The 126,246-nt window shown below is 42.3% G+C and overlaps 3 protein-coding genes and 1 pseudogene across 8 annotated transcripts; 2 read left to right on the top strand and 2 right to left on the bottom strand.

Moving 5' to 3' along the window:
- Nucleotides 1-7,930: 7,930 nt before the first annotated feature.
- On the bottom strand, nt 7,931-31,108 carry CGAS (cyclic GMP-AMP synthase). 5 transcript variants are annotated; one of them, XR_014017201.1, is made up of 6 exons: nt 30,336-31,108; nt 26,282-26,501; nt 22,541-22,783; nt 15,028-15,130; nt 11,521-12,210; nt 7,938-8,632 (listed from the first exon to the last, which is right to left on the bottom strand). XR_014017201.1 is itself a non-coding variant. In XM_081250893.1 (5 exons), the coding sequence occupies exons 1-5, from the start codon at nt 30,957-30,959 to the stop codon at nt 11,859-11,861; spliced, it is 1,542 nt and encodes a 513-aa protein (XP_081107019.1). In that variant the 5' UTR covers nt 30,960-31,108; the 3' UTR covers nt 7,933-11,858. The 5 variants fall into 5 exon arrangements, 4 of the variants coding, with proteins under 4 accessions (XP_081107020.1, XP_081107019.1, XP_081107021.1 ...); XM_081250893.1 differs by having other exon boundaries at nt 7,933-12,210; XM_081250894.1 differs by lacking the exon at nt 22,541-22,783 and having other exon boundaries at nt 7,931-12,210.
- A 9,899-nt stretch (nt 31,109-41,007) lies between these two features.
- Nucleotides 41,008-62,035, top strand: MTO1 (mitochondrial tRNA translation optimization 1). The gene is made up of 12 exons (XM_081251354.1): nt 41,008-41,320; nt 44,409-44,608; nt 44,689-44,806; nt 48,542-48,831; nt 51,184-51,296; nt 51,395-51,585; nt 51,800-51,930; nt 53,017-53,221; nt 53,303-53,474; nt 56,402-56,520; nt 59,713-59,873; nt 61,490-62,035. The coding sequence occupies exons 1-12, from the start codon at nt 41,104-41,106 to the stop codon at nt 61,649-61,651; spliced, it is 2,079 nt and encodes a 692-aa protein (XP_081107480.1). The 5' UTR covers nt 41,008-41,103; the 3' UTR covers nt 61,652-62,035.
- Nucleotides 44,814-47,827, top strand: LOC308626388 (cyclin-dependent kinase 2-associated protein 1-like; annotated as a pseudogene). Its single transcript has one exon. The product of its transcript is annotated as a cyclin-dependent kinase 2-associated protein 1-like (transcript).
- Nucleotides 62,036-80,086: 18,051 nt separating the features above from the next.
- On the bottom strand, nt 80,087-87,301 carry EEF1A1 (eukaryotic translation elongation factor 1 alpha 1). Its single transcript, XM_081250552.1, has 8 exons — nt 87,218-87,301; nt 86,173-86,350; nt 85,703-85,882; nt 85,286-85,582; nt 85,056-85,206; nt 84,706-84,962; nt 84,386-84,620; nt 80,087-84,297 (listed from the first exon to the last, which is right to left on the bottom strand). Exons 2-8 carry the CDS (start codon nt 86,314-86,316, stop codon nt 84,173-84,175), a joined length of 1,389 nt encoding a protein of 462 aa, XP_081106678.1. The 5' UTR covers nt 86,317-86,350; nt 87,218-87,301; the 3' UTR covers nt 80,087-84,172.
- Nucleotides 87,302-126,246: the final 38,945 nt, after the last annotated feature.

Raw genomic sequence — 126,246 nt, 5'->3', positions numbered from 1 at the left:
GTTTGTGAGGCTGGTCCCAAGGCTAGAGCATGTTTGCTGTTGTGTAGGGCCAAGCTCCAGCCCATCCCTGGGTGGTGACCACGTGCCGATGGGTGAGTCTGGTCCCGAGGCTGGAGCAGTCTCACTTGTGCGAGAGGCCAGGGATTCTGGGGCTGGTGCCTGACCTCTGGTGAGTGGAGCTGGGAACCAGGTCTCTGGCTGGAGGGTCCTGGTGGCCGTGGGTCTAGTTCCTGTGCACTGGTGTGTGGAGCCTGGTCCTGGGGCTTCTGGTGGTTGGAAGCCAAGTCCAGGGGCAGCTGTGGGCTTGAGAGGGTCTGAAGGCAGCCTGATTGCTGATGGATGGGGCTGTGTCCCTGCTCAGCTTCGTGCTTGGCCTGCGGCATTCTAGGACTTGGACTAAGGGTACCTCTGGGTACATTTCTAAGGGTGACCCCTCACACAACCCTGAGCCCAGCATGCGATTTCCACCAAGCCAGCAGCATCTACCCTAGGCGACAACAAGGCCACACCTATTCCAGGAGAAACTCAGCCCCTAGGGAGTTAGGCCCAGGGAATCTGCACTTCTGGAAGTTGTTACCTGAAACCTTCACGCTGCTCACTGGTGTCAGGTGTGCTATGCTTAATATGCCTATAGAGAATAAAACATAAGCTTCAGGAAATTGGATTAGGTATTCAGTAATACGTTCGATACACCAAAAAGTTAGTAACAGATTATACGTTTTAAATGTGATATGATTTGTCCTCATTGTTAAAATGTATAATTCTGGCCAAAGTGGTTAGTTGACACTTGAACACATAATATATTGTAGCAAATTCTGGATTAATAAGATAGCATCTTTTTGTTGTTGTTGTTGTTGTTTGCGGTATGCGGGCCTCTCACTGTTGTGGCCTCTCCCGTTGCGGAGCACAGGCTCCGGATGCGCAGGCTCAGCGGCCATGGCTCACGGGCCCAGCCACTCCGCGGCATGTGGGATCTTCCCGGACCAGGGCACAAACTCGTGTCCCCTGCATTGGCAGGCAGATTCCCAACCACTGCGCCACCAGGGAAGCCCCAGTTGCCTTATGTATTGAGGTGCTCCTCTGTTGGCTGCATATATATTTATAATTGTTATATCTTCTTCTTGGATTGATCCCTTGATCATTATGTAGTGTCTTTCCTTGTCTCTTGTAACATTCTTTATTTTAAAGTCTATTTTATCTGATATGAGTATTACTACACCAGCTTTCTTTTGATTTCCATTTGCATGGAATATCTTTTTCCATCCCCTCACTTTCAGTCTGTATGTGTCCCTAGGTCTGAGGTGGGTCTCTTATAGACAGCATATATATGGGTCTTGTTTTTGTATCCATTCAGCGGGCCTGTGTCTATTGGTTGGAGCATTGAATCCATTCACATTTAAGGTAATTATCGATATGTATGTTCCTATGACCATTTTCTTAATTGTTTTGGGTTTGTTTTTGTAGGTCCTTTTCTTCTCTTGTGTTTCCCACTTAGAGAAGTTCCTTTAGCATTTGTTGTAGAGCTGGTCTGGTGGTGCTGAATTCTCTTAACTTTTGCTTGTCTGTAAAGCTTTTGATTTCTCCATGGAATATGAATGAGATCCTTGCTGGGTAGAGTAATCTTGGTTGTAGGTTCTTCCGTTTCATCACTTTAAGTATATCATGCCACTCCCTTCTGGCTTGTAGAGTTTCTGCTGAGAAATCAGCTGTTACCCTTATGGGAGTTCCCTTGTATGTTATTTGTCATTTTTCCCTTGCTGCTTTCAATAATTTTTCTTTGCCTTTAATTTTTGCCAAATTGATTACTATGTGTCTTGGCATGTTTCTCCTTGGGTTTATCCTGTATGGGACTCTCTGCGCTTCCTGGACTTGGGTGACTATTTCCTTTCCCTTGTTAGGAAGGTTTTCGACTATAATCTCTTCAGATATTTTCTCATGTCCTTTCTCTCTCTCTTCTCCTTCTGGGACCCCTATGATGTGAATGTTGGTGTCCCAGAGGTCTCTTAGGCTGTCTTCATTTCTTTTCATTCTTTTTTCTTTATTCTGTTTAGCAGCAGTGAATTCCACCATTCTGTCTTCCAGGTCACTTATCCGTTCTTCTGCCTCAGTTATTCTGCTATTGATTCCTTCTAGTGTATTTTTCATCTCAGTTATTGTATTGTTCATTTCTGTTTGCTTGTTCTTTAATTCTTCTAGGTCTTTGTTAAATATTTCTTGCATCTTCTCGATCTTTGCCTCCATTGTTTTTCTGAGGTCCTGGATCATCTTCACTATCATTATTCTGAATTCTTTTTATGGAAGGTTGCCTATCTCCACTTCATTTAGTTGTTTTTCTGGGGTTTTATCTTATTCCTTCATCTGGTACATAGCCCTCTGCCTTTTCATCTTGTCTATCTTTCTGTGAATGTGGGTTTTTTCCCACAGGCTGCAGGATTGTAGTTCTTGCTTCTGCTGTCTGCCCTCTGGTGGATGAGGCTATGTAAGAGGCTTGTGCAAGTTTCCTGATGACAGGGACTGGGGGTGGGTAGAGCTGGCTGTTGTTCTGGTGGGCAGAGCTCAGTAAAACTTTAATCTGCTTGTCTGCTGATGGATTGGGCTGGGTTCCCTCCCTGTTGGTTGTTTGGCCTGAGGCGACCCAACTCTGGAGCCTACCCGGGCTCTTTGGTGGGACTAATGGCGGACTCTGGGAGGGCTAACACCAAGGAGTACTTCCCAGAACTTCTGCTGCCAGTGTCCTTGTCCTCACAGTGAGACACAGCCACACCCCACCTCTGCAGGAGACCCTCCAACACTAGCAGACTCATCTGGTTCAACCTCCTATGGGGTCACTGCTCCTTCCCCTGCATCCTGGTGCGCACCCTACTTTGTGTGTGCCCTTCAAGAGTGGGGTCTGTGTTTCCCCCAGTCCTGTCAAAGTCCTGCAATCAAATCCCACCAGCCTTCGAAGTCTGATTCTCTAGGAATTCCTCCTCCCGTTTCTGGACTCCCAGGTTTGGAAGCCTGACGTGGGGCTCAGAACCCTCACTCCAGTGGGTGGACTTATGTGGTATAAGTGTTCTCCAGTCTGTGAGTCACCCACCCAGCAGTTACGGGATTTGATTTTATTGTGAAAGCACCCCTCCTACCGTCTCATTGCGGCTTCTCCTTTGTCTTTGAATGTGGGGTGTCTTTCTTGGTGAGTTCCAGTGTCTTCCTGTTAATGACTGTTCAGCAGTTAGTTATGAGTTGGTGCTCTTGCAAGAGGGAGTGAGAGCACATCCTTCTACTCTGCCATCTTGAACCAAATCCTCAGATTTGTTTATTGATTTGGTTGCTCTTGTCCTCCTTTTTTTTTAATATATATATATATATATTTCCTTTTGCTTTTTGTGAGTGTGTATGTGTATGCTTCTTTGTGTGATTTTGTCTGTATAGCTTTGCTTTTACCATCTGTCCTAGGGTTCTGTCTATCCGTTTTTTTGTTTTCTTTTTTTTAGTATAGTTTTTAGTGCTTGTTGTCATTGGTGGATTTGTTTTTTGGTTTGGTTGCTCTCCTTTTTTTTATTACTTTAAAATTTTATTTTTAATAATTAAAAAAATTTTTATTTTAATAGCTTTATTTTATTTTTTATTTTTTTATCCCTTTTCTTCTGAGCTATGTGGTTGACAGGGTTTTGGTGCTCTGGCCGGGTGTGAGGCCTGTGGCTCTGATGTGGGAGAGCCAAGTTCAGAACATTGGTCAACCAGAGACCTCTCGGCTCCAAGTAATATCAGATGGCGAAAACTCTTCCAGAGATCTCCATCTCAATCCTAAGATCCAAATCCACTCAATGACCAGAAAGCTACAGTGCTGGACTCCCTACGCCAAACAACTAGCAAGACAGGAACAAAACCCCACCCATTAGCAGAGAGGCTGCCTAAAATCATAATAAGGTCACAGACGTACCAAAACACATCACCAGACGCGGTCCTGCCCACCAGAAAGACAAGATCCAGCCTCATCCATCAGAACACAGGTACCAGTCCCCTCCACCAGGAAGCCTATACAACCCACTGAACCAACCTTAGCCACTGGGGGCAGACACCAAAAACAACGGTAACTACGAACCTGCAACCTGCAAAAAGGAGACCCCAAACACAGTAAGTTAAGCAAATGAGAAGACAGAGAAATATGCAACAGATGAAGCAGCAAGGCAAAAACCCAACAGACCAAACAAATGAAGAGGAAATAGGCAGTCTAACTGAAAAACATTTCAGAGTAATGATAGTAAAGATATCCAAAATCTTGGAAATAGAATGGAGAAAATGCAAGAAACGTTTAACAAGGACCTAAAAGAACTAAAGAGCAAACAAACAATGATGAACAACACAATAAAGGAAAATAAAAATTCTTTAGAAGGAATCAATAGAATAACTGAGGCAGAAGAACGGATAAGTGACCTGGAAGATAAAATACTGGAAATAAGTACTGAAGAGCAAAATAAAGAAAAAAGAATGAAAAGAATTGAGGACAGTCTCAGAGACCTCTGGGAGAACATTAAACACTCGAGCATTCGAATTTTAGGGGTCCAAGAAGAAGAAGAGAAAAAGGAAGGGAATGAGAAAATATTTGAAGAGATTATAGTTGAGAACTTCCCTAATATGGGAAAGGAAATAGTCAACTCCAGGAAGCACAGAGAGTCCCATCCAGGATAAATCCAAGGAGAAACACACCAAGACACATATTAATCAAACTATCAAAAATTAAATACAAAGAAAAAATATTAAAAGCAACAAGGCAAAAATAACATACAAGGGAATCCCATAAGGTTAACAGCTGATCTTTCAGCAGAAACTCTGCAAGCCAGAAGGGAGTGGCAGGACATATTTAAAGTGATGAAAGGGAAAAACCTAGAACCAAGATTACGCTACCTAGCAAGGATCTCATTCAGATTCAACAGAGAAATTAAAACCTTTACAGACAAGCAAAAGCTATGAGAATTCAGCCAGCACCACCAAACCAGCTTTACAACAAATGGTAAAGGAATTTCTCTAAGCAGGAAACACAAGAGAAGGAAAAAACCTACAATAACAAACCCAAAACAGTTAAGAAAATGGTAATAGGAACATATATATATCGATAACTACCTTAAATGTAAATGGATTAAATGCTCCAACCAAAAGACATAGACTGGCTGAATTGATAGAACAACAAGACCCGTATATATGCTGTCTACAAGAGACACACTTCAGACTTAGGGATACATACAGACTGAAAGTGAGATGGAAAAAGATATTCCATGCAAATGGAAATCAAAAGAAAGCTGGAGGAGCAATTCTCATATCAGACAAAATAGACTTTAAACTGAAGACTATTACAAGAGACAAAGAAGGACACTACATAATGATCAAGGGATCAGTCCAAGAAGATATAACAATTGCATATATTTATGCACCCAACATAGGAGCACCTCAATACATAAGGCAAATGCTAACAGGCATAAAAGGGGAAATCGACAGTAACACAATGATAGTCGGGGACTTTAACACCCCACTTTCACCAATGGACAGATCATCCAAAATGAAAATAGATAAGGAAACACAAGCTTTAAATGATACATTAAACAAGATGGACTTAATTGATATTTATAGGACATTCCATCCAAAAACAACAGAATACACTTTCTTCTCAAGTGCTCATGGAACATTCTCCAGGATAGATCATATCTTGGGTCACAAGTGAAGCCTTGGTTAGTTTAAGAAAACTGAAATCGTATCAAGTATCTTTTCTGACCACAACGCTATGAGACTAGATATCAATTACAGGAAAAGATCTGTAAAAAGTACAAACACATGGAGGCTAAACAGTACAGTTGAGAAAGTAAAATGGAGCTGGAGGAATCAAGCTCCTGGACTTCAGAGTATACTACAAAGCTACAGTATTCAAGACAGCATGGTACTGGCAGAAAAACAGAAATATAGATCAATGGAACAGGATAGAAAGCTCAGAGATAAACCCATGCACATGTGGTCAGCTTATTGTTGATAAAGGAGGCAAGAATATACAATTGAGAGAAGACAGCCTCTTCAATAAGTGGTGCCGGAGAACTGGACAGCTACATGTAAAAGAATGAAATTAGAACACTCCCTAACACCATACATAAAAATAAACTCAAAATGGATTAGAGACCTAAATGTAAGGTCAGACCCTATAAAACTGTTAGAGGAAAACATAGGCAGAACACTCTACGACATAAATCACAGCAAGATCCTTTCTGAGCCACCTCCTAGAGAAATGGAAATAAAAACAAAAATAAACAAATGGGACCTAATGAAACTTAAAAGCTTCTGCACAGTAAAGGAAAACATAAAGAAGACGAAAAGACAACCCTCAGAATGGGAGAAAATATTTGCAAATGAAGCAACTGATACAGGATTAATCTCCAAAATTTACAAGCAGCTCATGCAGCTCAACATCAGAAAAACAACTCAATCCGAAAATGGGCAGAAGACCTAAAGAGACAGTTCTCCAAAGAAGATATACAGATTGCCAACAAATACGTGAAAGGATGCTGAACATCACTAATCATTAGAAAAATGCAAATCAAAAGTACAATGAGGTATCACCTCACACCAGTCAGAATAGCCATCATCAAAAAATCTACAAACACGGACTTCCCTGGTCCAGTGGTAAAGAATCTGCCTTCCAATGCAGGGGACGCGGGTTCGATCCCTGATTGGGGAACTAAGATCCCACATGCCGCGGGGCAATTAAGCCCGTGTGCCACAAACTACAAAACCCACGCGCCTTGGAGCCCACGTGCCACAACTAGAGAGTGAAAACCCGCACGACACAACTAGAGAGAAGCCCTCATGCCACGATGAAAGATCCCACATGCCGCAACTAACACACGTTGCAGAGACAAAAAAACCCCAAAGGGCTTCCCTGGTGGCGCAGTGGTTGAGAGTCTGCCTGCTGATGCAGGGGACGCGGGTTCGTGACCCAGTCCGGGAAGATCCCACATGCCGCGGAGCAGCTAGGCCCGTGAGCCATGGCCACTGAGCCTGCACGTCCAGAGCCTGTGCTCTGCAACAGGAGAGGCCACAACAGTGAGAGGCCCATGTACCACACACACACAAAAAAAAACCCAAAACAAAACTAACTAACTAAATAATGTTTTTAAAAAATCTACAAACAATAAATGCTGGAGAGGGTGTGGAAAAAGGGAACCCTCTTGCACTGTTGGTGGGAATATAAATTGAAACAGCCACTATGGAGAACAGTATGGAGGTTCCATAAAAAACTAAAAATAGAACTACCATTTGACCCAGCAATCCCAGTACTGGGCATATACCCTGAAAAAAACATAATTTAAAAAGAGTCATGTAACACAATGTTCATTGCAGCTCTATATACAATTGCCAGAACATGGAAGCCACCTAAGTGCACATCAACAGATGAACGGATAAAGATGCGGCACATATATACAATAGAATATTACTCAGCCATAAAAAGAAACGAAATTGAGTTATTTGTAGTGAGCTGGATGGACCCAGAGTCTGTCATAGAGTGAAGTAAGTCAGAAAGAGAAAAACAAATACCGTATGCTAACACATATATATGGAATCGTAAAAAAAAAAAAAAAGGTTCTTAAGAACCTAGGGGCAGAACACGAATAAAGACGCAGACATAGAGAATGTACTTGAGGACACGGGGAGGCAGGAGGGTAAGGTGGGACAAAGTGAGAGAGTGGCATGGGCTTATATACACTACCAGATGTAAAATAGATAGTGGGAAGCAGCCGCATAGCACAGAGAGATCATCTTGGTGCTTTGTGATCACCTAGAGGGATGGGATACGGAGGGTGGGAGGCAGACACAAAAGGGAGGAGATGTGGGGATATATGTATATATATGTAGCTGATTCACTTTGTCATAAAGCAGAAACTAACACACCATTGTAAAGCAATTATACTCCAATAAAGATGTTTAAAAAATTTTTTTAATGTAGAATTTAATATTTTATACTTTCATAAAATCAAATATAACCTTGAGTTGAAAATTTTTGTATGGATCTTAAGGACTGTAGCATTAAAAGTTCACTTTTTACTATCTTTATTTAAAGAAATAAAAACAAATATTTTCTCCTGTAACATTGCTATTTAAGGTCACTCTTTAAAGCATTTAAAGCTTGTTCAGATGTTGTCATAGCAGTGAAAAAGATGCTGTTAACACAGTAAATTTGTTTCTATGATAAAAGACAAGCTGATATGTCTTTCTCAATAGCCCTTTAATTTTTTGGTTATCAAATAGTATTTTATTTGGTACTTTTAAAAATATTTATCTATTTTATTTATTTATTTTTGGCTGCATCAGGTCTCAGTTGCGGCCCACGCGATCTTCGTTGCAGCATGCAGGCTCTTGTGGTGAGCAGGCTCTTGTGGTGAGCAGGGTCTTTGTTGTGGTGCACGGGCCTCTCTCTAGTTATGACGTGGGCTCCAGAGCACGAGGGCTCTTTGTTGCGGTGCGCAGGCTCCAGAGCGCATGGGCTCTGTAGTTTGTGGCATGCAGGCTCTCTTGTTGAGGCCCACAGGCTCAGTAGTTGCGGCGTACAGGCTTAGTTGCCCTGTATGTGGGATCTCAGTTCCCCAACCAGGGATTGAACCCGCATCCCCTGCATTGGAAGGCAGATTCTTAACCACTGGACTACCAGGGAAGTCCCTTGGTAGTTTTCTTATACTTAACCTACTTTGAAATGAAACAGTAAAAAGATTTCATGGGACAAAAATACACAACAGGGCTTCCCTTGTGGTGCAGTGGTTGAGAGTCCGCCTGCCAATGCAGGGGACATGGGTTCGTGCCCCAGTCCGGGAGGATCCCACATGCTGCGGAGCGGCTGGGCCCGTGAGCCACGGCCACTGAGCCTGCGCGTCCGGAGCCTGTGCTCCGCAACGGGAGAGGCCACAACAGTGAGAGGCCCGCATACCACAAAAAAAAAAAAAAAAAAAAAAAAAAATACACAACAGCTGTTTCTTACATTTTAGCGTAGCACTCCATGCTAAAATAAATCCTAGGTAAATTGATTTCCATGAAAGTTTCTTTGACTAATCATGTTCCCCTACCTCCCCTTATAGTTTTGTGTACAGTTTTCTGTTCCCTATGTGATAATTACTCATATTAACATTTAGTATTTATATTTGTGTATAATTAGTTAGGCCCTCATCACCTAATCCTACATTATTCATTTATGCACTAGTAATTTCCTGGTATTACTGATAGGAAGACTGATAGGAGAAAAGAAGAAAGGTAAAAGCAGAAATTAACAAATTAGAACATACAGTGTTCAGTGAAAACCAACAGCTGATTCTTTAGTAAGAACACTGTATGTCAAATATGAATTCACAAGTGTGACTATATTTTCCTAAATTAGTAAAATTAACTCAGGTAGTTAAGCTGAAAACAGAAGAAACAGGAAAAGTAATCAAGGGCTTTCAAGAGGGTAAATCTGACATACCCTCTGGAAATAAAAGATGAAAAGTTGAAAAACTCTTCAACTCATAAAGCTAAGATAACTGATACCCAAACTGAAAAACATTATTAAATCAAGCCAACCACTGAGCTCCAATAAAAACTGTGAACACTGCAGCTTAGGTGAGCTTCCCTGGTCAGCAATATTCCATGTGTATTGTTAAACATTGATGCCAAGAGATAAAATGTATCCATGGCTCCCCAGGGAAAAAAGAATGCCTGTGTTTGGTACCCTCGTGGACTCTGCTTTATGTGCTTTTTCCCTTAGCTGATTTTAACCTATATCCTTACCCTGTAATAAACTGTAACCATAAATACACTGGTTTCAGTTGAGTTCTGTCTTTCTAGTGAATTGTCAAACCTGAGAATGATTTGGAGAATCTCCTGAAACTGCAACTGATGTCAGAAGTGAGAGTGGTAGTGTTTTCCCCCAACTATACAGTTGTTTAAACTGACATAACACTCTTAAGTGATTCCCCTCCCCTTGAGCATGGGTGGGACCAATCACTTGCTTCCAACCAATTATACGGTAAAGGTTATGGGATGTACATGATCATGTGTATGTAATTATGTTAAATAAGACTGTTGCACCCTCTTGCTGGAGTCTCTCCCTCTCTCCCAGCTTTGAAGTGCTGCCATGTTACGGGCTGCCAATGCTGGGAGTTTACATGGCAGGGAACTGAAGGCAGTTTCTAGCAGCTGAGGGCAATCTCTGGCCAACAGTAACTGAAGTTCTCAGTCTTAAAACTGTAAGAAACTGAATACTGCCAATAAAAGTGGATCTTTCTCCAGTCAAGCCTCAGATAAGACTGCAGTCCCAACTGACACCTTGACTGAAGCCCTGTGAGACCCTGTGCAGAACCATGCCCAGAATCCTGATCCACAGAAACTGTGATAATAAATATGTACTGGTTTTTTTTTTTTTTTTTTGCGGTATGCGGGCCTCTCACAGCTGTGGCCTCTCCCCCTCTCCCCTTGCGGAGCACAGGCTTCAGACACACAGGCTCAGCAGCCATGGCTCACGGGCCCAGCCGCTCCACAGCATGTGGGATCCTCCTGGACTAGGGTACGAACCAGTGTCCGCTGCATCGGCAGGCAGACTCTCAACCACTGCGCCACCAGGGAAGCCCCAATGTATACTGTTTTAATCCACGAAGTGTGTGGTAAGTTGTTATACGGCAGTAGGAAACTAATATAGTCCAACCCCCTCTACCACCGTCACTCACAGCACTCAGGCCCTATCCTCTCCATATAACTAATCATAATCCTGGTAAGGTTAATAGTCAATAGTTATAATATTACTTTGACTTCACAAATACTTACAGTTGAGTAATATTCTCAAATTAGACTATGATTAGTTTTCTTGCGCACATTCATTTTTTCCTGGAGTTAAAAGTAGCTTGGATTTTTTTGTTTGCCTAAGTTTCTATTTATTTATCATACACTGTCCCCAAAACTCTCCTCCAAATGTCCAAGTTTTAGTATGTTCAAACACATTAGGTTGTTGAAGATACATAAAATGCACAAGCATAAAGAAGACTGATACATTCAAAATTTAAATTTTAAAACCTTTCTCACTAGAAGACACAAAAATTGGTATAGACAGTCTACACAGAAGTTATTCATGATATGAGAATGACAACAAAATGACAATGAGAAAACAATTTAAAAAGCCAGTAAGAAAATGTGCAAAATATCTGAATAGGAAAAAGTTAACAGACAGCAACTGCCTCAAGTTGAATGCTGCCTAAGTGCAGAGGAGAGAGGATGGCATTTTATTCCATACCCTTTTCTTTGAGTTTTGTACCATGTGTGTATTGCCTTTTCAGAAATACATATAAAAGTATTACTTAAAAGAAAGTAAGTTATGTTTTATATTTAGCCATGTGTAGAAAAGTATCCTATATTTTTCTATGAAAGATTAAGAACTTCCCGGGACACACACAACCTATTTTTTCATTTCCTTCTTACCTATCCTAACACATAGGACAGGACATGGCTTCCAAACATATTTGTATGTTAAACGAAACCTACCAGTTCGTGGAGGCAATGACCTTGCCTCCTTCCACACATCTGTGCTAGGTAAGAAGTGGTGTTCAGTCAGTGCTTGATGAATTTAATTGAGGTGATATGTATTTTGTCCTTTTCATGCCACTCTGGTAAAGCTTTTATATTTTAAATACTCCTTTGCTTCTTATTCCTTGAATAATCTGTTTCCTAGGATAATCCATCCTTTTTTTATTGATTAGAGTTTATGAAGAGAAACTGAGAGCTGAATAATCATTTACATTCATTTTAGTCAATCATTGCTGTGACACATTTCAATGATTATAAAGTCATTCTAATTCTTGATTCTTTTTAAAAATATAATTTCAAAATTCACCAAAAACTGGAAATCCATTGTTTCTTTCATATTCAATTTTCTTTGACAGAAATTCTTTACTTAGCTTGTCAATATGGTCTCGAGAGAAGAGATTGACTTCAGGAATGAAATAATGCTCAAGTTGTTCTGTCTGGAGGCACTGAAGAAAGTATGTCACACAGTTATCAAAGCAGAGCTCCAAATCCTTGGACTGCCACTGACTGTCATCTGGGTCCCGGGTACAGACGTGAAAGAAGGCAGTTTTCACATGATAAGAACAGAACTTATCCAGTTCCTTTCGGTTTCCAAACTTTTTTTTCAGTTGTTCTAAAAGATATTTCATTAGTTTTAAACACTCTTTCCTGTTGAATAAAAAAGAAAACCATTTATTTTTACTTCTTTACAACCTGTTTCATTCCACAAAGAACCTTAGGTATCTTACAGGAAAAACATATAGATATAGTAAACAATACAGATATTATAATACATATAGATACAAACAACAATAAAGATATTGGGTTGGCCAAAAAGTTCCTTTGGTTTTTAAATAAAAATAAAAGACACATTTTTCATTTTCACCAAGAACTTTATTGAACAACATATTGTTTTGCTCCACTACCTTCTGCCGTTTTTCAGGCAACTTCGTAATTCCATCTTCCCAAAACTTTTTATCTTTTTGAGCAAAGAACTGTTCCAGGTCCCAGAACGTTACAGTCTTCCAGGGAATCGAAATTTTTTCCATTAAGAGAATTTTGTAAAGACCGAAATAAATGGAAATCCTCAGGTGCAATGTCTGCTGAATACGGCGGATGAATCAGAACTTCCCAGCCAAGCTGTACACAGTTTTCGCCTGGTCATCAAAGAAATATGAGGTCTTGCATCATCCTGATGGAAGATTATGCATTTTCTGTTGACTAATTCTGGACGCTTCAGATGAATCAGAACTTCCCAGCCAAGCTGTAACAGTTTTTGCCTGGTCATCAAAGAGACATGTGGTCTTGCGTTATCCTGATGGAAGATTATGCGTTTTCTGTTGACTGATTCTGGACGCTTTTTGTCAGTGCTGCTTTCAGTTGGTCTAATTGGGAGCAGTACTGTTGGAATTGTTTGGTTTTCCGGAAGGAGCTCATAATAGGGGACTCTGTTCCAATCCCACCATATACACAACATCACCTTCTTTGGATGAAGACCAGCCTTTGGTGTGGTTGGTGGTGGTTCACTTTGCTTGCCTCCTGTTCTCTTCCATTCCACATTATTGTACAGTATCCACTTTTCATCACCCATCACAAATTTGTTTTAAAAAGGGAACGTTTTCGTTACATTTCAATAGAGAATCGCATGCGGAAATATGGTCAAGGTTTTTTCACTTCACTTATGTGGAACCCATAAGTTAAACACCAAAGCAGTGAACATAACCAAGCTGGTGCAAATGATTTTCAGTGCTTGATTTGGATATTTTGAGTATGTCGGCTGTCTCCTGCGTGGTGTAACGTTCATTGTTCTCAATTAATGTCTCGATTTGATCACTATCAACTTCAACTAGTCTACCCAACCGTGGAGCATTGTCCAGCGAGAAATCTCCAGCATGAAACTTCGCAAACCACTACTGACATGTTCGATCAGTCACAGCACCTTCTCCACACACTGCACAAATCTTTTTTTGCGTTTCACAGTTGCGTTTTTACCTTTCTTGAAATAATAAAGCATAATATGCCAAAAATGTTGCTTTTTTCCCTTCCATCTTCAATATTAAAATGGATACACAAAAATTCACCGATTTTGATAAGTTTTTTTAAAATGCACATTGATATGACAGCTGTCAATACAATCTAACAAAATTGTTTCAAATGATGTTAAAGACAACTAAGTGCTACTAGAGCCATCTTACGGAAAAAACTGAACGAACATTTTGGCCAACCCAATATATGTAAATAATATAATTACAGAGTCATTCTAAAACCTAATTATTTTTTCAAATACATGCTTTAAAGTTTCAAGAACCTATTTTTTCCTTTCCTCTTCCCCATTCCTGGCTTAAATATTTTATTCTATCAGGATTAATTCAACTACATGAAACCGGCAGATATTTATATTATTCAGCCAGTTATTTAGTACCTAGAAAAATCGTGTTTTAATTTTTATAAAATGATTTTGTCTTACTTTGGTTTACATTAATCATCCAGTTATTTAGCAGTTGACAAAATTTAATGTTATAAAATTACTAAGCCTAATCAACAATATATTTTTCTTAATGCTTGCTTCAAAGCCTGCATATGGAGCCTTAAAGAACTTCCTGTGCCTGCACATTGGGCATTCTTGTTTTAACCTTTTAACTTTTGTGATCCTTATTCCAGACAACTTTAGAAACTCAAATGAATGATTCCTTTTCAAGCTCAGTTCTTTATGGTGTCTATGCTACCAAGAAAAATAATTACCCATCTCTCAGTGTTGTTTCAAATTTACCTGGTCAGTCCCTGGCCTTCAACACAGCCAAACCACCTCAAAGCAAGCACCAGCATCCAATAAGAGTGGTCCTCTGGTCTCCTCCCATTATGCAACACTAATATTCCTTACCTTGAAGCAACCAGAACACTAAGACAAATCCAATTGTCACGGCTAGTCATGACTAGTGCTCACACCCTTCGCTCTGTCCTACTTTCGTACATCCACATCCATATAATCCAGGCTCAGGACTATGCTCCCCAGCATTGCCTACTTTTTTTTTTTAATTTTAATTTTTATTTTTATTATTTATTTGTTTGGCTGTGCTGGGTCTTAGTTGTGGCACGCATGCAGGATATTCGTTGCCGCGTGCAGGATCTTTTAGTTGTGGCATGCAGGCTCTTAGTTGTGGCATGCAGGCTCTTAGTTGTGGCATGCGGGATCTAGTTTCCTGACCAGGGGTCAAACCCAGGCCCCCTGTGTTGGGAGCTTAGAGTCTTAACCACTGGACCACGAGGGAAGTCCCACCATTGCCTTCTAACAACACTCTTTCCTTAGTCCCTTGGACCTGGCTTCCTTGGTTTCATTCCTACACTCTAATACTCCAGGTCAATCCAGCCATGCACTGCCCCCAGGACTCAACCCACCAAGGATCATCTTCAGGTTTAAACTATGGAGTCAACAAAGAACTAAGCATTCTATTGATAATCTGTCATTTCACAAAATAAGGAGGTTACCTGCAACATTTCACTCCATCAGTTTCACAGCATGTTTTAGATTGTCCGTGATTTTTCAAAATTTCCTTTTCAATGTGAGAGAAGGACAGACGCCATGTTTCTTCTTAATTTCCAAAAGAAAAATAGAAAAGCACTTTACCAAAAACAAACAATATAAACAACACAATATTTAAACGATTTCCTTCATTAAAATATCATCCTGAAAAATTTCTAGGGGGAGATAGACCAAAAGAAGTGAACAGATAAATAATGTGATTACATATTAAAACAAGTGATTTGAACAAGCAAACAATGTGCCAAGATAGAAAAAAAATTGGGGGGGAGAACTCAGAGCTTAATACATTTAGCCATGGTAAGATGTATTACCTTTTATATATTGCTAAATACAGTCTGTTGACGTTTTGTTTCAATAATAATTTGAATTGATTGAAGTTTTTTGTTTATCCTTTTATATCATGCTTGCAAGTTTGGGTATTCATGTAAAATGAACCAGGGAACATTTCCTTTTTTTCTATTTTTTGGGAGTTTATGTAAGAACAGAATGATCTCCCCCTTCTCCCCAAGTTTTAACCATGGATAGCTCTTTTAAGCTCTGACCATCCTATCACTATCTGGTTTTAATCAGAAATTGGTTTATAATTTTAAAAATCAATCAATATAATCTGTCACATTAACAGAACAGGGGAAAAACATATGATCAACTCAACAGAAGCAGAAAGTACAGCTAATAAAATTTAACATTCATTCATCATTAAAAGAAAACACCTCTGAGTAAGTTAAATGTGGATGGAAACTTGATCTAATAACAGGTAGATTATAAAAAGAAACCCACAGCAACATGATAATCTAATGTAAAAAGTTGAAGTCTTTTCTTTGAAATCAGGAAGGCAGGCTGTGTGCTATCCCCATTTCTGTTCAACATGCATTGGCTAACCTAGCAAGCACAGTAAGAGAAGGAAAAATAGGGTTATATCCCTGGAAAGAGAGAAACAAAGCTATCATTACTGATAGATGATATAACTGTATATGTAGGAAATACAAAAGAAGCTGGGTGACAGGTATGCGTGAGTTCAACATATTCTTCAGTCTACTTTTCTATTGGTTTAAAATTTTTCATAATAAAAAGTTACAATTGCCTATGAGTAAATCTAACAAAAGACATATAAACTTTCTGTGGAGAAAATTCAAAAACTTCACTGACGGGCTTCCCTGGTGGTGCAGTGGTTGAGAGTCCGCCTGCCGATGCAGGGGACGCGGGTTCGTGCCCTGGTCCAGGAGGATCCCACATGCCGTGGAGTGGCTGGGCCCGTGAGCCATGGCCACTGAGCCTGCGCGTCCGGAGCCTGTGCTCCGCAACGGGAGAGGCCACAACAGTGAGAGGCCCGTGTAGTGCGCAAAAAAAAAAAAAAAAATTCACTAAAAAGTATTAGAGGATATCTAAATAAATGGAGATGTGCACCTGCACATGAATTAGAAGACTCGTTATTGTAAATATATCAAGTCTCCCCAAATTCATCTATAGAGTCAATGCACTCACAATCAAAACTCAAAAAAAAAAGTTTCTGTAGACCTTGACAAGATAATACCAGCATTTTTATGAAAATAAAAGGGTCAAGAATATCTAAAACACTCTTTAAGAAGGACAAAGTCGGAGAGCAGATATCAAGACTTATAAAGTCACATTATGTATGACAATATGGTATAGCTCAAGGACAGACAAAGATTTTGGGGGTACAGAATAAAGAGTATACTAAAGCCTACACAATATATACAGACAATAAATATATGGAGAAGGTGGCACAGAGATACGTGTGCTCATAGCTGCTGTATAAATCCATTTACAACATCCATTTATGCCATTCTGAAAAAGGCAAACTATGGAGATGGTAAACAGGTCAGCGGTTGCCAGAGGTTTGGGCTGCAGAGGGTTGAATAAGTGAAGCACAGGGACTTTTTAGGGAAGTGAAACTATTGATATCATGTAATGGTAGATACACGATGCAATGCATTTGTCAAAACCAACAGAACTTCATGGCACAGAGTGAACCTTAACGTACACAAACTGTTAAGTCACTTGGAAGGTCAAGGGATCTCAAGAAGTAATGCAGACTGTGAAAAGGGACTCTAACTGTATTACGAATGTGTGACACAAACTCCCTGAAGGGCATGGGGGCAAAAGGTGTTGACCTAAGTTACTTTGGAAATGGGGTCTGTAAGACTGAAGGCAAAAGGAACTGTACACATGCACCGTGCACACAGGGGAATGGATTTACAATTCCAAACCATCCATACATGTGGACTGGAACTGAACAAGGAACAATGGAGTAGGTGGGTGGCAGATGGTGGGAGCCAGGTTTCTCACTGTTGGAATGAGAGGTTACAGAGAGCAAGGAGAGAAGGTAGAATGGTCCACGTGGTAATGGATTAAGTTAGGGACATCAGTGTGAACTCATGTACCACTTAAAACAGATACAGGTGGTGACACATGGAAATACCTATAGAGCTGTGCATATGCTGGGGTTAGTAATCATACATATATTTCCTTGCTACCCCAGCTGAGAGGGATGACACCCCAGTAGCAGAGCACACATAGCACCCAGGTCATGGTTCTAGTACACTCTCCAATAAAAGGATACAGGGTTCCTTGGAGAAATGGCTGATTCTAGGACTGAGGCAAGAAATACCCAAGATGAGCCTGGAGCATCTTGTAGTACCAGAAAGTGAGTTAGTGCTGAAAACAAAACAAAACCCACAATTATGAGACGTTTGTCAAAAGGACACAGGAGACAAATGAAAGAGCTCCTCAAGGCCAAAGCTGGAACAATTTAAGCAACAAAATGAAAGCAGTATTGAATTATAGCCCCAAATACGAGACAAATATCCATGAGTCCATACTGATATGATTTTAGTAAATAAATAAATGGGAGAGAAGAGATAAATCTCCCATGCAGAATATCAAATAATTTGTGTAAATACTCTGCTCTTAAAGAGGTGAGCTTAGGGACTTCCCTGGTGGTACAGTGGTTAAGACTCCACGCTCCCAATGCAGGGGGCCTGGGTTTGATCCCTGCTCAGGGAACTAGATCCCATATGCATGCCGCAACTAAGAGTTCACATACCGCAACTAAGGAGCACGCGAGCCACAACTAAGACCCGGCACAAACTAATAAAAATAAATAAATAATTTTAAAAAAATAAAGAGGTGAGCTTAAGTGTGAGCTGTGCACAGTGACTTCCTTCCAAATAACACAGTGTGAAAAGGGGGAAAGAGAGGATCTTAACAGTGGAGAACCCTGGCAAACACTCCCTCAGCCAGGTGATCAAGGTCCACACCAGCAGTGCTAAGTCATACTCATGATGTACCCTTGATGTAATATGATGAGAATGGCATTTCAACTCTGCGGTCCTCCTCCACCAAACTCAGAACTCCAGTCTAACCCACAAGAAAAGCATGAGACACATGCCAAACGAGGGACGTTCCACAAAATATCTGACTGGTACTCCTCAAAACTGTCAAGGTCATCAAGTACAAGGCAAGACTGAGAAACTGTCACAGTCAAGAGGAGGCTAAGGAGACGTGACAACTAAATGCAATGTGGCGTCCTAGATGGGATCTTGGAACAGAAAAAGGACATTAGGTAAAAACCAAGGAAATCTGAGTAAAGTATGGACTTTAATTAACAAGACTACATCAATATTGGTTCATTAATTATGACAAATGTGTCATATTAATGTAAGATGCTAATAATGGGAAATAGGTATGCGGTATATAGGAACTCTCTATATCATCTTTGTACTTTTTCTGCAAATCTTAAACTATTCTAAAATTAAAAGTTTATTTTAAACAACTATGTTGAAATATCATTTCTCTCTTTTTGGATTATTGGCAAAAATTCCAAAGGGTTTAATGAGTTCTGTTGTTAAAGCTGAGGGTGAAATGGGTACTCTCATACACTTCTGTGGGAATGCAAATTGGTGAATTCTGTATGGAGGTGATTTTGGCAATACCAGCAAAATTAGATATGGACTTATTATTCCTTGACCAGCTGGAAAAACAGACTGTAAAAAGGAATGGGTGCTCAAAAAAAAACAAAAACACTAATTCGAAAAGATACATGCACCTCAGTGTTCACAGCAGCATTATTCACAATAGCCAAGATACAGAAGAAGCAACCTAAGTGTCCATCAACAGATGAATGGATAAAGAAGATGTGGTATATATATACAGTGGAATACTACTCAGCCCAAAAAAGAATGAATTTTTGCCATTTGCAGCAACATGGATGGACTTGGAGGGCATTATGCTAAGTGAAATAAGTCAGAGAAAGACTAATACTGTATGATGTAATTTACATGTAGAATCTAAAAAATAAAACTAGTGAAGATAACAAAAAAGAAGACGACTCACAGATACAGAGAACAAATGAGTGGTAATCAGTGCAGGGGGGAGGGGCAGGTACAAACTACTGGATATAAGATAGGCTACAAGGGTGTAGTGTACAACACGGGAAGTACAGCTAATATTTTGTAGTAACTGTAAATGGAAAGTAACCTTTAAAAACAGTGTAAAATTTTTTTTAAAAAAGGAACCAGTGCTATCTCTACACAGAGCTATGGAGTGATAACCTAGATATCTTATTAAGTGAAAATAGAAAAGTGTACATTTTATCTTAAAGAGGGGGTGTTGCATATGAATATATATATATATATATATATATGTATGTATTTATTTGTACTTTTTAAAAATGAAAGGTGAACTGAAAACAATTATAGGGTTTCCAATCAGGGAAGGAGAGAAGAGTGTAGAGGGAACATAAAGGGAAGCTATGTTTCCCTAAGAATACTTTTTTTCTGTAGCTTTGACTTTGGAACCATGTGAATGCTTTATAAAGTTATGAAACAAAGCTAAATTAAAATTTAATTCCAATACCTAAAATTAGAAACAATAATGAAAACAATGAATTTAAGCATACTAAGTTGGGTAGCTTAACCACCTGGAGGAATTTTTTCAAGTGGGTTTAAACTTAATATTTTGAAATCCTTCAAAAATATACAGAAGGGCTTCCCTGGTGGCGCAGTGGTTGAGAGTCTGCCTGCCGATGCAGGGGACACGGGTTCGTGCCCTGGTCCGGGAGGATCCCACATGCCACGGAGCAGCTGGGCCTGTGAGCCATGGCTGCTGAGGCTGTGCGTCCGGAGCCTGTGCTCCGCAACGGGAGAGGCCACGACAGTGAGAGGCCCACGTACCGCAAAAAAAAAAAAAAAAAAAAAAAAAAAAAAATATATATATATATATATATATATATATATATATAGAAAAAGTTGAAAGAATTTTATAGTAAACATTCATATGCCTACCACCTACATTCTACAATTAATGTTTTGCTATATTTGCTTTATCACATATTTATCCATCTATCCATCCATAATTCTTTTTTTTAAAGAAAACTGTTATTTTAAAACAAGTTGTGGATGGGGACTTCCCTGATGGTCCAGTGGTTAAGAATCCACCTTCCAATGCAGCGGATGCGGGTTCGATCCCTGGTCGGGGAATTAAGATCCCACATGCTGCCAGGCAACTAAGCCCACGCACCAAAACTACTGAGCCCATGTGCTCTGGAGCCCACACACCGCAACCAAAGATCCTGCATGCCACAACAAAGATTCTGTGAAGACCTGATGCAGCCAAATAAATAAATAAATATTTGTTTAAAAATTTTAATAAATAAAATAAAACACGTTGTGGAACTAATTAGAATACTTTACCCATAAACACTTCAGCATGAATATCATGAACTGGAGTTCAATATTTATTTGCATGTGTGATTTTTTAGGTAAGATTTGCAAACAGTGAAACGCACACATCTTAAATGTAGCATTTGATGAGTTTTGACAAATGACTGCACCTGTGTCATTTGTTTTTTGTTTTCTTTATTTATTTGGTTGTGTTGGGTCTTAGTTGCGGCACGTGGGTGCTTTGCTGCCACACATGTGTTCTTTGTTGCCACGTGCGGGATTTTCCTTGAGGCAAGCAGGATTTTTAGTTGCGGCATGTGGGATCTTTTTAAACCCCCATCAAAAAGTTATCATCACCCCAGAAAGTTCTCTCCTGTCCCTTCCTAATCAATCTCCAGCACCTCAGGCAACCTCTGCTCTAATTTTTAAAAAAAACATAGATAAATTTTGCTTGTTCTAGAACTTAATATAATTGAGATCATACAGTATGGACCCTTTGTTTCTGTTTTCTTTCACTTGTCTTAATGTTTTTAGTATTCATCCATCCTCTTATCAGTGGTTCATTGCTTTTTGTTGTTGAGTAGTATTCCATTTTACAAATATACTACAGTTTGTTTATCCATTATCTTTTGATGGACTTCTGGGCTATTTCCAGATTTTGGCTATTATATATATTCTTATATAAATGTGAATGTTTTTAATATTCATCCATCCTCTTATCAGTGGTTCATTGTTTTTTGTTGTTGAGTAGTATTCCATTTTACGAATATACTACAGTTTGTTTATCTATTATCTTTTGATGGACTTCCGGGCTATTTCCAGATCTTGGCTATTACATATATTCTTATATAAATATGTTATGGACTTAATGCTGGATTAGGGAAGATATATGTTTAACCTTTTAAGAAACTGCCAGGCCTTTTCTCAAAGGGATTGTACCATATTACACTTCCACCAACAGTGTATGAATTATTATTTTTTTTTAAATAAAGCTTTGCATGTTCATTGATTGGAATGTCAGAATTGAAATTGATGAATAACTTTTTAAATATTTAAATAAATTTAAAATGCTGGGCAGATAGTTTAGATATCTGGGAATACTGTAGTTTTATTGATTTTTTTTTCTATTTTAGCACTTATTGCATATATGCTTTGACATGAGGTATTGAGAAATATGATGAAATGTATATACAGTCCCTGCCATGCTCATAAAGTATCATTCTGAAAATGATCTTCAATGCAAAGACATACCTTCTAGGTTTATTTTACATGTAACGATACTTGTACTTAGTTGACATTCAATCTCCTATGTTAGATAAAGTAAACTATGGATGATTACAAGTTTGAAGGAATTTGTATATTAATGTTTGTATATTTTTTAGTGTAATAAAAACATATAGAGATGAGCAAACAGGTTTAGCAGGGCTTGATAACTAGCCCCAGATCACACAGCTAGTAAGGGAAGAAGCCTCAGGATTCAGATCCAGGGCAGTCTGACTGCAAGGCCAGTACTTGCTTTTCTTTATTAAAAACAAACAAACAAAAACAACATTCAAACATGGGCTAGCAGACATTTTAAAGCTGAGTATTTGATATTGCTATTACAATTATGCCCTTTTCAATTCCACCTCTCACCAAACTCCCATCTTGTAGCCTATTTAGCCTAATGGCTCTTGAAAAGCCAACAGCACTAGTTGACCTTTCACTGCCCTAGTATGTAACATTAACGACTCTTTTATGTGGACGTCTTTTAAGTTAACCTTCATAGTCAAGATACCTTGAAAACCACTTCCTTCCTTTGCGTGCTTGGGTACGAGGTAAAATGGCTGTCGTCTTAAACTGTTCTTAACTTTTGCTCCAAGCCAGTTACTGATGGGCAGGCCTCCCTGGGTGCTAGCAGGCCAGCTGCTTTTAGATTCCAAAGCCAGGATTATATCGACAGATATTTCTTTAGGTTTTCTAACCAGAAGTGTTACTGCAGGGCTCCCTCTTCTCTTCCTCTCCACCATGACATCTGTATCTGTTTAAACATATTAATAAAGAAGAAAGGGCTTATCAATCCAGTTTTCTCTAAAAACACAGGGAAAATAACATAGCTATAATTGGAGATCCATAGTACTAAGTGTAAGATGAAAATTAGTTCTAAAGAAGAAAATGACCCCACAAGGCAGTGTTTTACTCATTTAGCCAGTATTTTTTGATACCCATTATGGGGTGTGAGTACTATCAAGATTCTGTCTGGTATATAAAACGAGTAGCCCCCGAAGACTTTGGGGTTTGGGAGTGCTGTGATTAAATTTTCATTTAAATTTGTGTATGGTGGTTTGGAGGGAAGCCTGCATAAGAGGCCAGATGAGCAGCAGGGAGGAGAGAGGTGATTCAGAAGACCTCAGCGGGAATTCCCTGGCGGTCCAGTGGTTAGGATTCCACGCTTTTGCTGCTGAGGGCGCAGGTTCAAGCCCTCGTCGGGGAACTAAGAACCTGCAAGCTGTGTGGCACAGCCAAACTGAAAAAAACAAAACAGCAACAGCCCAGCCCAGAGGTTGGAGGCATGTCATACAGAGAGGCAGTGGAGGACACAGGACACAGGGAGCAAGCACTGTTCACTGCAGCGTTATTCACAACAGCCAAGATGCTGAGACAACCTAGGTGTCCTCTGATGAATGAATGGGTAGAGGTTGTGGCATATACAGAAAATGGAATATTATTCAGCCTTAACAAGGAAGGAAATCCTGCTATTTGTGACAATATGGATGAACCTGGAGGTCATTGTGCTAAGCAAAGTGCATGACCTCATTTATATGGAGAAGCTAAGAAAGTCAAATGTATAGAAGCAGACTGTAGAATGGAGGTTACCGGGGCGGGGAGGTGGGAGAAGTGGGAAGATGTTCATCAAAGAGTACAGAGTTAGGGCTTCCCTGGTGGCGCAGTGGTTGAGAGTCCGCCTGCCGATGCAGGGGACGCAGGTTTGTGCCCCGGTCCGTGAAGATCCCACATGCCGCGGAGCGGCTGGGCCCGTGAGCCATGGCCGCTGAGCCTGCACGTCGGGAGCCTGTGCTCCGCAACGGGAGAGGCCCGCGTACCGCCAAAAAAAAAAAAAGTACAGAGTTGCAGTTATGTAGGGTGAGTAAGTCTAGAGACCTAACGTACAGCATGATGACTGTTAATATGACTGTACTGCATACAGGAAATGTGCTAAGAGTAGATTTCAGGTACTCTTCACACACAAAAAGGTAACTATGTGAGAAGATACGTGAATTAGCTTGACTGTGGTAGTCATTTCACTATGCATATCAAAACATCACGTTGTACACCTTGATATGTACAATTTTTATTAAAAAAAAAAAAGACCCAGGTCGCAGAAGTGAAAGCAATTAAAGAGATTCAAACTAATAGAACTGGTGGATAAACTGAATCCGTGAGGTAAGGAAGAAGGCAGGAGTCTGGGAGGCCGCCCCACGATTCTGGCCTGGGAAATGGTTGATGTTGAGTCTACTCTTCAACAGAGTTGGGCGGGAAGAAGAAAGACTGGGCTGAGATGAACTTCATTTCAGGTACACTGAGCTCTAGGTGCCTGAGGGAGACCCAACAGGAGATGGCCACTGAGCAGCTGGCCAGAAACTCGGGAAGGACGTCTGGATGAGAGACCCTGGTTCAGGGATGTGGGGTGCACAAGCAGTAAAGGCCACTCCCAGGTAAGACTTCTGGAAGGCACAACAAGGGGAGAGAAGACAGAGCACGAAGGAGAAAATCCTAGAGCATCATTCTCTTGTCACTACATCCACCGACCCACCGACCTCTTACCCATCATCTTCTCTTTTCATCCTACTACCACCTAGGAAGTGTCTGTCCACCTTTCAGAGGCCACCGTGCACATGGTCTCTGGGTCCCTTCCTTCTCACCTTGCTCCTTCAGTCACTCCCTCTCCCGCATCAGTGGCCTCTGCCTCCCTACTGGAGCATGCCTGTCTGCATACAAAGGGATCCAGGGTCTCTCACTCTACAGGACACGTCTCCCTTGACCCTGCATCTGCTGCACCCCCATACTTACCCCTCTTTCTACTTCCTTCGCACCCAGCACTTTCCAGAGAGTTGCCACACCTGCTGCCCTACTCTCTTGTGCGCTCAGGACTCCCCTGACACTGCTACGTCAAAGTTACCAACACCCCCAGAAAACAAACCGAAGACCAAACTCCAGTGGCTTTCTGGATGTCAGCAGCATTGTCAACACTGACCACTCCTGCAGAATACTCAGTCGCATTTTGCTCCCTCTCTTCTCCCCAACCTCCACTGGGATCCTCTTCTTACCACTCTACTCAACACTGCAATTTCTCCCCTGTGCCACCCCCGGCATTCCTGAACCCTCTCACTTCGCTACACTTTTTCACCGTAGGACTTACTACTTCCTACTATACAAGGTAATTATGTGTTCCATTTGCTACTAAAGGCGTGTATGCCTTACATGGTTATAAGGTACAGAAGGGTGAGGGTCTTCATCTATTTGTTCATTAATAGATCCCAAACACCTACAACACTTAGCACATCAGATGACCAATGACCACTGATCACATTAATGAAAAATGAATCTACACTCTTCACCTAGGTGCTTTCATCCATTGTCAACGCCAGTTATATGTTTACCTGCAGCCCAAACATAGCCTCTGAGCTCCAAACCCGTATCCAACTACATACTTGACACATTCATTTCAACGTATCATAGGAACCTCTAACTTAACATATCCAAACTCTCAATTGCCTTCTGATAATATCTTCTCCAAAAGAGTCAGAGCAAATTTTTTAAAACAGAAAGCCAATCATTACCCTCTAAGTAAAACCTGGCTTCTCAATGAACATGGCGTAAGATCTGAACTCCTTTCCCGGATCTACAAGTCCTCCTAGAATCTGGCCCCGGCCTCCTCTTCTGCTTCATTTCATGTCACTCTTCCCCTTGTCCACGTGGACCTTTTTGCTTCGAGAGCTTACCAAGCTCTTTTCTGCCTCAGGGCCTTACTCCACCACCCACTCTACCCCAACTGCTACTACTTCTCCCAGTTCACTCCCTTCCAAGCATGCACTGCAACTTGTGTTGACAAATTTCAGAGGGGCATCCCACCAATTTTATTCAACCACATATACCACGCGGCGCAGGCAGCATTTCAGCGAATATTCAGTGGAGGCCAAAATAGAGCCAGTCAGAAATTCCCCAGTGGTCCAGTGGTTAGGACTCCACAGTTTCACTGCCGAGGGCCCAGGTTCAATCCCTAGTCAGGGAACTAAGATCCCACACAGCTGCATGGTGCGGCCCCCCCCAAAAAAAAAAAAAAAACAAAACAAACAAAATAGAGTCAATCAACATTTAGGAAGAATACCAAGAAAATATAGCAGACTAAAATCAAGAGCAAAGAGTTGTTTCTAGGAGGTAGTAGACAACGGTCTGCTGCACGGAGATCAAGAAAGATCAGGAGAGGCAATTCGTAGATATGATTAGATCTTTAAGAATCAAAAGTCAAAGATCTTACCTTCAATATTTTTAATTTCTTCCTTAATGATTGTCCTAAACTTGGACAGCATCTTAGAAGCTGATAATGTTTCCCCTTCTAAAAACTGACCCAGAGGATTTCCTTTGGGATTTCTTTTGAACTTCACAAAGTAATGAGCAGCACTGTTGCAATATTCTTCTAGCTGAATTCGGGGGACCTCCAGTTTGAACATAACGTCAAATTCATTAGGAGCAGAAATCTAAGAAACAGTAAAAATAGCACTGATGTGTTTGCTTGTGAATATTTTCCAACCAACTACCATGTTTTTTCTTAAAATTTCCACTTAAAATCCTACTATGAAAAGCAAGATTTCTAATATTTATACCCTCTGGGAGTGAGACTGGGAGAACTAGGTGAAGAGTATTGGCTTCAGTTTGTAGGTTCTATACTCATTTTCTTAAAAACAATTAAAAGTAATATGCAAGCTTTAAAAATCTGTACCAGTTTTTTCCTGAGATTAAAGCTTGATAAAATTAAAGAAATTTAAGGTGCTACCTTTTAAGTTATGAGCTACACACTGAGCCAGACCCCTGTCACTGGTCTCAAAAATATGTGTACTTACCTCCTGACTAGTTGAGCAAGGGCCCTCTCCTTACAGCTAACAGTCAGCCAAATGAGTATGAGCTCCAAGTCATACACTAACTACATTAATGTCTTTGAACCACAGCATTTTAAGAGCTTCAGGGAATTCCCTGGCGGTCCAGTGGTTAGGACTGCGCGCTTTCACTGCCAAGGGCACAGGTTCCATCCCTGGTCAGGGAGCTAAGATCCCACAAGCCGTGCAGCGTGGCCAAAAATAAATAAATAAATAAGAACTTCAAAGAATCTTCTTCATCACCACAATAATAGTTACAGCAATTATAATAAATGATTATGTTCCTATATTAAAAATGCACAAGTATTTTACTCATTAGGAGTATGCTTCAAGTACAGCTATTGGACTGTACTATTCAACACGGCATCTGGTAGTTGCGGTGAGCGGGGGCTACTCTTCGTTGTGGTACGCGGGCTTCTCATTGTGGTGGCTTCTCTTGTTGTGGAGCACAGGCTCTAGGCACGCGGGCTTCAGTAGTTGTGGCTCTCGGGCTCTAGAGCGCAGGCTCAGTAGTTGTGGCGCGCGGGTTTAGTTGCTCCGCAGCATGTGAGATCTTCCCGGACCAGGGCTCGAACCCGTGTCCCCTGCATTGGCAGGTGGACTCTTAACCACTGTGCCACCGGGGAAGCCCTGCCCTATGTCTTTTGACCATGTGAACGTGGCTAGTCCAAACTGAGATGTACCATGTTGTGCAGTGAACCGTGTCCTCTCAAAATTCATATATTGAAGCCCTAACCCCCAATGTAACTGTACTTGGAGACAGGGCTTTTAGGAAATAATGAAGGTTAAATGAGATCAGGAGGGTAGGGTCCTAGTTGATAGGACTGGTGGACTTAGATGAAGTGAGATCGGTTGCTGTGTCTCTGCACACGTGCTCTGAGAAACACAGCGAGGACACAGGGAGAAGGTGGCTATCTGCGAACCAGGACGACAGCCCTCACCAGAACCTAACCATTCTGGCACCCTGATCATGGACTTCCAGCCTCCAGAACCATGAGAAAATAAATGTCTGTTGTTTAAGCCACTCAGTCTATGATATTTTATTATGGCAGCCCAAGCTGACTAGGACGTACTATGGGGGTGAAACAAACACGTGAAGTGCCATCAGTGGGAATGAAGTAAGAGCCTCTGAAAATCCACTTTTCCATAAAAGTAACAAGAACATGGGCAGAAAAGGTCAAATTCAACTTTTTCAGGTCTCTGTAAATTAACCAAAGGCTTGCAACAATCCAAGGAGGATTTATTCAAGAAAAATGGTTGAATCCCAGTAAGGACAGTGAGCCTTGAGGGCACTCTAAATTGCCCTATTCCCATCCCCAGCAGCATTCCCACTCCTGATCAGAAGCCCTCCACCAAGAGCGGCCAGAACTCCGACTTCTAATACCATAGGTTAGGCTTACCTGTTTGGGAACATCATATAAACTGAATCATATAGTACGTACCCTTTATACCTGATTTCTTTCATTTAACACTGTTTGTGAGATTCATCTATATCGTTATGTCTATAGTGGTAGTTTGTTCTTTTTCATTCTGTGTAGTATTCCACTGAATTAATGGAATATACCAAAATCGATTTACTTATTCTGTTGTTGAGTATTTGGGTTGTTTCCAGTTTTTAACTACTACAAATAGTTCTGAGTTTAACTATTATGAAGTTGTTCTGAGCATTCTTACATATGCCTTTGGGTGGCCATGAGCACTCGTTTCTATTGTACATGTACCCAGGAGTGGGACTGTTGGACCACAAGACAGGCGAATCTTTAACTTTAAAAAAAAATGTCAGTTTTCAAAAGAGGTAGGTACCAATTTATCCTCCCAGCATCAATGCAAGGGAGTTTCAGTTGCTCCACATCTTCTCCAAACTTGGAATTGTCAAGTCTTTTAAAATTTTAGCTCAAGGAACAAAAATCAGTCCATGTGGACAAGGGGAAGAGTGACAAGAAATGAAGTTGAAGAGGAGGCCGGGGCCCAGATTCTGCGAGGACCTGTAGATCCTGGAAAGGAGTTCAGATTTTATTCCATCATGTTCATTGAGAAGCCAGGTTTTAGCTTTGTATTTTTAAAAATTTACTCTGGCCTCTGTGGAGATATTATAAGAAGGCAAATAAGGAGATTGGAAAGGCAAAATTCAGGTGAAAGATGATGGTGGCTTAGACGGAGGCGGGGGTGAGGTGCTGGGGATGGACAAAAAGAACATTATGAACTGGAAATCCCACAGGGAATTTCTACAAGAAAACTTCCAGATTTTCACCTAGAATTTGATAATATTACAATAAAATACATGAATGGAAATGTGTCAATATGAATCCAAGTAAAAGAGTTAATGAGAAGTGTCTTTTGTCTGTCCCCTTACCAATTATAAAGTTTGGAATCCAACTTTGAAATTCAAGTGTATGCATAACAGAAGAAAATACACCAAAATAACGGTGAATAAAACAAACAGGAATAATACTGTTCTTCTGTATGCTTTTCTGAATTTTCCAGGGACATCAACACGGAACAGGGGCAAATACGGGAGAGGCTGAGGAAAGAAGTATGGAGCAGGGGTACTGTTGTGCTGTGGGAACCTACTGAGGGCAGGCACTGGGTCAACTCTACAATGAACACGTATATACCTTTTATAATCAGTTTTTTAAAAGCAATACATGTTTTAGATGAAACAAATTTCACTGAATTTCTTTCCATCTGCTTGATTTTCAAAAGGAGAGGGGTACTGCTATATTTAAAATGGATAACCAACAAGGACCTACTGTATAGCACAGGGAACTCTGCTCAATATAATGTAACAACCTAAACGGGAAAAGAATTTGAAAAAGAACAGATACATGTATATGTATAACTGAATCACTTTTCTGTACTCCTGAAACTAACACAACATTGTTAATCAACTATACTCCAAAACGAAATTAAAAAGTTTAAAAATAAATAAATAAATAAAAAGGAGAGTGGTTCATGATGGGAGACTGTTCTCTAAGTGTCTTCTTGTTCTCTAGTTCTAACTAATAACTTTCTCTTCCCTTTGGACCCTCCACATAACAGAACTGATCGACATTTATGTAGTAAGAATCATGCTCCAGGCAGATTAGTCTGATGCAAGTTCTGCTCACTTGGCTTTCAAGAAGCTTTAGATGGAATTATATGAGTGGTCTTCAGTGCTAAAAGAGTTTAAGATTCAAAGACCGATACGTACACCATCTTTCTGCGATAAATATCACTGAGTCCACAGCAATAAATTGAGCAGCCGTATAAGGGTTTAAAGTTGTGCAAAACGTTCTGTGACAGTGGAGCTTGCAATCTAGATGGGAAGCCAAAACAAAACAGCTATGTCACAGGCCACAAAAGAACACGAGTGTGAGTTACTTCCGAAGGGAAGTGAGGGACGCTTAAGGAGGTGGGTATGAGCCGCGGGAACTGCAGCGGACGCGCGGCGCAGCTCACCTTCACGCGCTCATAGTAGCTCCCGGTGCGCAGCAGCGCGACGCCTTTGAACTCGGACTCATAGCTCTGCAGTCTCCGCAGCAGGTGGTCCGTGATCCTGTTCACCACCTCCACCGCCGCAGAGATTTCCGGGCGGCTCAGCCTCAACTTCTCCAGTACCGCCCGGGGCTTCCAGGCGCCGGGCGCCTCCTTCCCGCGCCCGAGACTGGGGACTGGGACCAGCGGGCCAGGGACCTCCGTGGGCCCGGGCTGGGGTCTCCGCTCCCGAGCGGAGCGCGCGGTGCCCTCGCGGCGAGATGCAGGCCTGGGAAGGGGCCGTCCCGGGGCCGCGGGAGGCATCACCCCTTCGGTCCGAGCAGCCGGACCCTCCGCCTGGTCCTCGGCGCGGGCAGCCCGCGTGCGTACCTGCCGCTTCTCCTGGGAGTCCGGGCCGCTCTTCTCCCTCCGGGATCCCGACGGCCTGGCGGGGCCGCACCTCCGCGCGCTGGGCCGGGCGGCCTCAGGGACGGCCGGGGACTCTCTAGGCTCGGTCGGGGCGCCCTTCACACGCGGCGCCGAGACCCTGGGGGCGGCGGCTTTCGCCCCCGAAGCTGCTCCCGTCGCCTTTCCGCGCCGCGGGGCCATGGCTGGCGCTCTCGGCTCCCCAGAGGGAGAAGACTCGGCTTCGGGAAAAGGCCTTGGGAGGAGGAGCCAGCAGTGGCGATTGGAAATGAAACTTCAACATCTGGCGGGAACTTAGCAAACGCGGTGCGGAAGAAGAGGCCCAGGCGAGGCGGTCACGGGGAGCCACGCCCCAGCCGCGGAGGGCGGGCCCACGGCGCTCACGTAGTCGCCCGCTTTCTCTCCTTCGCGTGGAGCGGTGCCGGCGGCTTGGGAACCGCGCAAAACTGAACCCAGGGCAGCGCATAACACCTTCGCGAGCTTTGAAAGCGAGACGCATTTGCCGGCGTAGCGCCTATAAATTTTGGGGGAAACTGTAACACCTTCTCGCACACTGAAGTTGACAGAGAAACTTTTACAGTGTAAGTTTAAATAAAGCATTTTTTTTTATTAAAGGGAAATAGAAAAAAAAAATTTACCAGATGGAATGAGATGCGGATTGACTGTAATTGGAATAAATATTTCACATTATTTGACTTTGTAAAAGCACGCACAATCTTAAACTGTGAAGTTCCTATTGGTGAGTTTTAGCCACTGGTTCTCAAAAGCCCATCAAAAAATGGCACTTGCATTTTAAATAATCCACACTGCTTTGGCGTTGTGATTCAAGAGTATCTCAATACAGGCTTTCAAGTATCGCTATCTAAAGCCAAATCGTTTACAGAAATACGTATTTGACAGGAAGCCCCTAAGTTTAACGTGCCTGGTACTTTTCTTTTTAACCATCCTAACCATTTTTAAGTGTACAGTTCAGTGTGAAACCATCACCGCTATCCACCTCAGAACTCTTCATCTTGAAAAACAGAAACTCTACCCACTAAACCATAACACCCCATTCCCCCTGCTCTCTCCGGCTTCTGGTAAGAGCCCTTCTGTTTTCTGTCTCTGAATTTGACACTCTGGGTACCTCATGTAAGTGGAATCATACAGTATTTGTCCTTTTGTGATGGGCTTATTCACTTAATATAAAGTCCTCAAGGTTTATCTATGTTGGAGCAGGTGTCAGCCTTCCTTTTTAAGGCTGAATAATTTCATTGTACGTATGTACCACATTTTGTTTCCCATTCATCTGTCAATGGACAAAAATGCCTTGGTTACTTTTTCAAAAGTTTTCCTTGAAACCAGTATTTTGATATGTCCTTCTCTCTGAACTGTGATGTGAGAGATGTTTTTCTTTTGTAAAATGGAAGGAGGACTATTGTGTAGTCAGACTTGTTGTCAAGCAGACCAATTTCAGGGAAGAGTTAAATGTAAGTTGAAATGTGGAAAGCCGTTTCCTTAGAACTGCAGGTGCACTTGGGCTGTCTTCCAGGATGTGCAGGAGTATTCCTGCTCCAGACTGAAGACCTCTGCTCTGTGGGTCTATTTTTGTTCTCCAAGGGCTCCATGCTTGTCATGGAATCCTGTAAATGCCTCTATAGCTGGCTTAATGCTGTCTTCCAGCTGTTTCCAAAGTCTTCTAAAGTGCATTGGTGTTAGCTTAACCGAAAACGTGCAAGCAGCAATCAGCCAGACCAGAATCAAATACCTCTTCTGCTGACCCGTCAAAGGAGGAAAACTTGTTCCTTGCTCAATCTTGCAGCAGCAATAAGTGTCCACATTCTAGAAGGAATGACTTTTTAGTTGAATCTTGATAACGAGTTTGGATTTTATCTAGTAGGGAGAAACAAGAGATGTGGGTATATATTTTAACTAGATGATTTTATATCTTCCCCTTTATATCTCATGTTTGTCTCAGTAATTCACTTAGTCACTCAACAAATGTTTGGCACAAATACTATGTGCCAAGCTCAGTTCTAGGCTCTTGGGATAGATTGATAAACAAAGATCCTTGTCCTCCTGGAGCTTGCATTCTGGCAGGGAGAAACAGACAATAAACATAATACATATATAAATTATCCCATACAGTAATAAAGGATGAGCTATATTGAAAAAGGAAAAAATAGTGCAGTAATAATCAGAAGTGAGGAATGGTACAATACTAAAATAGTGAGAGAATGACATTTGAGCAAAGATTTAAAGGAGGGGATACCCAGGGGAAGAGTGTTCCAGAAGAAGGAAAAGTTAATGCAAAGGACCTAAAATGGGACTATGCCTAGTTGTTCAAACATCAACCAGTGTGGCTGCAGCTTATGAACTTTGAGGTGATGTGCGGGTTATCAACTTACTGCCTCTCAGCTCCAAACACACCCTTCAATAAATGCTTTCTGATAAACAACAGAATTCCTTTAAGCATTTCTCTTTTAAAGGGCCCACTATGTTAACTTTTCTCAGTAGAAGTTGCTGGAGGAACACTGCAGGAGAAAGAGGTTTCCTGCAATCTCCAACATAACAGAGGGAGTGGAAGGGGATTGACAGGGTGAAGGTCAGACCTGTGGGTGTGAGAACATCTCGTAAAGCCTGCAAAGTGATCCCTCTGGGACCTTGCAGCCTTGGCCTGGCCATAACCTATCTACAGCCTACTAGGCAGGGAAACCAAGATTCCTGCCTGACCTGCGTACAGCTGCCTGTGATCCACAGGGTCCCATACCAGGCATTTGATCCTTCTGCAAGACCCCTATGTTATGTAGCCCATGCTCTCTAAAGGCCTCCTGCCCTTGAGATCTGAATCCCTTCTTAGTTTATTCTTCCTTGGGTACTCTCCCTCAGCCCTAGGGTACCATATATAGTTTCCTTATATATATAGTTATTCTTTTATTATAGTTAATTATTATTATATTAAATATCTCCTATTTAATCTACTGAGTGATTTCTATCTCCTGATTGGACCCAGACTGCTACAGAATTGTAGCACTCCTGGGAGTGGTCCCAGGAGATAAAACCCTCAAGATGGGATTTGGGGATTGGTTTGGTTGTGCCCTTGGGCTAGAGTGCAGTACTCAAGGAGGAAGAACCAGCAAAATGAGAAGAAGAAACCAGAAAAATAGGAGGAAAACCAGAAAATATTGATGTCTTGGAAGATAAGAAAGTGAATCAAGAAATGGCTGTGGGGCTTCCCTGGTGGCGCAGTGGTTGAGAGTCCGCCTGCCGATGCAGGGGACACGGGTTCGTGCCCTGGTCTGGGAAGATCCCACATGCTGTGGAGCAGCTGGGCCCGTGAGCCATGGCCGCTGAGCCTGCGCTTCCGGAGCCTGTGCTCCGCAACGGGAGAGGCCACAACAGTGAGAGGCCCGCGTACCGAAAAAAAAAAAAGAAATGGCTGTGAACAAGACACGGAAGCAACCTAAATGTCCATCAACAGATGAATGGATAAAGAAGATGTGGTGTATATATACACAATGGAATATCGCTCAGCCATAAAAAAAGAATGAAATATTGCCATTTGCAGTGACATGGATGGACCTAGAGATTATCACACTAAATGAAGTAAGTCAGACGAAGAAAGACAAACATGACATATCACTTATACGTATAATCTAAAAAATAATACAAATGAATCTATTTACAAAACAGAAACAGATTTGCAGACATAGAAAACAAACTTATGGTAACTGACTATACTGCTGAACTGAACGAATAAGCATTTTCAGAACTCTAATGGAAAACTGATGAATTCATAAAAGTGCTAACAAAAGATCAAGATGAAGAAAAAATTAATTTCATGGGACTGAGTGAACTGATGAGGATGATTATAATTTTTGTGACTTTCTGTTTGAATAAAAAAAAAAACTTATGGTTACCAAAGGGGACAGGGGGAGGGGAGGGATAAATTAGGAGTATGGGATTAACAGATACACACTGCTATGTACAGACTAGATAAGCAACAAGGAGTTACTATATAACACAGGGAATGATATCTTGTGATAACGTATAATGGAAAATAATCTGAAAATATATATATAAACGAATCACTTTGCCGTACACCTGAAACCGACACAATATTGTTAATCAACTATACTTCAAAAAGAAAAAAGAAATGGCTATAAAGAAGTACCATATAATCCAGCTATTCCACTTCTGGGTATTTATCTGAAGAATAGGAAAACACTAATTTGAAAAGGCATATGCACCCCTATGTTCATCACAGTATTATTTACAATAGCCAAGATATGGAAACAACCTAAGTGCCCACTGACAGATGAATGAATAAAGATGGGTCTATATGTGCAATGGAATATTACTCAGCCATAAAAAGATGAAATCTCTCCATTTGCAGCAACAGCATTGAGGATATTATGCTAAGTGAGATAAGTCAAACAGAGAAAGAAAAATAGCATGACTTTACTCATATGAGGAATTAAAGAAAAAAAATTAACCAAACCAAACAAAACCAAACACATAGATACAGAGAACAGAATATTGGTTACCAGAGGGAAAGGGGAGTGGGGGGAGGGTGAAAGGGGTAAAGGGGGTCAACTGTATGGTGACAGATGGGAACCAAACTTTTGGTGGTGAGCACCCTTCTGTAGTGTATACGGAAGAAGAAATATAATGTGGGACACGTGAAACATCTAATGTTATAAACCAGTGTTACCTCAAAAAACAAAAAACCAAACAAAAGAAGAAAGAAAAAAATGGCTGTTTAGAAAATGGACTTGAGGACACGGGGAGGGGGAAGGGTAAGCAGGGACAAAGTGAGAGAGTGGCATGGACATATATACACTACCAAATGTAAAACAGATAGCTAGTGGGAAGCAGCCGCATAGCACAGGGAGATCAGCTCGGTCCTTTGTGTCCACCTAGAGGGGTGGGATAAGGAGGGTGGGAGGGAGACACAAGAGGGAGAAGATATGGACATATATGTATACGTATAGCTGATTCACTTTGTTATACAGCAGAAACTAACACACCATTGTAAAGCAATTATACTCCAATAAAGATGTTAAAAAAAAAAAGAAAGAAAAAGAAATGGCTGTGAAGGGAAAAAGCATTAACATACAAGATGTCCACCATCTTGCCTGTGTGTAACTTCCTTTTGTGTTGAGTGACATTGTTCTCATTTGAAGCATGAGATACCATACAGTTTGTGGGCAGGTGGGGGTGCAGGGCAAGGGAAGAGGAAAAATGTATTCCAGGCTGAGTTAACAGCAAATGCAAACGAAAAACGATTAAGGAAGGGATTTGGAGGCCAGATATTAAGGACTCTTCAATCATTTTTCTTTCCTTTTATGATAAATTACTTCAAGTCCATTTCATAAATCAATTCTTTGAAGAAGCAAGCATCTCCTATCATCAGCCGTGGTGGACAGGATCATTCCCCCTGTAATTGCAGCTCACTGTGGCTTTATTATAGGATTTAATGCATTGCCTTATAACTGTGTGTGTGCCAGTCAGTAGTCTGGGAACTCTTTGAGGGCAAGGACTGAGATTTTTCATTTCTATAAATCCAACCTTTCTCCAAAATGGAAGTAAAATTGATCAATTTATAATTGATCACCTTTTTCTTCTATTGCTTATACCCTGCCTAAATTGCCCATGAAACTATATGCCTCTCAAAAGCAGAGATTTGATTTTCTATTTTTCAGATTACTCAATGGTAGATTTGAAACTAAGTATAGAGTAGAAGGAAATTCATTAACAATTAAATTATCTGTTTTTTAAAAATAGTATTTGTGGGCTTCCCTGGTGGCGCAGTGGTTGAGAGTCCGCCTGCCGATGCAGGGGATGCGGGTTCGTGCCCCGGTCCGGGAGGATCCCACGTGCCACGGAGCAGCTGGTCCCGTGAGCCATGGCCGCTGAGCCTGCGCGTCCGGAGCCTGTGCTCCGCAACGGGAGAGGCCACAGCAGTGAGAGGCCCGCGTACCGCAAAAAAAAAAAAAAAAAGTATTTGTAAGGCCAAAATGTTTTCTGGTAATGTGTACGTTTCTTCTTATTATTATTAATTCTCTTTTCTATAATCATGGTAGTAAAAAGGCTTTTACGACCCAGGACCTTGACAGTGTGTCTCAAGGTGTCCTGTAATTTTGCAAGATATCTCTTAACATAAAAATCAAGCCTGAGGTAAATATTAAGAATCTGAAACAGTACAACTTAATGAGGATTCCTTTAACTCAGGACTTCTCCGGTGGTCCAGTGGTTAAGACTCCACGCTCCCAATGCAGTGGGCCGGGGTTCGATCCCTGGTCAGGGAACTAGATCCCACATGCTGCAACTAAGAGCCCGTGTGCTGCAACTAAGAGCCGGCGCAGCCAAATAAATAAATAAATATTTTTAAAAAGAAAAAAAAAGGATTCACTTAACTCAGAGGCCCCCAACCTCCGGGCCGTGGACCAGTACCAGTCCGCGGCCTGTTAGGAACCGGGCCTCACAGCAGGAGGTCAGCAGCGGGCAAGCGAGAGAAGCTTCATCTGCCGCTCCCCATCGCTCCCATTACCGCCTGAACCAGCCCCCCACCAGGCTCCGTGGAAAAATTGTCTTCCATGAAACCGGTCCCTGACGCCAAAAAGGTTGGGGACCGGACCGCTGCCGTAACTCAGAAAAAGGGTGTTCAGTAAAGGATCAACTCCGCAGACTTCGGGTGTTCAAACTGCACATTCCAAAAAAAGGACTGGCCCCTAACAGGTTCATGGGAGATAACTTTAAGCCCTTGGAATATTCTGCCTGATAAAAGTGTCTTTGTATATACCTGGGGGTGTGGACCGTGTTAGACAGTTTTTTGTTCTTGTTTTTTTTCGGTACGCGGGCCTCTCACTGTTGTAGCCTCTTCCATTGCGGAGCGCAAGCTCAGCGGCCATGGCTCACGGGCCCAGCCGCTCCGCGGCATGTGGGATATTCCCGGACCGGGGCGCGAACCCGTGTCCCCTGCATCAGCAGGCGGACTCCCAACCACTGCGCCACCAGGGAATCCTCGTGTTAGACAGTTTATACGAACAATGTGATCCATGCTGTATCAGTTTGACCTCTGGAGGGGCTGGAGACTAAGTAACTAGGTCAGTCATGCAGGCACAGAATCATGAGACTCCCAATAAAAGCCCTAGATACCAAGGTGTAGGTTAGCTTCCCCGGTTGGCACTACTGTGTGTTGTTACACATCATTGCTAGGAAAACTGAGTCCTGTCTCTGTGACTCCATGGGAGAGACAACTGGAAGCCTGTGCCTGGGTCTCTCCTGGATTCCACTCTAAGTGCCTTTTGGCTTTACTGAATTTAATCTGTATGCTTTCACTGTAATAAACCATAAATATGAATATAACAGCTTTTCTGAGTTCTATGAGTCCTTCTTACTTATCACTAAACCTGAGGATGGTTCTGGGCATCCTCAACACAAAAAGTAACAGACTAACTTCAGCAAAAAGAGCTTTGTTTTCTTTTACAGCAGAAATCCAGTTAATCATATACCTATCCCTGCCTAAACATCTTATCTTTGGGTCTGTCATTAATATCTCTGTAGGAAAGAGAAGGGTCTGATTTAAATATACACCATGTGAAGGGAATAGTGAAATTGAAAATGTAGGCCTGTGATTCTCTAATCAAAGGCTCAAGCTATTGATTTTAAAATACTTATTAATAAAACAGTACATGTTGTAGCTCTTAAAAATGACATAAACCTGTGTTTGTTAGCATAGAAAAATGTCCATGATAATCTATTATGTAAAAAGCAGATCACAATACAGTGTATATAGGTCATAGATAGTATGATCACATTTTCATTAAAAAATAATGAAAATATATTTAAAATTAAAAATTAAAATCCAGTGCTGGCTACAGTGTGATGAAATAATCTTACACAGTTCGTATAACCTGATACAAAGTTTTTAGAAAGTTAATTTAGCAGTTGTCAAAAATTTAAACACCGAAGAGTCAGTACTTCCCTGGTGGTACAGTGGTTAAGAACCCGCCTGGCAATGCAGGGAACACGGGTTTGAGCCCTGGTCCGGGAAGATCCCACATGCCGCGGAGCAACTAAGCCCGTGCGCCACAACTACTGAGCCTACGCTCTAGAGCCCGCGAGCCACAACTACTGAAGCCCGGGCGCCTAGAGACCGTGCCCTGCAGCAAGAGAAGCCAGCACAATGAGAAGCCCGGCGCACTGCAATGAAGAGTAGCCCCCGCTCTCCGCAACTAGAGAAAGCCCACACACAGCAACGAAGACCCAACGCAGCCAAAAATATAAATAAATAAAGAGTTCCATAGTTTTAAAAAGATATATGTACAAGGATGATCATAATATCAAAAAATTAGAAACGTGAACTAAGAATGCTGCCTGCCATATTGGTAAACAAAGGATGTTGCAGCCATCAAGCCCACATGCCCAGACAGTGAGCCCTGAGGGAACTCAGGATGGAAACCAGGAATGCCCACAACCTAGGAATCAACTGCTGCGGCCACCCACTCCCCAACGGTGCACCCTGAGGAGACTCAGGATGAGAAAACACAGGATACTGGCCCCAGATAGCTGAGGTGAATATCTAAGGAATGATTTCAGTGATCCAAGACTTTGCATCTTCCCATACATAGAAAAGTGCTAATTTTATTAACTTGAGATGTCTGGCTTTCTTTAATTAACAGTAATCTTTTGATGTTCCAACTTGTACCTGCCCTTGGTTGCAAAAACTCCTATATATCCTGGCTTCCCCCATGCCCAGCTCTATGGAGCAGTCTCTCAGAGTTATCTGAGATGTTGTCTCCCCGGCTTGAAGTCCTCAGAATGTCTGCTAAATAAAACATAACTCTCAACTTTTGGATTGTGCACTTTTTTTCAGTCCACAGAAACAATCCAAATGCTCAGTAATTGGAGTTGATTAAATAAACTATGGTTCATATAAACAACTGACTATAATACTAAAAAGTGAGGTAGATTCATATATACTGGCATAGAGATAGTAAAAAAATACATCGTTTAAAAAAGAAGCAAACTGAAAAACAATATAATCAGTATTATACATGCAAAATAATAGTAGCATTAGTATAAGTATGAAACACTAGGAGGCATTAGCAACAAAATGCTGACAATTATTATGGAGATGACAGCCGGAAGGCCTGATGGAAGTTACGGGTTCCTTAACTCTCAAAGTTTTGTGTTTCTGTAAGCTTTAAATTGTGTATAAAGAATGCTTATTAGTAATGTAATAAGAAAAAAATTATGCATTCGATAGATGTTAATAATCAGAACAATTAAACTGCCACATGGGCTGTTTCACTATCTAACCAGTCAAAAGTTTCCTCTCTAAGAGAGGTGTTCGGCTGCTCCCCCATGCCTGCAAGGCCTCTACTTGCCCAGCTTCAAGACAGAAGAAAGAGCCCTGAGTCAGCAACAGAGACATCAGTGGTTTAGTGGATAGGGGGAGCTTACCTGTCTGAATCAAGGTCCTAGAGTGACACCCCACTGTGTACGGCGGAGGGCGGGCAGGACACAGGGCAGTCTTTGCTCCCAGGGGCAGAGGGGGGTTAGCAATTATAGGGGGAAGTAACTACAGGTCGACTCATTACCAGGGAAACCAGCCGAGGGGCACGCCCCCTCGCCAGCCCTTTGCTAAGCTATCGCTAGCTAGGGCCTGGGGCAAGTATGTAGGAAGGTCAGTCATGTGAGTCGGGTGTAGGTGAGGCAGGAACCGGTTAAGCAGGGAATGTAGTACAGAGAGCAAGAGAACAGCTACCTCCAGCGACCTAACCATACAGAAGGTTTTAAAAATATCAACTGCAAAAGGCTGGACATTTAACCTTCAACCCTGCCATTCACCTCATTAGCCATCATGAATCTTTCATCCACAAATACATTTGAAGGCCTTTGAAATCGATTCCTATTCAGACTCTAGTCTTCATAAACAGAAGTCAAGGTGATAGCTGCACCAGAAAGTTCAAAGAATCTGATAAAGCAGTCATCCAAATTCTTATTTGTAGGTGGCCACCTGGTGATCAGGGCAGCAATTCGCTGAAAAGGACAAAAGATGACTGAGTAGGAGTCCCCCCAATCCACAGACATATGGAATCAAACCGCCTGCGCCGACCGAGAAAGGAGGCACACACCTCGCTGGCCACCTGCACAGCTGTCGGGCCTTGTTTCATCAGTAAAGTTTCGCCAAACTGCCAATCAGCGGCGACGCTGGACGTAGACGTGCTACGCTGTGACATCAGAACAAGATGGCTGCTCCCTGAAGACTCTCTTCTCCAAAATGTTTGCCCCTCGCTCGTGTCAGGCTCCGAGTTAAAGACTCGGCCTTTCTCCAACCATGTTCTCCTTCCGAAGCTGTGGTCGCTGGGTCGCGGCTTCACTCACCAAACAGCACCATCCGTCTTCCCGGTTCAGCGGTGACAGCGCGGCGCCCTGGACTCCGCACTTCGACGTGGTAGTCATTGGCGGAGGACATGCGGGGACCGAAGCCGCTGCCGCCGCCGCTCGGTGCGGCTCCCGGACTCTGCTGCTCACGCATCGAGTGGACACCATCGGTGAGTAGCGCGGTGTGGGGCTTGCCTGGGACGCAAGCAGCCAGTGCCCTCCCTCCTCCCCCTCCCAGTGCCTGGGATGTGGGCAACCTTTTCCCTGCCTTAAGGCTGGTGAGAATCCTGCCGACTGTGGTTTTAGCCTGATTTGTGTTTCGCAGATCAAGCGGGCCCGGGCCAGAGCTCTAAGACTAGGGGCTATTCTGTGGACCGTGGATTGTGCTGCTGCTGAAAAGTAATCAGTGGGGAGGGTGCGGGGGGCTGGGGAGAGGGGGTGCCTTGAGAAAAGGGCAAACTGTAGGAATACTGGCTGGTACCTTATTTCATTGTTGCCATTTGCCCTTACTAGCTTGTTGCTTTGGTTAAAGAGTGAATTAGGACTTCCCTGGTGGCGCAGTGGTTAAAAATCTGCCTGCCAACGCAGGGGACACTGTTGGATCCCTGGTCTGGGAAGATCCCACATGCCGCGGAGCAACTAAGCCCGTGCGCCACAACTACTGAGCCCAAGTGCCACTGAGCCAGCGCTCTGGAGCCCGTGAGCCACAACTACTGAAGCCCCCGCGCCTAGAGCCCGTGCTCCGCAACAAGAGAAGCCACCGCAATGAGAAACCCGCGCACCGCAACTAGAGAAAGCCCATCCATGCGCAGCAACCAAGACCCAACGCAGCCAAAAATAAAAATATATAAATAAATTTATTTTTTTAAGTGAATTAACATTATTAGTACTCGTTTATTAAATGACCATTGTGTTTTTCTCGAGGTTGTGAAGCCCTTTTGAAGAACGAGGGTACTTTTTTTATTGCATTCTGTATTCCTACTGAATGTTTATTCCCCAGTTTTGTGCTTAGGACGACCCGACAGTGCTTTTTTGCACTTACAGGCTGTGGTTGGACGGCCATAATTTAAACAAGACTCCTCTCTAGCATCATCTTAGATACTAGCTAGGACATTATCCTGTAAATTATGCATGCCTATGTCTTTCCTCTTGCATTTTGCTTAAGAGTGAATAGTAACTGAAATGTTAACTGTGCTTTGTGTACTGAAATACTTTTTAAAACAACCATTCAGCTCATAACTGTGGAGAAATATGCACTGTTAACGGCGATTCTTTTGGAGCGAGGCTATATGATTACCCGAGTAAAAACCAGGAAAAACAATTTTAAAAATCTAATGAACAAAAAAGTATTGAACTAAGATGATCATTAAATAGTATAAGTAATGTAGTTCTGTCAAGGATAAAGGAATTCCCATCAAAACCCATATTCATTAAGTAGTCGTTAATATCCTATAAAAATACCCATTGTATTTATACCAATACAATATGACCTAAAGTTTCTTTTTAAATAAATAGATTTCAGAGATATTTTAATAACTCATATTAATAGATGAGCTTAGTAAATGACAATTCTATCTTAAAATCAAAGTCTCATTTTTTTAAGGTAATTTGATGTAGTAGAGTATCAGGTATTTCTGCTTGTCCTCAGAAAGATAGCTTTGGCTGAGAAAGTTGAACTTCCGTAAGAATACAGAATGCAGGAATTGTCCTCTTTCAATTCAGTCATATCATCTGCTAATAATGAAGTCAGAGACAGAAAATCTTTTATTTTATACTAACCTGGAAAATAATGCTTTTCGACAAACTATTTTTTGGCATTCATGACAAAAGAGAAAAGTCTTCTGACACTAAATCAGGCACTGACAAGTAGGATTACCATGATTACTTTAGATCAATAAAGGTTTACCCCTAAACTGAATTTAGGTCATACTCCCCAAACAAAGCCTCATAGGGAATAGTGTTTACCTAAGTAAATAGTGAATAGGAAGTAAATAGGAAGGAGGGAAATAATCTACTGCAGCTGTCATCCCTGTTTTTAGAGTAGGGATGCTGAGGTACAGAATATTAGATAATTTGCTGAGATCACATGGAGCTTATAAGTGGTAAATCTAGGAACTGAGCCAGATCTCTTGCTCACTCCTAACCCATGCTCCTAATCACAGCACGATTCAGCCTCCCTCTGGAGACCATGAAAACTTTTTTTTTTTTTTTTTTTTTTTTTGCGGTATGCGGGCCTCTCCCATTGCGGAGCACAGGCTCCAGACACGTAGGCTCAGCGGCCATGGCTCACGGGCCCAGCCACTGCACGGCATGTGGGATCTTCCCGGACCAGGCACGAACCCATTTACCCTGCATCGGCAGGCGGACTCCTAACCACTGCACCACCAGGGAAGCCCCCATGAAAACTTTTGGAGGGCTTGTTGCTGGCCACAGCAACATGAGGTTAAGAATTTCAAGGTCACATTGAAAAGGAAGAGGAAAAGGCAATGTAATGAATGTGTACAAGGGAAAGATTCATAAGAAACTTCCAGCAATGGTTTGTATTCCAGGATGCCCTGCATAACTTTTTCTCATTTTAAAATTTTATTTATTTATTTGTTTTTGGCTGCGTTGGGTCTTTGTTGCCGCAGGCAGGCTTTCTCCAGTTGCAGAGCGCGGGGGCTACTCTCCGTTGCGGTGCGCGGGCTTCTCACTGCGGTGGCTTCTCTTGTTGCGGAGCACGGGCTCTAGGTGCACGGGCTTCAGTAGTTGTGGCTCTCAGGCTCAGTAGTTGTGGCTTGTGGCCTCTAGAGCACAGGCTCAGTAGTTGTGGCGCACCGGCTTAGTTGCTCCACGGCATGTGGGATCTTCCCGGACCAGGGCTCGAATGCAGGGGGATTCTTTTTTTTTTTTTTTTGCGGTACGCGGGCCTCACTGCTGTGGCCTCTCCCGTTGCGGAACACAGGCTCCGGACGCACAGGCCCAGCGGCCATGGCTCACGGGCCCAGCTGCTCCACGGCACGCGGGATCCTCCCGGACCAGGGCATGAACCCGTGTCCCCTGCATCGGCAGGCGGACTCTCAACCACCGCGCCACCAGGGAAGCCCCGCAGGGGGATTCTTAACCACTGTGCCACCAGGAAGTCCCGCCCTGAATAACTCTTGCATCCTGTTGGAACTCCAGCATTTTTAGTGTTTGCTTCAAGTTCTTTTATTTTATCAAGGCTCACTATATGCAGGATGCTCATATATTTATTTTGTTTATGTCTGTTCTCTTTAGGTCAGATGTCCTGTAATCCTTCCTTTGGTGGCATTGGAAAGGGGCATTTAATGAGAGAAGTTGATGCCTTGGATGGCCTGTGTTCTCGAATCTGTGACCAGTCTGGTGTACATTACAAAGTATTAAACCGGCGCAAGGGACCAGCTGTTTGGGGTCTGAGAGCTCAGATTGATAGGAAACTTTATAAACAGAACATGCAGGTAAGAACAGGGCATGAAAACAGGAAAGACTGTAGTGATTGTTTAACTGTTATGTTTCAGCTTGCGTTCTATTTTGACAGAAAGAAATTCTGAATACACCGCTGCTGACTGTGCAGGAGGGAGCTGTAGAAGACCTCATTCTTATAGAACCAGAGCCTGAGCACACTGGGAAATACCGCGTCAGTGGTGTTGTTTTGGGTGTGTACTGCTTATAGATGATAATAATAGTATCAAACTCCATGTGAGAAATTTATTTTGAGCAGAGTATGGAGATGTTTTGCTTATTCTAGGAAATTGTTGTGTTTTCTGTTCATACATGAGGAAAACTGTATAAAAAATCATACTTCTCCTTTCATTTTGACAATGAAGCTCACATTCTGTACCATCTTATTTTGGGACTCTATAGCCTGCATAATTGTGTAATTTCCTCCTGGTATTTCTTATTTCTGACTTTAAATATTTTTAGTTTATATTTTACAGGATTATTATATATGTTTTTTTATTTGAGTTTTGTATTAATTTTTAAAATAACACATGCATGTAATTTTTACAAAAATCAAGTAGAATTTAAATTTGTGTGGAAAAACAATTTATCTCTATTATCTCCCTCTGCAGACTTAACCACTTAAACATTGGAAGATTTGTGTGTGCACAGTTAGTTTTATTGCTTGGGCAAGTCTATAGTCTGGTGATTAGGGATTGAACTGGCCTTTTTGTTGGGAACTCCCAAACAAAAGAGACTATGTCTCTTAGTCCTCAGGCGAAGAATCGATCTTCTGCCAGGGGACTGGACTATTGGCTCCTGCTAGCATTCTAGGAACAAAATGGTAGGAGGGGCTGTGCTGAAGAATCTCAATCATTTAAAATACAGAGATTAACTTATTATCCCTATTTTAAAATTAATTTTTATTATACATTTATTGGGTTTTTTTTGAATGGGGAATACATATAACGGTAAACGGTTTAAAGGAGATGAAAGAAGGTAGAATGAAAAGGTGGACTCTCATCTTGTGCTCCAGGCAGCCAGTTTCCTTCCTCGGGAGCATTACTCATCTCTGGTGTGGTCTTTCTGTGTGTGTGTTTATATTTCCCCCCAACACACATAGCAGTAGCATGTTGCACACACTATTCTGTACCTTTATTTTAACCACTTAATCTGTGTTTAGTTTTCTTTGCTTTAGGGAGCTATGTTTCTTTCTTAAAAGTTCATGTTTTTGTTCTGTGATTACCTTAGTAACTATGATTTTGTATAATATACTTAATCTTCCCTTTCTTCTGTCAGTGTTGACTGACTTCCCCATGTTGAACAGTTACTAGTTTTATTTTCATTTCCCTTTCTCTCCCCTCCCTCCTTTCCCCTCCAGATTTGATGATGATATTGTTTGATTAGTGGAAGGTGGATCTGTCTGCAGGCAAACCTTTATATGCAGATTTCAACTCTTTCTCTCATTTTCAGCCCCCTAGCTTCATTCCTACATTTCTTATATTCAGTCCTCCAGCTTCTGAGCCTTTGCACGGCAAGTTGCTTCATTGTCATCAGTATGTTCTCTTTAGGTTCTTGAGTTAAGGCCCTCTCCCCTCTGCTAAATCAGTTATCACTCTTGCAACCACTTTTTTTAAATTTAATTTTATATTGGAGTATAGTTGATTTACAATATTGTGTTAGTTTTAGGGGTACAGCAAAGTGATTCAGTTATACATATACATATATCCATCCTTTTTCAGACTCTTTTCCCCTGTTAGGTTATTACAGAATATTGAGTAGAGTTCCATGTGCTATACAGTAGGTCCTTGTTGATTATCTAGTTTATATGTTGTGTGAATATGTTAATCCCAAACTCCCTCCCCACTGCAACCACTTTCTATCTTCTGAAAATATTTTGAAATTTCTCATCTTTTGACAAGTTCTTTCCCATTACTTGGCCTGTGGTTTTATATCTTTTTTGCCCCTTTATTTCATTTTCTTGGAGTTTCAAGAGGGAGAAGAAATCATGTGAGGTGGTCTGTCATATTTAACCAGAAGTCTAAATTAATTAATTAAAAAAATTAACTGAGAACAACAAAAAGTGCGCGGGAGCTGGGCAGGCGCGCGGACTCTGGGGCCGGCCCCGCTGCACCCTGCCGTGCCCCGCCGCTTGGGGGGCATGTCTCACAGCCCGAACTTGACCGCACACATGCCCACCGCCTCCCTCAGCGCCTCTGGGAGCGTCCACCCGCCCTCCACCAGTATGGCGACGTCTTCCCAGTACCGCCAGCTGCTGAGTGACTACGGGCCGCCATCTCTAGGCTATGCCCAGGAAACTGGGAAGAGCCAGGTGCTCCAGAGCAAATACGCGGAGCTGCTGGCCATCATCGAAGAGTTTGGGAGAGAGATCAGAGCCCCCCCCCACCTCCGCGGGCAGCAGGAGCGCAATGGAGAGCCTGAAACGGGGCATAATCCACGCACGAGGCTTGGTGCGGGAGTGCTTGGCTGAAATGGAACGGAAGGCCGGGTCCTAGCTGCCTCGTGAGCCTGGAAGGTTTTCTGCCTTCTTCCGAGAGAAGTTACAGTTCATCTCCCCTGTTAGGATGAAACTTTGTTTTCAAAATGGTAACAGTTTTGTTTCTCCTCCCCCCGCCCCTCCCGTGGTTCACCAGGCTCCGAATCTACAGCCTGTAAGATTGAGGAAAGATTTTGCAGTTGATGGGGAGTTTGTTTTTGTTTTTTTTGTTTTTTTTTTTTTGCGGTACGCGGGCCTCTCACCGTTGTGGCCTCTCCCGCTGCGGAGCACAGGCTCCGGACGCGCAGGCTCAGCGGCCATGGCTCACGGGCCCAGCCGCTCCGCGGCATGTGGGATCTTCCCGGACCTGGGCACGAGAAGGGCAGAGAAGCCCAGTGGGGAGTTACATTGTAAATAGTGAGGAACTACCCAGGTGTTTGTTGTTGTTTTTTAAAGCATTGATTCAAAAGAGGCACGTTAAAATTACCTTACAGCAAACTAGTTTGCCTCCAAGATCCCAGTGTCTCGCTCTCCTGTTGAATACATTTATGTTACCCGCATTGTGCTTTGCTCCTTTTCGTAAGCTGATTCAACCTGAAGGGGTTTTTTGTAGTGCGGACTTGACAGGACACTTAACTAGTAGCTGGTCCCCTCGCTTCCCATACACTATAGATTCTGCTTAATGTAATTTCTTTTTTGCTTAAGCATTTGCATGACTATTAGTGCTTTGAAGTCAATTTTAAAACCCAATTTTAGAACCCAGAACCACCTAAATGGTCTGGTCAAAAGACTGAACCTGAGGGCTTCCCTGGTGGCGCAGTGGTTGAGAGTCCGCCTGCCGATGCAGGGGACACGGGTTCGTGCCCCGGTCCGGGAAGATCCCACGTGCCGCGGAGCGGCTGGGCCCGTGAGCCATGGCCGCTGAGCCTGCGCGTCCGGAGCCTGTGCTCCGCAACGGGAGAGGCCACAACAGTGAGAGGCCCGCGTACCACACACACACACAAAAAATGCACAAGTTATGAATACAGAAGAAAGAGCAACCTCCAAAACCAAACCTAACAAGGATCCCGAAATTTTTCCTGAGACTATGTAGATTTCAGTTCTGCCTTTCCTGTAAGTTGATCCAAACATCTGGAAGAAAATGGAACTGTTTGCATCTTTTTATTTATTACTCGATGTAATAAGGCTTATTTTCATTAACAGCTTGTAAAAAAAGAAAAAGTGCTGACAAGATTTTAGGAACATGTGTATTGGTGAGAATACATTATGCTTTCCATCCCAGCTTTCTCGGATTCTTGAGATTGATAACATATAGGCTTCTTACTGATTTAAAATCTTTTTCAAGTTTCTAAAGACAAAATTTTTCTGTAGTTTTACTGCAAAATAGTCACGTTCCAATTTAATCCATGGTAACAATTAGAACCTGAGTTTTATTTTGTTTCCTATCCTTTAGTGGATGGAAGTACAGTGTATGCGGAGAGTGTGGTTCTAACTACTGGGACGTTTCTGAGAGGCATGATTGTAATTGGATTGGAGATGCATCCAGCAGGACGTTTAGGGGATCAGCCTTCCATAGGGTTGGCTCAGACTCTGGAGAAGTTGGGGTTTGTGGTGGGAAGATTGAAGACTGGGACTCCGCCCCGGATCGCCAAAGAATCCATTAATTTCAGCATTCTAAACAAGCAGACACCAGATAATCCATCCATACCGTTCAGCTTTATCAATGAGACAGTGTGGATCAAGGTGAGATAATTTATGAAAATCTGGCTTTAAACAGAGGATATAGACTAGCCCTTTTTTTTCTTTTTTTTTTTTTTTTTGGTAGCAATTCACTTTTCATCACTATTAGTGTGCAAAAAAAGGATCTTTAAAAGGATTAACTGATTTGGCTACTTGGGTATTTCCCCATAAATTCTTAAATTTCATTACTTTGATAACTTTGCCTATTTAAACTTTTTGAAGTAGTTTCAGAAAAGTTGTAAGATTGTGAAACTCCTATAAGCCATTGAAATTCACCCATTGTTAATATTTTGCCCTCCATATATAGAGACATAGATCCATGTATATATTTAATGTATAAAACAATAATATACACATTTATTTATTTTAAATTTATTTATTTTTGGTTGCATTGGGTCTTTGTTGCTGCGCACAGGCTTTCTCGAGTTGCGGCGAGCGGGGGCTACTCTTTGTTGAGGTGCGCGGGCTTCTCATTGCCGTGGCTTCTCGTTGCAGAGCACGGGCTCTAGGGTGCGTGAGCTCAGTAGTCGTGGCGCACGGGCTGAGTTGCTCCGCGGCATGCGGGATCTTCCTGGACCAGGGCTCGAACCCCTGTCCCCTGCACTGGCAGGCGGATTCTTAACCACTGCGCCACGAGGGGAGCCCCCCACATTTATTTTTATTCTTTTTTCTTTTCCAGAAACATTTAAAAGTTACAGAGATTATGACCCTTTACCTCGAAATACTTCAGTCTGCATCTCAACTAAGCACAAAGACATCCTCTTTTATAACCTCAATGCAGTGATGAAATTTGGGGAATTTAACAGTGACACAGTGCTGTTATCTAATACAAAATCCATAGATTTTGCTGATTGTCCCAATACTTTTTTTGTCCCAACATTTTTTTTTCCAATCTAGGATCACATATTGCATTTAATTGTCATTTCCCTTTAATCTGGAACAGTTCCTTAGTCTCTTTTTTTTTAAATAAATTTATTTATTCATTTATTTTTACCTGCGTTGGGTCTTCGTTGCTGCACACAGGTTTTCTTTAGTTGCAGCGAGCAAGGGCTACTCTTCGTTGCAGTGCGCGGGCTTCACATTGCAGTGGCTTCTCTTGTGGAGCATGGGCTCTAGGCGCGTGGGCTTCAGCAGTTGTGGCTCGCGGGCTTCAGTAGTTGTGGCTCATGGACTCTAGAGCGCAGGTTCAGTAGTGGCGCACGGACTTAGTTGCTCCGCGGCATGTGGGTTCTTCCCGAACAGGGCTCGAACCCATGTCCCCTGCACTGGCAGGCGGATTCTTAACCACTGCGCTGCCAAGGAAGCCCGGCACTGATACATTTGAAGATACAGGCTACTTCTACCTATCCTTTGAATTTAAAAAACAAAAAACTGTATATTATGTGTTTAGAATTAAGGGCTAATATTTGATGGTCCTAGTTTCTGGTGAGTGTTAACCTGATGAGTGGCTCCAAGTGTTGTTATTTTGAGCAAGTGACTTTTGTATTTTCACTTTGGTAAAATGTAAATCATGATGATAGTTTCCTAGTGTGTATATTTTTAAACTTTTTGTTTTTTAGTTTTATTTTTTATTTTTGGCCATGCCACACAGCTTGTGGGATCTCAGTTCCCTGACCGGGGATTGAACCCATGCCTTCTGCAGTAGCAGCGTGGAGTCCTAAGCACTAGACTACTGAGGAATTTCCTGTTTTGACATTCCTGGTTCACTTTCCTCAAAACTTTGTTCTTGCTTAGTTTTAAAGCAACAATCCCAGACATCACATCATTTCACTGAGATACACTTTGGTACATGTCTTTAACAAATAAGGACTTTGTAAAAATCGACACAGTACTATTATTCACACATAGCAAAACATAATTTCTTAACATCATCTGATATTCAGTGCTCAATTTTCCCTAGTTTTTATAGTTGTTAAATGTTTATTTAAAATGTTTTTTTACAGTTGTTTTATTTGAACCAAGAACCAAATGAGGTCCATACATGACTTTGGATAATATGTCTTATAATAGTTTCCCTCTTTTTTTTTTTTTTTTTTACATTTATATGTGGAAGAAACCGAGTCATTTCTTTTCTGAAGTTTCCTACATTCTAGATTTGTCTGATTTCAACCCTCTGGTGCCTTAAACATGTTCCTGCATCCTCTGTATTTCCTGTAAACTGTTGATCTGGAGGCTTGTGTAAATTTAGCTTCATGTTTTGGGTTGTTTTTAACAAGCATATTTCACCATTAGCATTTGGCATTATGCATACATTTAATGTCTATAAAAGTAAGTGCATATCATGTGTGGCATTTATTTGAATGAGAGGCAAACTAATAGAGAAGCAAAACAACGTAACTAGTTCCTGTGTTTTAGCCAGAAGATCAGTTGCCATGTTACTTGACTCACACCAACCCTCAAGTGGATGAGATTGTCCTTGAGAACCTTCACCTTAACTGTCACGTTAAGGAAACTACAAGAGGACCCCGGTAAGGACAAAATATCAGTGCTCAGTTACTGTAAGGAACAATGTCAACCCTCTTTTGTTTGTTTCATTAAATTTTTAAATGTCAACGTCCTTTTCTAGATACTGTCCCTCCATTGAAGCAAAGGTTTTGCGTTTTCCAAACCGTCGACATCAGGTTTGGTTGGAACCTGAAGGAATGGATTCTGACCTCATCTACCCACAAGGGTTATCTGTGACACTGCCAGCTGAATTACAAGAGAAAATGATCACATGCATCAGAGGCTTCGAGAAAGCTAAGATGATTCAGCCAGGTAAAGAGAATGCCAGCTGCTCTTCAGTCTGAGCTCAGCATTGCTCAGCAGATGGTGAGGAGATTGCTTAGAGCCTCAGGACACAAAGCCCAACATCTGTGCGTTTAAAATTGTCTTTGTTTTTAAAGGGCGTTTCATGATAATCTTTGCATCTCTACCTTGAGGCAAATCCAGCACTGTTTTTATTACTTTTTACCATTTATCCTTTGGCCAGGCTATGGTGTTCAGTATGATTACTTGGACCCCCGTCAGATCACTCCTTCTCTCGAGACTCATTTGGTGCAGCGGCTCTTCTTTGCTGGACAGATAAATGGCACGACTGGTTATGAGGAAGCTGCAGCTCAAGTAAGAGGTCATTCAGATGTTACTGAACAGAAAAGGACTATTTAACTGGTGTTCCTCCTCTTGATGTCTGTTAGGATAGCTATACAGAGCTTAGATACAGCTCATAACTACAGTAGAAGACTTATTATTCTGTTTCAGAGTACACAACAGGATTTTAAAACCACTGTGCCTTTATTACTCTTTTCTGAGCTCCTAGATCCAATAGCATATTTCGATTAGATTTATTATATTGCTTCTGAAATTTAAAAAAAAAGAAAATTTAGTTCTTTTAAACTAACTTTATTGAAAATTACCCTATTATTATTCCTTTATAAGCAGAAACTTATGTTATTGTTAGTTGTAAGTAGGAAAAGGCTAAAAAAGTCTTACAAGTGGATTTTTTTTTTTTTTTTTTGCGGTACGCGGGCGTCTCACTGTTGTGGCCTCTCCCGTTGCGGAGCACAGGCTCCGGACGTGCAGGCTCAGCGGCCATGGCTCACGGGCCCAGCCGCTCCGCAGCACGTGGGATCTTCCCGGACTGGGGCACGAACCCATGTCCCCTGCATCAGCAGGCGGACTCTAAACCACTGCGCCACCAGGGAAGCCCCTTACAAGTGGATTTTTTTTTTTTTTTTTTTTTTTTGCGGTACGCGGGCCTCTCACTGTTGTGGCCTCTCCCCTTGCAGAGCACAGGCTCCGGACGCGCAGGCCCAGCAGCCATGGCTCACGGGCCCAGCCGCTCCGCGGCATGTGGGATCCTCCCAGACCGGGGCACGAACCCGCGTCCCCTGCATCGGCAGGCGGACTCTCAACCACTGCGCCACCAGGGAGGCCCACAAGTGGATTTTTTAAAAAAAAAATATTAGCCCACCTAGGTTTATTAGGAATATTAGATATTTTTGAAAACAGTGAATCATAGCATTCTAAACTGGTACATTACCCGTATTCTGTTTCTGAATATGGACCACATTTTCTGTCTTCGTTCTATCCCTGCTGGGCAGGGCCTGCTTTCTCACTCCCTGAGCCGTTTTTTCCAGGTAGTATCTGAATAGGATAGCTCTTTGTTCAGTTCATAATGGCCTTTTAAACATTTCAGTCCTCTTGTAGGGTGTGATAGCTGGAATCAATGCAAGTCTTCGGGTCAGACACAAGCCTCCTTTTGTCATTAGCCGAACAGAAGGCTACATAGGAGTCTTGATCGATGACCTCACCACGCTGGGTACCAACGAACCATACCGCATGTTTACCAGCCGAGCTGAGTTCCGCTTGTCACTGCGTCCTGACAACGCCGACAGCAGGCTCACGTTCCGAGGTAACTCTTCACTGAGTCTTGCAACCAGATTTCCTCTCCTTTAAGACCTCTTTCATTATAGTCTCTCCCTCCCCCTTCTAGGGTACAAGGAAGCTGGTTGTGTGTCCCAACAACGATATGAAAGAGCTACTTGGATGAAGTCTTCTTTAGAAGAAGGCATTTCTGTGCTAAAATCCATTGAGTTTCCAAGTTCTAAATGGAAAAACTTAATCCCAGAGGCTTCTATAAGTATTGGTAAAAGTCTACCCCTCAGGTATGCATTTTTAATGTAGACCTTTCTTACTTTTTAAAGAAAAATGAAGTCATTTCAGAGAGAGATTACCTGTAAATTCCCTACCTGCACATTTTAAATGAATGCAGCTATTACATTTGCTTCTTTTCAGAATCCTTTAGATGTAACTTATCTCTTTATTCACTAATGACAATATATATGATTCTAAGTTATTTTCATTTTTTGTTTAATTTCTCTGTGGCTCCCATTGAGTTCTTCTGGCTTGCCTAAGATTTAGGGGGTACAAACCAAGAAATAGAGTCATCTGCTTGCTTTTTTAGGCAGGGAGCAACTGGAGTGGTCTCATCTTGCCTGTGAGGTATAGCAGGGCAACTTTGACTAAGCACAGTGTTATAAATTCTTCGGACTTACTTGAAGAGTCCCTTGCTACATTTTAGGGTTCTTTTTGTCCTTGTTTTTACCATTCTGGTTATATGGACTCTAAGTCTAAAGGGCATTAATATAGAGCTTTTTTGCTTCAGAGGTATGTTCCTAGAAACCTTGCATAATTCAAAATCTGCATCTTTCACCACTGCTTTTTCCCATTTAAAAAAAGGTAAGCTAATCGGGAGTGCGGGGTGCTCAGAAGGCATAAATCTACAATCATTGTATCTTAGAAGCACACATGCTGGCTTGATCTTGCAACTGTGTCTCCAGTATGTTTTTCCTTTATAGCTTTCCTTGATTTCCAACCCGTTTTCCTTGTGAGGGATTCTGTGGACTTAAAGGTATACCCATTTTAATGCCACTTTTCATTATCTCTAATCTTTCCAAGTGCTCTCCCCTTAACTAACAGCCAGACATAGCATGTCTTTGTTTGGCTTTCATGTCATCACAGTGTTTTATCGTTTACGATTTCTGTTCCCAAATTTTCATTTTCACAGGAATTTCCCAAAGCACTGGCACTATGGTTAGAGGATAGTAAGCAGGTTTTTAGTTATAGTAACAGTAAGTAATAAATAACCTGCATAGTAGTCACCCAAACCAGGGGATCTCACTCACAGGAAAGACAGCCTGGTTCACAAATAAGGGTGCTGGATGTATTTGTTTACCAGCTAAGTGGTACTGGGAGATGGTACTGGTGTAAACATAGTTTTATAATTCGCTCAGTTGTCCAGCTTTTTGTTTGGTAAATTTAAGAGGGTTCACATTTTTTCAAACTTTGCAAAAGAATTTATAACATTATGCTTTGTTTAGATCAAATATTGCACTATTTCAAATTTTGTATAATTAGAATTTGCATTCAATGTGACTAATGTGGATTGAGGTCTTGGTGAGAGCATGGGAAGTGACTGTTTTCAACACAGTTTAAAATGCGAACTGATGAATAAAAATATGAAAAAGGAGGCTGTCAGTTTTATGTTTTTACCTGACTAATCCCATGAGTAGCCATTTTGTTAAGGTGATTTTTTTTTAAAAACAGTAATTTGGCCAAATGCTTTCCTTGTTTATTCAGGTGTCTTTCATTTCAGAAGGAAGCGGTGACAGTGACGGGGCCTCATGTTGATTTCAGCAGAATATTTATAGTCTAGGGTTCAGCCTCCCTAAAAGAACCACTTTATCAGTTCCTAGCTATGTAAAGCTAAAAAGATAGAAACCTGGGCAAAGGACATGTGTTGCATCTGCGGCACACGTGGCGGGCTCTGTGCTGGCCCTGAGGAGTTGAACTGGACTTCGAGCTGACATTTTGACAGAAGAGATCCACAGGTGCACACACATCTCCTGTCATGATTACAGGGAAACGCACTGACCTGCCAGGTAGCACAGAAACTGTCTCTTGTGTTCTGTGGAAGTGTGCGAGCTTGTCCTTCTGTGCCAGACCTCTGCACTCTGAGGCTTAGGCTTCGTTCAAAGCTGGTGTTGAAGTTTGGGCCTACAAACAGCTCCAAGCCTTATAAACAAATTATTGAAAACCTTTTTAATAGTTAAATGGTCACAGGCTTTTCTTTGAGGTCACTATCCTGCAAGATTCCACGGTAGCTGCGGAAGGTGTGTTCCAGCATGTTCTATAATTTCTGAAAGGACAACCCCTTTCTTTTGAAGTTTAGGGTTATTTGGTTTCATTCTAGCTTATCTGATGAGGCCTCTGAAATTAGTTGACATAATCCATTTCGTGGAGCACAACAAAGTTAACAGCTCCTTGTGGAGAGAGGGTGTCTGGCCTTTCCTGGGCCGTCTGAGGAAGAGATGAGTCAGGCATCTGTAGAGGGTGGTGATGCATGACCCCGGTGATAGGATGAGCTGTAAAGAAGGCATCTGGTAGGGCTGGAAGAACTTGGGACCCCAGGATGGGCAGAGCTGACTTTCTGTTGCCTAGATAATTAATTGTTTAATTGGTTTTGGGTGGACAGAGTTGATCAAAAAAGCAATCTGTTAAAAGAGGGAAAGATAGAAGTAAACAAAAATAAAATTAAGGAAGTAAATTTAGGGAAACTGTACAGATCAGTGAGGCCTTGAGAGAACCAAACAAAATGAGAAGGAAACTGCGGATATTTTGCAGTCTTGGAGCAAGCAGGAGATCTTCGGCTGGTTCCGAGCACACGTGCAAACGCATTCACAGGACGTGGGCTTAATGTGACTTAGATGTAAATTCTTACGGAGTTCAATCAAACCCTTGTTACCAGAGGACATTCTGTCCTTACAAGAAAGGGAGGACAAGTAGATTATTGCAGTGCTACCAGCAACTTATCCCTCATGATAAAGGAAGGGAGTTGAGAATCACATGCCAACCTTCTTGAGGTCCTACTGTGTTGCCGTTGCTGCTGCATTTGCTCACTGTACTTGGGAAGAATTAGAAATATATTGATATTATTTATTCTGAGATTTGTATTATTTTCAGGGAATCTTGTTCTTAATCTGCTGGATATAACATGGACCCCTGTGTTAATGGAACTTTTGTGTACTTGTAGAGCTCTCGATGTTCTGAAGTATGAGGAAGTTGACATGGAGTTGTTGGCCAGGGCTGTCCCAGAGCCCTTGAAGAAGTACACCAGATGTGGAGAGCTCGCCGGAAGACTGAAGATAGAAGGTAGAAAATACTTGTTTACTTAGGATGTCTGTATGTTCTCCTTCCCTTTCGTGCAAATTGTGAATGGATGGCAGATCCACGAAGAGCTCTCTGTCAAGAGGAGCCATTATTACCACAGGACCAGCATCATCTTAGGCTCTGACCACTCAGAGTGGGGTTCCAGATAGCATTGCAACATGTGGGAGCATGCTAGGGATGCACAATCTCAGGCTCCACCCCAGACCCACTGAGTGAGCACCTGCTTTTTAACAAGATCCCTACATGATTTGTGTGTGTATTTCATGTTTGGGAAGTGCTACTGTACAGCTCTCCTTTAAAAACAAAAACAAAAACCCTTTTTTTTCCTTTTGAACTTTTTTTTTTTTACATCCCCCCGCCTTTTTCTTTAGATTTTTTTTTCCCTCCTCCACCCTGCTGCTAAATTATAAGATCTAATGCAAACATGATCAAGGTGTGTTCCAGACTTGTAAACTTGCCTGTTGCAAGAAAGTAATCTTTATTATTTTTTTATATTTGTTAATTAATTTATTATTAATTCACTTATTTGGGCTGCACCAGGTCTTAGTTGTGGCATGCAGGATCTTTAGTTGCAGCACATGGAATTCCTTAGTTGGAGCATGCGAACTCTAAGTTGCGGCATGCATGCGGGATCTAGTTCCCTGACCAGTGATCGAACCCGGGACCCCTGCATTGGGAGTGCAGTGTCTTACCCACTGGACCACCAGGGTAGTCCCTACATTTTCCCCATTTTAATGTTCTAATAATGAGAAAAATAATGCTATCTTTGGCTTTGACAATATATTGAAATACTCTTCCATTAACAAATACTTTGTATCAGGCAAAGGAATCCACAGTCTGCCCTTGTACATTATTATAACGTTTGGTGTGCTCTCATACTCTTCGTCAATATATTGACCATCAAAGTCACATGTGACTTTTGGAGTTGCACTGAATTTTTTTAAAGTTTTTCTTTATTTAAAAAAATTTCAAAGATAAACGGAAATACTGAGAATAACATTAGCTTGTGCATTGTGATAGATTTTTTTTCCTCCCGTGGAAAATTATGTGGAGAAAAAGGCAGGGAACAGAATGAGATGGGGGAGAAGGGTAGGAAAAGCAGGATAATGATGGATTGTTCAAACAGGAAAGGACTTTAAGCTCCTTGGGGACCAGCGAAGGTGCTAAGAATGCTGCATTCCTTCTAGCAGTGATAATTTTCTTTCCGTTCCAGAGAGGTCTGTCACCTTGCTCTACTTTGGCTGCATATATAGGATGACCCAAGTGCTACCTATCATTCTTCCAAATGACCAGACCCTAGTCATTTGCTAACGTGTAAGAAATATTGTTAACCTTTTATCTCAACGCCATGACCTTTCTATTGAGTAAAAATTACTTTATTGAACATTTAGGCTGTTAGCATCTGGCTGTTATACTTTAAACTTGGTGTGCAGTTTTGTTTTGTCCAATAAATCATCCAGAATAATTATCTTTAACTTGTTTATAGGAAACCCTGACTTCAGCCACGGAGTAGCTACTGTTTTGCCTTGTTCTTAAAAGACTCTGGCATATATAAAGACTCTAATTTATATCCATGGCTTAAAAGAAACTACACTAAGTTAAAAAATAACACATATCAGTGGTTTTCAAATCACTGCCTGGATCCTCCACTAGGCAAGTTTCTTCAAGAAACTGCGAGGCAGAAATTAGTTTCAGATTCTTTTTTGTAGTTATCTCTCATGTTTTGCTGTATACATATTTGAAAGATTAAATATATCTTTAACATATACATTACTTCTTCATTTATATTCTGTGATCCTATAGAGTCTATTCATGAGTCATAAAATTTCATTCCAGTTTGTTGTACTAATTCGTTATATATTGTATTAATCACATGCATTATTTCATTTGATACTTAAATGTGTCCTGTGAAGGATAGCTATTCGCATTATGTCTTAATTGTACAGATAAGTAAGTGATAACTTGCCCAGCATCACCCAATTGGTGAGTGGCAGAACTGGGATTTGAACCTAGCATGTCTGACTGTAAGGCCTGTGCACCTCACAACCATCCTTTGTTGTCATAAAGACCATTGTGAGTCCTCCCAGTCATCCCTTAACGTTTCTAGATAAAGCAGCTGAGGCCCAGAAGGATAATGATGTGTCCGTAGTTAGAGGGTAGTTTACTGGCAGAGCCAGGCTCAGAGCTGAGATTTTCTGGCTGCCAGTCAGGTGATGGAAGCAGATACTGCCAGAACCTTTAGGGAAGACTTGCTTTCTTAAACAGGACAGAATGACCACCTCAATTTAGGTTTTAAAACAGGTTTTGGATTTATTTTTCTAAGAACAGAATGCTTTAATTACAAAATAATTGCTGAATGATCTTCCTAACTTCTGAATAACACCTTAGTTAAATTATTTAAATTACATTATCACCTAAGAAGATCTACTTTTTAAAATTATAGCTTTATATGGACATAATTTAGAAAACCATCTTCTTAGAGAAACATCTTTTTAAAAATTTATTTATTTATTTATTTATTTATGGCTGTGTTGGGTCTTTGTTGCTGCATGCGGGCTTTCTCTAGTTGTGGCGAGGGGGGGCTACTCTTAGTTGCGGTGCGTGGGCTTCTCATTGCGGTGGCTTCTCTTGCTGCGGAGCACAGGCTCTAGGTGCATGGGCTCAGTAGTTGTGGCTTGCGGGCTCTAGAGCGCAGGCTCAGTAGTTGTGGCTCACTGGCTTAGTTGCTTCACGACATGTGGGATCTTCCTGGACCAGGGCTCGAACCCGTGTCCCCTGCATTGGCAGGTGGATTCTTAACCAGTGTGCCACCAGGGAAGCCCTTGGAGAAACATCTTTAGGACTTAAAATTCAAACCTACGGCCTATTGAAGGAAATGTTCCACCAAAATTTGTACTGAGAAGGAAAGCAATTTCTTTTTTTACTTTTAATTTTCTAGATTTTTGAAATGAAAAGGACATGGAATAAACTACCATACAGAATGTTGTAGTGAATACGCAAGATACTCCCTCTCTTTATTCTAGCCTCAATGCCCTCATCTGTGAAAGGGAACACCTACCCCACCTGTCTCATGGTACTGAGATCATGTATGCAAAAGCTCTCTGTAAATTGTAAAAAACTAAAAATGTAAGTTGTTAATGTAATCTGCATATCATCATTAATTTTGTTCACCAGCCACATATGAATCAGTGTTGTTCCATCAGCAACAAGAAATAAAGGAAGTTCAGCGAGATGAAGCTCTCCAGCTGCCAGAAGACCTGGATTATTTGACTCTCAGGGATGTGTCTTTGTCCCATGAAGTTCGAGAGAAGCTACATTTCAGTCGCCCACAGACGGTAAGAAAACAGGCAGTGGGTAGGAACGGTTTATAAAGAGCCAGAGCTTTAATTTTTAAAACCTGGATTTACAGTGACCACGTAACTAATTTTTATTTCATCATAAACAGCTTAACCTCTTATTTTCATATTCTCTTTGTATGACAGATGTCAGTATGTTTTTATGAGATGAAAAAGCTTAGTCTAAATAAGTAACTGGAAGTCAAGAACTGGGTTGATTATAATTATCCTCTAGTCCCAACCTTGTGTTGTGCAAACTTGTATATATGCATGACTTAAAAGAAACTACTTTAGGTTAAAACAGAATATATATCACTAGTTTTCAAATTACTACTTGGATCCCCGCCCCAGGGATTCCATAGTGTTGTGTTGGGAGCCACTAGGAGGAAGAAGGGGGCCAAAGAGGGCCCCCACCCCATGCTCCTGCTTGTGTGTATGTGTGTGTGTGTGTCTGTGTGTGTTTTGCATTTGCGTGAGTGCATGTGCACCCAGCTGTAAACATCTGGCAAAAACTTTATAGTATATAATATTGGACTTGTAATAACAAATACTTAAAGACTGGTAGGCTGTAGTTATTGATTCTGAGACACATTTTAACACCTCTGAAACTGGGTTGTATCTTAAAAATTGATGGTGTATCATAGTTTAATGGGCAGTGGGTTGTGTTTGTTTTGGTTTTGGTAATGGTTCATAAAAATAAAGGGGCACTTAACAAAACCATAGTCTGCAAAAATTTTTGAAAAAAATGGTTTTTAAAGGGAGGAGTGATTTCATGGTGTTCATGAATTTAACATGGTGTTCTTAGTAAAAGTCATTGTGGAAAGTGGGCAAAGAGGCTCTAAGTTTTATAACTGTATCCTATTCATACTGGGTTATGTTTCTATGGATACTCACGGGCTGCACTGCCCAGTATGATAGCCATTAGCCAAATGTGACCATTGACCGTAATTAAAATTAAATTAAAAAATTAACTCTTCAGTCATACTAGCCACATTTCAAGTGCTCAGTAGCCACAATAGGCTATTGGCTACCATATTGGACAGTGCATTTTTACTGTGCAAATGTTATAGAAAATTTACATTATCACAGAAAATTGAATTGCATAGAACTGGTCATCGGAGTTCACCTCTTATCCAAAATTCTAAAGTACAAAAAGCTCTGACACACATTTGCTACAGACTCATTTGGTGGCAAAACAGACCTGAACTGATGAGGTCTTTATATCACTTGGAGTGAATAATCCATACATTTCACTGTAAAAATATACCACAGAAATATCACTGAGATTAATTATAGGGTGCTGCCCAACACACTGCTAGTGGTGTTAGATTAGTTTAATGAAGAGAAAAGGTTAGGTACTCTAACATGTTAGTTACATGATCTTGGACAACTCATTTTAATGTCTCTGAGCCTCAGTTTCCCGTTTGTAAAATGAAGATATTAATTATAACCACATATCTTTTATCTACTTTCTGAGTTATTTTGAAGATACATTAAGATAATAGTTTTAAAAATATTTCATAAACTGTAACATACAGATTGTTACCAGGAGGAAAATAGATTTGCTTATGATTGACATAGCTTATTTATGTTTCTCTTGCGGTTTTAATTCCTAGATTGGGGCTGCCAGTCGTATACCTGGAGTGACACCTGCTGCCATCATCAATCTGCTCAGATTTGTGAAGACCACTCAGCAAAGACAGGCAGCTATGGATAGATTGCCCAAAACTGATCAACATTTATGTAATACAGACAAACTTGAAGATAGACAGTTATAGCTTTCTATTCATAGAAGACTTTTAATCAATACAAGAGTATAGATAGGAGATAAGATGTATTTTTTTAGCTTACTATTAGTAACAAAGTTTATTTACCTAATTAAATCCAATCTAATCTTAATCGCTCCTGACAATGTACAAAATTCTTTTCTCAAAGTTCCCTTTTTTCACAAACGTTTTATCACTTTTTATATCCATATGATTTGTCCCTTAGTCTTCCCCATCCAGAAACAAACAGCTCTAGGACAAAATTATTATCATCATTTTTCCTCAACAAAAATATCTCCATTCTTGGGCTTCCCTGGTGGCGCAGTGGTTAAGAATCTGCCTGCCAATGCAGGGGACACAGGTTCAAGCCCTGGTCTGGGAAGATACCACATGCCGCGGAGCAACTAAGCCCGTACGCCACAACTACTGAGCCTGTGCTCTAAAGCCCGTGAGCCACAACTACTGAGCCCGTGTGCCACAACTACTGAAGCCCGTGCACCTAGAGCCCGTGCTCTGCAACAAGAGAAGCCACCGCAATGAGAAACCCACACACCGCAACCAAGTGTAGTCCCCGCTCGCTGCAACTAGAGAAAGCCCATGCACAGTAACGAAGACAAAATGCAGCCAAAAATAAAAATAAGTAAAATAAATAAATTTAAAAAAAAACTCCATTCTTTATACCTTCCCTTGCAGATGACACATATCCTACTTGCTTTACACAGTGAAATGCTCCCCTCATCGTTTTTAGTAGCTTTAATTACATATTACAATTTTTAACCCTTAAAAGCCTTAACAAAACCAAGAAACAAGTAATTCAACTGTTACACCAGCATTTACTGACTGACAAACTTATGAACATATTCCATAACCTCTAAAAACTTAACATCTTTCTGATAGCATAATTTCTCTTTAATGTGGTACAAGATACGTGTTTAATAAACCCAAACATCTTCTGAAGTTCTAATTAACCCAAGGCTGAAGTCTCAGGCAAAGTGGGCTTTGTATTTTAAGGACATGATAAGAGTTACCTTCAAGCTTTCTCCTAGGCATATTTTTGTTCTCTCAGGGTCAGAATTCTGTAAACAGTATTTCATCAAGCTAGCTTTCTCTAAGTGCACTTCCCAACACAAACGGTCCTCAGTGTCAGACACATGTCAGAACCAATTGGCAAAATGCCCAAATAGCACTTCATGCTCAAAACAGTAGTTTGCTAGGTGCACACCGGTGGACTTAACTCGGTCTTGGAGCTTGTCAGCTCGTTTGGCGGCATCTTTGCGTTCCACCAAGGAAAAGCGTACATGGGCAGCCAGTGCCGAGCAGGGGAGAAACAGGGAGGAGCCCCAAAACAAATGGTTTCGACAGCTGCTAGGAACGTCCCCCCAAATCCCCCTCCTGGGGCCAGCGAGCCACGAGCAGCGGGGTCCTCGCAGCCATCCCAGCACGTCGTCAAGGCGGCGGGTCTGCTCCAAGATGTATTTCTAGTTAGCACCTGTTAAAATACCCTCATTAGGTTATTATAGCTTCGTCATTAATTTATGAATAGGAGAGAGATTATTAACTGTTTTGTGTATCTGAAGAAATAGTTATAAACTCTTGACTTATGCTCTTTCTTTCAGGTGCTCTAATACTATTAATATAAGTTTGGGCAGTGTTCATCAAAGAGAGATGGTGGAACTAAAACTAAATCTAAGCCTGCAGATAAGGACTCTGCCGGGAATTCCCTGGTGGCCCAGTGGTTAGGACGCTGCACTTCCACTGCAGTGGGCCTGGGCTGGATCTCTGGTCAGGGAACTAAGAACCCGCAAGCCGCGCGGTGCAGCCAATTGAATTAAATTATTTAAAAAATAATGACTATACAAAATTATCTCACTTAAAGGAATATTTCAAAACAGCCTACCTCCTCTTGCTGCCAGCCAGAGGCACTACAGACTGACACCCTAGGAAAAATCAGCTAAAAATGTTAACAGTACGGTTACTTCATAGAAATCCCCCAACAATGATAAGAGTCAGCCTCCAACAGCTGTCGGCCTTGTGATTTCCCACACCCACCACAGACCACATTGCCTGGTAGTTTGAAAAGCTGGGCACATACTAAAGTTCATTTCAACAGGAACACAAAAAAAGAGGAAATGACTAAGAAACAGTAAGCATCTGTCAAATCATTGGTTGAGGGGGGAGGGAGGGAAGATGAAGATAGGGACCTATGCTAAGTTAAACCATCACGGCACTGAATTATGAAGTTACCTTATAGCCAAGAGTTTTAATTTTATTACTGATTGTTTTCAAATATTTTGTCAGGGACTTCCCTAATGGTCCAATTGTTAAGACTTCGCCTTCCAATGCAGGGGGTGCGGGTTTGATGCCTGGTCGGGGAGCTAAGATCCCACATGCCTTGGGGCCAAAAAAACATAAAACAAGCAATATTGTAACAAAGACTTTTAAAATGGTCCACATCAAAAAAAAAAAATCTTTAAAATAAATAAATAAAAATAAAATATTTTGTCATTTTTGAGTTTCAGCCTCAATTGGAATAGCCATGGCTTTTCCCCTTCAGAGATTTCAACTCCTAGGGCTTCCCTGGTGGTGCAGTGGTTAAGAATCTGCCTGCCAAGGCAGGGAACATGGGTTCAAGCCTTGGTCCGGGAAGATCCCACATGCCACGGAGCAACTAAGCCCATGCACCACAGCTACTGAGCCTGTGCTCTGGAGCCCGCAAGCCGCAACTACTGAAACCCACACGCCTAGAGGCCGTGCTCCGCAACAAGAGAAGCTACTGCAGGGCTTCCCTGGTGGCGCAGTGGTTGAGAGTCCGCCTGCCGATGCAGGGGACACGGGTTCGTGCCCCGGTCCAGGAAGATCCCACATGCCGCGGAGCGGCTGGGCCCGTGAGCCACGGCCGCTCAGCCTGCGCGTCCGGAGCCTGTGCTGCACAACGGGAGAGGCCACAGCAGTGAGAGGCCCGCGTATCACAAAAAAAAAAAAAGAAAAGAAAAGCCACTGCAATGAGAAGCCCGCACATCACAACGAAGAGTAGCCCCTGCTCGCCGCAACTAGAGAAAGCCCGCGCGCGGCAACGAACACCCAACACAGCCAATAAATAAATAAATAAATAAATAACTTAAAAGACCCGATGCAGCCAAAAAAATAAAGAAAACAAATAAATAAAATATATATATATAAAAAGATTTGACACAAACTAAGAACTGCATACTTTTGTGTTTGCCGTTCTGTCTTCCTCACTCTTCTTTCTTCACATTCTCTTCAGCTTCATTTCCTCTCTATCCTTCTGTACTGTTATTCCTGCTTTTCACTGCTCCTAATATGACATTAAAGCTTATTTTTTACATTCATTTTATTTATTAAGCAGAAATTTAGTATTTCCTACTTTAAAAGCCAGATTAAAGACACAATCGAGGGAATTCCCTGGCAGTCCAGTGGTTAGGACTCAGCACTTTCGTTGCCAGGGCCTGGGTTCGATCCCTGGTCCTGAAAGCCACTTGCTGTAGAAAAAAAATAAACATTTAAAAGTAAAATGGGCAAAAGACTTGAATAGACATTGCTCCAAAGAAGATATGCAAATGGCCAATAACCACGTGAAAAGGTGCTCAACATCAGTAGTCATTAGGAAAATGCAAATCAAAACCACAATGAGGGACTTCCCTGGCGGTCCAGTGGTTAGGGCTCCACGCTTCCACTGCAGGGGGGCACGAGTTCAATCCCCGGTCGGGGAACTAAGATCTCACATGTGGCACAGTGTGGCCAAAAAACGAAACAAAACAAAAAACACAATGAGGTACCATCTCACACCTGTTAGGATGGCTGTTAACAAATAATCAGAAAATAGCAAATGTTGAGAACGCTGTGGAGAAATTAGAACACTTAGAACTGCTGGTGGAAACGTAAAATGGTGTAGCCACTTTGGAAAACAGCATGACGGTTCCCCCCCAAATAAAAAGTGGAGTTACCGTATGATCCAGCAATTCTACGCCTAGGTATATATTCAGAAGAACTGAAAGCAGGTTGAAGACCAGTTCAAGGGTCGTGTTCACAGTAGCATTATTTACAACCACCAAAGGTGGAAGCAACCTAAGTGTCCGTCAACAGATGTATGGATAAACAATGTATATAAATACAATGGAATAGTTTTCAGCCTTTAAAAGGAAGCAAATTCTGACACACTACAACTTGGACAAACTTTGAGGACATTATGCTAAGTGTATGATTCCACTCTACTAGTCAAATTTACAGAGACAAACTAGAAAGGAGGTTGCCAGGAGTTGGGGGGACGGAGGAATAGGGAGTTATTGTTTGATAGGCAGTTTCAGTTTTGCAAAATTGAAAGAGTTCTGGAGGAGGATGGTGTTAATGGTTGCCCAACAATGTGTGTGTATATAATGCCACTTTACACTTAAAAATGGTTAAGATGTTAAATTTTATATTGTATTTTATCACAATTTATTTATTATTTATATATTATTTATTTATTTTTGGCTGTGTTGGGCCTTTGTTGCTGCGTTCCGGCTTTCTCCAGTTGCGGCGAGCGGGGACTACTATTTGTTGTGGTGCGCGGGCTGCTCATTGCGGTGGCTTCTCTTTTGCGGAGCACAGGCTCTAAAGCACAGGCTCAGTAGTTGTGGTGCACAGGCTTAGTTGCTCTGCAGAATGTGGATCTTCCCAGACCAGGGATCGAACCCGTGCCCCCTGCATTGGCAGGTGGATTCTTAACCACTGCGCCACCAGGGAAGTCCCTGAACAATGATTCTTAAACCTAGTTGGACATCAGAATTCCCAATAAAGCTTGTAAAAGTAGATGGCCAAGCTTTATCACAAGCAATTCTGATTCAGTTGCCCTGGAAATGTCTTGGCATCTATGTTTAACAAGCTCCATAGGTTATTCTGATGCTCAGCCAACTGAGCTTGCCTTGCCTTCATAAATATCCTTCATAAATATCCACTGTCTCAGTGGCTTGTGGCAGAAACAAGGCTGTAATTAATTTTACAGTGTGTGCTGGCTCAGGAACCTAGAATACAAATAATTTGTATTGAAGTACTAGAGTAGTTCAGTTGTGCAGAAAAGTGAACTCATTCTGTTACAGAAATTCAAGTCCAAAAGCTATTCCAACTTCCAATGAGAGGTGAACTATGATGATTTGTGGGCAAGACCAAATGTTTTTCAAATGTAAACTTTGGGCCTACTTGAATGCCTGTGGACAAGTATATAGATTGAGATCCTATACTTTTATGCCATAGAGAAAGAATGCAACTCTTGGGGCTTCCCTGGTGGCCAGTGGTTAAGAATTCACCTGCCAAAATGCAGGGGACACAGGTTCAAGCCCTGGTCCGGGAAGATCCCACATGCTGAACAACTAAGCCTGCGCGCCACAACTACTGAGCTTGCGCTCTAGATAGAGCCTGCGAGCCACAACGATTGAGCCCGTGTGCCACAACTACTGAAGGCTGCGCACCTAGAGCCCATGCTCCGCAACAAGGGAAGCCACCGCAATGAGTAGCCCGTGCGCCGCAACGAAGAGTAGCCCCTGCTTGCCACAACTAGAGAAAGCCCGCATGCAGCAACGAAGACCCAACACAGCCAAAAAATAAACAATTTATTTTTTAAAAAAAAAGAATGCAACTCTTTTGATCTAGAACATCCCTTTTTTTTTTCTTTGGCCGTGCCACGCAGCATGCAGGATCTTCCTTGACCAGGGTTCAAACCCGTGCCCCCTGAGTTGGGAGCGTGGAGTCTTAACCACTGAACTACCACCAGGGAAGTCCTAGAACCTCTTTTGACTGTTTCTGACCTAGATCAACATTTTTCAAACTGCTGGTTGCAATTCATTATCAGGTCATGAAATTAATTTTTTGTCATACGTAGCAAGTACTATTCTCTGAAACTTTTGATTCAGTAATTCATATACACATTATATTTCACCCATTTTAAGGTGCATTTCTTTCTATATTTATCATCTCTAAATTGGTGTATGTCCTATAATCAATATCTTACAATCATAATTGGCAGCAGTTGTGACTTCCAATTTGAAACATCTTAGGTGCAATGAAATACGATGTGTGTTTGTACTGTATTACAATAGAAATATATTTCTTACTGTGGATCCTAATCAAAAAAGTTTGGAACAGACTCATCTGTTTGCAGAGCGCTGCGCCCTGATGGGAAAGCCTCCAATACATCAGGATTCTTTAACATCCGTGTATTCCTCAAAGTACATTTTCTAAAAAGCTTTTAAAAACAAGTCTTATTGGTCTCTTCCTATGCTGTAACTGAAGTGATGTGATTAAAATGTAATTCCAAGTCGCTGTTGAGCATGGACCTCAGGTATTCTGACTTCCCAATGCCTTTGTCACTTTCAAGTGGGTTTTTTCCTCCTAAGGAAAGGTCCTCCTTTCCTTACCCACAGGTCCTACACGGGATAAGAAGTATCTCCGTCACTCCTAAATGATCTGCTTCTTTTGGCTTAACCTTCAGTTCCCACTCCCACCCTTTGTTGACCATTTCATGCTAAGCATTTATGTAGCTGCTATGCTTTTCAAATGTTCGCTAGACTAAAAAACTCTTTTTTAAAATCCAGTGCCTCATAATTAATTCATTTTTAGTCTTATGTTGGTTGCTCTTTGAATTCTCTTTTAGAGTTGGTCTGTACTCTGTTAATACATGGCCAATTGAAATTTTAAAATGCATAAATATACATAGAAAACACACCGCCTAACTTTAAAAGGAAATATTTCTAGATTATACTGTATTTAATACAAGATCAGACTGTGTGTGTGTGTGCAGGCATGCAGTGTTTCAAACAATGAAAAGAAATTTACTGATGTTATTTCCAATTTCACACAGAACAATCTCAAGCAGGGGCGGGGGGGGCAGTTTAACAAACTTCAGAGACAGTTTTCAGAGCTTTGAAGAAAAACACCTATAAGGAGTTATATAAAATATGAGAAACTGAGTTCCAAGAGATGCATTCCCTAACCTCAACATAAAGACAGTATGAGAAAATGTTTTCTACACCCAACCATGACTGAATAAAAACCACATCATTTATCATTAGACGTTTACTGAGTTGCCAGTTTCTACACAGAATCCTGTAGGAGGGTAAACAGCCAAGTCCAAGGGGTCAATCAGGAAGGTAGGACAATAGCTAAAGTGAGGGGCTACAGGTCAAGTCTGGGTCAGGCCCTTGCTTTGTTGCCATGACATAGCTGCGCCCCTTACATCTAAATGGTTACAACCTAGGCCTCAGAAAATGTTGCAGATGCCGTCACCAGCAGGCTGAGAGGACCACATCCTCAGCTTGGGTGGCTCCAGACAGCACTGGAACTCAAACTCAGACTGCTTACGTGGTAACCCACATAACACCAACGTGGGTGTTCTAGCAACCACATGATTTCACTGAAAATTTAACCAAGTGCAATTTTTTTTTCTTAAGTAGCCTTCCATTGCCTAACCTATGGAAACCACAGCTGCAGGATCATACTACGCTGTCTTGTCTTGGCTTTTGCTACCAGTTACTCTCACTAGAATAAACAAAACTACCTACTTTTGACAATGTCTATTTTAAAATCTATTTGGCTTTACACAAGCAATAACCTACACTTTACACAATGTCTCAAAAGAGATTGTGCTAGGGAGATCAGCTCGGTGCTTTGTGACCACCTAGAGGGGTGGGATAGGGCGGGTGGGAGGGAGAGAGATGCAAGAGGGAGGGGATATGGGAACATATGTATAACTGATTCACTTTGTTATAAAGCAGAAACTAACACACCATTGTGAAGCAATTATACTCCAATAATGATGTAAAAACAAACAAACAAACAAAAAAGAGATTGTGCTAAAGGCAGGATCCAAACTGTGTATGTTGTAAAGTTTGACAGAAAGCCAAAACGACCTCAACTCTTTTAGGGAAACCATGATTGGTTACAATAGAAAATGTAACTTCCTGATACAAAGACTTTCCTCCCACCGTGCCTTTATTCAGCGGCAGAGCACATTTTGTGTGTGTGCTCAAACAGGGGAAGTAAATTGAAAGCTATCACCTACGTCACCTGGCTTTAACCAAACATTTGATACGATTTTCATGATGATTACCTGTGATTAAAATGGTAAAGTATGGCATAGATTATAGTATTATTAAGTGAATTTGCAATTGGGGAGACCATCAAAATTAAATAGCAGTCCTCTAGTACAATACCACGGTTCCCTGTTTTGGGACCTGGTTTGTTTAGTACTTATCAATAACTTAAAACTACAGAAACATAAAATATTAGATGTGTAAATGACAAAGCCCACATTTTTATTTAACATGCTAGGTAGCAGGCTCCAAATTCACAATTATCTCACCAAAATGATGAAGTACAGCAGAGATGTAAATATAAACTCCCAACAATTGAGTTTTTAAAATTAATCACACAGTTGGTGTCTTGGACTGGGTCCTGGGACAGAAAAAAGGCCATTAGTAGAAAAAACTGGCGAAATCTGAATAAAGTCTGGAGATTAACAGTAACCACCAATGTTGGTTTCTTAGTTTTGATAAATGTTCTGTGGTGATGCAGGATGATAACATCAGGGGAAACAAACTAGGTGAGGCATATATGGGAACTCTTACCTATCCTTCACAACTTTTCTATAAATCTAAGTAATTCCAAAATAAAGGTTTATTTGTAAAAAAAAAATAACGATGCAATAGTTTAAATATAAAATATATTTTATATTTAAAATATATTATATTTAAACTGCATATATTTTATATTTAAAATATATTTTATATTTAAAAGTATATTTTATATTTTTATAAATAGGACCTTTCCTTAGGAGGAAAAAACCCACCTAAAATATATTTTATATTTAAAAAATCAGGTAATGACTCAGTTCTCATGGCTGGTCAGTGAGAGTGAGGGCAGGGGTGTCCCACCGCTGTGCCCAGGCATGGGCAGGGCTGAGGATGGTGCGTAGTAACAGTGACTCTGGCTGTCACTCCTGTTTTGTGCCATTTTATATATACACATATATATGTACATATATATGCACGTTTGCTTTTTTATGATATAATTTACCCTTTTAAAATGTATAATTCAGTGGTTTTTAGTAAATTCACAAGGTTGCACAACTATCATCACTATTTAATTCTGGAACATTATCATCACATCCCCCCCAAAAAAAGCCCATACCCCTTAATTAAAGGTTACTGCCTATTCCCCCCTCTGCCAGCCTCTGGCAAATAGCAATCAACTTTGTCTCTATGGATTTGCCTATTTTAGACATATCATATAAATGGAATCATACCCCCCCCAAAAATATATATATATATATATTTATCAGGTAATGTTTGTTTACCATAATCCAGAAGTACAATGGAGTTGCTGAAAGTAACTGAGATCTTCCAAACAACTGTAATAATAAAAGTTCCCTTTTGGGACTTCCCTGGTGATGCAGTGGTTAAGAATCCACCTGCCAATGCAGAGGACACGGCTTGAAGCCCTGGTCCTGGAAGATCCCACATGCCATGGAGCAACTAAGCCTGTGCACCACGACTACTGAGCCTGGGCTCTAGAGCCCGTGAGCCACAACTACTGAGCCCCCGTGCCACAACTGTGGAAGCATGTGTGCCTAGAGCCTGTACTCTGCAACAAGAGAAGCCACCGCAATGAGAAGCCTGCACACACTGCAATGAAGAGTAGCCCCCACTTGCCACAACTAGAGAAAGCCCGTGCACGGCAACGAAGACCCAATGCAGCCAAAAATTAAAAATAAATAATAATCAAAATATTTTAAAGTTACCTTTTATTGGCTGCTTACAGTAGGCCAATCCACTACTCACTGCATCCTCACAACAATCTTAAGAGATAGATAGTATTGTGCCCATTGGCTAGATGATGAAAGGGACAACATTTTCCCGTTTGCAGCACTCTGATCATCTAGTCCAAATGTATTAATTAAGGAAACTAGGAAATTTAGGAAACAAGGTGACTTTATCTCTTGGGTCACATTAATAAAAGTACACTCTAGGTTAAGAAGCCAGTCTTTTATGCATCCGCAGCCATATGTTTAATTTTGGTGAAAACACTTTAAAGCTATAAAATGTCTGCGAGGGAGAATGGCATGGGAAGAATCTACGTCAAGACAGCTGTAGCCCACGACCAGCCCCTCCCATCAGGACGCCTGCACAAGCCTCTCAGAGAGCCTCATCCACCAGAGGGCAGACAGCAGAAGCAAGAAGAACTACAATCCTGCAGCCTGCGGAACACAAACCACATTCACAGAAAGATAGACAAGATGAAAAGGCAGAGAGCTATGTACCAGATGAAGGAACAAGATAAAACCCCAGAAAAACAACTAAATGAAGTGGAGATAGGCAACCTTCCAGAAAAAGAATTCAGAACAATGATAGTGAAGATGATCCAGGACCTCGGAAAAACAATGGAGGCAAAGATCGAGAAGATGCAAGAAATGTTTAACAAAGGCCTAGAAGAATTAAAGAACAAACAAACAGAGATGAACACCACAATAACTGAAATGAAAACTGCACTAGAAGGAGTCAATAGCAGAATAACTGAGGCAGAAGAACGGATAAGTGACCTGGAAGACAGAATGGTGGAATTCACTGCTGCAGCACAGAAAAAAGAAAAAAAAATGAATAGAAATGAAGACAGCCTAAGAGACTTCTGGGACAACATTAAATGCAACAACATTCACGTTATAGGGGTCCCAGAAGGAGAAGAGAGAGAGAAAGGACCAGAGAAAATATTTGAAGAGATTATAGTAGAAAACTTTCCTAACATGGGAAAGGAAATAGTCACCCAAGTCCAGGAAGCACAGCGAGTCCCATACAGGATAAACCCAAGGAGAAACAGGCCGAGACCCAGAGTAATCAAATTGGCAAAAATTAAAGACAAAGAAAAATTATTGAAAGCAGCAAGGGAAAAACAACAAATAACATACAAGGGAACTCCCATAAGGTTAACAGCTGATTTCTCAGCAGAAACTCTACAAGCCAGAAGGGAGTGGCATGATATACTTAAAGTGATGAAAGGGAAGAACCTACAACCAAGATTACTCTACCCGGCAAGGATCTCATTCATATTCCATGGAGAAGTCAAAAGCTTTACAGACAAGCAAAAGCTAAGAGAATTCAGCACCACCAGACCAGCTCTACAACAAATGCTAAAGGAACTTCTCTAAGTGGGAAACACAAGAGAAGAAAAGGACCTACAAAAACAAACCCAAAACAATTAAGAAAATGGTCATAGGAACATACATATCAATAATTACCTTAAACGTGAATGGATTCAATGCTCCAACCAAGACACAGGCTCGCTGAATGGATACAAAAACAAGACCCATATATATGCTGTCTACAAGAGACCCACCTCAGACCTAGGGACACATACAGACTGAAAGTGAGGGGATGGAAAAAGATATTCCATGCAAATGGAAATCAAAAGAAAGCTGGAGTAGCAATACTCAGATAAAATAGACTTTAAAATAAAGAATGTTACAAGAGACAAGGAAGGACACTACATAATGATCAAGGGATCAATCCAAGAAGAAGATATAAAATTATAAATATATATGCACCCAACATAGGAGCACCTCAATACATAAGGCAACTGCTAACAGCTATAAAAGAGGAAATCGACAGTAACACAATAGTGGTGGACTTTAAAGCCTCACTTACACCAATGGACAGATTATCCAAAATGAAAATAAATAAGGAAATAGAAGCTTTAAATGACACAACAGACCAGATAGACTTAATTGATATTTATAAGACATTCCATCCAAAAACAGCAGATTACACTTTCTTCTCAAATGCACATGGAACATTCTCCAGGATAGATCACATCTTGGGTCACAAATCAAGCCTCAGTAAATTTAAGAAAATTGAAATCATATCAAGCATCTTTTCGGACCACAATGCTATGCGATTAGAAATTAATTACAGGGAAAAAAACGTAAAAAACACAAACACATGAGGGCTAAACAATACGTTACTAAATAAACCAAGAGATCACTGAAGAAATCAAAGAGGAAATCAAAAAATACCTAGAGACAAATGACAATGAAAACAGGCCAATCCAAAACCTATGGGATGCAGCAAAAGCAATTCTAAGAGGGAAGTTTATAGCTATACAAGCCTACCTCAAGAAACAAGAAAAATCTGAAATTAACAATCTAACCTTACATCTAAAGGAACTAGAGAAAGAAAAACAAACAAAACCCAAAGTTAGCAGAAGGAAAGAAATCATAAATATCAGAGCAGAAATAAATGAAATAGAAACAAAGAAAACAATAGCAAAGATCAATAAAACCAAAAGCTGGTTCTTTGAGACGATAAACAAAATTGATAAACCATTAGCCAGACTCATCAAAAGAGGGAGAAGACTCTAATCAATAAAATTAGAAATGAAAAAGGAGAACTTACGACACCGCAGAAATACAAAGCATCCTAAGAGACTACTACAAGCAACTCTATGCCAATAAATTGGACAACCTGGGAGAAACGGACAAATTCTTAGAAAGGTATAACCTTCCAAGACTGAACCAGGAAGAAATAGAAAATATGAACAGACCAATCACAAGTAATGAAATTGACACTGTGATTAAAAATTTTCCAACAAACAAAAGTCCTGGACCAGATGGCTTCACAGGTGAATTCTATCAAACATTTAGAGAAGAGCTAACACCCATGCTTCTCAAGCTCTTCCAAAATATAGAAGGGGAAGGAACACTCCCAAACTCATTCTATGAAGCCACCATCACCGATACCAAAACCAGACAAAGATACTACAAAACAAGAAAATTACAGACCAATATCACTCATGAATATAGATGCAAAAATCCTCAACAAAATACTAGCAAACAGAATCCAACAACACATTAAAAGGATCATACACCATGATCAAGTGGGATTTATCCCAGGGATGCAGGATTCAATTTACGCAAATCAATGTGATAAATCCTATTAACAAATTGAGGAATAAAAACCATATGATCTCAATAGATGCAGAAAAAGCTTCTGACAAAATTCAACACCCATTTATGATTAAAACTCTCCAGGGGCTTCCCTGGTGGCGCAGTGGTTGAGAGTCCGCCTGCTAATGCAGGGGACACGGGTTCGTGCCCCGGTCCGGGAAGATCCCACGTGCCGCGGAGCGGCTTGGCCCGTGAGCCATGGCCGCTGAGCCCGCGCGTCCGGGGCCTGTGCTCCGCAACGGGAGAGGCCACCACAAAAAAAAAAAAAAAAAAAAAAAAAAAAAAAAAACTCTCCAGAAAGTGGGCATAGAGGGTACCTACCTCAACGTAATAAAGGCCATATATGACAAACCCACAGCAAACATTATTCTTAATGGTGAAAAACTGAAAGCATTTCCTCTAAGATCAGGAACAAGACAAGGATGTCCACTCTCACTATTATTCAACATACACAGCTGAATATTCAAGCTATTCGACATAGTTTCCTAACCACAGCAATCAGAGAAGAAAAAGAAATAAAAGGAATAGAAACTGGAAAAGAAGTAATACTGTCTCTGTTTGCAGATGACATGATACTCTAGAGAATCCTAAAGATGCCACCAGAAAACTACTAGAGCTAATCAATGAATTTGGTAAAGTTGCAGGATACAAAATGAATGCACAGAAATCTCTGGCATTCCTATAAACTAATGATGAAAAATCTGAAAGAGAAATTAAGGAAACACTCCCATTTACCATTGCAACAAAAAGAATAAAATAACCTAGGTATAAACCTACCTAGGGAGACAAAAGAACTGTATGCAGAAAACTATAAGACACTGATGACAGAAATTAAAGATGATACCAACAGATGGAGAGATATACCACGTTCTTGGATTGGAAGAATCAATATTGTGAAAATGACTACACTACCCAAAGCAATCTACAGATTCAATGCAATCCCTATCAAATTACCAATGGCATTTTTTTACAGAACTAGAACAAAAAATCTTAAAATTTGTATGGAAACACAGATGACCTCGAATAGCCAAAGCAGTCTGAGGGAACAAAACAGAGCTGGAGGAATCAGACTCCCTGACTTCCGACTATACTACAAAGCTACAGTAATCAAGATAATATGGTACTGGCATAAAAACAGAAGCATAGATCAATGAAACAACATAGAAAGCCCAGAGATAAACCCATGCACCTATGGTCAACTAATCTATGACAAAGGACGCAAGGATATACAATGGAGAAAAGACAGTCTCTTCAATAAATGGTGCTGGGAAAACTGGACAGCTACATGTCAAAGAATGAAATTAGGGTGTTACACTCCCTAACACCATACACAAAAATAAACTCAAAATGGGTTCAAGACCTAAATGTAAGACCGGACACTATAAAACTCTTAGAGGAAAACATAGGAAGAACACTCTTTGACATAAATTACAGCAAGATCTTTTTTGATCCACCTCCTAGAGTAATGGAAATGAAAATAAACAAATAGGACCTAATGAAACTTAAAAGCTTTTGCACAGCAAAGGAAACCATAAACAAGACGAAAAGACAACCCTCAGAATGGGAGAAAATATTTGCAAACGTATCAACGGACCAAGGATTAATCTCCAAAGTATATAAACAGCTCATGCAGCTCAATATTAAAGAAACAGCCCAATCCAAAAATGGGCAGAAGACCTAAATAGACATTTCTCCAAAGAACACATACAGATGGCCACGAAGCACATGAAAAGCTGCTCAACATCACTAATTATTAGAGAAATGCAAATCAAAACCACAATGAGGTATCACCTCACACCAGTTAGAATGGGCATTATCAGAAAATCTACAAACCACCAATGCTGGAGAGGGTGTGGAGAAAAGGGAACCCTCTTGCACTGTTGGTGGGAATGTAAATTGATACAGTCACTATGGAGAACAGTGTGGAGGCTCCTCAAAAAACTAAAAGCAGAATTGTCATATGACCCAGCAATCCCACTGCTGCGCATATATCTGGAGAAAACTATAATTCAAAAAGATAAAAAAAAAAAGAGATATATGCACCCCTATGTTCATAACAGCACTAGTTACAATAGCTAAGACATGGAAGCAACCTAAATGTCCTTCAACAGATGACTGGATAAAGAAGATAACGGTATATATACACAATGGACTACTACTCAGACATTAAAAAAAAAGCCATTTGCAGCACCATGGATGGACCTAGAGATTATCATACTAAGTCAAGTCAAAGACAAGTATCATGATATCCCTCATATGCGGAATCTAAAAAAATATATCAATGAACCTATGTACAAAACAGAAATAAGACCCACAGATAGAAAACAAGCGTATGGTTACCACAGGGGTAGGAGGTAGGGGCTAAGTTAGGAGTTTGGTGTTAACATACACACACTTTTACATTAAAAAATAGGGTATTTGGGCTTCCCTGGTGGCGCAGTGGTTGAGAGTCCGCCTGCCGATGCAGGGGACACGGGTTCGTGCCCCGGTCCGGGAAGATCCCACATGCTGCGGAGCGGCTGGGCCCGTGAGCCATGGCCGCTGAGCCTGCGCGTCCAGAGCCTGTGCTCTGCAACGGGAGAGGCCACAACAGTGAGAGGCCCGCGTACCACAAAAAAAAAAAAAAAAGGGTATTTTCCAAACATGGTCACCATAACATCTCCCCTCCCACACGCTCTTACTACAACATGATGGTGACACTCCTCTCACCTAGAGTTGGGGGTCTATGGAATGAGCCAGTGACTACAACAGAAGTGACATATGAATTCCAAAGCTGAGTCCTATAAATGGTAATAAGGCTTCTACCTGGTTCCCTTGGGATACTCACTCTTGGAACCTAGCCGTCATGCTACAAAGAAGCCCAGGCCACATGAAACGGACACAGGTAGGTGTTCCAGCTGATAGCTCCAGCTGAGGTCCCAGCTGAGAGCCGGCATCAATTGCCAAATGTGTGAGAAAGCCTTCTAGATAGCTCCAGGTCCTATCATGGTCTGACTGCAACTGTCTGAGAAATCCTAAGAACTGCTCTAGCTGAGCCCAGGGGACACCCTGAGCCATGAGAGATAATTCTTGGGGTGATTAAGAGGCATTTAGCATAGAAAACTGGGACACCCTCCATCCTGTCCCCACTCACACACACCTGAAGCCAGCCAGGGCCTGCTACACAGGTGATGCTACTCCAAGTCACTTTTGTTCACAAGCCATATTCCCACACACACAACCGCACTCCCCCACCAATATCAGCCTATTTAGGGAAACTGAGGCCTCCCAACTGTGCACAGAGAGGTCTCTATCACGGCCAGGAAAGACGTCAACATTTTGTAGCAACAGCCTTGTATAGTGTGTTGATCAAAGACAAGACAGCAGAATCAACCCATGATGGACACTTGGCCACAGGACACAGAGCTCTCCTGATCCATGACATTTTTAAAAGGCTTTTTTGAGATAAAATTCATATACTATAACATTCACCTCTTTTAAAAAAAATTTTTTTTTTTTTTTTGGCTGCGTTGGGTCTTCACTGCTGCACAGGGGCTTTCTCTAGTTGCAGCGAGCAGGGGCTACTCTTTGTTGCGGTGCGCGGGCTTCTCATTATGGTGGCATCTCTTGTTGCAGAGCACGGGCTCTAGGCACATGGGGCTCAGTAGTTGTGGCTCGTGGGCTCAGTAGTTGTGGTGCACGGGCTTAGTTGCTCTGCAGCATGTGAGATCTTTGGCTCGAACCCGTGTACCCTGCATTGGCAGGCATATTCTTAACCACTGCGCCACCAGGGAAGCCCAACATTCACCTCTTTAAAGTATACAAGTCAATGGTTTCGAGTACATCTACAGTTGTGTAACCATCACTGAATTTTAGAACTTTTTTTTTTTTTTTGGCGGTACGCGGGCCTCTCACTGTTGTGGCCTCTCCCGTTGCGGAGCACAGGCTCCGGACGCACAGGCTCAGCGGCCACGGCTCACTGGCCCAGCCGTTCCACGGCAAGTGGGATCTTTCCGGACCGGGACACAAACCCGTGTCCCCTGCATCGGCAGGCGGACTCTCAACCACTGCGCCACCAGGGAAGCCCTAGAACGTTTTTAATCACTGCTTCCTCTATGGGTCTGTTTAGTCTAGACATTTCATATAAATGGAATCATACAAAAAAAAGAAAAATAGATACCCAGGGACTTCCCTGGTAGTCCAGTGGTTAAGACTCTGGGCTTCCACTGCAGGGGGTGTGCAGGTTCAATTAAGATCCCGCATGCTGTGTGGTGAGGCCAAAAACAAAAACAAACAGAAACAACAAAAAAAAAAATAGATAACCAACAAGGACCTACTGTATAGCACCGGGAAACTAACCTCAATATTTTGTAACAACTTATAAGGAAAGAGTCTGAAAAAGTATATATATATATAAAACTGAATCACTTTGCTGTACACCTGAAACACAACAGTTGTAAATCAACTATACTTCAATTAAAAAAAAAGAAACAGCTGTAGGAACTGCAAGTGTTTAGCTCAGATGTGACTAAGAGGTATTCATTGGTGTCTTCAAGTAAATTAGTGGTTCTTACAGAAAAGAGAATGACATTGTTTAATTATTCCAAGAGAATAGCCTAGGTATGATCTTTAATTACCAGCAGTCAAGTTTAAGTAAGTATCAACAAAAAATTTCATCCAGCAATGGGATGATTTAGGAGCCTCTCTCCATCCCTCAGTCTGCCATCTGTAATAGGAATACAGTATCTACCCCTACAAAGACTGCTGTGAGGATTCAATGAGATGTCTCTGCCCTCCAATATGACAACCACACACATTGATGAAGTAATCAAGCAAAAATTTCAATGAATATATTCAAAGTTGATCTGAGTAGCTTACATTAAAAGGCTTTTAGGTTTTCTTAGACTTTTCTTATTCTATGTAATTGTTATGAGGCCAAGGTAAGCCTCATATAATCTCAGTGTAACACTCATTTATAGGCAAATTAACTTTCTTCCTTGAAAAATTAGTATCAAAATAAAATTTAGGGGCTTCCCTGGTGGTGCAATGGTTGAGAATCTGCCTGCCAATGCAGGGGACACGAGTTCGAGCCCCGGTCTGGGAAGATCCCACATGCCGCAGAGCAACTAGGCCCGTGAGCCACAATTAGTGAGCCTGTGCGTCTGGAGCCTGTGCTCCGCAACAAGAGGCCGCGATAGTGAGAGGCCTGTGCACCGTGATGACGAGTGGCCCCCGCTCGCCGCAACTCGCACATAAACGAAGACCCAACACAGCCAAAAATTTTAAAAATTAAAATTAAAAAATTAAATTAAAAAAATAAAATTTAAAATTTCTCTTAATCTATTATTAACAGTTCATCCACTTTGCAAAACAGTTCAGCAGTTTCTTACAAAGGTAAGGTATATGCTTGCCAACGACTAAGCAATCCCACTCCCTAAGTATTTAAACAAGTAAAATGAAAACTTAAGTCACACACAAACCTATGTGCATATTTATAGCAGTTTATTCGTAATTAATCCAAAACTGGAAACAACCAACATCCCTCAGCTGTAAACAAACTTAGTCATTAAAAAGAAACAGATTACTGATATATGCCGAACAGATGAATCTCAAATGCATCATGCTAAATGAAAGCAAGCAGACTCAAAAGGCTACATACTGTATGAATCCAGGTATGTGACACGGCTGCAAAACAAAATTAAAGGCAAGAAACATATAGGTCAGTGGTTACCAAGGGTTAGAGGTAGAGGAGAGGGTCTGGCTGCAAAGGGGCACAGGGGAATTTGGGGGAGGCGAAGGGGTGCTGGAAGTACTCTATACCTTGATTGTGAACTGCGTTTATCAGAACTGGCAGAACTACATACTTTAAAAGGGTGAATTTTAGGGTTGTTACCTCAGTAAAACAATGGGGAAAACTTCTCAATCTCTTGCTTACTAAGTTTTCTAGTAACTCTTTGCTTACCTGTAATTATTTTAACATTAATTTAACAGTATCTTTGTTGTCATGTCTTTCCCACGGAGACCACAAACTGAGCTCTAAACGCTTAAGAGATCCACGGGCCTGAGGGCTGTCCCAGGTAAATGACAATTTCACTCATTTCTGATGACTACAGGACTACAGCATAACCTTCTATTTAGATAAGAACAAAGCCATATGACCTTTTCAAGGTTTCCACTGGATCAGAGGTCAGTGACCTTTCAGGAGCCATGTGGCAATTTCCTAACAAAGTTTTCTTTTTTCTAAATCACTATCAACTGAGCAAGCAATGTCAAACTTCAATTGTAGTTTTAACTAGTCATGGAACTTCCCAGAGGCTGGCAAATAACAGAGGACTCCGACGCCACCTGGGTGAGAGAACCTATGGGTTTAGAAGTGAAGAAAGCACACAAGTCACGAAATGTAAAACCAGATCAGGAAAAGAAAATTTCAGGAAGGTTTAAAAAAAAAAAGGAAAATACATCTTATTCCTCCGTCTCATGAAAGTGCATGTTCTCCCCCAGTCACAGGATTGAGCACTCATGCTGTTCACTCCCTTCAAGACACAGGTCCTAACTGTAATGTAACTTTCTCAACTTACTGTACTTATTTCTGCAGCATTTCACGATGACAAGCATCTAGCATCCGTCAATGGATAACATGAAAGCGCATCTTGACACACAAGAAATTAGTTGTCACCCCTTTTCTAGAGTTGCCCATTTCAGGATCTGTGAATATACAATACAGCCAGGAACAGCTTCTTGAGCTCAGTGCTCAACTCAGTGGAAAAGTTAACTAAGGTAAGTACATTTTAATAAAAACCCGTAGTCCTGTCCTGGTAATATTCAAGATTTTTACACCGTATTCTTCAAATTACTGAAAACAAGAGCTCACCACTTGGGCAGTTAGCCTTTGCTGGGCAGATCAGACAGAACGCAAATAACCAGATGAATTGCTCTTGCTCTTGAAAAAGCTGCTTCTTCAAAAACTGCATCTAACATCAGACCTCAGTCAGCCTAACTTGGCAATTTATTGACACTTTCCAACAAGATTTGTAAGGTGTAGTCAATTTACACTTTTGTCTAAAAAAGAACATTTAAAACAAATATTCAAAAAACTAAGGTGAAACTAAGATGATTTCAGTTGTTTTGAGGGCCATAGGGGAATATTTAAACGTCAGTCTCCAGTTAAAACATTTTGAAATTACCACACTGTTGCAACAGATTAATTAGTTCAGAGTAAATTGTGTCATCCAGATAGCTGAGCTCTTGATGTATCTGAGATTTCTGAGATAAATTATCAATAATTAACTGTAGGAGAATTTTAAGCATAAAATTGAGTTCTGACCTAGCCAAAACCCACTTATTCTAGACTGCCTATTCTGGGAATAAAGGGTGAGTAATCACAATACTTTTTTGAAAATGAGACACACATTACTGGCAATCTGTTAATCTCCTGAACCAAAATGCCTTTCTTTTCATATTCTGAAATCACACCAGAATTCCTGGCAACAAATTTCTACAAGATTCCATTTGAGAGTCCTTACACTGTTACTTCAACAGCTGGCCAATGTAGAATGTGGTTTAGGGACTTCTTAAGAGCAACTGAAGATTCTGCATGCTCCAACTGAGACCCAGAGCAGCCAAATATTTAGAAAAATAAAATGTGGTTTAAGGTCAAGCACCAGTTTGTTTTATAAATCTACTGGTTAATCAGCTTATATACATGGAAAGGCAATTAGTGGAAAAAATTCAAGTGAGCAAAACACTCCTTTATCCAGAACCTAGAAATCCATGTTTTAAACTGTGGTAACCACCAGTAGGTGGTGCTCAAAGAAATTACGTGCACAGACTAGAATCCACGGAGGAGTATGCAAACTGCCCTGTTCTCCCCTTCCTACTTCCATTTAATGAAAAGCAATTTTCTGCAGTGAAACCTTCATCGTGGGGAAATCACAAATCCCTCGATAAATCCCACAGCTGTTAGATTTGTATCAGCTACCATTTATACTAACAAGCAATGCTTAAAAATCCTATTCTTGCCTCTAATCTTCATAGTAAACACCATTACTTGTCAAAACATTAAGGGGCTAGCTGGGGACAAAATCTTAATCATTTAATTTTAAAGCCCTTACCAATGGCCTCATGTGTAAGTGAGAAGGCATTTTACCCAGGAAAATTCAAAAACGAGAAAAAAATTCTGCAATGGCAGTTAATTCATTTGTGTACACCTTATAGGATGCTTTCTATTGGCAAAAAAAGGCTATAGGATATGTAATCTGGTGATTTCACCAGTTCCATCTATCTTAATTTCCCTTTCATATCCTAAAAGCCAAGACATCAAATACAGAATTAGACTGTTTCCTCAAATGCACAAGTGTTTAGATTCACCAAATATCAAAAACAGGTATTTATATTAGACAGTTGTCAGTTATACCCTAGATCAATTACTATTAACTGCGACCACTTCGTCTTTCCCGTGACCAGTCCCTTGCAATTTACAGGTTACCAAATCATTATAGTTAAGAGCTATTTTCACCCTGCCCATGTCAAATTTCAGCAACTTTCAAATTATCATCTTCCAATGTTCCTTTCCAGTAGGTAGTTTTTAAAATGGAACTTAACTTCAGAAAACATTTTCAAACTAGAATTTAAGCTTCTCCTACACTCAGTCCCAAATGGACTTAGTATTTACCACCATACCTCTTTAAACTGTTTTAATCTCCAGGGTAGCAATGTTCTTTCTCTTCACCCAACCTTGCTCATTAGATGAAAATTCCTATAGAAAGTGAATTTCTATTTAAGTGACAGGAAACACACTTAGCTTCCAGCATCTTTTATTTTTTCCTAGAATCTGGATACAATAACTCTAGCAGGGCAGTACTCAATACTATTTAGGCTTCACATTTTAGGTTAATTACTTGAATATTGTAAATGTGAATGCACTTTCCCATAACTGGGAAACTAAAGTTTGATGAAACTCATTTACTCAGTACTTATGTAACCATACAAAATTTTATATGCAACATGAGCTTTCATATTTATACAATTTGACCTTCTTACAAACTAGCTTATGTTAACAGTTATTTTGCTTATCTGTCCTAACCTGTTAAGTGTTGTACCAAAGCCTTTCTATGATATACTTAAACAGGTGAATTCTTACGCAAGGGTAAAAAACCTAAGCTCCAACCCAGAAGTATAAAATTCTTGTTTCAGCAGACTTAATACCAGAAATAGATTATGGGCAACTCTTACCTAAGTAGTTAATACTATAGGAAGTTACAGTGTTGACCAAAAGAAAACACAGGCTTCTCATTAAACTTCTTTAATGGGTCTCAAATTCTGTGACAGATTTTTGGTCAAGTTGTTTCCATTAAAAAGTACTGATTTTAAAAACTAATAACTTAAAACTGCCACACACAAGACAAATGGTCCACAACACATTCTCCTTTCCTTCTGAAGGTTTTACGATGCATTGTTATCATTAACCAGTCTTTTACTATTAAACTTAAATGGCCAATTGAGACAAACAGTTCTGAGACCGTTCTTCCACCACTGATTAAGACTGGGGTGGCAGGTATTGGGGATAATATTCATTTAGCCTTCTGAGCTTTCTGGGCAGACTTGGTGACCTTGCCAGCTCCAGCTGCCTTCTTGTCCACTGCTTTGATGACACCCACAGCAACCGTCTGTCTCATGTCACGAACAGCAAAGCGGCCTATTAAAACAAATATTACCATTAGAAACACTTTTTCCCCCCCAAACCTTTAGAAAAGCTTTTAGTTACACCAAAAAAGCATCCTTACCCAGAGGAGGATAGTCAGAGAAGCTCTCAACACACATGGGTTTGCCGGGAACCATATCGACGATGGCAGCGTCACCAGATTTCAAGAACTTGGGGCCATCTTCCAGCTTCTTCCCGGAACGACGATCAATCTTCTCCTTCAGCTCAGCAAACTTGCAGGCAATGTGAGCTGTGTGACAATCCAGCACAGGTGCATAGCCAGCACTGATTTGGCCTGGATGGTTCAAGATGATGACCTGGAGAGAAGACTTGCATTTAGTGAGTCTCAAAGACACTTAAAGACTTACAGCAGTACATAAAAACCTGTCACTTCAGTGTTACCTGAGCTGTGAAGCCAGCTGCTTCCATTGGTGGGTCATTTTTGCTGTCACCAGCCACATTGCCACGACGAACGTCTTTGACAGACACGTTCTTGACATTGAAGCCCACATTGTCCCCAGGAAGGGCTTCACTCAAAGCTTCATGGTGCATTTCAACAGACTTCACTTCAGTTGTCACATTGACTGGAGCAAAGGTGACCACCATGCCAGGTTTGAGAACACCAGTCTCCACTCGACCCACAGGAACAGTGCCAATACCTAAAATGTTTACAGCATGTAGTAAATACCTCGTATGAAGGGACACGACGTCATAACAACCCAAACAGGTTCTGATCGTAACGTTCAACTTACCACCAATTTTGTAGACGTCCTGGAGGGGCAAACGCAAGGGTTTGTCAGTTGGGCGAGTTGGTGGCAGGATGCAATCCAGAGCTTCAAGCAGTGTGGTTCCACTGGCATTGCCATCTTTACGGGTGACCTTCCATCCCTTGAACCACGGCATCTAAAACACAAAAGACAGTCAGTGCTACCATCAAGCGTACCTTCCCGGGACGATCCTAAAACTCCTGAAAATCACTTACGTTAGCACTTGGCTCCAGCATGTTGTCACCATTCCAGCCAGAAATTGGCACAAATGCTACTGTGTCGGGGTTGTAGCCAATTTTCTTAATGTAGGTGCTGACTTCCTTTACAATTTCCTCGTATCTCTTCTGGCTGTAGGGTGGCTCGGTGGAATCCATTTTGTTAACTCCAACAATTAGTTGTTTCACACCCAGAGTGTAGGCCAGAAGGGCATGCTCACGGGTCTGCCCATTCTTGGAAATACCTGCTTCAAATTCACCAACACCAGCAGCAACAATCAGGACAGCACAGTCAGCCTTTGAAAGAAAACAAGGCCACATCCTGTTAAACAAAAGCTCTTCAAAAGGAGAAACTCATGGCTTTGCCAATGCAGAAGACAGGCCCAATTATTTTCAGATGTTTTTAATCCTACAAACCTGGGATGTGCCTGTAATCATGTTTTTGATGAAGTCTCTGTGCCCTGGGGCATCAATGATGGTCACATAGTACTTGCTGGTCTCGAATTTCCATAGGGATATATCAATGGTGATACCACGCTCGCGTTCAGCTTTCAGTTTGTCCAAGACCCAGGCATACTTGAAGGAGCCCTTCCCCATCTGAAAGGATTAAGAATGGTTACTTGGTAACTAAAACACGACCAAACTCCAGCATGAAATCCCTTCCCCCCACTTACTCCGAAGAAATGCTGCATTCCACTTAATACCGCTAAACTTGGGCGCACTCGCCTTTTTCTCGCAAGTTCGCGCTCCATGACTTGACCGCAAACTCCGCAACGTACCTTAACTAGTGCAAGTCGGATCTAGACCCCCTGGGGCCAGTTGCTGGAAAATTACCACTTGACGTACTTGCCGACAAGCTCCTTACACCATCCTGTTGTTTTACCTACCTCGGCAGCCTCCTTCTCGAACTTTTCAATGGTTCTCTTGTCGATGCCACCACATTTGTAGATCAGATGGCCAGTAGTGGTGGACTTCCCCGAATCTACGTGTCCGATGACAACGATGTTGATGTGCGTCTTCTCCTTTCCCATTTTTGCTTAGGTTTAGCGGTGGTTTTCACGACACCTAAATTGGGGGGGGACCCCTTCAGATCACTGTCCCGGAGGCTAGTGGAGAAGCCACGATCCCAACTGCCAGCAGCATTATAACCGGCGCCCAGCTGACCCAACTCTAGTCTCCAACCAGCGAACGTGGCGGGAACGCTCCCCCACCGCGAGGAAGGGCCCCCCTGGAGCCGCGAGGAACCGAGGTGCCAGGACAGCGCCCGTCCGCCGCGGGGTCACAGGAATAGCGCCGGGCAGGCACCGGCCCGGTGCCTTTGTGTGGTGACTCACCCGCCGCTCCCCTCCCGGGCCGCCGCGTCCTCCATTTTGAGGCCGTGCAAGCGGGGCCGGGGAGCGGCCATCTTTCCGCGCACGCAACTGGTGCCGGGCGGGGCGGCGCTCGGCTCGTCCTGCCGCCCGGCCGCCGCCGCCGCGGCTCGCGAGCCCCGCCTCGCCCCAACGAGGCTGCGCCGACATGTGCGCCGGTTAGGCGGGCCCGCCGCCCGCCGCGCCTCGCGGCCCCCCTCCCTCCCCGAAACCGACGAGCGCCGGAAAGCCCGTACTGTCAGACCCCGGCCGGCCTCAGCTGAACCGCACAGAAAAGAAAAAATCCGCGGTTGCTAGAGATAAATAGCGGGGGCGAATGAGGCGGGCGAGAAGGCGCGGCGGGATCCCCACGCAGCGGCCACAGCGTCTCTGCCAGGCCTCCACCGAAGCACGAGGCCAACGGGTTTCGAGAAACCGCCAAGGCCTCGAACTCTACCCGCACCCAAAATTCGGCTTCAAGAACATGGGGAGGGGCCCCAAGGGCCCGGGGGGAGAGAAAGGCACGCAAAGGCCGCGGCCGCCCGCCGAGGCCAGGCCCACGGAAGCCACGCCCGAAACTCACCTGTATCCTGGCGGCAAACCCGTTGCGAAAAAGAACGCTCACGGGGACTACGGCACTTATATATGGTCCTCCCCCACCCTCGGGAAAAGGGCGGAGCCAGCACACGACACCACTTTCCCAGTTTACCCCGCGCCACCTCCACCAGGCACCCATTCGATCGCCGTCCCCTCCCCCCATTTCTCGGGGACCGTGGGCGATGTGCACTCAGCCCACTGACGAGCACACGGCGTCTCGCGCATGCTCCTCTTGACCCAGAGGATGACGAGAGCGTGTGGGAGGGGGGGCGGGGACGAGCGCTCCCTCGGCTCCAGGTTCGTGGGAGTTTATCGACGGTCCCTGGGATTCCCCCGGGCAGAGGCGAGTCCTCCTTTTGTATGAATTACTCTCAGCACAGCTGGGGGGCGGGGTGTGGAGCGGCGAGGAGGCGGCCCGGCGGGCACGTCCAGAATCTTCCCTGTACCGTTCCTGGTTTAACTGGAAAGGCGGACCGAGGTTGGAGTATTCCTTCACCCCGCAGTTCATCTCCAGTCCTCAGCCTTGCCGTCTCGCAGGTCCGGGGCCAGCCCCTCGAGCCGCTTCCTCTGCCGGGGCTGGCTTCTCCCCCGCCCCTGCCCTCCGCGCCCCTTTCGGCTGGAGGAGTACAAGGCCCGTCTTTGGCCCGGGAATCCGCGAGTGATTCAGTTCCGAGGCCAAGAGCCCGCCCAATATGCTCCTGGGCTGCTCTTGGCTTTCCCAGTCCAAAGCTTTTATTCGAAGTTCGTTATCACACATTCACACCATGTGGTACTCCAGACGTCCAGTTTTTCAGTTTAGAATAGACTTCAGTGCTATAGTTTGCTTTACTTCTAACGCTAGTGTTATTACATTAACGAGACCCTGAGTGTGTGTCTACTCTCCTGGTACATTTTTTCCAGTGTACACTCATTTGATTGCATGCATGAAAAACCTAAAAAGAATTTCTCAAATTCAGTCTTTCCACGTGATCTCATGTAGAGACAAAGATCCACAGGCATCAGCAAGCTTATCCAGCCAGTTTACTATCCCCAACACTTGCTGTGAAATCACTGCTTCTCAAAAATGGCCTACCCCATTCAAATAAATAGCTTCATTTTCCGTCGTCCTATTGATTATAACTGCCTTTTAGGCATAAATCTAGGGTGAGACTGGATTAGGCCTTTTCGCTTTGGCAATCAGGGGAGACAGACTCAGAAATACTCCTGAAGGAAGAAGAACCTTTATTTTTAATGAGCTTAATTACTAGATAATTATGTCTCTTCTTCCACGTGTAGAACATCACGGCAACTTTTTGAGCCAATTTGTTAACAAATATTTGAGAACCTACTATGTGTCCAGGGCCAAGTGAAGAACTGTGGCTTGTGCAAAAGAAATACCACCTTTTGGACAGGAACCTACAATCAAACTGGAAGAGGAAAACTAATATATAAAACAGTGGGAAGCAGTTAAAGGCAAATTTGTATGGTGCTTACTTACTTTCTATTTTATTGTAGAATATACTTCTTCCGGTCCTAGCTTTCAGTCACTTCTCACAGCCCAAATGCCCTTTTTTCTTTTTAAAAGAAAGTCTTTTGTTATAGCCTTCCTATATCTTGTTTTACCATCCTTTGTAGATACAAACATCTAAAATTAAGGTTTTTCTTTCTTCATTAGGAGTTTGTAGCCTTGTTTTAACTTTGAGATAGTTTTCATGAAAGAAACTAGGCTATATAAAGTTTCACTATAAATACATATAACTAATCTTTTTCTAGCAACAAAAGCCTTTTCTTTTCTTTTTAAATTTATTTATTTAATTTATTTTTGGCTGTGTTGGGTCTTCGTTGCTGCACGCGGCTTTCTCTAGTTGCGGCGAGCGAGGGCTACTCTTCCTTGCGGTGCACAGGCTTCTCACTGCGGTGGCTTCTCTTGTTGCGGAGCATGGGCTTCAGTAGTTGTGGCACGTGGGCTCAGTAGTTGTGGCTCACGGGCTCTAGAGCGCAGGCGCAGGCTCAGTAGTTGTGGTGCATGGGCTTATTTGCTTCACGGCATGTGGGATCTTCCCCGGACTGGGACTCGAACCCGTGTCTCCCGCATTGGCAGGCAGATTCTCAACCACTGCGCCACCAGGGAATCCAAGCCTTTTCTGTAAGGTCTATATTTCTAGCTTTTCTCCTTTCACAAATTCTTTTTTCACAGTGCATTTTCCTAGTGCCCTTACCCAGTCATACACATGTGGAATGAGATTATCTTGATATGCTAGTCCATGTTTGTAATAAGATAAAGATGTAAGAAGTACCAGTGAGGGGGCTTCCCTGGTGGCGCTAGTGGTTGAGAGTCCGCCTGCCGATGCAGGGGACGCGGGTTCGTGCCCCGGTCCGGGAAGATCCCACATGCCGCGGAGTGGCTGGGCCCGTCAGCCATGGCCGCTGAGCCTGTGCATCCGGAGCCTGTGCTCCACAACGGGAGAGGCCAGGACAGTGAGAGGCCCGCGTACCGCAAAAAAAAAAAAAAAAAAGTACCAGTGAAAATCAATCACTAGCAATAGAACAAATGCGTATTACCTCATCTCTTATTTATTAACTTGGAAATATTAATTAGTGGCTAATCTCTTGGAACTAGAGTCCCACAATCAGCCAAATCTGTATATCACAGTAATATTAACTGCACAGTGTTATTTCAAATTAAGATTAGGGTGTCACACTAGTTTTATAATTTTCCATGCTTCTTTACCAGGCTTTCTTTCCATACACCTCAAATGGTTTAGGTTTGTACATTATTGGAGATAATACTAACTGGACTGGCAACATTTTGAAAACTTAACCAGTTATTTAGTGACAGGAGGGAAAGAAGCAAAACCCAAAGAAACCAACAGTTGAATATTTCAAAGTTCGACATGAAATCCAGAATTGTAGTTAACATCTACCCTGAGAAAGAAAAAGTCAAAAAGAAAACGGATGTTGGTAAGAGGAAAGCATCCCATGTTTAGAAAAAAGTGAAAGAAGTGATCTCTGTAAAATACACACAATTCATTGAAAGTTGTCCCCAAGGCCCTCTGCCTGCAGATTAGCGTATACACGTAAAATACCTTATGGAGAATCCTTTTTCCAAACAGCACCTACGGAACAGCAAAATTCTACATCACTCCTTGATTCGTACGTTAAGTAACCTCCTGAGCACCACTGACGGGGTGCTCTTACTCATGTTGCGATAACGGCCGAGACTCTTGGGGACTGGAGGAATCTCGAGCCATACAGTGCGTTAGGGTCAGCCGGTGGCCACAAGCCTTTTCCCCGGGCAGTGTTCACATTTGTGCTCTCGGTGGGACGGGAGCGCGGCAGGAACGCGCGTCGCAGGGAAGCCCGGCGCGGCTCGGGGCGCACTCGCGTGGCGAGGAAGGACGGCAGCGGCGGAGCCTGCACTTTGGGCCGAGCCCTCGCCGTCCTTCCTCCGCGCGCGCTCGGACACCTGTGGGCCTGCCCGGCTCGCTGCGGAGGCGGTGGCTGGCAGGCTCAGCTCACTGGGGACCGAGGTCGCCCCGCCCCCGGCCACGCCCCTCCTTGAGGTCACTCTCTTGGTCCTCCGACTGCGGAAGGAAGCGCCCGAGAGGAGGCCGAAAACCCCACGTGGCTTGGGGTGGGGGATGGTTTTCGTCACCGTGGCGTGGCCTCTAAAAGGTTCCCCAGACCCTATGTTTGGAGCGTAATCCTAGAGCATTTTTTTCCCATGACTTTACAGCAGTTACAGTGTGCTTTTTACTAACTTAGACGTTAAACCGGTAACAGTAACATTGTTGAGACTTGTAAATGTGTTTTGGGATCGTAATCCAAGGTTGTATTTTGTTTAAGAGTTTCCTTAAAGTTGCTTGTACCATTTAGTGTAGCAAACTGTTAAAATACATTGTAGTAAACATCTTCGCGACCCCTTTTAGGGGAAGAAAAAAAAAAAAGATCTTGGTAATAACCAAATAAATTTACTTAGTAAAAGGGTGAACAGTGCTTTGGTATCTGTACAGTAATTGTGATTCACCCAGCATCTTTCAGCATTGGCTGATCACTCTGCTTTGGGCCTAATTTAGAGCTGCTTTAAGTAATTAACATTTTGCTGTGGCTTGCCACATTTTCATCTTGCCTCTGCCAATTGAAAATGATTTTTAAAAGGGTATTTTAGGGCTTCCCTGGTGGCGCAGTGGTTGAGAGTCCGCCTGCCGATGCAGGGGACACAGGTTCGTGCCCCGGTCCGGGAAGATCCCACATGCCGCGGAGCGGCTGGGCCTGTGAGCCATGGCCGCTGAGCCTGTGCGTCCGGAGCCTTGCTCCACAACAGGAGAGGCCACAGCAGTGAGAGGCCTGCGTAACGCAAAAAAAAAAAAAAAAAAAAGGGTATTTTAGAACATGATTATGCCAGGGAATTATTTGGATTGAAAATCCAAGTAAAATGGTACTTCAGTGTGCCAGGCACTGTTCTAATATTTACAATATTTAATGTAATCCCGGCACCCACATTTTACAGATGGAGAGCCCGTAGGCAACTGATAGTTTATGTGTAATAAGCAAATGCAGACATAAATTCTTTTTTAAAGTTTCACTCTTTTCCCCACAAAAGTGGTGAAATACACCTTGCTTTTTTTCACTGAATACATATTGGAGACCTTTTCTGTGAGAACATTGGGGCCCGGCAGAGCAGCGTTGAAACCCACATGATCCGACGGGAGAGCTAGTCCAAACTTTTACCAGCAGGTCTAGGCAGCCCCGTCTAATGAAAATAGCAGTGGTAATTAGGTCGAGGGACACAGTCCTCGATCTGCTGCTTACAGATCTGTGATAGGCAGCATTCTTGGCTTCTCAAGGCATCTGTTACAGGGGTCTGCTCATTACTCTTACTTAGTACCTACCTCACAACTGTTCGCCTAATATGAAATGACGTGATACGGTATCACCACGGGCATTCAGTTATCGCATTTCTACAGGCTTTTTGGAGAACACCTTCCCTCAGTTGGTATGCCTTGTGACGCTAACTTGATTCAGTAGAGAAAGACTCATTGGTATCTTTTTATTTGTAAAAATTTTGAAATAGGTACACAGTAAAAAATTGTACAGAAGTTATATAGTGAAATGTTACTCTTTTTTTTTTTTTTTTTTTTTGCGGTACGCGGGCCTCTCACTGCTGTGGCCTCTCCCGTTGAGGAGCACAGGCTCCAGACGCACAGGCTCAGCGGCCATGCTCACGGGCCCAGCCGCTCCACGACATGTGGGATCTTCCCGGACCGGGGCACGAACCCGTGTCCCCTGCATCGGCAGGCGGACTCTCAACCACTGCGCCACCAGGGAAGCCCTGTTACTCTCTTTTTAGTGGTTTAGAGAAAGTGTAAAAACTATACCAGGAAAATTAAGGAAACTAAAGATATTTCTGCTACTGCTCTCATGATTCCAAATCCAATACCTACCAGGATATATGCTCTCTCATTTGCTATGAAAGAAAGGATAAATAATCTTCCTCACTACTTTTTGTGAATCCACATTTTATAGGCAATATTCGTTTTTAGTATTTCTATGTCTTCATAGATAACATGGAAAGAACACTGGATTAAGAGAAGAGCTGGAGGCTGTTCCCAGCAATTGTATTTATTAGCTGTGTAATCTTGGAAAGAATCACCCTTGAGCTCATTATCCTACTGTAAAATATCTAATAGCAACTGTTTTACAGAACTGATCATAGGATTAAATGAGATAATGTACCTGAAGATGCAGACCATTTTTACAAACGTTAGTGCTCTTTATACTTAGAAAATAATTGTTAGCTCTTTCAAAAAGCAAGAAAAATCTGTTCAAAACATAGAGAAATTTACTCTACCAATTGTCATTATTCATCCTAATAATGAGTACTTTAATCCATTTCTTGTAAGTATTAGAACTATAGATTCACCAATACATGTGACTGTGTGACTGTGTTTGTGTGTGCATGCGTGTGTGTGTGTGTGTTGCATAAATGGCAGGGATTACAAATTATGGTGTTCAGTATGATATGCTAATTGTATAGGACCTCAGAGGTCAGTATTTATTCATCCATCCATCAGACATTAATTGAGGAAATTCTCTGGCAGTCCAGTACTTAGCACTCGGCACTTTCACTGCTGTGGCCCATGTTCGATCCCTCATCGGAGAACTAAAATCCTGCAAGCTCTGCACAACCACAAACAAACAAACAAAAAATATTAATTGAGCATCTACTGTGCGCCAGATGCTTAGCTAGACACTGAGGAGACAAAAAACAATCACTGTTGCATGGTGTCTGTGGCAGAGCCCTGGAGAGGTAGGGAGAAGGGACACAAACAGTAAGCAGATGACTCCAGGGGGGCGTGAGTGCTGGAAGCAGGTAAGCCTAGGGTGCTCTTGAGCAGTCAGGAGGGACCCAGACTCGGGGATTGGATAAGGACAGCAGACAAGAGAGCTGCTCAGAGTAGAGAGGGTCTCACCTGGTTGGGTAGGAACTGTGGGAGTCGGCCAGTGGAAGGAGACCATGGAGGGTGGGTGTTTTCAATGATTGCCCTCGAAAAGAAGGTGAGAAGGAGAGTTTGCTCCTCCACAGATAGGAACAGAGAGCAAGATCTATCTGGGGTATTCACTGAGCCCTGCAAAGAACCTGTGAAGAACACCGGGGTTTCAGAGACAAATGGACCTGGGTCCAAGTCTCGCATCTATCACTTACCGAATGTGTGTCTCTGGGCAAGTTTTTTGGTCTCTGTAAGCTTCAGCTCCCTCCTCTATAAAAAGAGGATGCTAGTACCTACCGCATAAGGTTGCTCTAAGAATTAGACAAGAATCTCTCAAGTCCTGAGTGTGGTTTTTTGCACCAAGTTAGAACAATAATTGGTAGGGAATTTTTTTTTTCCTTTTTGTTTTTACCTGGTGTGTGTATTGTACAGTGCTTTTAAAGTGAGGCAGCTCTGCTGTCAGAAAGCCTTCACTCAAATCCCTGTTGGCGCCACCACAGCTAGCGATGGGATTTTAGGCAAGTGATTTAACCTTTCTGAGCCTCAGTTTTCACATCTATAAAGTGCAGATAATAAATAATCTCTACCCTGGAGGATTGTGGTGAAGATTAAAGACAGTCAATGTAAAGTACTTAACCCAATGCCTGGCATCTGGTAAGCATCAACAACTCTAGATTGTTGTTTGTTACTCTGTTTTTTGTTATTTGAGAGTCCTCATTAGCTGGAATCTTGTCACAGAATGAAGTTTCTTTACTAAGAAGATGCCACAGTGACCTTGCTTTGAGCTCTGTGTTTAACATCCCTGCATTTTAGATTTGGTTATTAATTTCCCTATCAGATCCATTTTCAGAATCTTGAAGATGCTATGTTTTAAATATTGTAAAGTTAGAAATGGCAAAGAAAACAGTTATTTTTTAAACTAGGATTTTTAAAAATTAAAGGCGGCTTAAACAGTCACCCCTAATTCTGAAGCCCTGTCACAATCTTGTACTTTCTAAGATTAAATGCCCTTTATCTTTTTTAAAAAGTATTTTAATATAGTATCTTTTGAATTGCTGCTATGTCATCTCCTCTGTTTTTCCAGTACTATCTGCTTTCCATATATCTACTGGCAAGCTGTTCTTGCTGCAAAAAGAACTTTAGAGCCTTATTTTTTAAAAACACCCAACAATCTTACATGTAATGATTGGGAAACAGCATGTCACACAGTCATACTGAAAAGGGAAAACCAGGTCTCAATAACTGGGGAACCACTATGGTAAGCTATTAGATCATCGTTTTTTTTAGAACACACTCACTCAAAATGAAAAAAGAATCTGAAAGCCATCGTGTGAATAGAGCTGTTAACAATCTCTCCATGAATTTGTTTTAATTAATTAATTAATTAAGTTTTGGCTGCGTTGGATCTTCGTTGCTGCGCGTGGGCTTTCTCTAGTTGCAGCGCGTGGGCTTCTCACTGCAGTGGCTTCTCTTGTTTCGGAGCATGGGCTCTAGGCGTGTGGGCTTCAGTAGTTGTGGCAAGAGGGCTTAGTTGCTCCGCGGCACGTGAGCTCTTCTTCCTGGAACAGGGATCAAACCCGTGTCCCCTGCATTGGCAGGCAGATTCCTAACCACTGCGCCACCAGGGAAGTCCCTCTCCATGAATCTGTGTATCTGCTACCTGTGGATCCACAGCAGCATGACTGCTACTGTCCTTTTTTGTATAGTACTCTGTTGTTTCCTCACTTGATTTCATTAACTCCAGCTAAGCTGTACTGGCCTTTGCTATCAAGGTCTACAATAATAAACTCTCCAGCTGGAAGAGAGTTTATCTTCTTTTTTTCTTTTTTTTTTTTTTGGCCACGCTGCACAGCCTGTGGGATTTTAGTGCCCCGACCAGGGGCTGAACCTGGGCCCCTCAGCAGTGAGAGTGCAGAGTCCTAACCACTGGACCACCAGGGAATTCCCAAGAGTTTATTCCTGATTTGCCTTGTGCTCATGAGGCTAAAGATAACGGCTGCCCATCTTTATGGCCTCCATTTTTTGCCTTCAGTCGTAAAGTGGCAGGGATTTAAAGTGCACATCCTAGAGCCAGACTAGTTAGGTTCAAAGTCCAGCTCTGATATTTATTTAGCTATGTGACCTTTGACATATTACTCAATCTCTTTAAGTCTGTTTCTTCATCTGTAAAATGGGGATAATGTTACTTATAGAATTGTTATGAGAATTAAATAAGTTAATGTTTTTTGTTCGTTTGTTTTGTTTGTTTGTTTGCTTGCTTGCTTGCTTGCTTGCTTGCCACGCCGCGTGGCTTGTCGGATCAACCAGGGATCGAACCCAGGCCCTCAGCAGTGAAAGCACTGGACCACCAGGGAATTCCCAGTTAATGTATATTTTTAATGTTCCTTACATTCTCCAAGTGTTAACTCTTACCATTTTGTCTGTTTTTTAAATTATTCTATCCTCAGCACCTAAAACAGTACCTGCTCAATAATTGTGTATTAAATGAGTCAGTGAATGGATAAAGGATGAGCTGTATCCCCATGCCATCATTGACTAACTTACTCTAAAAAGGTTTCTGTAAAAAATATTTTTAGTTATAGGAAGTATGTAAAAGCTATAGGTAGAACTACTTAAAAATTTTTTTTGGTCTACATTAATTAATATGATATGCAGCAATAATGGCTGAACACTTTCCAAATTTGGTAAAGGGCAGAGTCAACCTGTTCAGTGAAACACAAGGAAGACAATAAGACCCCTCTTAGGTACATCATAGTCAAACTGCTGAAAACCAAAGATAAAGGTAAAAACTGAATGTGCTCAGAGAAAAACAGGGGAGCACATATAGGGGAGCAACGATTGAAACGGCTGTGGACAAATCATGAGAAACATGGAGGCAAAGAGATAGATGAAATGTTGTTCATCTTAAAGTGCTGAGAAAAAAAAAAATCAAACCTGTTAACCCAGAATTCTATATCTTGTGAAAATATCCTTCATGAATGATGGTGATAAAATCACAGTGAGATATTATCACACACCCACTAAAATGGCTAAAATTAAAAAGACTGACAGTACCAATTTTTTGGTGCTCTCACATAGCTGGTGAAAATGTAAAATGGTACAATCTTTTAGGGAAAATGTTTGGCAGTTTCTTAAAAAGTTAAACTTATATCTACCATATGACTCCTTCTAGGTGTTTACTCAAGAGAAATGAAAGCATGTATCCAGCCAAAGACTGGAGGCCAAATTTTCGTATCAGGTTTAATTGTAATCACCCAAAACTGAAAATAACCCAAATGTCCATCAACAGGTGACTGGATAAACAGATGATGGTATACCCATACAACAGAAAACTATTCAGCAATAAGAAAGAATAAACTATTGATAGATGCAACAACATGAATGACATTCAAAATGATTGTGCTGGTTAAGGAAATGATACAAAAAAGAATACATATTGAATAATTCTTCATTGGTATAAAATTCTAGAAAATGAAAATTCATCTGTAGTTATAGCACACTAATGGTTGCTAGGGAATAGGGAGGGAGGTGGGGAGGAGAGAGAAGAGGGAATTACAAAGAGGTGTGAGGAAGCTTTTGCAAGTGATGAACCTGTTCCTTATTTTGATTGTGGTGATAGTTTCATGGGTGGATACATATGTGAAAACTTATCAGATCGTTTACTTTAAAGGTATGCAGTTTATCATATGACAATCATACCTGAATAAAATTAGGAAAAATAGAGAAAACAAAAAAAATGAAAGCAAAACAGATACATTTTTGGATAAAAGAAAACTAAGAGAATTTGTTGCCAGCAGACTTGCACTATAAGAAATGCTACGAGTTATTCTCCAAGCTGAAGAGAAACAATACCAAATTGAAACTCAAATCTTCAGAATGGAATAAACTAGAAATGATAAATATCTAGGTAAATACAAAAGGCTCACCTTTCTCCTAATTTCTTTAAAATTTATGACTTTTTAAAGCAAGAATGATCACATTGTCTTATAGGGTTTTGCATATCATTTGCCACACTGAAAGTACACTTGATATGGCCCTCCTGCTCCTAGATTGCAAATTCCTTCTGAGCACCAATGTCTGGAGATGTTCCCAGCCCCCATCAGGGCCTGGGTGAACCCCTCATTTCTAGTTAAATCTGACTGGCTTAGAACTCAGCCACCTTCTCAGGGAAGCCTGCACTGACTCCCTCCCCACCCATTCAATTGCTCCCTCTTCCCCCAAATCTAGGACAGTTTCCTTTACATAAAATTTTCTATACAAAACTTTCTGTATTGTCTTCCTTTGGGGCACTTGTCTTAGTTTATAAGGCAAACTGAGCCCACCCCCTCCAAGCCCTATACGCCCCATAGACCCATGGGCCTCGAGAAAGCAAGGAGGGGCCAGGTATATATACCCAAAGGTTTACCTTTGGATTCTCTGTGCCTGAGGAGTCCACACAGAGAATATAGGTCTTGAAAGATGTAAAGGATTTCTACTGTCATTCAAGGCCGAGAAAACAATCATTCAAGTCCTGTAAGTTCATGGTTTATTTGTTTAAGGAAAGTTGAGTAGTCCTAGAATTGAGTGGTTCTAGAACAGTGGTTCTCAACCAGGGGCTGGGTAGCAATGTCTGGAGACATTTTTTATTGTCATGACCTGGGGATGCTGCTGGAATGGAGTGGGTAGAGAGGCTGAGGGTGCTGTTCCCGTCTTGCCGTGCTTGCTCAGGACAGCTCCCGGAACAAAGGATTATCCAGCCCAACATGTCAATAGCGCTGAGGTGGAGAAATGCTGTTTTAAAATAAACACAGCTGGGAATTCCCTGGTGGTCCAGTGGTTAGGACTTGGCACTTTCACTGTGGTGGCCCGGGGTTCGATCCCTGGTAGGGGAACTAAGATTCCCGCAAGCCGAGTGGCATGGCCAAAAAGTAAAAATAAAAATGAAATAAAATAAACAAAGCTGGATACACAGTTTGAGGCTTTATCATGGAAGGCCCCGAGTCCATCTTTACAACCTCCAACACTGATTAGGACACACTTGTACTAATAAATACTTGTGGAATGGATTTGAGACTTGAAAAACCAGTTAAATGTTAAACTTGGGGCAAATGTTTGAGGAGACAGTTTACCACATACAGAATGAAAGAGGAAATACCTTTCCTCTTCAGGCAGGCAGACATAAGTTCAGTTCTCTCTAGATATTTGCCATCTTTAAAAGGACTTTCCTCTAAAAAGAACCGCTTTCTATTTCCACAGAGGAATGGACATGTTTGAAACTTAATTCAGCAGTTTAAGTAACACTTAATTCTTTTAGTTACATTTTATTGGCAGTTTAATCCTTTGTGATAACTGACTGAGTGCAATCTAGTTAAATTTCAGAAATGGATAATGGAAACAAAAAAGTCCTTGGAAAGTTGAAAACTTGTGTCCACACAAAAACCTGCCCATAGATAAATAAACTGTGGTACATCCAGACGATGGAATGTTATTCAGTGCTAAAAAGACATGAACTATCAAGTTCTGAAAAGACAAGGGGGAATCCTAAATGCATATTACTAAGTGAAAGAAGGCAATCTGAAAAGGCTACATACTGTATGATTCCAACTATATGACATTCTGGAAAAGGAAAAATTATGAAGACAGGAAAAATACCAGTGGTTGTCATGGGCTGGGGTGAGGGAGGAAATGCATAGGCAGAGCATAGAGGATTTTTAAGGCAGAGAAACTCCTCTGTATGATACCATAGTGATGGATACGTGTCATTATACTGCTGACTTAAAAAAAAAAGCACAACTTGAGAGCTGTGAGTTAAGTTTTATTTGGGGCAAAATGAGGACTATAGCATGGGAGACAGCATTTCAGATAGAGTTGAGAAACTGCTCCAAAGAGGTAGGGGGGAAGGTTAGTATATATGTGATTTTGGTGAAGGGGGAGTACATGCAATCAAGCACATATATTTTTTAAAATTTATTTAATTAATTTATTTCTGGCTGCGTTGGGTCTTCGTTGCTGCACGTGGGCTTTCTCTAGTTGCAGCGAGCAGGGGCTACTCTTCCTTGCGGTGAGCAGGCTTCTTATCGCAGTGGCTTCTATTGTTGCGGAGTATGGGCTCTAGGTGCGCAGGCTTCAGTAGTTGTGGCACGCGGGCACAGTAGTTGTGGCTCATGGGCTCTAGAGCGCAGGCTCAGTAGGTTATGTCTCACAGGCTTTGTTGCTCCACAGCATGTGGGATCTTCCCAGACCAGGGCTTGAACTGGTGTCCCTTGCGTCTGCAGGCGGACTCTCAACCACTGCGCCACCAGGGAAGCCCCACCATGAAGGATTTTAATGCCATTCTAGATATGAGAAGATAGAAGAATTGGACTCATAAAATCTTCTCCTGAAAATATCTAACTATCTGAAGATCTGTTCTGCCAGCTTTTCTCAGAGCACAGAGTGCCTCATTTCTGATTTCCACCCTGAATTCCTTTTTAGGGGTGTTAAAAGTCAGCAGCTGCAGCAGCGCATGATTTAATCTTTATAGAGGTAGATGGCACGTGCCAGTGGCAAGTGCCAGTTTGTAGTTGACAGGGCCCCCTCATGGTCATAAATACAACCATGCTTTGGGAGGCATTTCATGACCATTTTTGTCCCACGGTGCTAGGAAGGCTCATTTCCAGGTCTGGTGAAGATTTCACGGATAGGCCACTCAATGGGCTATTACTGGACTAGGACTTATTAACTAACCAAAACTCTCTGGACCACCTGTCTTACTAGTCTGTTATGGTCCAGAAAAAAATTCCCTCTTGTTGCATCTTCCCATATTACATATTACAATCATTGAGCTCATACAGAACTATATATTTGGTCAACTGCTTCAAGTCGCCAAGTCATCATTATTTTTGTTGGAGGTTCAGTCACACATTTGGTAATGCAAGAAACAATAATCTTGTAAAACCTAGAACGTATAACACCCTGAGTGAACCCTAATGTAAGCTAGGCCGAGCCTCGGCTTGCGGGATCTTAGTTCCCTGACCAGGGATGGAACCCCGGCCCCTGGCAGTGAAAGCACCAAGTCCTATCCACTGGACCGCCAGGGAATTCCCAGTGCAGTGTCTTTTTGAAGGCAATTTGACAGGTTCTTCCAAAATTTTAAGTAGCATACGTAACCTTTGACAAAGCTTCTACAAATTCGTCTAGAAAATACCGATGAAAAAAATAAAAATAAAAAATAGACAATTGCTACATGGAAAAATGCCAACAGATGCAAATAATAGCGATGATCCTGTTTAAATATATATATATATATATATTATAAATATATATATGTGTGTTGTATATGAGTAAAATATCTGGAAGAGGACTCCCCAAATTGTGTTAAGTGATTACCTCCTGAGAAGTGGGATTTGGGGTTTTATTAATTTTCTGTTGCTGTGTAACAGATGATCAAACTAAGCAATTTAACTAACAGCTATGTATTTTCTCACGGTATCTGTAGGTTAGAAGTCAGGCACAGCGTACCTGGGTTCTCTGTGCACAAGGCTGAAATCAAGTTGTCAGCCAGGCTGAGTTCTCACCTGGAGGGCTGTGGGGAAGAGTCTACACCTAAGCTCATTCAGGTTGCTGGCTGTGACATTATGATTTATAAGAAATAGGTATTTGGTCTCCGTCTACTTGTGACCCAGAATTCCTAAGCTCTTGGAATGTGCTAAGTGATGAGAGTGATCAAGGTGTCTTTTGTTATGTTAATGGAGTGACTTCTGGACTCCACCTAAGGGCGGTGTTGTTGCCAGGAGAACCGACCCTGGAGCTCTCAGCCCAGCTCACCTGACCTCTGGAGGGGAGAGAGGCTGGAGTTTGAATCAGTTGCCAACAGACGATGAGTTAATCAGTTATGCCTACATAATGAAGCCTCATTAAAACCCAAAAGGACCAGTTTTGGAGAGCTTCTGGGTTGGTGAACATGTGGAAATTCCGGGAGAGTGGTGGGCCTGGAGAGGGCACGGGAGCTGAGGACCCTTTCCCTCATACCTTGCACTGTCCATCTCTTCCATCTGGCATTTCCTGAGTTATAATCTTTTATAGTAAACTGGTAATCAGTTAAACAAAATTTTCTCTGAGTTCCATGAGCCACTCTAGCAAATTAATCGAACCCAGGCCCAGGAGGGAAAGTTGTCGGAACCTCCAACCTATAGCCAATTGGTCGGAAGCAGATGCTTAGCAGGTGCTTGAACTCGCATATCAAGTTGGGGGGTGAGGGCTAGTCTTGTAGGACGGCCCTTAACCTGTGGGATCTGTACTACCTCAGGGTACATAGCGTCAGAACTGAGTTCAGTTGTTGGACGGACACCGAGCTGGTGTTGCAGAATTGCCTGGTGGTGTGGGGACATGATTCCGCCACACACACACACACACACACACACACACACACACACTGGAATTGACAACCAGAATGGCTACTTGCGGAATCTCATTCTTCGTAGTTATAAAACTGAGGTTCCCGACTTCTCTGGTGGCGCAGTGGTTAAGAATCCGCCTGCCAATGCAGGGGATACGGGTTCGAGCCCTGGTCCAGGAAGATTCCACATGCCACGGAGCAACTAAGCCCGTGCGCCACAACTACTGAGCCTGTGCTCTAGAGCCCGCGAGCCACAACTACTGAGCCCATGTGCCACAACTACTGAAGCCCACGAACCTAGAGCCTGTGCCCCACAACAAGAGAAGCCACTGCAATGAGAAGCCCACGCACCGCAATGAAGAGTAGCCCCCGCTCGCTGCAACTAGAGAAAGCCCATGCGCAGCAACGAAGACCCAACGTAGCCATAAATAAATAAATAAATAAATAAATAAATAAATAAATAAATAAAAGAATCCTCCTGCCAATGCAGGGGACACGGGTTTAAGGCCTGGTTTGGGAAGATCCCACATGCCGCGGAGCAGCTAAGCCCGTGCGCCACAACTACTGAGCCTGCGCTCTAGAGCCCGTGAGCCACAACTACTGAGCCCACGTGCCACAACTACTGAAGCCCACGAGCCTTGAGCCGTGCTCTGCAACAAGAGAAGCCACCACGATGAGAAGTCCAGGAACCACGATGCAGCAACAAAGACCCAACGCAGACAAAAATAAAAACACCTGAGGTCCCATTTCCTTGCTGCGGGTCAGTCAGGGGCTCCTTGCTCTTAGCTCCCAGAGGCTGTCTGCATCCTTTGTTACACGGCCCCTTCTGTCTTCAAGTGTTTCTAATCCTTCTCATACTTCAGACCTCTCACTTCCTCTTCTGCCACCAGAAGAAAACTCTCTAATTTTAAAGGACTCGAGATTAGGTCAAGCCCATCCCGATAGTCTATGTTAGGGTTGACAATGCCATGTAATGTAACCCAGTCATGAGAGTAACATTCACCACATTCACAGCCCCAGGGGGTATGTAGACATGTACACCAAGGGAAGGGAAACCTCGGGGGCCATCTAAGAATTCTGACCCCCGCAGGGATGGAGGTAAAGGAGGGGTATTTTCATTTTGTGCTTTATACATATCTGTAATGTTTGAAATGTTTTGGAAAGACTGTATCACTTTTTGTAATGCAAAAGGTCTGGAAGACTATACTCTAATATTTTAACAGTGGTTAAGTCTAGGTGGTAGGAATAAGATTTCTTTAATATAAGCATATAATAATCCATTTTTCATCATATAACTAAAGGACCATAAAGCTATTTCCACTTTGCAATTTTTTGAAAAAATTCATGCTGGCTGTAGACCAAAGTGGTGAACAGAGTTTGTATTGGTGCCAGTTTGGTTAACGATAGTTTTTTGCAGTGGTTGTAAATATACATCCTGATAAATGCAGCGTGGCCAAGATGTAAAGCTATGAGTGGATGTGAGAAGAGTCTAGACACACAGGTTATCAGGAGCACTGCAGATAGAGAGCATCAGGGGACAAAACATCAGCTGAGGACTTAGGTTCTAGTGTCTGTTGACTTTTTCTGCACCCCTTTCCTTTCATCACAAAAATCAGGCAGTCACCCAGTGTTTTTCTCAGTCTTTTTGAGATTGTTACCATGGTTTCTGACAAAACTTTTCAACTGTTACTGTCCTCAATAAACACCAGGCTGGAAGGATTATTAGCCTGATGCTGACAAGTAAGCCTTACATTCTTTTGAATTATTAGTGTGTTCCCAGAAAGGAAGCGTTGACACTGCATTAATCTGGGAAAAACAAGGTACAAATACAGAATCTGACTGGAAGCTTGGACTAAGCAAGTCAGGCACACAGGCAGCGCCGTAGGACTTTGGAAGGTGGGAAGGGAAGGATCTCTCCTAGGAGCCCTCACACTTTGGGGGGCTGAAGAATAAGAGCTTTCAAAGAAAACAGGCTCTTCTCAGAGTCAACATGGATAACTCAGTCTTGATCAGGAGAAGAAAATATGTTTGGGTCATTTGTTATATGCAGGTCAGGGAGCAAGATCCATAAGTACAGGGCAATACACAGCAGAAACAAATGCTAAACTAGACTGATGTTAAATTTTCTGTTCTTTTCCAGCAGGTCATTGTTCCCTGAAAGAAAGACTGATACTGATTAATTAGGAAAAAACAAGTTTGGAATGATAAAGTGCTTCCCACACATTCCTGCCAGTCTGTGTACATCTCAATTTGCACACATTCTTACATCTCTCTCCCACCCCTACATTCCTCCTCAACAAGGTCCAAAGCCTTCATTAGGACTACAACAGAATCCTCACTCTTGTTGAGGTCAGGAGTCACGTTTTCATAAATAAAACATGTTGATCTGATGAAAAGAGCTGGGGCCCCAGAGTCAGCTATTCCAGACTCTCCCACTAACTAGTTCACTCATTTATTTGACAGACTTATTGAGCACCTACCATGTGCCAGGCTAGGTGCTGTTCCAGGTGCCAGGCACCCAGCAGGGAAGCAAAACAAGTCCCTGCTCTCCTGGAGATTACATTCTAGTGGAGGGAGACCAACAGTAAAGAAGTCCAGTGGAGTTTGGCAGATGGAGATGAGGGCTATGAAGAAGAGGGGAATATGGGCCATGGGGTGAGGGTGAGGGAGTCCTCAGGTACGACTTGCATTAGAATCACCTGGGAGTGAGGCACTTGTTAAAATACAAATTGCTGTACACTATCCTAGAGTTTCTGATCCAGTAGGTCTGAGGTGGGGGGCTTGAGAATTTGTATTTTTTTTTCCCTTGCGGTACGCGGGCCTCTCACTGTTGTGGCCTCTCCCACTGCGGAGCACAGGCTCCGGACGCGCAGGCTCAGCGGCCGTGGCTCACGGGCCCAGCCGCTCTGCGGCATGTGGGATCTTCCCAGACCGGGGCACGAACCCGTGTTCCCTGCATCGGCAGGCGGACTCTCAACGACTGCGCCACCAGGGAAGCCCAATTTCTGCTGTTTATAAGCCACCTAATCTATGGTATTCTGTTATGGCAGCCTGACCTCACTAATATAACAACTTACTGAGTTTCATATTTTGAATACTACTTACAGGCCATGTTTAACTGAATATTAATAAGCTATTACCTCATCCCTTAAAATAGTTTACTTTCCTGTGCCCCACTAGATTATAAAATCTATAAGGCCATATGAATGGTGCGTATTTTGTGTGCATGATGTCTTCTAGATGGTGGTTTCGGTATCCTCACTGTCTCCTATCCTATGAAGCATAGTAGGTCCCCAATTATTATTTTCTTTCCCAATTATTTTTTGAAAGATGAATGAATGAAATATTTGTTTCTATATAGAATTTTACAACACCAGCAACTAAGCCACAACAGTCGTATGAAAAATGTTTCTTTTACCCATTTTCTCATGTGATCCTCAGAATATTCCCATTCGGGAAGATCATTCACTTTTTCAAGGGGAGACAGAGATGAAGTGATGACCCAATGCCTTGTGGCTCGTAAGGGGCTGAGGTGGGTCTGCAGCCAGAGTCTCACCTCCAGAGCTCAGGGCCTTTCCACTCTATTATGATCTTCCAGCACTAAGTTCACTTGAGGGATAGTCTCTGATGGAAATGTTCTAAAATTGGACTATGGTGATGATCGCATAATTTAGCACATTTACTAAAAGTCATTGAAACCTACACTTAAAAATGAGTGAATTTTCAGAAATATAAAACAAACTTATGCTTTACCAAAGGAGATAGCATGGGGGGTGGGGGAGGGATAAATTAGGAGTCTGGGATTAACAAATACACACTACTATATATAAAATAGGTAAACAAGGACCTACTGTATAGCACAGGGGACTCTACTCAATATCAGTGGAAAAGAATCTGAAAAAGAATATATATAACTATGCATAACTGAATCACTTTTCAAGTACGCTTGAAACTAACACAACATTGTAAATTAACTATACTTCAGTTTAAAAATTGAGTAAAGTTTAGGGAATTCCCTGGCAGTCCAGTTGTTACGACTCCAAGCTTTCACTGTAGGGAGCATGAGTTTGATCCCTGATCAGCAAATGAACTGACACCCTGCATGCCGCACGGTGCGGACAAAAAAAAAGAAAAGAAAAAAGAAAAAAGAGAAAATTTTATGATATGTAAATTATTTATCAATAAAGGTGTTTTTAAAAATGAAATTGTCTCAACTACTCATCTCTCTTCCCAAATCCTTGTAATTTCTTTGGCAGGATACTATTAAAAATCTCAGATTCCGGGACTTCCCTGGTGGTCCAGTGGTTAAGAATCCGCCTTTCGGGCTTCCCTGGTGGCGCAGTGGTTGAGAGTCCGCCTGCCAATGCAGGGGACACGGGTTCGTGCCCCGGTCCAGGAAGATCCCACATGCCGCGGAGCGGCTAGGCCCGTGAGCCACGGCCACTGAGCCTGTGCGTCCGGAGCCTGTGCTCCGCAACGGGAGAGGCCACAGCAGTGAGAGGCCCGCGTACCGCAAAAAAAAAAAAAAAAAAAAGAATCCGCCTTCCAATGCAGGGGATGCGGGTTCAATCCCTAGAGTGGGAACTAAGATCCCACATGCTGCAGGGCAACTAAGCCCGCTCTCTGCAACAACATAGCCCACGGGCTCCAGAGCCCGTGGGCTGCAACTACTGAGCCCGCGCGCTCTAGAGCCTGCAGGCCACAAATAGAGAGAAGCCTGCGTGCTGCAACGAAGAGCCTGCATGTCGCAACTAAGACCTGACTCAGCCAAATAAATAAATAAATAACTGTGAAAAAAAAATCTCAAATTCCTTTCCAAACGTCCCTCAGGTCACTAAGTTACCATGCATTTATATCGACTAAGATTCTTGACCACACTCTAGCCACTCTCATCTGAGCCCTCTTCTCAACTAGACCTCAACTGTGGCCTATAAAAACTTGAGCAAAACACTAATAAAATTATCTCTAACAGTTCAAGGCCGGTCCGTAGGATGACCCAATGACCCAATCTCCTCTTAAAGTACCTGCCTGAGAAAACTCAAGGCTGCCAGAAGAATTTATGGTTGGTTTGTTCCAGCCCACACCTGGAGATAGGGTCCCTGTCTCCCAGCCTCTGTGGGAGGGGAGAAGCCTAACTTCCATAAGGGCCAGTTAACAAACACAGGTGGGTTTCACAGGGACCAACCTTTGCTTCCTACTTTTTGTGATTTTCACTTCCCTGACTCTACTGAGGCCTCACTCACCTCCCTCCGTATTCCTTCATTTTCCCTTTGAAACACCCAGTCACCTCTGTACAAATTGAAGTTGAGTTCAGTTTACACTGGGCTCTTCTTTATTGCAATAGTATATTACTAATCAAAACCTGCCCTTACCACCTTAATTAGTGTCTGGCTTTGTTTATCTTTGACAATACGTGCACAAAACACACTAACCACACATACACCCTTAATTTTATTTAACCCATTGGGTATCCAGTTGTGTTTTAGTGACATCTTAAATAATGACTATGGTGCTAGAAATCACATTATCAGTTTTCAGGCCCAAAAGATGAAACAACTTCTTTCTAATAACCTATGGTGGAAAAGAAGTTCTTGGAATCCAGTAGAAACAAGGAGGCATCATTCCTCTCATCACTACCTTACTTGTCCAAGTTCCTGATTTATTTACTGTGTGGGTTTTTTTTTTTTTGTCCTTGTATTGATTTGTTTGTGGTTTTGAAGTTTATTGGAGTTGATTACTATCTCAAGATAGAGTAAGAATAACCTTAAAGAGTGATCCTGAAGGTGACAAATATGTTTTTTTCCTTCTGTACTGTAAACAAAGCATAGGGTCAGGTACTTTTCTTGTAGAAAATAATCAAATTATTTGAAATAACCCAGAGAGAGCTTTTTTTTTGGGGGGATGTAGGGTTTATTGTAATCAAATATATATAACATCATATTTTTCTTTTTTTTTTTTTTTCTTTTTTTTTGCGGTACGCGGGCCTCTCACTGATGTGGCCTCTCCCGCTGCGGAGCAGAGGCTCGGGACATGCAGGCTCAGCGGCCATGGCTCACGGGCCCAGCCGCTCCGCAGCATGTGGGATCCTCCTGGACCGGGACATGAACCCGTGTCCCCTGCATCGGCAGGCGGACTCTCAACCACTGCGCCACCAGGGAAGCCCTTAATCACTTTTTAATGTTATCTTCATCCATGCTGAACTATTCCTGTTCAGGAAGAATAGTTTTGTAATAACCCCATTAAATAGGTAAGCTTTTTGTTGTTGCTTTTTTTTAAGCTGAAACATTACTCAATTTGCGTGGCTTATGTTGCAACTATAAGAGTTTGGTGAGTCAATATCACTTCATATGTAGCTTTCATCAAAATTCAAACCAGTTGGTAGCCAGGAGGATGAGAACATGTGTACCCCCTGTTGGTGCTGTGCTAGGTTCCATGGAGACATAAAAGAACTCCCTACCTTTGAGGAGCTTACCATTCAGTGGGGAAGACAAGATGAATGTACAAGAAACCATAATGAATTCATTAATTAATTCACTGAGAACTCCCACTTGCTACAAGTCACTGTACTGTGTATTGTATCCGTTAGTCCTAATGCAGAAGAGGGAAAAATTCTTTTTCCTACTACCCTCCTAGGTTTTCAGGCTGGAGCCTCATCAGCTGGACCAACAAAAGGCAGATAAACAGGAGAAAAGTATTAGATTTATACAACATAATTTTATATGACACAGGGACCTTCATAAGGAAACGAAGACGCAAAAAAACAGTTAAACCCGAGTGTGTTTATACTAGGTTTGATGAACAGTAGAAAGTCATGGGAAAACGTGGTAGGACCAAAGAGTGTGAGCTAAAGGCAGCAAAGTGGGGAAGCTCAGGAGGCCTGTCCACACCTCTCACAAGAGGCTCTTATGACCTGCTTCAGGGGTGAAGGGGGAGATCAGAGAGTCCTTCCTGGACCTGCTGTTTCTCAAATTCCTTCAGTGTGAAATACTCCGTATGCCCAAGTGCCGTATTTTCTGGGTAGCGTGTTCTGAACCCTTCACTTACAGCTGTTAAATAAGATACCGTAACCACTTCACGTGAGGAAACTGGGGCTATGAGAAATTAAGAAAGTTGCTCAAGGTGGCAATTCACAGGTATTTGCCTGACTCCATAGCCAATTCTTTTCCCTTCTCTACCACTCAGATCATCTAGTCCAGTCTCCTCCTTTGAGGAAATAAAGAATTTACATGGGAAAAATAACTTTTTAACTTCCTAATTCAATGACCTGTAATAGTGGTTATTGCTAGAATCAATATAATGAGAATACTGTGCTTGGGCAAGAAGCCCATGCTGATGAGACAGCCCGATGCACAAGAGTGTGTTTTGTATGGGGCTAAATGCTGTAAAAGAAACATATTTAAACTAAAATTAAAAGACACTTAATCTAAATTTAATTTCAGTTTTTTTTTTTTTTTTTTTTAATTTATTTATTTTTGGCTGTGTTGGGGCTTCGTTTCTGTGCGAGGGCTTTCTCCAGTTGCGGCAAGCGGGGACCACTCTTCATTGCGGTGCGCGGGCCTCTCACTGTGGCGGCCTCTCCTGTTGCGGAGCACAGGCTCCAGACGCGCAGGCTCAGTAGCTGTGGTGCACGGGCTTAGTTGCTCCGCAGCATGTGGGATCTTCCCAGACCAGGGCTCGAACCCGTGTCCCCTGCATTGGCAGGCAGATTCTCAACCACTGTGCCACCAGGGAAGCCCCTAATTTCAGTTTTATATAGAGCTACAGTGCTAGAATCTATCAAGGGAGGTAGACATAGTGATACGATGCCTGTCCTGTTTGCAGGCATCATTTAAGTCAGTCCCCAGAAGATGTGACAAAAACGTTCTTTAAGGAAGAATGGGAAGAAACCAGAATGACTCCTGTTTAGATATTTTTTAAAGTGTTAGCTCCTTTAATTGAGGCCAGGCTGTTCAGCATTAATAGTGTCGTCTAAGGGTCAAGGCCGAGCTTCCCCCAACGTATTCAACCAGTGTGCCTTGCGCTTGGCGCCCAAACTCCTAGGACTTAGAAGGAAGGGTTTCGGGAACATTACCATCCCTGGAACAGCTTTGTCCTGAGGCATAGTGAGGCGGAACAGAAGCTAGCCTAGGGCGGCCCGCAAAACAGCCAAGTCTTCAGGATTATGTTACCGGATGTTGTGATTCATATTCATGTATAACAAAGTACTTAGGTTATTTTTTAAAATAAGTCTTCTACTAAATGAGAGTATATGGGAACTCTCTGCACTACTTTACAAATCTTCTCTAAATCTAAAATTATTCTAAAATACAGTTTAAAAAATCTTTTAATGCCATCTTAACTATTCCTCCTCCTTTCCCCAGCAGTGCTTTTTGTAAGCCCCATGAAATCCTACTAGCCTTTTATTGTTAGAAGTAAAAACCTTGGAAGTTACCCCAAGAAGTTAACTACCCTATGTGTAAACCTAAATAATCAATATTTGTTCTCACGTGGAAATGAAAGTGAAACTCCTAAAATTGTAGTTTCAATTTTACTCACATTGTTAGTGCAGTAAAAATTTTTCAAATTCACCTGTAAAATACAGGCCATTAAAAAATTCCATTATTGGGAATTCCCTGGCAGTCCAGTGGTTAGGGCTCAGTGCTCTCACTGTCGAGGGCCTGGGCTCGATCCCTGGTCAGGGAACTAAAATCCCACAAGCCTCACGTTGTAGAAAAAAAAAAAAAAAAAAAAAAAAAAAACCATTATTTACATTTTTAAACTACTGAGGCATTATAATAAGAAGAAAAGGAATAAAGTTATAGCAGAAACATTCTAATGTCTTAAATGTAAAACCCAAACATTCCCTCTCATCTCACTTCTCTTTTGATATCTCAACTTAAAAGAAATAAAAGTTTAATTGCTGGGCTTCCCTGGTGGCGTAGCGGTTAAGAATCCCCCTTCTTTCCAATGCAGGGGACACGGGTTCGAGTCCTGGTCCGGGAAGATCCCACATGCCACGGAGCAACTAAGCCCCTGTGCCACAACTACTGAGCCCACGAGCCACAACTACTGAAGCCTGCACGCCTAGAGCCCATGCTCTGCAACAAGAGAAGCCACCACAATGAGAAGCCTGCTCATGACAACCAAGAGTAGCTCCCGCTCGCCTCAACCAGAGAAAAGCCTGCGCGCAGCAGCGAAGACCCAACACAGCCAAAAATAAAATAAAATAAATAAATTTATTTAAAAAGTTTAATCACTAAAAAATAAAGTCCTTATTGTAGTACCTAACTTTTTCCAGTAAACTCTTTGCAAACAGATAAAACTTTGATACGTGGAAATTAACATTTATTTACTGTATCCCAGGTGCTTTACAAATGCTGTATTATTTAATCTTCACAAAAGCGCCTGGAAGCTAATAGGTATTTTGATCTCCAGTTTGCCTGTGAGGACACAAAGATTAACTTTTTACTGACCTACAGCTAGTTATGAAGGAGAGGCAAGTCTTGATCCGGATCTGACTGATTCCAAAGCCTTTTACCACCACATTATTATGTTTAGCAAGAAATGTGAAACCTCTTCCCCATTCATCTAAAATGTATTCTTCCTCACACTTAAGTGATTGCTAAATTTTCATGCCAGGCAGTGTTTCTCAAAGTGTGGTCCGTGACCAATTTGCATTAGAATGACCCAGGACCCAGGCTAACAATGCAAATGTGGCGACCCTGCCCAACCTCGGATCAACTAGATCAGAATCTCTGGGGAGGGGCCTGGAAATCTGCCCATTTAACCAGCTCCTCAAGCAATTCTATGTACATTCAAGCATGAAAAAACTGTTGGTATTTTTCAATTCTCCATCCACACTTCTTAAACTCAGGCTTTCCAGCAGCTGCCGCCAAGAACCCTCAAAATCGATCGCTTCACTTTGATGGAGCTCTGTGGGCAGCCTTGAACTCCAAATTGTTAGAGGCAGTCTTACCTGGAAACCGGGTTCCCCTCTTGGTGGGTGTCAAAAGACAAAACCAAGTCAAAAGTCAGGAGAAGGAAGGATTTATTACTTCCAGCAAGTGAGGAGAAGACCGGGGTCTTTCTCAAAGCAGCGTCTCCCTGAACAGCAAAGTTGGGAACGTTTTAAGCTAAGAATACATGCATATTCATAAAGGGGCTTGAACAGGAGAATTCAGCAGAGAACTGGGGCAAAGGTTGACAGAGTCCAAGCTTTAGTAGATTGAAGTCATGAGCGTCAGGGAAGGTCAAAATCACCATCCCTTAGGTTTCAGTTGATCTGGAGGTTGAACACTCGAGGGGGGGTTTATTTTTATTTTTTTTGGCTGCAAGGCTTCAGGGATTGAACCCAGGCCCTCGTCAGTGAATGCGCCGAGTCCTAACCACAGGACGGTGAGGGAATTCCCAGAGGGGGGTTTGAATTCTGCAAAACAGCTCAAGAAAGCACTTCAGGCTCGTCTTTACCATTGAAACAGAACTGGGAGTCTTTACAACTGATTTATTTTCTTTGCTGTTGTTACTTCTCTTGCCTGATAACAGTCATTTGTTCTTTTGTTCCCTTATGATCGTTATTACTGAGACCTGTGCAAGGGCTAGCAGTGTGGCTGGGCTTAGATCACGAAATGGCTTCCGTGTAAAACGGCTTCTCTTGTGTCAAAAAACTATATCGGGTTCTTTTCCTTTAGGGACCCCCTACCCTATTTGCTTATGGAAACAAGAGTTTCTAGGTTAGAAATGCAAGTAATATCAATCACAGGAGTTAGGAATTAAGGTTCCCTTTTAAACACAAATAGACACAACTCCCTAGATTTCGCCTTCCGTTGCTTCAGGTGGCTCCTCCGAGAGGTGAATGAACTTGGCATCGTGCTATCGATGATGTAAGTGTTTTCCATCTCTCTCTCCCCTTTCGTTTTCTCTTATTTTCCTTTCTCTTTTGTTTCTGTTTTTCCTCTCTGGTATGATAAATGCTAGAAAGCGATACACGAAAATGTTAACAGTGATTGTCTAGTTGATAGGGCTGTGAGTAGGTGATTTTTGTCCTATTTTTCCCCCTACTTTCTACCTTCAGGCTTGCCAGTGGTTAAGTCAGCCAGTAAACTTAAAACCTGTGTATGAGAATGGAGAGATCTGTGGAAGGAAGCACCCCACCCACTGGCTAACTTAGAAGGAGGGAGAGTAGGGCAAGACTCATTACTTTTTAAAAATATTTATTTTTAATTAATTTTTATTGGAGTATAGTTGATTTACAATGTTGTGTTAGTTTCTGCTGTACAACAAAGTGAATCAGTTATACATATATATATCTACTCTTTTTTAGCTTCTTTTCCCATATAGGTCATTACAGAGTATTGCGTAGAGTTCCCTGTGCTATACAGTAGGTTCTTATCAGTCATCTATTTTATATAGAGTAGTGTGTATATGTCAATCCAATCTCCCAGTTTATCCCCCTGCTTTCCCCTTGGTTTCCATAAGTTTTCTACATCTGTGACTCTATTTCTGTTTGGAAATAAGTTCATTTGTACCTGTTTTTTTTTTTTTTTTTGATTCCACATATAAGCAATATCATATGATATTTGTCTTTCTCTGTCTGATTTACCTCGTTCAGTATGACAATCTCTCTCTAGGTCCATCCATGTTGCTGCAAATGGCATTATTTCATTCATTTTCATGGCTGAATAATATTCCATTGTATATATGTACCACATCTTCTTTGTCCATTTCTCTGTTGATGGGCATTTAGGTTGCTTCCATGTCCTGGCTATTGTAAATAGTGCTGCAATGAAATGGGGTGCATGTATCTTTTCGAATTATGGTTTTCTCTGGATATTTGCCCAGGAGTGGGATTGCAGGGTCATATGGTAGCTCTATTTTTAGTTTTTTAAGGAACCTCCATACTGTTCTCCATAGTGGCTGCGCCAGTTTACATTCCCACCAAAAATGTAGAAGGGTTCCCTTTCCTCCATACCCTCTCCGCATTTATTGTTTGTAGACTTTTATTTTTTTTTTAATTTTTAAAAATTTATGTATTAATTTATTTTGGGCTGTGTTGGGTCTTCGTTGCTGCGCACGGGCTTTCTCTAGTGACAAGCGGGAGCTACTCTTTGTTGTGGTGCGCGGGCTTCTCACTGCGGTGGCTTCTCATGTTGCGGAGCACGGGCTCCAGGCGCACGGGCTTCAGTTGTTGTGGCACGCGGGCTCAGTAGTTGTAGCTCATGGGCTCTAGAGCGCCGGCTCAGTAGTTGTGGTGCATGGCTTAGTTGCTCCGCAGCACGCGGGATCTTCCTGGACCAGGGCTTGAACCAATGTCCCCTGCATTGGCAGGCGGATTCTTAACCACTGCGCCAGCAGGGAAGTCCTGTTTGTAGACTTTTCAATGATGGCCATTCTGACCTGTGTGAGGTGATACCTCATTGTAGTTTTGATTTGCATTTCTCTAATGATTGATGATGTTGAGCATCTTTTCATGTGCTTCTTGGCCATCTGCATGTCTTCTTTGGAGAAATGTCTATTTAGATCTTCTGCCCATATTTTGATTGCATTGTTTGTGTTTTTTGATATTGAGCTGCATGAGCTGTTTGTATATTTTGGAAATAATCCCTTGTCGGTTGCTTCACTTGCAAATATTTTCTCCCGTTCTGAGGTTTGTCTTTTCATTTTGTTTATGGTTTCCTTTGCTGTGCAAAATCTTTTAAGTTCAGTTAGGTCCCATTTGTTTATTTTTGTTTTTATTTTCATTACTTTAAGAGGTGGATCAAAAAAATCTTGCTGCAATTTATGTCAAAGAGCGTTCTGCCTATGTTTTCCAAGACTCATTACTTTATATCTGTGCTTCCTCACCTGTTAGGTGTACTTTTTGAAAATAGTAAAGGAAAATTAGAACTGTTTCTCTAGAGGTTTTTTTCCCCCTTCTGCCCCAATTTTCTCTTTCTCTTGCTGATCCTATCTTCTCCCTCCAACTTTCAGTTCTGTGTTAGGGAAGCAGTTGGATGACACTTGCTGGAATGAAAGAGCCACTGTCTGGTCTTGCTGTGTACGTATAAACCACACTGCGTTCATGTATAGCCTCTTCCTCCTGGAGGGTTGAGATTCCTCTTTATAACCCCACTGCTATTTTTAACATCTCTAGAGGGCAAGGAGAAAGCCAGTCCCTTTATCTTTGAGCTGGTTATAAGTTTTTGAAATCTCTGTTTTCCCCCCTGAACAAATAATACAGAGGTGAAGAAATCACCCACAGACAGTTTGGAAAGTCTTTCCATACTCCTAAAGAAACCAGACCACTTAGTTCTTAAAAAGCCATAGAGAAAGCCTGAACATGTGTACACTGATTTGTATTTGGGGAAGGAGCTTATCATCACTTGTAACCTCTGCAGCATCACTGGGCTTTGTCCTCTGGGTGAGAATGGAGGAAGCCCCAGAGAGCGAACAGCCTAGCACATTGGCAAAGGCAAAAGAAACTGGCGACAGGTGCTCCAGGCTCTCAATCCCCAGGCCAACTGGCCTTGATCATTTCCCTCATTACTCTAGAGACTGTTAATTTCTCAGTCTGTACTTGAAACTGGGCTATAATTGCCCTCTGAGTGCAGAGGGAGAAGCTAAATCAGCCCCTGGAGAAGACGGGCTGAGCTGGGCCAGCTGCCACAGCTGCTTCCAGGAGGCTCCTGGCTGCCCTCGCTGCCGAGACCAGAAAGCTAAGAACTGAACACAAGCACAACAGCCTCGGCTGCGCCCTTCTCACTAATTGAAAAATTAATTTTAACTCCCAATGCAGCACTCATTTTTAGGTATATGGGGATTATCTTAGCTATCTCAAGCCTGAGTTTTTCTTAGAAGTGTGAAAGCCTCAGTTAAATAGTTTAAACTAGTACTAACAGCAGAAGTCCCTTGACTCTGCAGAAAAATGGGAAAATAATTTTAGGTAATTTCACCACATAAGTGGCACACTTACATCGTGGTACACTCATATTTATAGTTATCAGTTTATAAAAGGCTCACCCTTTCTAAAGCCACTAAGGGCCGACTTCAACCACACCTGCTCTCCACTTTCTTTTTTTTTCTTTTTTATAAATTTATTTATTTTATTTTTGGTTGGGTTGGGTCTTTGTTGCTGAGTGCGGGCTTCCTTTAGCTGCAGCGAGTGGGGGCTACTCTTCGTTGTGGTGCGCGGGCTTCTCACTGCGGTGGCTTCTCTTGTTGCAGAGCGTGGGCTCTAGGCGTGCGGGCTTCAGTAGTTGTGGCTCGCGGGCTCTAGAGCGCAAGCTCAGTAGTTGTGGCGCACGGGCTTAGTTGCTCCACGGCGTGTGGGATCTTCCCAGACCAGGGATTGAACCCGTGTTCCCTGCACTGGCAGGCGGATTCTTAACCACTTGGCCACCAGGGAAGTCCCTATAGTTATGGGAATTTAGTATCTATTATCAAAAATTCATATCTATGATTATGTAAGCATCATCAGGTATTTTCTTATTTGTCCACAGAGTATGACTATAGAAGTATCATAAAACAGAATAAGTAAATCTTAGTTGGGACCTTAAATCTACTCAGTTAAATCAATACTATTCATGTACCTCCATCATCCTGGCCAGCTGATTGTCCAGCTTCCTTTGGAATGCCTCCATTAACAGGGAATACACTCCCTTCTGGAGGAATCATCCCATTTTTCAAGAACATTGATCAATCTTTTGGGGCTTTTTACAACAAATGTATTCTTTTTCTAAAAAATAAATTTATTTTTATTTATTTATTTTTGGCTGTGTTGGGTCTTTGTTACGGCACGTGGGCTTTCTCTAACTGTGGCGAGCGGGGGCTACTCTTTGTTGCAGTGCGCGGGCTTCTCATTGCGGTGGCTTCTCTTGTTGTGGAGCACGGGCTCTAAGCGCGTGGGCTTCAGTAGTTGTGGCACGTGGGCTCAGTAGTTGTGGCTCTCAGGCTTAGTTGCTCCATGGCATGTGGGATCTTCCCGGACCGGGGCTTGAACCCGTGTCCCCTGCATTGGCAGGCGGTTTCTTAACCACTGTGCCACCAGGGAAGTCCCCACAGGAGATTGTATAGGGTGAATAACCCAAGGAAAATAATGTCTAAAGAAGTTAGCCTGGACGAGCCAATAGTAATACTGATGTTTTTCTATTGAAGCCCTGATTTGTGCCGGGCACTTGACCAACAGCCTTAAGAGGACAAGAATTATTGCTTCCATTTAAAGCTTTGTAAAATGAGACTCTGAGAGGTCAGGTGACTGAGTGAGCAGCAGAGTTAGTATAAGGCTGAGCTAGGGCCCACATTGGGTCTGTGCCTCCAAAGTTTGCACTTTAGAGCAGAGGTTGACAAACTTTGGTGTACCAGCCAAGTCCAACCTGTTTTTGTACAGCCCTCGGGGTAAGAATGGCATTTACATTTTTAAAGGTTAGAAGAAAATCAAAAGAAAAATAAAATTTCCTAACTTGTGAAAATTCTATGAAATTCACATTTCAAGGCCCATAAATAAAGTTTTATTGGAATTTAGCCACACCCTACAACCCCCATGTCATCTGCCTGATTTCATTCTACAATGGCAGAATCAAGTAGTTGGACAGGGGCCCTATTGCCCACGAAGCCTAAAATTTTACTACCTGTCCCTTTAGAAAAAGTCTTCTGACCCCTGCTGCAGACTTTGCAGCTCAAAATGTGGTCTGTAGACCAGGAGCAAGGAGTATTATCCGGGAATCTGTTAGAAAGGCGCAGTCCCCACCCCAGAGTTGCTGAATCCAAATCTGCATTTTATCAAGCTTTCAAATGATTTGTTTGCACATTCAAGTATAAGAGGCGTGTGCTGTTATGCGTTAAGGCTTGGTGGAGGGCAAGTCTGGGGACCAGGACATTGGCTGGTTTAAGATTAGGAGACGGAGTGGGGAGGGACATTGTCCACAGACATGTAAAGAATGTTTGCCTTTTAACTGTGCACAGGCAGCCACACATTCCTGACCCCGGGCCTCTGGGATTCCTGCATATAAATATGCAGAGAATTGGACACCATACACAAGTTAACATGCAACTCTGCACTGGTTATTTTAAAGTGTGTGTGTGTTTTACGTCTTTATTGGAGTATAATTGCTTTACAATGGTGTGTTAGTTTCTGCTTTATAACAAAGTGGATCAGTTATACATATACATATGTTCCCATATCTCTTTCCTCTTAAAGTGTGTTTTGTCATGGCTTTTTTTGGGGGGGGGCTGCATTGGGTCTTAGTTGCGGTGCATGGGCTTCTCTCTAGTTGTGGCGAGTGGGCTCTCTAGTTGTGGCACGTGGGCTCCAGAGCACAGGCTTAGTTGCATGTGGGATCTTAGTTCCCCTACCAGGGATCGAACCTGTGTCCCCTGCAGTGGAAGGCAAATTCTTAACCACTGGACCACCAGGGAAGTCCCTGCCATCGCATTTTTAATAAATCTGATCAACAGGAGGATAATCGCATTAGCTAGTACCAACTTCCCGTCTCCAGCCTCCATTTTAAGATTTGCAGACAGAAAAAGGGGTTCCTGGCAAGCAGGAATGTCTATGCTACTAGAAATTGGCCTGAAGCACTGCTGCTGGGAAGTTTTGAGAGATAGTAGCTCAGATATTTTGCTAATGCATTTTTGCAAATGCTAGAATAGTTGTAAATGAGATGATGCAGCCTGCAGTCCTCCTCAAAGATACTCTGCAAGGAAATGTGCCATCTGACTACTTTTTAATTTGCTTTTTAATCATTAGGCAAATTCAAGGAAGACTTTAATGCTCTCTAATTTGAAGACACTGGAGTTTGCAGCTATACACTCTTTTTTAAAAAAAATTATTTATTTTTGGCTGCATTGGGTCTTCGTTGCTGTGCGCGGGCTTTCTCTAGTTGCGGCGAGCGGGGTCTATTTCGTTGCAGTGCGCGGGCTTCTCATTGTGGTGGCTTCTCTTGTTGCAGAGCATGGGCTCTAGGCGTGAGGGCTTCAGTTGTTGTGGCTCGCGGGCTCTAGAGCGCAGGCTCAGTAGTTGTAGCGCACGGGGCTTAGTTGCTCCGTGGCATGTGGGATCTTCCCAGACTCGACCCCCTGTCCCCTGCACTGGCAGGCAGATTCTCAACCATGGCACCACCAGGGAAGCCCCATTGAATTAGTTTAATGAACTGGGGAGGTGGGTTGTTACATGATTAAATGTGTCTGTGGAGGATGCACTCAAACAGAAACAAAGATATTCTATCCAAAGGGTGCCAAGTTCCCTCTGGGGATTGGTGCCTTAGGGCCTCAGCAGCGACCATCCGATCTAGCGCAGCTCCCTCTCAGCTAAGCCTGTGGAAATCACGAGACTCACCAGACCTTTATTTTTTAACTTTAAAAATAATGATAATTCCTGATTTTTAAAAACCTATTTCAAAAAAAAAAAAAAAACCTATTTCACAGCATCAACCTCAGGCTCAGGTAGTAAAAGAAAGCATGAAAAATATTTTAAAATATTTTTAAAGCATGAGAAATATTTTAATTGTTGCAGAGGGCAATATTTTCATAAAATATTTTAAAACACAAGCTACGATTGCTTTGTGTAATTTGATTTCCTATTACCTCAAGGGAGCCAAGGATTCCTGGGATAGGGAGCTTCCTTAGGTGTCCCTGGCCTGTTCTGGGCTCACGGAAGAAGTCAGGTGTCCCGTGCTCACCCTGCTTGGTGGCAATTTGAGGTTGCGTAAGAGAACAGGGTAACAAGTGCACAGGTAATGCTTCAGTTTGCATCATTTATCTGTTACGCATATTATCTCGACATGGCTTAGAGGTTGGTGGCATGATGGTAAATTGGAAGATGAGCGAGTGAGTGAAGTGAAGCTGGGGAGAGGTGGGAAAGCGGGTGGGACTGACAGCGTTTAGATTAAGGATTGTGCATGGAGGAAGAAAGTGGGTTCTTGCAATGACTGGGAATGCAATAGGCCAGCTGGGCATTCCTGGTTCCAAATTCTACGCAATCCAGGATGACCACGATATGGCTAAGAGGCTTTATCCTAGATCTGCTGAGTAAATGCAGCTTTGTTGCATCATATGCATTCATGCATTCATTTGTTCAGTCTCAGCCATTCATTCACTAAACATTGATTCAGCGTCAGGTGCCACACTGGACCTTAGACCTACAAAGATGAGCAAGTGATCATTTTAGACCACTAGGGGCATTCAGGGTACTAGAGGAGACAAGACAAGGAAGCAGGGGATTCCAGCAAGGATGTGAATATTGAAATAAAGGTCTGTATAATGGCTGGTGGAGTACAGAGTGCTCAGAGCAGATCCCCAGAGGAGGTGACTGTGGACCTGAGTCTTGGAGGATGAGTGGAGACATTCTAATTTATGCCAAAGAAACAGTACCTGTAAAGGCAAGGAGACCAGAAAGAGAATGATTTCGTATGGTTGCCTCCAGGGTGTGGCAAAAATTGGCAGCAGATGGGTCGGAAAGATAAGCAAGGACGTCAAAAAAAAAAATTGCACTTGTAACCGGTTATACCAGCGTTTGTTCGGGATAATAGCATTTGACACAGATTGGTTAAATATAAAGTAGGAAAATTTCAGGAAGTGTGAGATAACTAAATGTGGAGTTTATAACATACTAATTTTAACCTTAAAGACAATTGCGTTTCTTTATAAGGAAACCAAGAAAAAGTATTCAGTTAAATGTGTATTAGGAAGGGCAGTTCAGGTGATCAAAAACACTCAATACTCAAGACTTCCCTCGTGGTCCAGTGGTTAAGACTCCGTGCTCCCAATGCAGGGGGCCCGGGTTTGATCCCTGGTCAGGGAACTAGATCCCGTAGCGAAGATCCCAAGTGCCACAACTAAGACCCGGCGCAGCCAAATAAATAAATAAATATGAAAAAAAACCCCACTCAGTACTCTGTAGGATGGTGGTAGATAAACTTTACTACCTTAGTTCAGTCATGCTATTTGAGTATTATGCGTATAATAAGAAAAAGAAAAGAATCATCAAAATGAGTTCATTCCTATGGACCAGACAGTATAAAACTTCTCCAAGTCCGTACACATTTTGTCCTCTGAGCCGAGGAACCATGCCTTGGAACTGATTTGTTGGATTATCAATGTTAAGAAGTTCTCATATTTTTCTAATTTGTATTTACAGTCTTGAACAGCTAGAGAAAGGGTGATGTTTAATTGTTTGCCTTTCCTTTTGCATTTTTGGTACATGTATCTTAGTCCACTTGAGCTGCTGTAATAGAATACCACAGACTGGATGGCTTATAAACAACAATTATTTCTCACAGTTCAGGAGGCTGGGAAATCCAAGTACAAGACTGGCTGATTCTGTGTCTGATGAAAGCCTTTTTCCCGGTTCAGAGATGCTGTCATGCCGCTGAGTCCTCATACAGCAGAAGGGTCTCTTTTCTAAAGTCATTGATACCACTTATGGGCTCTTCCCTCATGACCTAGTCGCTTCCCAAAGGCCCACCTCCAAACGCCATCACACTGGGGATTAGGTTTCGACATTTTGGGGGTACACAAACATTCAGTCTATAGCAATATCTAAATCAATTTTAACCAAAGCATAGTGCTTCTCTGATACGTGGCTATGAGATTTTTCTTAAGACACGTAGTTACAACATTCAGAGAAACTTATGTCTGGTACAAAAGAGGAAGGGAGAGGAGAAATAGCCTTGAAGGAGAAAGAAGGTTCTGGTTGTTGGTGAAGACTTAGAGAGAAGCCAGAGTCTTCCACTGATATTAAAGTACTTAGTTAACATTTATGAGACATTTACTAAGCCCCACAATGTACCAGGCATGAGTCTTGATGATGAAACAGAGATGAAGGCCTGGTCCTGCTCTCAGAGCTCAAAATGTGTGATAAGTGATTTAAACAGAAGTCACCTCAGAGAGTCACAGAGAAACAACATCTAACTCAACATTGGGGATGGAGTGTATGGAGGGTTAGGAGGCAAAAAATGCGTCCAAGAGAAGTTGCTGATACTTGACTTAGGTCTTTTAAAACATTTATTTTATTTTATTTATTTTTTGGTCATACCACAAGGCTTGGGAGATCTTAGCTCCCCGACCAGGGATTGAACCCAGGTCCCTGGCAGGGGAAGCACAGAGTCCTAATCACTGGACCGCCAGGGAATTCCCTTGACTTAGGTCTTTGGAAAAATTATAATTTAAAAAGTTGTTTTATGAAATGTTTCAAACATTTAAAACATTTCAGGCAATAATATGACACCCGTATGACTGTCATCCAGATTTAACAGATGGTAATAAGGGTGTCATTTATTTTCTATACTTTTCAATGTCTGAAATGTTTCATAAAACTGGAGTTGGATTCTGCACCCTGGCAAGCTCTTTTGCAATTAGATGCTATCAATGTTTTGGGGGTGACACCTAACGTATAAACTCTAAATCTCAGTAAATCTTTCGGACCTGTAATCTCAACTGGCCACCACTCCAGTCCCCAGCAGGACAAGTATTTGAGGTCTCATTTTGTAAACCAGGAACCAGAGGCACAGAGAGAGTGAGTTGATAGGAATAAATGCTATAAGGACATATGATTTTATTAAAAACACTTATATTTGTCATTTATTCTTCAGAAGCAGCATTAATAAGTAGGTAGTGGCTTCTGGGCATGAAAAATCCATCAGAGGTATTTTTTTTCCTTAAAAAGAAATCACAACAGTGAATATATAGCACTTACAGCTTACAAGGGGTTTCACATGCATTTAATTAAAAAAAATTTAAAGAAATATTTATTCTCTTTATCTTTTTGGCTGCGTCGGGTCTTCGTTGTGGTGCGCGGGCTTCTCTCTAGTTGTGGCGTGTGGGCTCCAGGGCACGTGGGCTCTGTAGTTGGTGGCACGCCGTCTCTCTCGTTGAGGCCAGCAAGCTCACTAGTCTGAAGGTTATTTCAATTTCTTTTTTTTTTTTTTTTTTGTGGTACGCGGGCCTCTCACTGCTGTGGCCTCTCCCGTTGTGGAGCACAGGCTCCGGACGCACAGGCTCAGTGGCCATGGCTCACGGACCTAGCCGCTCCACGGCATGTGGGATCTTCCCGGACCGGGGCACGAACCTGTGTCCCCTGCATCAGCAGGTGGACTCTCAATCACTGCGCCACCAGGGAAGCCCCCGTGCTGGCATTTTTTCTGCCTATTTTTCTTATTGTTGCTCCTCTTCAGTTTATGACCCTGTAGCTGTCAGGGCTCTGTCCATCTTTCTGATCTTTCTTCCAAATTCCTTGCACCAGCAATTGGCCTAGGGCACCTGATCCTGTTTTCAGCACCAGAAAAAGCTGCCATACCCCAGTGGAAAGTGTGGCGTCCTGAGCTGCCGCCTGGCAAAAGGCTCTTGTCTGTCCAGCTTTGGGCCAGCTCCAGGGTCTATGGGTTCCAAGAGACGTGATGAAGTTCTGTGACAAATGCCTGCCCTGGCAGATGGAGCAAGCGCTGGCCAGCTTGAGAAGGCCGTGTGTCAGCGGCTGCCCCGAGAAGGGACTCCGTGCCCCTGATGACGCTGTACATGCACTGACCCACCTGCTGGGTGAGGCCGTCACAAGCACCAGCGTCTTTGGAGATCTTTACCTTCAAGCCATTGGCAGTTGCCACCATTGGGCCATTGAAAGAATCTAAGCAGGATCCAGAAAAATTAGCTAAAAATCATTCTTGAAAAGCATCCTGATGGAGAAGCTTGGTCCCGGAGAAGTCTGCGGACCTGGATCTAAGGGTTGGCTCAGATGTTGGGATGTTACAGAAGACTCTAACTCAGTCTGGTTTATATAAAAGGGAAAAGTATTATTTTTTATAACCAGAAGTAGGACGAGCTCCAGGCCTTGTGGGCTCAGTGGCTCAGTGATGTCATTTTAGGAGCCAGGTTCTTTCTGTCTCCCCACTCCCTTTATGCTCAGTGCTGGTGGCATCCTAACACCAGGCCTGCCAGTTCCCCTTCATGGTTCCAAGTTGATTCTCACTAAGACTGCCAGGCGAACAGAGCTAGAGGCTTCCCCAGTCACTACCAGCAGGCAGGAACCTCCCCCAAACATGGACTGTGCACCCTCTGCTTCAGTCTGATCAGCCCAACTGGGGTCTCCATTCTGGACCTAATATGGGTTGTCATGGGAATGCCCTGTTGACGGGCTCAGACCTGCCTTATCCAATATGGAAGCTACTAGCCACATGTGGCCTTTGGGCCCTTGAAATGTGTCCAGTCGGAATTAAGAGAGGCTCTAAGCATAAAATACTCATCAGATTCCCCAGACTTCTCTCTGTCTCTCCTCTCTCTGTCTCTGTCTCTTTCACTATCTCTCACACACAAGTAAAATATTGATTTAATGTTTTTTTTATATTGATTACGTGTTGAAATGGTAACATGTTTTGGGTTTATTGGGTTAAAAGATATTTATTATTAAAATTAATTTCTCCTTTTTACTTTTACTTTCTTAACGTGACTACTAGAAAATTTTAAATTACACACGCGACTCACTTTCTATTTCTATTGGGTAGAACTGGCTTAGAAGAAACAAGGGTCTACTTCCAGAACTGGAGAGGGAAAGATACCGGAATAAAATCGCGGTTCTTTTAGAAGGAGGAAGTCTTTTCCTTTTGCAGTGATTCATACGTATATATAAATCTATATAATTATATATATATAGATTTGCCAATATTTAGCAGAGACGATGAATGAATGGCAAACAGTGTGGACTGTACATTCAGAGAACTATTTATGTGAGAATGTGCTGCGCTGAGGGCTGTGGGGAGAGAAATTGCTGACTCAGCAGGGGAGGTAAGATACGCAGGCATGTGAGTGGTGCAGATACTAGAGGTTGTAGGATTTCAGACTTTGGAGAGTTTCTGTCCAGTGTGACAATGGAATGCCAATTTGATCTGGGCCTTGAAGTAGATGGGGCTGCAAAGAAAGAAGTCAGCTGGGGAGAATTGCCTTGGGGGCCTTCTAGGTGGAGGGAGAAGCACAGAGACAATGCTGCGCTGGAATTTTCATCCAGCTGAAGCTGGGGGTTAAAGAGAAAAGACCGGGTCACGCTGCTGGAGGCCTCACACCGCCGGGGTGAATCTTAGCAGCAGATTTATTTTAGGATGGCCGATGGGAACATCTGTTAAAGACGTATGGGCAGGAGCTGAACTCAGTTTTGCTAACACATCTTTAGCACACGCACTTAATTAAGCCAGTTCACATGTCTACTGCCCTTAGGAAGCATTCGCCGGTCAGGTCCGCACAGATTAGTGTCTGGATGTGTGAACTCTGGCATGCACTGCCTGGGTTCTAGTCCTACCTGTGCAATTCATTTAGAGGTGAGATTTTGGACAATTTACTTAACCTCTCTTTGCCTCAGTTTCCCTATTTGTAAAATGTGAATGATAGCGATATACTTACTTCCTAGCGTTTTTGTGAGGATTAAATGAGTTAAATGAGTTCAAGTTCTTAGAGCACACAGCACGTGCACATATACGTGCTGTGAATTTGTTAAACAGACAACTGGATGGCTACTGCTGACTGCACAGAGCTAGGAAACTAGGATGCTTAAAAAAATCCTCTATTTTTTTTAATTGCTAAAAAAATCTCTATTTTTTTCAAAATTTGTCTATAGGTAGGTAATTTTTTTTTTTTTTTTTTCTGGCTGCATTGGGTCTTTGTTGCTGCACCCGGGCTTTCTCTAGTTGCGGCGAGCGGGGAGCTACTCTTCGTTGCTGAGCAACGGGCTCTAGGCGCTTGGGCTTCAGTAGTTCCAGCACGTGGGCTCTAGAGTGCAGGCTCAGTAGCTGTGGCACACGGGCTTAGCTGCTCCGCGGCGTGTGGGATCTTCCCGGACCAGGGATCGAACCCGTGTCCCCTGCACGGGCAGGCGGATTCTTAACCACTGCACCACCAGGGAAGTCCCTGTATGTAGGTAAGTAATAATCATGTGTAGATAAAGATAATGCGCAAAGAGAATCCCCAGGAAGAAATACCCTTGTCAGGTCAGCACAGTCAGGCTAGTTCCACATCCGCTTCCACATTTGCTAACCTTGCTTTGCTGATATCCACAGAAATTGTTGCAGAGTTCACAAATAAATCTTCAAGTATTTAACAAAAGCGGTGCAAAATACACAAACTAGGTCTAAGAATTCTTTTTTTTTTTTTTTTTGCGGTACGCGGGTGTCACACTGTTGTGGCCTCTCCCGCTGCGGAGCACAGGCTCCGGACGCACAGGCTCAGCGGCCATGGCTCATGGGCCCAGCCGCTCCGCGGCAT

The sequence above is a fragment of the Mesoplodon bidens genome (genome assembly GCF_964165515.1).
Source record: "Mesoplodon bidens genome assembly, chromosome: 12".
NCBI classification, from domain to species: Eukaryota; Metazoa; Chordata; class Mammalia; order Artiodactyla; family Ziphiidae; genus Mesoplodon; species Mesoplodon bidens.
The sequence above is the reverse complement of the archived record's forward strand: the minus strand, read 5'-3'. Positions and strand labels throughout refer to the sequence as shown.

Coding starts and splice junctions, on each gene's coding strand:
- EEF1A1 (XM_081250552.1), bottom strand. CDS start 86,316: ATGGGAAAGGAGAAGACGCACATCAACATCGTTGTCATCGGACACGTA. Junction 85,207..85,285: donor TGCTGGAGCCAAGTGCTAAC/GTAAGTGATTTT, acceptor TTTGTGTTTTAG/ATGCCGTGGTTCAAGGGATG. Junction 84,963..85,055: donor GGACGTCTACAAAATTGGTG/GTAAGTTGAACG, acceptor TAAACATTTTAG/GTATTGGCACTGTTCCTGTG.
- MTO1 (XM_081251354.1), top strand. CDS start 41,104: ATGTTCTCCTTCCGAAGCTGTGGTCGCTGGGTCGCGGCTTCACTCACC. Junction 44,807..48,541: donor CGTCAGTGGTGTTGTTTTGG/GTGTGTACTGCT, acceptor CCTATCCTTTAG/TGGATGGAAGTACAGTGTAT. Junction 51,297..51,394: donor GAAACTACAAGAGGACCCCG/GTAAGGACAAAA, acceptor GTCCTTTTCTAG/ATACTGTCCCTCCATTGAAG.
- CGAS (XM_081250893.1), bottom strand. CDS start 30,959: ATGGCCCCGCGGCGCGGAAAGGCGACGGGAGCAGCTTCGGGGGCGAAA. Junction 22,784..26,281: donor AGAAATTAAAAATATTGAAG/GTAAGATCTTTG, acceptor ATGTTTAAACAG/ATACAGATGTCATGGTGGAG. Junction 12,211..15,027: donor GATGGAGTGAAATGTTGCAG/GTAACCTCCTTA, acceptor TTTATTCAACAG/GAAAGAGTGTTTAAAACTAA.